At 41.2% G+C, this 144,179-nt stretch overlaps 1 protein-coding gene across 4 annotated transcripts; it reads left to right on the forward strand.

Moving 5' to 3' along the window:
• Positions 1-6,196: 6,196 nt before the first annotated feature.
• Positions 6,197-68,459, forward strand: AMOT (angiomotin). 4 transcript variants are annotated; one of them, XR_009050347.1, is made up of 15 exons: positions 6,197-6,605; positions 14,438-14,515; positions 20,862-21,010; positions 22,821-23,754; positions 30,270-30,762; positions 35,147-35,291; positions 36,397-36,489; positions 38,957-39,102; positions 52,635-52,784; positions 53,496-53,686; positions 61,382-61,504; positions 62,278-62,510; positions 63,621-64,316; positions 64,666-64,842; positions 67,730-68,459. XR_009050347.1 is itself a non-coding variant. In XM_057718750.1 (14 exons), the coding sequence occupies exons 4-14, from the start codon at positions 22,883-22,885 to the stop codon at positions 64,761-64,763; spliced, it is 3,240 nt and encodes a 1,079-aa protein (XP_057574733.1). In that variant the 5' UTR covers positions 6,197-6,605; positions 14,438-14,515; positions 20,862-21,010; positions 22,821-22,882; the 3' UTR covers positions 64,764-66,153. The 4 variants fall into 4 exon arrangements, 3 of the variants coding, with proteins under 3 accessions (XP_057574733.1, XP_057574735.1, XP_057574734.1); XM_057718750.1 differs by lacking the exon at positions 67,730-68,459 and having other exon boundaries at positions 64,666-66,153; XM_057718752.1 differs by lacking the exon at positions 67,730-68,459 and having other exon boundaries at positions 6,197-6,311; positions 64,666-66,153.
• Positions 68,460-144,179: the final 75,720 nt, after the last annotated feature.

A 144,179-nucleotide genomic window follows, 5' to 3' on the forward strand; every position in this document is an offset into this window, starting at 1 on the left:
GCTACTAAGTGAACCCATTGTCCTAACCCCTGGAATTCCCTAAGAAGACTGAACAGAGGGGCATAAAGAAAGAAACGGTGTTTAGTGACTACTAAAAGCCAGGAATCGTGATAAGGCCTCTAAATATGTTATTTCATTTAATCCTTACAGCAACCGCCTCATGGTGGAGAATTTATTATCCCCAGTTTACAGATGAGGGAGCCGCCGCCCAGCATGGTTAAGTAATTTACCTCACTGGTAAGTATTTGAGCTGTGACCGAAATCCAGGCTTGAGTGACTCCAATAGTCTACATCCTTTCCATCACAGCACACCAAACATGGCTTAATATTTAACCCTTCCCAGGTTACATATTTGCACTTTAACAGGGGTCTTTCCTGTGCGAATCTCACCGGACCGTGGCGAACGTGAAGAGAAGGCTAATTGGGGGCTGCAAGGTGGGCCTGCCTTAAATCACACCCAGATGGCATTGACCTACCCTCTCCCCGTAGTTACTGAAGTGGGGCAGCGCGCCAGAGAAGATAAATCTCTACTCCAGTCACAGCCTTCTCCTCCAACTGGGATAACAGCTCTCAGACACTCTGGCAACTACAGAAACAGAGAAAGCGCCGAATCAATCAAGAGGTTATTTGCAAAGTGTAATGTCAGAGGATGAACTTCCTTTAAATCCTGCTAACTGTGGGCAGTTAAACAGCTTACTGGCTCAGGAATGTGATTTCCCTCTGACTTGCTTTCAGCGATTTGTTCTTTATCAGCGACTAAATCTTCTTCCTCTCATCCCACCACCTTTTAGAGTGCAGACTTTGATGTGTGTTCCTCAGCCTCCCTACCTCCCGCTTGCACCAGCTAACCCAGGACTTTGCAAACAAACCCTACTGAGAAATGTGGACAGTCTGGGCCTTTCCAGAAACTCAAGCTGCTGAAGGAGATATGATATTTAGTTAAGCTGAAGAGAAGCCCTGCATAAATCATAAAAAGGCGAGCCCAGGTTACTCAAACAGGACCCTAGGAGGTGCTTGGGGAATAGACTTGCAGGCAGCTTTATTTTTCTACAGCCCATTTACTTCCAAAATGCTAGGGCCCACAAGTACCCCAGGAGTAACTTGGCTCCTAAATGCTGAAGCAGGTCTTGGCCTTGGAGCACAGTTCTGGTGTTGTTTCCTGAATTCCCACATTACTGTTTTCCACGCATGGATCAGGCTTCAAACTTCCTGTGTCTGGAGCGTGCATGCGCGCGCACGTTTGTGTGTGTGTTTATATGCTTGGGAAGGGTGGAAGGGGGGAGGAGGGGAACCCAAAAGGAACAGAATTTAACTCAATGCTTGTACTGCATATGTATCCCTTTGATCCTTTCCTGTTCAGATAAAGCTGCTATTTTCTAGTCAGCTGACTTCTGTGTGTGCAAGGGTTAGAATCCTTGTGAATAAATGAGACTGACTTTAAGAGCTATCTTAAAGGCTGCTTTTCAGTGTTTGTTGAATATATTTGAAGGGTGTTTTTTTTTTCTTCTGGAGTTGGGGGGAAGAGGGAGAGTTATGTGGAGCCATAAATCCTGAGGATTTATTTTCCCTGGTGTATGTGCTTGCCTCTACTTTTGTTTCTAAATACATTTAAATGATTGAGTTGTTCACCAGGCAATTAGAGGAAGATGTGCTCATTTCACACTCCCAGTTGACTTGGTGGGTGGGGGAGAATGTCATTCAATACAAAGCACTATGGTTTTGTGGTCTTTCCTTCTAGAAGAACCTAGCCAGGAATCAAGGAATAAACTATAAGCCGCACTCTCCTTCATACTTTTCCTGTACATTGGGGAAAACATGGCATGCAAAGGGCAGGCTTTTTTTAATTAAAATATTTATTAGTTGCCAGAATTAAAAACCAGGAGGTTTTACACTAAAACATTTGACTTCTGGTTTCTCTTGAAAAATCAGAAGTCCTGGCTACATTGGGCCTGCATTTCCTGTGGTGTTGACCAAGCTGCCCCCTTTAGAGGGGTCCTGCCTTCTTGGCAGCCTTCATCACTGGCCTTGTCTCCTGACACTGAACCTGAGGGGTGGTATCTTAAAAATTTTTTTTTAATTTTGGTAAAATATACATAAAATTTACCATGTTAACCATTTGTAAGTATACAAGTCAGTGGCATTAAATACATTCAAAATGTTGTATAACTATCACCACTATCTTGTTCCAGAATTTTTCATCATCACAAACAGAAACTGTGCTCATTAAACAATAACTCCCCATTCCTCCCTCCCCTCAGGACCTGATAACCACACTTCTACTTTCCCTGTCTGTGAACGTGCCTATTCTCGGTACCTCAGATAAGTGGAATTACACATTTGTCCTTTTGTGTCTGGCTTCTTTCACTTAGCATAATATTTTTACGGGAGACCTAGATTTATTACTTGCCTTTTTTTTAGGGCATAGACTTTGATTTTTATTGTATTTTTATAGCTGCACCCCTCGGCTTGAGGGATCTTGCTTCCCCAACCAAGGAATGAACCTGGCCAATGAAAGCGCAGAGTCCTAACCAATGGACTGCTAGGGAACTTCCGATTTTTATTGCATTTTAAAGGAGGAGTTGCATTTTATTGAAAAAAAAGTCAAATGGGACAGGTAGTTTGGGATGGAGATTCTTGACTTCTAAGCTTAAAATGATCATTACATCCATTATTGGTATGTGGCGGTTCTTAATGTACTTAGGCAACCCCGCATCTTTACACAGGTGTTTTACAGTTAGTGGTTAAGGCTCCTGGTATCCCCCAGAGGCTTCTCTGTATTTTTACAGTCAGGATATGAAGACACAGGGATGCTCTGGGGATTAGTTACATGTGTGTGGCATACTTTGCTGTATAAACTCACTCTATGGAACTAGTTTTCGCCCCCTGCTCTCAACTTCCACAGCTTTTACAGTCAATCCCATTCATTTAGCACTTAGCATATGCTTGTTAGTTGTCTTTTTCTGTATATACCCTTGAAGGCAGGAGCCAAGTCTCATCCCTCTTTGTTTTTTCAGTCTTGTCCATAATAGCAGCTCCATCAATGTTTGTTGATGTTGGCCACCCTCCCCCTTCCTTTTAAGTAGAGCTGGCAAAGCATAGCTTTACATTCAAACTCAGTTTAAACAAACTGAAGGGTTTGCAGGGTAAAAACAGAAGGAAGTCTAGCGTGGCAGGAGAGAAGGAACACCTAAGACGCTTAGAAGACCTGCACAAAGACGAGGTAGCAAAAAACCTGTTATTAGCCACAGGCTAAGAAAGTGATTCACATAGGGCCTGATCCACCATGAAATTCAGTGCTCTGCTCTACCCCATCAAAATTCAAGATTGGAGGAGATCAGTAATGCCCAAGGCAGGATTTGAGGAGGGGGGTATTAGAGGAATTAAGTGTTTTAGGGGTTTCCATTGTGTGAAGTGCCCAGTAGCTGTGGGGAAGGCAAGTTTAGAAAAGTCTTTGGAGGGCAACTTCAAGGCTGGGGACAGGCATTCTGCAAACACAGCCACCTGACCTTTGCTACCAGCGTTTGTTTCCCTGTAATGGCTTTTGTAATGGCTTCTGTAATGGCTTAAATCACCTCTCAATAGGGAAATGAGTAAAAGAATTTTGGCACATGTATGCAATGGAACACGGAACTATCATGAAAAAGAATGAGGTAAAGGAAGTTATCCTGAGATTGAAGGATATTCAAGAGACATTTTTCAGTAAAGAAATGCACAGTGTGTGTGTGTGTGTGTGTGTGTATTCAAATAATATATTTTGAAGATTATACACAGGCATGGAGAGAAAGGGAGAAAGGGACTGTGAGAACAGAGTGGTGGAGGAGAACACTTTATGGCCCTACTTTCAGTACTGTTTTCAGTTTACCATGTGCATATTTTACTTTTCCCACTTTAATAGCATTGTTAACTTTAGCAAGTATCCTACTGCCATTCTGATCAGTAGTCGTCTGCAGCATATACCCAACCTATCCAGCTCTGCTGTGCATCCCTCCAAACAAGGCTGGAATAATCTTCCTCTGTTTCACAAACCAGGTGTCTCCATGTTTTTAACACTCAAAATATCACCAGGAAAAATCACCCAAGTAACTTCATCTCACATATAAATTGAATCATACCAAGAATCCATTGTTGCCCGTGCTCTTGCTTCTGAATCTTACAGCAGCTAGCACAGCCCTCTGCACACTGAGGCTATCCCACTACTTTTCCTGCACCTGGTTATATTCTGGGACCCTGTTTATGGTGAGACAGTATTTCCTTTGAGCACATTTTCTCTTGCATACTTTGGTCCCTGGCCTCTCAGAAGCCCCTGTTAGGCAGGCTTGAATTGGGTGTCATTTTCTCATTGGCATGAGTTCATTATAATAGCTCTGCATTGTCAAGGCCTTACATTTATACTCGCTTCCTCCTTGTAGTATTTTCTAGGAAATATGGATCTGTAGAGAATGGTGGTTTCCATGGTAAATGTTCCCTTATATTTGTTTTCTTAAGTTCTCTTCAGAGATACACAGTATGATTTCCTCTTTCAGTACCAGCACCACAATAGACTTAGGTTGTGGCGCCACTGCACAACTTTAAAAAAAAAAAATTCACCTACCCTGGTTAGAAAAGGAGTAATTTATTATTCTAACTGCAGGGAGCCACCTTCATATCCACCCTGAAAACTGCAGGAAAAGAGTTGACTTTTTAAAAATAAAGCCACAAAACCTACACACCTTGGCTACGAATGCTTAAAGCAGCATATCTGATGCCCAAACACATGTGAGAATCTCTACCAGGAACACATACACGTGTGCAGCCCTTTGTGGTTTACAGAGTTCTCACACACAATTCATTTTATTTTCACATGCCAGTGCCAATAAGTTAATAGGATATGTCTTATAACCTTCATTTACAGATAGGAAAATGATAGCTCTGAGAAGTTAAGGGGCTTAACGAAAGTCGCACAATTAGCTGATAAATGCTTGAGTCTGAAACGAGTTCTTCCTTTAGTTCCAAATGCCATCTTATTCTGCTATTTCTTTGTGCTTTCATTTCCCGGTTGCAAAATGGTTGATTTTCAGTGTCCCAGGAGGCTGTTCTCAACCCTCTGTGTTCTTCAAGCAATATCAGTTTTTTCGCAGCCGGGAAATGGGAACACCACATTGACACTTCTCGTACTTTTTTCCCCCTCTTGGCCTAATGAATTCAGGGGGACGAAAAGTTACCTGTTCCCAGAGGGCCGGGCAGTGCCATAAAGGTGTACTGGAGCCGGCCGATACACTGTCGCACTCTCTTATGAGACTGAGAAACCAAGCGTCTCATCTTTCTTTTCTCAGCAGCAGCTGGGGGAGAACCAAGAGCTAGACAATAGCCTCTTGTTTAGCTTTATTAATTTTGAGGGCGGGTGGGACAAAAGAATCGGATCGACGACGCAAGTGACCAATCGCAAGAGAACCCTAGGCCAGGATTCGCCAACCGGTAGCTGCCAAAGAATAGTGGGCGGGATTTACTCCTCTGGGCCGGCTCCGCCCAGGCTGGCCCTGCGGCCCGCCCAAGAGGCGGAGGCTCGGCGGAGCCCCGCCCACGCCACCCCTGCCGCCAGCGCGGCCCGCCACGGGGAGGGGGGCGGGGACGCAGGGTGGCGCGGGGGAGGAAGGGGGTGGCTAGGGGGAGTGGAGGAAGAAAGGAGGGTGTCTCGCGGAGTTGCGACGTGGGTGGGGGCCTGCTGGTCATAGGAAGCAAGAGGGGAAGGAAAACGAAGGATCGCTGCTCCTTCCTGAATTATTTTAAGCAAGCTTTGCCAGAAGCTGCTTTTCAGCATTTCTATTATTTGTTTTTCTTCCTCCCGCTGCGGAGCGGAGAGCTGCACTAGCTCTCCCACGCGACTCCGCTCCGCTGTCGCCGTACACTATTATTGGAGTCTTTGCAAAACCCTTTCCTTCCTCCCAGCCAGTGCTTGCGTAGACTCTTTCGGGCTACTGTAACCGAGTCGTGCCACGTTAGTGGGAGGACCAGCGTTAAGGGGCCCCGACTTTCGCCGAGCGACCGGACCCCGCGGTTCAATTGTTTGAACTTCCCCGCCCCCTAGCCCCGCCTCTCTTCCGCCCCCCTCCGCCCCAGGGTCGAGGCCGACTCCCTCCCTTCTTTCCCCGCCCTCTACTCCGCCCCACTCCCTAGTCCACCGCCCCCTGGCTCCTGGGCGGTCCTAGCCGCTCACCGCAAGAAGAAAAGCCACCCATTCGTCCCCCTCCCCTACCTCCAGTCCTTTGCCCAGGAGCTGCCTTCATCGCAGTCACGCCCCTTCCTTCCGAGGAGCTTTCTGGCTGCCTAAGCTGGTAGACCCCCTGATTTATTCCTCAATCTCCGCTCCCTTTCGCCTCATCTTCTCTTAGTTCTCACCGCCCCCTCCACCCCCACCTCCAGTCTGTCTCGCCTCCGACCATCCGCTGCTCCACCCTCCGGCCCGGTATCCTGCCTGTCCACTGCCACCAAGGAGAGCCCGGACGGAGCAGCGAGGAGGGGAGCAGCCGGGAGTTGGGGCTTCCCTCCTGCCTATCCCTGGCCTCTGGCCCGGGACCGAAGCCACTTGAGCGAGCAGAGTCGTCACCTTGTCTTCGTTGTCTTCAGGGGTAGGAGACGCGTGGTTACTTTTCGCGGGGAACTGGGGCAGGAATCCATGGTGGCATGAACTTGATCATAACCTCGGCGTGAGTGAGTCGATGTAGATGCGTGTGGGGATGCCTGTGTTCTACTTTCTTTGCGGCTGGTCGCTAGTTTTCCGGGATGTGCACCAAGTTAAATAGGTTAAAGAGTGTGCGCTCCTTTCCCCGTCCTACAGAGATGCTAATGGGTACCACTGCTTGATGGTACTTTTACTTTCTTGCCTCCTGGGGTCCTTATAGGTCTCTAGGTGATTAAGCACAAAAGGAATTAAAGACCAGAGGAAACTTGAAGTCTACATTTAGGTCATCTGGAATGTCCACGCTTATCTCAGATTGTTAGATGCATTACTCCTAAATGCTTAGGGTTGGGGTGGGGGCTCACACTCCCCTCCCCCAGGGGCTGTGAATTAAGTTTTAGCCTGGAGTAATCTACAATGCTACACTCTTTTAGATGTGTGTGGTCGTGAGGAGAGGGTTGCCCCTTATTTGCTTTATTGATGTTAGTAACTAGTTTTGCTTGATCGTGCAGGTGTCTTGAGGGTCCCAAGCGTGGGTCACTGTGAGTAGGTGCTTCAACAGTAAGATGGACTTATCAGTATATGCAAATGAAGAGAAGGAAAAGTGAGAGGGAAAGTGACAGTCTTTGTAGCCTGAGCAATCCCTGATAAATTGCCACTAATAATATAATATCAATAGTAATTTGCAGCAAGGGACTAAATGCAGTTAAATGAGAGAGGAAAGGACAGTTCGTGAGAAATGGCATTTCCAATCTCTAGCATGTATTTTAGAAAGAATTTTCTGACACCTTGGAGTATCTAATTTAGTTTTCCTTCCTCCTCCCTGTCCTCCCCCACCCCCATGAAGAGTGGAAGTTGGGAGGCAGATTAAAGCTTTTAAAAATACAACCCTCTTCTCCCATTCAGAGAGGAAGATAATTAGTCACCATAATCTTCAATAATGGAGGGCTAAGTGTATTTAAGTCTCCTTGAACTAGGCTTTGTGAAAAGTCCTTTCTCAGGACAGCCTTTGTGAAGCTTTCCCAGTTAGACCTTTCAGCACCCTCATTTAGTAGCTAAGAATAGTTTGAAATACCATTTTGGATGCAGGATAAATCTTCACGCATCTCCCACCTACCTCCAATTGAGCAAGCATGGCAAACTTATAAGAATGGTGGTGTTCAAAGACCAATTGCAAAGATGTCCCCAACACATTGCTTACTTGAGAACAAATTATTTACTTATATTTTAACCTAATTTCCCTAGTTGATTTTAATGGGGGGAAAGAAAGCAGGAAGGAAAGAAGGAACGCTACAGGGTGACAATTTTAAAGGCTATCATATTTCAGATCAGCTGGGAAGGAAAAGTTGGCCTGACCAAACTACATTTTATAACTGGCCTGGGACATTTTAATAGCCAGGTGGTTGTAGAGTAGTTGCATCTATTTACAGATGATAACTCAGGTTCCAGCTATTCTGTATGGGTTTATCCGGTGTCATTTACAGACACTTTCTGGCACTACATCATACTTCATTTTAAGATACTTCTTTCTTTGGAAAAGTCTGTGGCTCCGTAAAATTGAAAGTGCTTTTTCTTACTTCATAGTCTAGATATGAAGTAAACCTCTGACCATGCTTATATGTAGAATAACTTTTATGTGAAAGTTGTGGATCTGTTTACGTATTTAAAAGATTTTAAAAGGGAATTTTAAAATTCACATTCAATACTGTTTTGGATTTGGAAATTTAAATCTCGTTTCTGGTTTATGAAGGAGGATTTATTAGACTAATGCATTAGCAAGGCGTTTTGTGGAGTTGCTTTTTCTGAAGTTTTATAAAGAACGAATCAGTCTCTTTCTAGAATGCCTTAAGAACAGTCTATTCAGAAAGCAGAGGGATGGATGCTATGACCTTCAGGTCCCATTGAGTGCCAGAATTCTAAGTGGGTACATCTGCTTCTATGTCTCTCCTAAGAGCCCTCTCCCAGGGCCTGCGCCTTCTTTAAAAGGGTGTCTTTGTAATTAAGCAGCCCTTCTCCCCCACCCCCCTTTCGTCCTTTGATCCAGCTTTTTAAGGCCTTTTTTCCATTTGGAGACAAGAGGAGTTTCTCACACTCTCCTACTCCCCTCTTAAGGTTTCTTTTCGTTTCTCCCCCCAAAAGTGCCCCAAAGTTCTCAGGATGGTTAGAAATTGTTTTGTTTTGTTGGGGTGGGGGGTGTTACCAATGAGGAGGTGTTGAGGATATATTCCCTCTTGAGAAATGTTTGTGGCCAGGTAGCCTCTTCCATGGAGACTGAGCATTTGGAATGCATGAGAACAGTCTATCCTTAGGGACTGTCTGGAAGAAATTGTCCTTTGCACCCATTAAGCCCAGCTTAAACCCACTGAAAGGAGTGGAGAGAGGTGTGTGTGGTCGTGGCTGAGCCTTTTAGGTTGGTAAATGGGTAAATGTTCCCAAATCTCCTATTACATCACCTCTTTCCCCCATGGATTCAGTGGGTTTGAAGATCTGCTTGACAAGTTAATTAGCTTGGGACTAAACCAATTTGTTTAGAATTGTGCTCCATTGATTTCCTATCCCCAGGAATTTTTGTTGGTGGTTTACTATGACGTGTTGTCTTTAGTCTTGCTTACTTCTTCGTTCCTTGCTGCCTTTTGTGGACTTAGGTCCAAAATCTAGGGTCCCACCCCCAAGTCAAAGGTTAGAATTTGGTCCCAGGAACTAAGGGGGCATTAAACAATCTGCCCATACTGCATTACTCTCCTCCACGGTGGGCTTCTGACCCCTTTTAAAACAGAGAAAGGAGGGACGTCTACCCTTCTACACACAACACACAAAATCTGAACTAGAATGAAAAGGAAAAAGCAGGAAAATAGGAGGTCATTTGCTTTATAAAAGAGTCCACTGCAGTCTTCTTTGAAAGAACTAGCTTTCCTAGTGAGTGCTTTGAACTATGACTTGATATATAAAATTTCATTATAACTGAGGCTGCTCAGAAACATATTTATTGCGTAAAGGAAGGCATTCGATTTTGTTGTAATGATTATTGCTTGAATTAAGTGAGGCCATTATCCGGCCTTTGAAATCTTTCTGTTACATGGCATGGAGTTAATTGTCCAAATCATTCTGGCTTATAATAATGCTGGCCATGTTTAGCCCCAGCGTACATCCACTTGTAGAAGAGAGCTAGTATGACTTTCTGGAAATGTATCAGACTTCATGGAATTTGATAAGTCTAAGGATTGGGCTCTATCCCATCATAAGTGAAAGATTTAAATTCTAGTTGTATTTGAATAACCCAAGGATCCAGAAATGTTTTTCTGGTAATCTGTTCATGTATCTAGCAAGGCTGTCAAAAATAATAGCAACTGATTCCATTTATAATCAAATAATCCACAAAAAGCTTTCCTAGTGAGCCTATTGGTGAGAGGGACTTGGCTCTGGGCCCAACTCTAAATCAGTTTACCACCCTTAGCAAGTTTCCTCCTCGGTAAATTGTTGGAGATTGGACAGGGTGATTTTGAGGACCAGTTATCAACAGTTTATGGTTCTCTTAGGCCTCGATTTCTGGTGTGAATGTGAATGATTCCTACTAGAATGAAGTGTAACAGTTGTTAGAAATACAATCATGTAGTCACCTGGATGTTAAAAAAAAAATTAGGAGATATCAGTAATCAAAATATCAATATAAGTGCATTATGTTTTGTATTTTAACAACATATCAAATTAAAAAGCTAGATGCAGCCCAAAATTTCATCAAGAAGCCTATCATCCTAACAGATCGCCTGCTTTCATTTTCCCTAGTTCCTTTCAAGTCCTTGTTTCTGTGCTTATATGAATTTTACAGAGTGAGGGTCATAGAAATGTACAATGCTGCTTTAAAATTAAAAAAAAAAAAAAGAGCCCACCTAAGACTTAGCTTTGTAACCCTATGTGGTGGAATGAAGTCAGAACTTGACTGAGTACATGTGAGGAATCACATATGTTTGTTCCTCCAATGCCAGGAGAAACTACCAGATTTAGTAAGTAGTCCCTAAACCATTTCTGTAATTTAGGATGTTCATGTATCTAGCAAGGCCTTTAATTCTACTCCCTTGACCTCCTGTTACCCTTCCTCCATTCTTTTTAAGCAAAAAGAAAGCTAGGATTCACTGTTTACTTTGTCCAAATCATTAGCAATGATTCTTAAATCACTGTATCTTGACATCCCATCAAGAGAGTACAAATTTGCGTAGACTATGAAATCTCCTGAACGAGAAAGGAAAAGCAGGAAAGCACAAAATTTTTAATAGCTTTGAAAATAATATGTTTACATTAGAATAAATAATAGTAAGGAAACGAAGGGCTTTAGATAATTAAATAAAAGGTATGTAAGTGTAGCAGGATGACCCACACATAAGAGGTTCTTCGTTTGAGGCTTTAGCATATAGTGAAAGTTCAGTTACACGGTCCTATAATCTTCCTGTGATAATGATGGTACAGTATACATATGATCTTCAATTTTGGATGGACTCATTCCCGGAAACCAATGGCTCTTCATAAATTAGATTAAATTTCATTAACCAGAATAGGAAAGTGAAGTATGGGTTTTTAGTACTTAGGAAGTACCAAGTACAGGAACATTTTTTTTATGATATGTGTTCATGGGGGAAATGCAGATGGATATATTTGTTAACATCTCCTAAGGTGATTTTTGAAAATCTACTTTTTTAAAAAACTCTATATGCAGCCCTTGACATTTGTCTAGTCACTTTCACTATTGCCCCAACTGCATGAAATATCATTAGACTGCGTGACTTGAAGCCAGGCTGTGGGTTTCTCTGCCCAGCCCTTTCTGACTTGCCATGTGACCAAGGGTAAATGAATTAGATGCTCTGAGCTTCAGTTACCCTTCTGGGAAGCAAGGATATTAATATTTCACAGAGGTGTTTAGGCATGCTTCATATTGGGCACATGCTTTGAGGTCATTGGATGAAAGGTGTCTGCACGATGGCAGAGCAGGCTTATTATAGGGTCCTGAGCAGGTGTTCACTTTTAATGAGCTTTGCTCTCTTATAACATACAGTGCCCTTTGGTGCCTCAGGTGCCTTACCGACTGTAATTGATTGTCCCAACATTTGTGTTATTGACTCTTGGCTTTTATTAAAAATTAAGGGAGAGTGGGGGAGAGTCGAGGGAGGGAGGGAATACAGGGATATGTATAAAAACAGATGATTGAACTTGGTGTACCCCCAAAAAAATAATAAATAAATAAATAAAATGAAATTTAAAAAAATTAAATATTCTCATTCTATGTGGTAAGTTGAAGTTCTAATAAGAGGACTCTAGCCTCTGTTGGGGGATGAAAAATAGCTTCAAAAAGAAACATTAGTTGCAATGTGCCACAGAGATCAGTGAGTTCTTCAAAGCTCTTCCAAAAGATTAAAAAGAGTAAAAAAAAATTTCTGCATGTATCTGTGTGTGTGTGTGTGTGTGTGTGTGTTCTAAGAGAGAAAGTTTTGAGTAATATTTGCTTGTGACACATACTGATGATAGCCAGTAACTGAAACCCAGCCATTGTAGTGTTTTATACACAGCTGGTTTTTATTAATGATGGAATATTTATGCTTGCTGTACAATTCGTGGCTCATTTCCATGTGTATGTCAGAACTTAAATACCCCCCAAAGCAACATTAAGATAACATTAAATATAAATGTGGCCAAGCTAGAAAGGGTGGATTGGGGGAGTCCTCTTTATTCTTATTGGTGTTGCTTCAGATCACAGTAACTGCCCCCCAACTTTAGGCACTGATGCTGATCTTTTTTTTTTCTTCATATATCCCATAGCAAACTTCACATTTTGATCTTTTTGATATGGACAAATGATCTCCCCCCCTTCATAATGCAGATGAAACTGATGTATGTGTTTTTTAAGAGCATATTTTCCCTGCACATGCTTCTCATTATCGGAGAGGCCTGGACTCAATCAGTAAAGGAGCAGAGAAACCACATAATTGAAAGGAGAATGACGGTGGTGCATACTTGGAATATTTGTGGGAAGGAGATTGCTGACATCAGAAAATGTAGTGGCCTGAGTGTTAACAGCATTGAAGAGAAATAAGCTTTTTGTGTTTCTGTGCATTGAGAATTATTTTTAAGGGGATAAAAATATGGGCCAGGTTTGACATCCTTTTATGAAGTTGCCCTGGAAACTTTGATGAAGATTGTTATAGAATGGTTCAATTAAAACCTTCCCCATTAGGAAGCTAATTAGTACATCACTTACTCATTTCGGTTGTTTTCAAGGGGCATGGATTTGCGTTGAATTAATGACATTCTTTTCCATGTGATAGCAAACTAAGATAAAAATCACAGATGGGGAAAATTATTTAGATTGCCTATTTTGAAGAAATCTAATTTCCTCTTTATTACGTTTAGGTTTTCAGTTCAGATTTTTCTTTCACTCTGTTTATATACAGTGATCACATTTTAGTTTAGTAGCCAGTTTTACTTTCTGGATCATGGACTATAAACCAAAGCTTATTAATTTGAGTTTCCCATATGAATTGGAGAAATATGGCAATAAACCATTTTATTAAAGTCATATTTGGGTTTTTTTCCTCCTACAATTAGTTTCTCTTTGCTGCGTGTGTGTGCACGTGCGCATGTTTGGTGGAGGCAATTGCTTTTTTTAAAAAACAAAAATTTTTGGAGTTAAGAAAAATTTGATGACCCCCCCGTGCCGCCTAGAACATTCTGTCTGCCTCAGGCTTTCAGTTAGGCTTCCATTAGGACAATGTGATGACTTTTCTGACCTGGTATTTTTTGTGACTACGCTAAGTGGTTCTCCTTTGGCAGCCTGAAGGAGAGTGGTTATGATGGGAAGCGGAGTGTAGGATTTCTGGCATGTTCTTTCTACTCTACTCCATCTTATTTAGGGGAATGAATACTTGCTTCTCTGGGTTCAAGGCCATTTGCAATAGAATAAGTGCTCTGTAGCTAAATATGTAATATGGATCTGCTGGGGTCCTCCTTTCCCCCGTAACTAGTAGAGGATAGTCATCCTGTGCATATATTCCCTGATGCTACGCCTACGGCGTATGCCTGCACTAGTTCCGGAGAGTAAGTGAGAAAGTTGGCTGAGTTACCTAATTTGTAGTTTAAGTGATTTCACCCTAGCCCTACCTGAGAAGTCAGGGTCTAGATTTAGTTTTGCAGTGACAACTCAGTCAAGACAGGTTCCTGGGGTTTGTAAGTCAGAGGGAGGAGGAGCAGCTGCCTTTGAGGAGTGACTCAGGCCCTTTGGTATGAAGATATGAAATGCTGGCTTCTGTCCATGCACCTGCTGGATGCCACACCTGCAGTCAGCACCTGAGCCCCATTCAGACTGAAGGCAGATGGAGCTCCCATCAGAAGGGGTACAACAAAACGGGGAGCTCCCAATTATATTAGTGGAGCACCACTGTGAATGATTACATCGAGCCATTCCAGTGTTGGTATGGGGAAACAGCTTCGATATTTTCTTATAGATGCAGTTCCCTGGCTTGCTCAAGAGACTGTTGGAGTCCCTAGGGAATCTGCTTTCCTAATGAATTTCTCCTGGGAACTGTCTTCTTTATAATTGGAGAGTCAGTTCTGTAGAAGTTTGTATCTAGTAACCCAGCACAGGGCAGGAAGTCACAAGACCTAGGTTCTGATCCTGGCCTCACCAGTAAGGCAGAGTGAAACCTTGGTCAAATTAATTATCATGAGCTATCTGTCCTGGACTTAAGCTTCTCCAGTTGTAAAATGGAATTAATCACATCGGCCTTTATTTCCTCGCAGAGCTGCAGAGAAGGACAAATAAGATAACAGAAGTGAAAGAGCTTTTGTCCCCGTAGAAGAAAGGCTGAGAAACTTAAGGTAAGAGTATTATTGTTATTGCTATTCTATGTCTTTCATTCCTTTTCTTCTCTTTCTGTGGCCTCTAGCAAAGTCTTTGGAAAGTTATTTACTCAGTAGGCAATTATTAAGCATGTTTTATGTACCAGTTAATGTTTTAGGTGTTGGGAAGGATACAGAGGAAAATCACACACCCAGTCCGTGCCCTCTAAGATTGAAACTTCCATTTCTGGCTCAGCCTATTATAATGATTTCTCCCTCGGTACTTAGAAGCATAAGAGACAAGAATTAACTTCTTTTCTTCTCTCTGCATTGCACCTGGGGACTTCTGTCCTGGAGCGGTATAGTACAATGTCTAGATTGAAGGTATATGGGGAAAAACCCATGCAGTAAATAAAGGAATTCCTCACTCCCACGTTTACAGAGTACCTGACCCTTGAATAATCACTTTTTTTTCAGGGGTCTATCCTTAGCTTCATCCTTGGGTCTGTTCGGCTCCTACTCTGTCTGATCCAGCCCACTCTTTGACCTTAGCTGTTATGCATACACTAATGACTACTGAAGACATATATCAACCTATCTTTGACTCCTCCCTTTTCAACTTCCCCAACATTGGTTATCAGATTCTGTGTCTCCTACTCAGCTCATGGGTTTTTTCCTCTAGGAAGTTTTATTCAGGTGGCCCAGAGTTTTTTGCAGGGTCTGCTGTATTGCCTGAGCTATCTGCTCGTATCTCTGGTTTCCGGTTAGATTGTGCCCCCTCTGCTTGACTGGGAGCTCCTTGAGGACTGGACTCTGTTTTATTTCTCTTTTTATCCACCCTAGGGCCTATACAGTACCTGGCTATAGTAAGTGCTCAGTAAAATGTTCGTGGACAATATGGTGTGATGTGTTGTGATAGAGATGTGTCCAAAGTCCAGTAGGAAGACTGAGAAGAGAGAATTGATTTTCCATGTTGAGCAGAGTTGGGGGCCAGGGGAAAATGGAGAAGGATTAGGGAAAAGTCTTCAAGTAGAAGGTGGAGAGTGGAACTGCCCTCTTCTGAGAGTTCTGACTTAGGCAACCCAGGAAAGAAATGCTTGTTGTGTCTGCTCTTGCTAAGCCAGGGGCATCTCTGGCCGGTGGCCTCCCCTGCTTAGGACTGGATGACTTTTATGGTCAGATCTGCAAATAAACCTCTGTCTATAACACATTGATCATGTAAGACAGGTGCCACTTAGTCATATAATGTTAAACAAGGCTGACCTTAAATGTGCCTCCTTAACCGTGGTTGAAAATAGAGGTACACACAGAGGCTCATTGGTCATGTATGCTTAGTTCTATACAGCAAAATACCCTTTAAAATATATTGAAGATTGGTTCTGAAAATTAACAGATTTAAGTCTCAGAATGTAGCATGTTGGGTCACTAGAACTGAATGTCTTTGAGCTGACTGTCAGATCTTTCCAAGGGCAAAAATGAAACATGATATAAGCCATTACAGGCCATGAACCTGTTCTCACCCACCTGATGCTTTTACTAATTAGCTTCTTGGCTGGGTGGCAATTTGGGGCAAGTGCATGCAAGCTGGATTCGCAGGGGAGCCCACATTCCACTGTGCCATTTTGCAAGCCACTGGGATACTACACTGCTTCTCTTGGCTTCTTTCCCTACCAGGAGTCGTGCTCTGCCCTGGTGGAAAAATGGGAGCAGGAGAACTTTTCATTAAAAGAAGGAGAGATTTCATGGGGCTTTGGTGTTTTGTTAGTTCTTTTTATTTTATTTTAGTGGGTTGTCTGAAAACATTCATGTTCCTTGACCCATTAATTTCATTCCTGAGAGTCTATCATTAGGAAACAATCCAAAATATTGAAAAAAGGTTAAATCACAAAGATGTTTTTGTAACATTATTTAGACTAGCAGAAAATGAAAAGCAATTTAAATCTCTTAATAGTTGGAGAATGGGTTAGTGAATCTTGATACATTCGTTTAATGGACTATTACACAGCCATTGCAGTGTTTGTTAAGAAGTCTGTGCCACACCATGGAGAGAGTGCTTATGACTAAGTGAAATGTAGAATCCAAAATGATATGTACATTAATATTTCATTGCTTTGTAAAAACACAAAAACACATAGAAAAAAACCTAAAGGAAATATTCTGTAATACTAACAATTCTTGGGTTGAGGTGCTGGGATAAGTGTTTTTTTTTTTTTCTCTTTGTTATCAATATTTGCATGTTGTATTTATAGTACTTGTAAAATAAAGTAAAAATACAAGTGGGTGGTATGCCACTGAAGACAGGAGATTGGTAAAGCAGGTAGCTTGTAGGTATATTCTTAAACTTTTCTCAGCTTATTCTCAATCCGATTTCATGGACTGCTTATTTATACTTTTTCTGAGGCAAGAAGAAATGGGATGTGATGGTGTGATTCCTCCCTTGGAATGGGTGTGTGTGGGGGGAGGTGGAGGGGTTGTGGCAACAGGATTCTCCTTGTTACTCAGTGTTTAACTTTAGGGTTAATTACCTTTGTTGCCTGTTACCATGTTCAAGTTAATTGTTTTAGAGTTCAGCAGAGTAAAAATGCTCCCAAATTGACCACGCCTTGAGTTACCATCTCTGAAACAGATAACTGACACTGATCCTAAGATTTGGAAATGCCAAGGACTTATTGTGGTTCTTAAGATAATTTTCCAACTAATCTTGATAGAAGTAGAGGTAGGAGCAAAGAGGTGGGGCCGACTCAAAGCCTGCTTTTAAGCTAGAGCTAGACCTAAATAACAGCAAGTGCCAAGTTGGTATGATGTTGACAAGACCTAGAACAGGGGCCTGGAAATATTGATCAGTGGAGGTTCCTGTTACTCTCCAACCTACCTGCATATTGTGGCCTAAAGAGGAGAGATTTTGTAGGGTCCTTTGGCCATACCTTTGGCTAAACACATTCCTCTTATGTCTTTGAATTTTCCCTCCCGCCATTAACATTTTACTTCCCATGGAATTGGAAAATTGATGGTAGCATTAACCCAGGTTTATAACCTCTTAAAACCAGAGTCAATTCAATTTAATAAATATTTATTAAGCATCTTCTATGTACGAGCTAATATGCTAGATAATATATTTTAGTGGAAGTGCTATTACCCTAGGAGTAATAAAACCTGCATTCTGGTCCTGGCTCTGACCACTTTTAAGCTCTGTCAGCTTCATCTATAGAAACACAGAGTTGAACCACTGGATGGTCTCTCAAGGATCTTTCTAGTTCTGGCCATCACTTATCTAAGGACATCTGCACAAAAGAGCGAGTTGCAAATAAAGGGTTTTTTAAAAAAGAAAAAAAAAAAGAAAAACACCCTTACCTCGTAAAATTGCTGTACCCTTCTAGAAAAGGACCACTTTGAAATAATAATATTAATAGATAACATTTATTGAGTCTTTACTATGTACCAGGCTCTGAGCTTAGCACTTTACATAGATTACTTCCCTTAATCTTTATAACAACCCTATGAGGTATGAGCACCGTTAGTCCTATTTTGCAGATGATGAAAATGAGACTTAGGGAGATCAAGAGACATGTATGAAGTCAGTTAGTATGTCATAGATCCAGGATTTGGATTGGGCAGTGTGACTCTAGAGCCAGGCTTTTAATCATGGTATTTATACTGCCTGCCTATTACTCAGTGAAAGTTTAGTGATAACCCGCCAAGGAACCATTGTTTCTTACCTCCCAAAGGAAGCAAATTAGTATCTTGCATTGCAAGATTCTTGGGAAAGGTGTTCTCTAGGACACTTCAAGCCACAATATGGACCAACATGAGAGGACATGAGAGAATTCAGTGGGCTGTTTTACATCTTTGTGTGGGAGGGTGTGTGTGTGTATGTGTGTCTGTGTGTGTGTTTTATGCACAAATACATGCACGTAGGTATAGGAAAAACTTTGAACTGGCTTCTTTCCATTTAGCTGGAAGTAAAATGGTATGAAACAAGCTGACCAAGATTTAGCAGAGAAACAGGTTTCCTAGACTTAGATTCTTCCTCCTGGTTGGTGGAGTGAGGGGTGGGGGCAGAATAGGAGGAGGAGATAGAGGGATAGAAGGAAGATCTTATAGGCAGATTTCAAAATTTATTTGAAGGGTGGGAATTTGGTCTGCCCTGGCCACTTTGTAATGGTGACGTGGCTTGGGAAACATCTGGGCTCTCACCAATGTGTTTCATTTTGGCTCAACCTCTCAGGTATACTGGGAGTGGCTGATGACTGCAAATGGAGTAAGAATTTAGCTTGGCCTTGCAGTCCTGTTGTTACAAATGAGTTGAATATATAGATTCAAATTGCATTTTTAAAGCAAGAACCATGGATATCCTTTCTTCCCCTATCAAATATCCTCAGGGACAGTCTGTTTGTTTGTCCAGGAGAAACAAGGTTATTTTATTGATTGAAGATGATGTCAGACCCCTGGCAGTGGCATGATTAAAGCTGTGGACAGATTAAAGGTTGCAGAGTTCATAACTATTTTAATTCTTGTGCATGAGACAAGGAATCTTTTCCTCTCCTTTCTCTAATAAATAAATGGAGTAGTGTTTTCCTTCTTATGTGACTCTTAACATGTAGATGAGCATAAGTTCCGTAAGGAAAAAAATCAGTAAACTGGAGAAGAAGCAGCAAAGCTTTTTTCTTAGACTGATTTCTTTTCCTCTTTTAAACAGAAACAAAAAAGGCTGGGGGCGGGGTGGTGGGGAGGGACAATCTGTGTCCGGTTGACTTAAAGTGATTTGGGTTTTGAAAAGGATATGGAGGAGAGGGGACAAAATTAAAGGAAGAGAGTAAGATTTTGGATAACTAAAGTTTTCTTGGTGAGGAGCTGGGTGTCAGGAGCAAGCCAGTCAAAATCAGCATGAAGAATCTAAATAGTACTGGAAAAGAATTGTAGTGGTTTCTCACCAGGGGCTCAAGCTTAAAAGCCTTGGGCTGTTTTCTGTGTTTCAGTTGGAAAAAAAAAAAGACAACTGTTTTGTTCAAAATTGGACAATAGAAGCACGGCAGTTATTTACCATAGCTCTGTTGACAGCCCAGCTTCGATTCCAATTAGAAGTTGTTCCTCTGCTTTGAAATTAGGGGAGACACACTAAAATAATTACCTTGCATATTGGAGATGAATTTGCTTTTGATTGTGATTATACATGGGACTGAAACAAGATGGAAAGACAGATTTCCGTGTTTGTTCGCTCTGTATCTGTTCACTTTATTTTTGGCAACATTGCAAGGAAATAATGTTAAATTAATCACTGTGCGGTTTTTGTGGATTTTTTTAAAACTTGGATGTTTTGGACACGCTCCCAAAATACAGGGACGCTTGTGTGCTTCCTTTGCATTGCTTTGCTCCTCCAGTGGCGTCCCTGGTGCGGATTAAAGGCTTCCCTTTAAGTGATATGAGTGAGTCATGGCTAGACCAGGACAGAAAATAGGAATGTAGATCATGTGCCTCTCACCTAAACACAAACCCTTCAGTTTCATAACCATTTTGGTTGGACCCGCAGGGCTTTTCAGAGGGTCAAGGGAGTAATTCGAAATGAGGACTACCTCAAATCCATATCTAGTGGGTGTTTGCATCTAGTCTCTATGCTGTGAGTCTAGTAGTTTCCTTTTGTGGAGATACTGGGGCAGTGGAAGTGCTGAGAAAGCAAGTGGAGGCATCTTCTTGGAGAAGAGTTAGTGCCATGAGTGGAGAAGGGCAGTCACTTTTGCTACTCCAGTAAGAATGGATGGGCTGATGATCAGATTGTAAGCTCGGTGAGGGCAGAAACTGTATCTCTCATTGGCTGTAGTATGAGGCTGGCAAATGTCTCGAATAGTCAGGATGCAAGAAACACTGAATGACTTGGTTGAGAAGAAGTTTGGGTTTTCTTCTGCCCCTCTGAGGCTGTAGCAGTTAAGTCAGGAACTTCACTGAGTGTCCTTTTTTTGTCTAAAATCTACCTTTTGATGACTGCCTTCCCTTCTGGGATGTGGGCCAGTAAGCCTCACTCACCTTTCCTGCTACTGATAGCAGTTTGAAAGGTTGCACCCAAAGGTGACAGTGCTTATGACTTTTGTCATCACCTTCCATTCCAACTCAGAATGGAAGCAGCGGCTCCTGGGGGCTATGAGGCTAGAACAGAGCCATCCTGCACATTTCCATCCCCTGGAGACTGGCTGACCTCCTGAACACAGCCGCTGGAGAAGGAGGTTTCTTTTTGTCCTTGTGGAAATGGACTCTGCCACTCACATAAGAGGCAAGCACACGAGAGGACAAGTCATCCCCTTGGAAGGACTGGTTTGGTTAACTGTTGGCCATTGGTGGCAAAATAGAAACGACGTTTTTATTTCTCCCTCCCTCCCCCTCCTGACCATTTCAGAGTGACCAGTGGTTGGACTCTTGGCGGCGCTTACCCTGAACCTGAGTGTTAGGGGAGAGGGAATCTGCCGTTGCGGTTTCTGGAGCTGCTCATAAGCAAGAATTCCCTATCCTGAGCAAGGCTTTAAGCCTAAAAGAAAGCAGAAATAGGTATGGACCATCAGTGTGTGTGGGTGCCAGTGAGTGCGTGTGAGCCCGTGTGTGTGCAGGGTGGGGCGGGTGTGGGGTGGGAGGGGGCGGGGTGCTCTTCAGAGTCTGGGGCAGCTCAATGTCTGGATTTCCCTGCCTTGCAGGAGGGGTTTCTAAGTGATTTTGTTTTAACCGTACATGCTCCCATTTCTAGTTTTTTGAGAGAGGAGAAATAGTTTGGTGTAGTCATCTTGCCAGTTTCAGGCACCAAAAAGAGATTTATCTGTTATACTTGTCAGCCTAATAGAAAAATCTCAATCTGACAGTTTAAATACAGGAGCCCCAGAGGGTCACTAGGAGAGAGGGAAAGGGGACTTAAGGGCAGGTTGCTCAGTCCCTTGGTGTACTTCCCCAAAGAATATGATGAATGGGATTTAAGAGGGGCATTTGGAAGGTTAACTGTGGGGTCAAACAGCTCAATAGAACAATTAGAAACCAGGTAGCAGTAATCATGCAAGAAGTGCGAAAGGAGAGGAGATGACCTTTCTCCATCTACCACGCGCATCTTCTGGGTCACTCCCCGCAAGACTAAAGGAAAGGGGGTCATGTTTCCAGAGAGACTGGAAACTATTTCGTATCATAGAAATCAGGGCCTGGGAGCCAGGAGTCCAGAGTTCTCATCTAGGAACCTGAGGCTGGTTAGGTTGACCTAATTGTGACTTTTTGTGTGACGTCATGTCCATTCTCCAACACTACTTAAGATCCTTGAAGTGAAAGTTTCACTATTGAGTATTAGTATTGAATTGCAGGACTTAGCGTGAAAGATTCTGTCCAAAGATTTTATGAGCCTCTAAAGAATTTGCATATACTATACTGTGCAGAGAGAGAGAGGAGAGAGAGAGAGGTCACCTACTACTGTTTTTCAGGTGGAAAAACAGAAGACAAGAAAAGAGGAATCAATTGCTTAGGTTAACCTGTAAACCCATAGCATTATTAGAATTTGAGTCTTAAGTTGTCTTTGCTACTGATACCTATTTCACTCAACCCATATTATTTCCCTAAGAAGAATTGGGGGGGAGGGGCAGGATTATGGCAATCATACCCTTCCCAGAAGGGTGACCTTTTTATTTTTCAATTTCTAAATGCTGTCAGAGGCACACTTCAAATGAAAGAGGGCTTCCCCTTTAAGTTCCTCCTACCCAACAACAACAACAACAACAAGGACAAATTCTCAGTGACTATTCCTGGATGGCTGAAAGAGAAACTTTGTCAATAACCATTATCCCAAGCCCTTCTCTTATTAAGCCAAGGAGTACCCAAAATGGACAATGCAAAAAGGATTAAAAAAAAAAAGATATGTTTCAGAGTTTTATGAGATCAGAGAAAAAGATCTGCATCAAGCAGAGATCATTTCTATCTGGTGCAAGCCAAGCTCTCTTCACTTTTTTATTTCTTTTAGTTATTATTTGGCATTTTGTAGCTCCCTCCACATGCTGAACTGCTTTACAGATCCTGCCTATGGGGTAATTTCCCCCACAGTCCTACTTGGCTGCTTCAGGTTTCCCCAGTCCTTTTAGGAGTTAAGTCAAGATTGAATACTTAACCCAGGCTAAAAGTAAAAGAGGGAACAGTAGGCTCTTATGCCTCCAAGTTCCTCATCATGTCAATGCTAGAGCCAGAAGCCACCAACAATTAACTGCTTAACTCTAGATTCAATTCTCTACTTTGTCTCTGCAGTGGAATCCTCACCCCCAAATATTCATTTTCTTCCCCTTTAGAGGACTGATTTATCCATCAACTGGGTGTTAAGCTTCCTGTTTCCCCTTCCCAGGTCAAGGGCAGCCCAGGTGCCCAATTTCTCTCTCTCTTCACAAGGCACCACCAGCAATAGAGATGAGAAATTCTGAAGAACAGTCAAGTGGAGGAACCACGGTATTGCAGCGTCTGCTACAAGAGCAGCTCCGCTATGGCAATCCTAATGAGAATCGCAACCTGCTTGCCATACACCAGCAAGCCACAGGGAACGGCCCTCCTTTCCCCAGTGGCAGTGGGAACCCAGGCCCTCAGAATGATGTGTTGAGTCCCCAAGACCACCACCAACAGCTTGTAGCTCATGCTGCTCGACAAGAACCCCAGGGGCAGGAAATCCAGTCAGAGAGCATCATCATGGAGAAGCAGCTCTCCCCCCGAATGCAGAATAACGAAGAACTCCCGACCTACGAGGAAGCCAAGGTCCAGTCCCAGTACTTTCGGGGTCAGCAGCATGCCAGTGTTGGAGCTGCCTTCTATGTCACTGGAGTGACCAACCAGAAGATGAGAACTGAGGGACGCCCGTCCGTTCAGCGGCTCAATCCTGGAAAGATGCATCAGGATGAAGGACTCAGAGACCTTAAGCAAGGACATGTTCGCTCCTTGAGTGAACGACTAATGCAGATGTCACTGGCCACCAGTGGAGTTAAGGCCCATCCGCCTGTTACCAGCGCTCCCCTCTCCCCACCACAGCCCAGTGACCTCTACAAGAATCCCACAAGTTCCAGTGAATTCTACAAGGCCCAAGGGCCACCTCCCAGCCAGCATAGCCTGAAGGGCATGGAACACCGAGGCCCCCCACCAGAGTATCCCTTCAAGGGCATGCCACCCCAATCTGTAGTGTGCAAGCCCCAAGAGCCAGGGCACTTCTATAGTGAGCATCGTCTGAACCAGCCAGGGAGAACAGAGGGGCAACTGATGAGGTATCAGCATCCCCCTGAGTATGGAGCAGCCAGGTAAGAGAGTTCCCTTTCTGTCATTCCCTGACCTCATCCCCAACCAGCATCTGCTGTGTGTTGGGAATCTTAAGGGATGGAATGGGCAGGTGTTTGGCATAACAAACTCTGTAGTGCATGGCTGGCCCCTGGCTTAGCAAATTTCCTGCCAACCTGAATTTCCAGCCTCTTCAGCCATCATTAGCCCTGTATTAACATACCCTTGACTTTATAGGTTGAGCGTGACCCCAGCTGCCTAGTGGCTGAACAGGAGCACAAGTCTTGATGTCAGCAGCTTTTCGCTGTCTGGTCTCTTAAGATATTGAAGGAAGAGTCAGTGTTCCTCTTCTTGTGAGTTATGAAGCCCTTCTTTGAGGGGAAGTAAATTATCTTGCACTTTAACCTGGAATAGCCTATCACTTTCATTTATTCTCCTCCACAAAACTCCCTTCACAAATTTTTGAAAACAGATCTTTCTGTAGAATTAGTATGATTCTCTCAGACACAAACCAAACATCCAGATATTATTGTTGGGAGAGCTATATATGTGCAGGTTCAGAATGTCACTTGCCTTGTACTCCCTTGCAGTTCATGAAGTCTGGACCGCTTCATCTTTCTTCTGTAGAGAGTTTGTTAGCTGCTGGTGATGTTTTTAAACATCTAAGTTAAATCTACCTCATATCATATAGAAGTTTAGGCCCGATGCTAAAATATGCAGAAGGAAAAATATTCCCATGGCTTCTGTACAACTTGCCATTAGTTCAGGAGGACTGTTTTATATATTCATTAATTCCTAAATATACTTCTGAATTATTCAGGGGCCCATTGACTCATTGCTGTATCAACCAGACCTTATGATTCCATGATTCTGTTCCTTGTTCCCATTAGGGTCATGGCTCCAAACAGGAGTATTTCAGCATATGGGAGAGAGGGAAGGTTTCAACCTTGGGCAAAAAAGGTGGTATTCCTGCCTTGTTACCATGGGTAATTATGGGTGGCTTTTTTCCATGGGCAGCCCCTAGATGAGGCCTCTGATCTCTTTGATGTCTAACTTTTTGCCTCCTGTCCCCTCTTACTCATTTGCGAAAGAGTCTCTTGGCTTGAAGTATAGTGGGTGACTCAGGAGAGAAAGAAGGCAGTCGGGGGTGGAGTAGGGTGAAGGTAAGAGAATGCACCTGGCATTTCCTGGTATCTCATTTATTTTTTTTTACCTCTAGGTCCTGTTTTTTAGCCAGAGGCAATTCACTTTGGGCTCCACCCTTAACTTTGGCAGTTCAGGGTTCTTTTTATTCCTTTAATTTTTTTAATCTCATTAAGCTTTCTTTTATTTTTTTAATTAATTAATTAATTAATTATTTTTTTTGAGGTACACCAAGTTCAATCATCTGTATTTATACACATATTCGCGTATTCCCTCCCTCCCTCGACTCCCCCCCACACTCCCCGTCCCAGTCCTCTAAGGCATCATCCATCCTCGAGTTGAACTCCCCTGGTTATACAGCAACTTCCCACTGGCTACCTATTTTACAGTTGGTAGTATATATATGTCTGTGCTACTCTCTCACTTCGTCTCACTTAACTCAGGTTGACTTCCTAACCTTTTTCAACCTCCTCTGTACGGCTTTCAAAGGGCAGGAGCCTAACTTCTGATAAGTGGCTTGGAACAGGAAATGGGGTAATGGACAAGGCCCTTCCGGTTTAAATGAGCAAGGACCTGATTCCCATCTGCCCAATGAAATGGAAGACCCAGGGAGGGGTTCATCCATTGGACTGCTTAGCTTAATGGAAATCCATCCAAGCCAGCAACATGGCAGTGAAGCTGGAGGTTTTTATTTTGCTCTTCTCATCAGCGTGGAAGAGTCTGTGGGACTCCCTCCTGTATGTGGATGGGCTGTATTGCCTTGCGGGAGGGGAGTGTGTTGGCCGGGGTGTGGAGCAGAATCCAAGCCCCGCTCAGCACATGGCCCGCCTTCCCAGGAAAGCTATTTTCAGAACTCATTCACCAGTATTGTTTGTGATCTGAAATGACTCCTACAGTGTTTGAAGCTAGATGGAAAAGCCCTTTGATCTGCCTAAATAAATATTAAGGAGCCCAAAGAGGGATTTTTTTTTCTCCCCATACTGATTAAACCACCAGAGAAACTTAGCTGCATGTATTTAATTGGAAGATATTTGTATTTTCTCCTCCCTTCTATGTTATCTGTGGATCTCTTGCTCTATTCCCCAAAGCAGTAGATCCCACGCTGATTACTCTCTCTTGAGCGGTATTTTAATACACAGGTTTGCTGGAACATTTTTTTTTCTTTCCCCTCTATGGGAGAGGAATAGGGTGCTTGATATGCTCAATGAATAATCAAGCCTAAAACAATCCTAATCAGAAGATGCTCTCTGTGAGTTTTGGGTCTGCAGCAGACAAACTTTGGCAATAAAATTTTTGCAGAGCCTGGGGTAAGGGCGTGGCACATATTGACAAATTACTGGCTAGGGGAGGTCCTTGAATTGCTTTCCATGTGTGCACCACTTTTAGGTGGTGGCACATTTTTCCTCTTTATTTCCTCTAACCAACTAGCTAGACAGTTTGTGAGTACCTTTCCAAGTAACTGCTGCTAGCACCAAACAATTAGAAGACAAAATCTTCAGTTCTTAATCCACAAATTACAGATCAAGATTCAGAGTAAGCTCTTTGAACAAATTGTTGTTCAAAAAACCTTTGTTGGCCTTTAGAGGTGCTGTGAAATGCTAGAGATTTGCTGTTAAAATGAACAAAATGTTAAAAACAGTCTTTTTTATTACTTCATCTTCCCTACGCCCTCCTCCCCACTTAAAAAATAAATATCCTGAATGCCCAGAACTCCAGATGGGAAACAAGGCCAAGCCATCTGAAGAATTAAAACTTTTCTGAATCTTTGTCTTTCTGAGTGCTGAGGCTTTTCTGCATCCGGGGTTTATACATTTATCAACTGCTTTTAAAAATTAAATCTTTCTGTTTGTAAAGCAGCCACCTCCTTTCAATTGTTGAAATCATGCCCAGATCTGAGGTTTCTTGAAATCCTTGTTTAGTGGAATCTAAGGGTGACCTAACTCTGTAGTTCAGAGCAGAGCTGGTTGTGCAAGAGAAACAATCAGGAATTTGCAGCCCTCTCCAGGATTCAGAGTGACCATCACAGAGCCTGGGAAAGGCACAGTTTCTGTGGGGAGAATAAATTGGGTTCCAGGCTGTTGGCAACTGCTCTGGTGAGAGTGTGCATGTGTGGGCTTGCACACGTGTAGGCCAGGAGTGTATAGTGTGCGTTGGGGAGGCTTGGGGGGTGGGGTGTGTGTCTGGGAAGGGCAGGGGCTCCAGTCAGCTCCAGAGGTGGCAGGGTGGAAGTTGCTGTGTCAGCTCAGTGGATCCGCTTTTGCTTTCCTTTTGTGTCCTCACAAGCTGTCTCTGGGACGGATTTCCCCTGGCTTTGGGGAGATGCTGATTTTGGTCACTGGCCTCTATCCTGCGTGTACGTCAGGTCTTTTCTGCAGAGCACCAGGGGCCCAGGTGGTCTTAGGAAGAAGGACGAAGGGAGGGAAGGGGCACGGAGGCAGGTCAGGGCGTCCATGGGATCATGTGATTCTATTGTCTACAGGCGGCTTGTTGTTTTTGGTTAATGTGTCAGGGGGGAGAGAGTCATGCTGCTGTGCAGGGGAAGGACCTGGGGAGCGTGCCGCTCACCCAGCTGCCACCTTTATTATTACTATTACTCTTATTATTCTTTAATCTTGAGTGTAGTTTTGTTTCCTCTGACATCCCCCCGCTCGTTCCCACTCCCGTCATTCCTTGGTCCCTTTCTCTCAGGGGGAAATTCACATGAGTGTTAATACTGTCCTGCTTTTTCATGGTGGGCGGATGCTGGAGTCCAGATGGAGTTCGTTGGCTGGAGGGCTTTCTCTCCTTTTGCAACTGCCCAAGCCTTGCTTCATGTTTGCAAACCTGCCAGGGGAGGACTGCCTTGGTTTTCCCAACATCACGGTGCTCTGAAATCTACTCCCTTTTCCAGCCTGGGGAACCTGAGGGACAGCTGCTTTTTCTCCACTTATCTGTAGGCAGAGCCTGGAGTTGTGGCCAGGGCCACTGCCATCCTGGGCTTATCCTACTCTGGAGATCTCCTTTAGGAGACCTTGTAGTCTCTCCTCTCCTTGTGGTCTCCCCTGGGAGGCCATGTTCTGTCCAGGGAAAGGAGGGACCTTTCAGTCTCCAGGCAGGAGGGAGGCCAGTGGCAGGTCTGTTTGAGAGAGAGGTCTGGGTTGCTGGTGGGACCCAGGGGAGCTGCGGGAAGGAGGCCCAGTTCACAACTGGGCATTGTCTTTAAAAGAGAATACCTCCCGGGCCTTGGGTTTCCAAATCCTGGCACTGAGGATGAAGGTTAATAATCATTTTCCCCCTTAAAATTTGAAAGCTGGGTTGAAGAACATGAAATTTAAGCCCCGCTTTTCTGTGCAAGATATACAAAAGCCCCAACAAATCCCAGGACATCAAACTTTAACTCTAGGGATATATATAAATTATAATAGCTCTTACTCAAAGTGGAAGGAGAGCACATAGTCCATTTTACTTCTGAGGAAACTGAAGATCCACAGTATGAAAAATGGAGAAATAAGTTTATGAACAGCTCCCAGGCTTTTGATTGAACGAGTGCTTTAAGCTCTTGGACATAAAGATTGTATATGGTAGTAACTTTCCAGTTGTAATCATAAAAACCATGTAAGTTTTTCTGTCCACAAAAAGTTTGCCCTCTTCAATATTCCGCAATTATTTATAGTGACAGATGTGTGAAATTGGAAGAATGTGGGTACACCAGACACATCGATGGGGCAGAGAGACAACCTTTGGCTTGAGCAGGTTTGAGGGCTCTGGCAAACATCTGGGTTATTAGATATCTGTGAGCAAGTGTTTGGAATGGTTTTGTAGCTGTAAACATCCCTTATAGTGAGGATCTCTTGTAGAGACAGATAAATGAACAGTAATGATAACTGGCGTGTGTGTGGGGGAGGGATGTGCTTTAGCATCTGGAATGCCAGTTAAAAGTTAATTGCTCCTGATGATTCGTCCCAGTTTCACCACAAATTTTATGCAATTTAATGCAGAGATTAAGTGGATATCCCATAAGTAAAATCTCTAACAGGGTCAACCATTCTCATTGGGAGGTAGATGTGAGACTCTGTAATTCCTGTGGAGCTCAAAACTGAGAAGAGCCCAGTATTTTTGTAATTCATTTGTGACCTCGGGAACAAAAAAGGCTCATGCAGATGAAGTAACTTGAGCAAGGTTACACAGCTAGTAAGCAGTAGGAAAGGTCTCCAAACTCTGTTGAGGTCCAAATCCTGTGCTCTTAGCCATCTGTCTTCCCTGGATTGGGAAATATCAACTGTAGGACAGGCATCCACAGGATGTGGGAGTATATGAGGTTAGCTGGGCATGGGCTAGGGGGGTGAATAAGGTGTTTTTTTTTTTTCAGTGTATACTGACATATTCTTCCTTTTCGTGGTGATGGTGGAAGTGATCCCTTGGCGTACTCTGATTGTTTCCCTTAATGGCTAATAGTCCAGTATTAGGTACAAACATGGGAGAGTCACATTAAACCATGTACTAAAGTTCCCTTTCTAGAACTTTCTATAAGCAATAGGCTGGGGCTCTGAACATCAGTGGAAATCAATGCGTTATAGTAGTGGCAGAACCAGAAAATGGGACTTAGGTTCTACCCTGGAACTGCCACTAACTCACTCTAATATTTGGCAGGTCACTTCCCCTCTCTGTACCTCAGTTTCCCCCTCTGTCCACTGACAGAGTTGCACTAAAGGATTTCTATAAGGCCTTTCCAGTTCTTACATTTTGTGATTCAGTTAAGTCAAAAATAGTATGGCAGTGTTGCCTGTAATCCACTCCAAGTCTCGGGATTATTGCCTCTAAAAGGCATCATTCAATTATTAGCTGTAAGCAACAATAATTATTTGCTGTCTCTAATGTAATAAGTATCTATTATATCCTCAAGCAATTTTTGGTGACTATGTGAATTATCAAAGAGAGTTGCAGATAACAAGATGAAGGGTGGTTTTGACGATGGTTTGCTGTTTCTTTCTTGGGAAGTGGAACGAACTTTCTAACTGTGACACTTTCTGTGTGCTGGGCCACATACAGAATGCCAGAAAAGGGGTAGTTTAAAATCCTGAGGTGACAATTACCTAGTCGAAGACGAATTTGAAATGCTTATCCTTGAATAACAGGTGTACAAGGATGCATCACTTAGATGTTCACAAAGCAGCCTTTGAGATCATCTGGTTCCGTCCTCCACGTGATCACACCTCTGTCAGTCAGGTATTCATAGGAGGCCAGGCCTGGAAGGGACTGGAGGGGTCCTGGCAGAGACCCCATAGTAACCTTGCCTGCTCCTCATTTCACAGCTGTGCTGGGGGCCCTGGGAGCCTCCTCGTCTCCCTTTCTTGTGCCCGTCTTCCCAGTGCCTTCACAGGGAGCTTAACCTGAGCACACCCTCCATGTTTTCCAGGCCAACGCAAGACATCTCATTGCCGTTGTCAGCCCGGAATTCTCAGCCTCACAGCCCTACTTCTTCCCTCACGTCTGGGGGTTCCTTGCCCTTGCTGCAGTCTCCACCATCCACTAGATTGTCTCCTGCCCAACACGCCTTGGTCCCGAACCAAGGAGACCACTCAGCTCACCTGCCTAGGCCGCAGCAGCATTTCCTTCCTAATCAGGCTCACCAGGGGGATCATTACCGTCTCCCCCAGCCTGGACTGAGTGCACAGCAGCCTCCGCCACACCATCACCACCATCACCAGCAGCAGCAGCAGCAGCCAGGAGAAGCCTATTCAGCTATGCCTCGGGCTCAGCAGTCATCTGCCTCATATCCGCCAATGCCAGCCGACCCTTTTGCCATTGTTTCCAGAGCCCAGCAGATGGTTGAGATTCTCTCAGATGAGAACCGGAACTTGCGGCAGGAGTTGGAAGGATGCTACGAGAAGGTGGCGAGACTGCAGAAGGTGAGGCCCACATATGGGGATATTTGAGTCTTTCTGAAATCTTATTTGTTTCATATCGATGTAAAAGTCTCCACTTGGGGGTCCCTGCATGACTGATGGGTGAATCTTCAGGATTCTTATATTTCAAGTTTATAGATGGAGGAAACTTTGGAAAAGCCTTCTCCCTCTCTTTCTAGGAGAAATAACGTTTCACAGACACCATACCCCTCAAGAAAGCTTAATTGAGTGTTTGAGAATTATGAAAGGCAGAGAAATTGCTTCAGAAGGTCAAGAACACCAGAGAGATCTGTGTAGGTGAAGGACCTGCCAGCATAAAGACTTTTCCTTTTGATTATATTTTCCCAAATACTGAATTTGAATCTTAAATATAAATCTATAGTTCCCAGAAAAATCTCAGCACCGAAGTTAAATCCTGCCCTGCCTTGTTCTGGAAAGGGCTCAGAGTACTTTTCCGAGTGGCAGTTCTCATAGTAACCCTTTTTCAACACCCTTTCCCCCTTCTTGCTTTGGTCCTTCCCTGCAACTCAGATTCAACATCTGCTCTCTTTCTCTGGTGTGTGTGTTGGGGGCAGGGGAGGAGGGCCTTACCACCACAGCTGGGTGACAGGTGACAGCCCTAGGCTGAGGAAGTAGCAAAAGGAGTGTATGTCCCAAGTTCACATTCTTCCCTGGGCCCCTCCTGAGCCTCCTGCAGCTGGGACTTTAGCTCTTGAGTGCCCTAAGCTAGGAACCTTAGCTCTTGGCTTCCAGTGGCTGTTGGTGAATAGGGTTATGCCTTTGGCAGCCTCTTTGAAGCTTTTGTCATTGTAGAGCTGCTGTGGTTTGATCTCCCAACAATGCAGACTGTTCAGGGAGGTGAGGGTGAAGGTGGAGGAGGGAAGGGAGGTTGCCTGGTATTGTTCAGCAACTCTGTCCTTAGGAGACACTCAGGAGTGGCAATTTCAGGGGCCTGAGTGAAGCTGACAATATATAAACACCAGATCTGGGTCCTAATGAAGAGGAGGGCTCACTATCAGCTAAGTATTTTTATGTAGCAAAAAATGCTTACCGCCTTCCCAATGTTCCCAAGTCTGGATGGGGGTTGTTGGGTAAGAAATGTTTCTTCCTGGCTTTGCCCACAATTTAAAATTTTCTCCCTCCTCTCATACCTCCCCCCACCATCACATTGGTACAATAAATTAATCATACTCACACACTAGAGGCAGACTGGCCCAGTTTGGCTGATTAGGTTTAACAGTTGACATCGCTCCCCAAACTCTCTATTCATGGTGGCCCCGGCCCCATCTTTGATGCAGTAAATGAAGGATGAACCCAGATCTTCTACAGGCTCTTTTTGCTAGAGGATGGTGAAAATTTTTTTTTTTTTTTGCGGTTGGGGGGTGGGTGGTAGGGAATTTGAGCAGAATAGGTTTTGGGTTGTTGTTTTGTTCCCCAGTATGGGGAAAGATGCCTCAACCAAGTGTAATTGGGACAGCTTGAGTGTTGGGAGAAGTAAAGGCTGACCCAGTGCTGCAGTGGATTAGAGGCACAGATGGGGCAGAAGAGGACAAGAAAAGTGGGGAGAATAAAGTAGATATCAGCTGGCACTAGAAAACATAAGAAGGCCTGAGGTTCATGAGGGGAAAAAGTAGAAAGAATAAGTCTGGAAACCCACCACCATCCTCTCTCTCCCCTGCCCCCAACACCACAGACCAAACCAATGGATATGCCCTTCTGTGACTTCTTTTCCTGAAAGGTCCTGTTGACAGATGTACTACTTACCTTTTTGGAGGGAAGAGTATCTACAAAGAGGGCAGGGAAAGGATTGGTAAAATGTCTTGAAATAGTACTCTGAACAACTTGAGTAAAGGGACAGCCTTCCACGAGGATGTGGGGAAAAGGGAACTCTTGCACAACAGTGATGGGGATGTAAATTGGTGCAGCTACTGTGGAAAACAGTATGGAGGTTTCTCAAAAAACAAAAAATAGAACTACCATATGACCCAGCAGTTCCACTGCTGGGTATATATCTGAAAGAAACAAAAACACTAATTTAAAAAGATACATGCATCCCAATGTTCATAGCAGCACTATTTACAATAGCCAAGATATGGAAGTAACCTAAGTGCCCATCAACAGGTGAATGGATAAAGAAGATGTGGTATATATATACACAGTGGAATACTAGTCACCCATTAAAAAAGAATGAAACTTTGCTATTTGCAACAACATGGATGCACTTGGAGGGTATTATGCTTAGTGAAATTAGAAAGAGAAAGATGAATACTGTACACTATCACTTACATGTGGAATCTAAAAAATAAAACAAACTAGTGAATATAACAAAAAAGAAGTAGACTCACAGACATAGAGAACAAACTAGTGGTTAAGAGTGAAGAGAGGGGAAGGGAGAGGGGAGAGAGAAAGGTAGGGGCTTAAGAGGTACAAACAATTTTGTATAAAATAAGCTACAATGATATATTGTTACAACACATGCAATATAGCCAATATTTTATAATAACTAAATGGAGTATTATAACCTTTAAAAATTGGGAATCACTATATTGTACACCTGTGATTTATGTAATATTGTACATCAAATATACTTCAATAAAAATAAACAAACAAAAATGGGGACTGCCTTCCAGGTGTGGGGCGCTGGAAAGCCTTGTACTCTAAAGGCAGCCCAGAGCAGACCAGTACCAAGCCTGCTCTTTCAAATGGAAATGTTTATTTTCTCTACTGAGCACTTGAATTTCATGCAAAAGCTTTATCAGGCTCAGGCCTTGCAGATCTTGTCTCCAAATGCCATTCACCAGTTTTCACCTTCTGTGCTGCTATCTTGGTGCCATCTGCAAGGAGAAAAACACTCTGGAGCCTGCTCTTTTCTGTGGCGTGAGCCTCGTTTGCTTGCAGGCAGTCCTGCCTCAGGCATCATTTTGGAGCTGGGACAGGTGGAATCTGAGTTGTTTGGTAACCCCACCTTTCTCCGAGTCTCCCACGGGGGACCTGATATTTCTCCCCATAAAGTACCCTGAGCTTTGTTAAGGAGGATAGTAGGAAGCTGAGAAGGAATGCAGAATGGTTGCAGGAGTCAAACTTAACTTGAAAATTGCTTAATAGGCCATGGGGTTTACTTGTCTTATACAAATCATATGCAAATATCTCTGTGGTTGTGATATGTGCAATGAAGCTCTAGTGGTTCCAGAAAGACTCTGGAGTCTGATTTCTTATTCTCTTCCTGATTTGGGCTGATTCAAGGCAGGACTCTTTCTCTTTGAGGTGTGTGTGTGTGTGTGTGTTTCCCTTTTACAAAATTTGCTGGGGTGTCATAAAACACAACTCTGATCAGGAATTTCTGTTAAAAAGTGTGTTCTGTTTTCCCACTGACTACGGGATAAAGTCCAAATGCCTGGCATTAAAGCCCTTTTATGATCTGACTCCAATCTGTCTTTGCAGCCAGATCTCACCAGCTTCCCCCTGTGTACCCCACAGTGTCCAGCCAAACAAGACTACTGGTCGTTCTGGGAATGCATTCGCTCACTGAGAATAGAATACCCTTCCCCTCACCTCTGCTCATTGAAATCTGACCCAGCTTTCCACTCTAAATGCCACCTCCTCCCTGAAATTCTTCTCCTCTCCCTTCACCCCTAGGCAGGAATAACCTCTTCCTCCCCTACACTTTATAACATCACTGCTGCTTTTCTTAATAATGTATCTTTCCCTATATTGTTTTACTTGATTAGATTGAAAGCTTCTTGAGGGCAGTTACAATGTCCTTGTTGGTATTTGCACACCCCACAGAGCTTTAAAGAGTTCGTTTAATTTGGCCCTTGGTAAATGTTTGTTAAATTGAACTGAACTAACTACATGAGGCTAAGGCTTAGGGTTTTTAGGGTTCACCTCTGCCACTGACTTGCTCTAGAAAAGGCCATTAAAATCTTCTCTCTGCTAAAATGGAGAGAGGTACCCTTGTGTAGGCCAATATCAGCCCAGATCGAAATAAACATATGAAAGCCCTTTGAACGCTCTGCAATAACTATATACATTATTATTAATATCTTCAAAATTAAGAAAATTCTTATTCGGAAAGGAAAATCATTTATAACTATACTTATGAAATTTATACTCTCCTACCCTAACCCTTCTCTGAAGGCAGAAACATGTATTTGTTTTTAACCTGAGGAAATCTCGTGACCTGGTGAGTTAATTACTGAGCTCAAAATTAAACTTAGAAATTCTTCCAGGAAACTTTTCTCATCTGACTGTGTTATGCTCGCCTCCTGGCCATGTGTAAAGCCCCGGGAGAAGTTGTCATTAAGGATTTACATATATGTTTTCAGATCACCTTGCCCATCAACTTCCTGTCATCATTACTGTCTTTCATTTTTTTGTTGTTGTTCAGGTGGAGACAGAAATCCAGCGTGTCTCAGAGGCATATGAGAACCTTGTGAAGTCATCCTCCAAAAGAGAGGCCCTGGAGAAAGCCATGAGAAACAAGCTTGAGGGCGAGATTCGGAGGATGCATGACTTCAACAGGGATCTGAGAGGTGAGGGAATCACTTCTGAAGCATCAGTTAAGATGGTGAAGGGAACAAGGTCCTGCTGTAAACAACAAGGTCCTACTGTACAGCACAGAGAACTATATTCAATATCCTATGATAAACCATAATGGAAAAGAAGATAAAAAAATAACATATATATAAAAATATGTATAACTGAATCACTTTGCTGTACAGCAGAAATTAACACAACATTGTAAATCAACTATACTGCACTTTAAAAAAAAGGATGGTGAAGGAAAGGGCTAAGCTAAGGAGTACATGGCGAGGCTTCTAGATCTTGTCCAGCCCACTAGGATGGTCAGCAAATTGCAGAGCAGAGACCAGGCTAGGTTTTTGTGACTACAGTAGTATCTGGTCCTAAGTTTTCTTTTTTTTTTTCATACATCTTTATTGGAGTATAATTGATTTACACTGTTGTGCTAGTTTCTGCTGTACAACAAAGTGAATCAGCTGTGTGTATATATATATCCCCATATCCCCTCCCTCTTGAGCCTCCCTCCCACCCTCCCTATCCCACCCCTCTAGTCATCACTAATCATCGAGTTGATCTCCCTGTGTTATGCAGTTGCTTCCTACTAGCCATGTATTTTATATTTGGTAGTGTATATATGTCAATGCTACTCTGTCACTATGGTCCCAAGCTTTCTTAATCAAAGTGGGATGAGCTGATGTGTGAATCAGACAGTATTCCTCCCAGGTCTCCTGGACCCACTTGACCTGCCCTCATAGTCTGTGCTACCTCTCTTCCTTTCCAGGTTTAAAGATTTTGTAATAACTTAGATGCTTTTTTTCCCCTGGTGAGTGAAAGATATCATATATTTAGCGATGGTTTCCTTGGTTGGAATTTAGAAATCTGCACTTAGGTTTTGTCAGTGAGGAGTGAAAGTGTTAAAGTACTCACCTCCTCCTTCCCTGTCATGCTCTAGTATTGCTTTGGGATGCACATTTGTAAACCTGTATCTGTGTCACCCCTTCTTGTGTAACAAGAAGAAACAGGCTTGTTTTGCCCAAGATCAGTATTTAGAAGGCAGATCGCATGTGCTTGAAAGTTTGTCCTGAGGGCCCTGTTGATTGTCTCCAAATTCCACAGAGCGTCTAGAGACGGCCAACAAGCAGCTTGCAGAGAAGGAATATGAGGGGTCAGAAGATACCAGAAAAACCATCTCTCAGCTCTTTGCAAAAAGTAAGTCTAAAAGCTTCAGCAGCAGGTATTAATGTGTGGGTGGGAGTGAGGTGTATGAAAAGGTTACACAGTTCTATTTAGCCTTCTAGAACAGCCGAGGCAGAATGAATGTCATCTAAGGATTCTTTTTCCTGTTCAAGCATGAAGTTGGGAAATAGTGTTCTTTTCCTTCTGGCCAAGAAGGCCGCTTGCCACAACATCTAGTCACATCAACATAACTCCTGTATTAAAACAGAGAAGCACCTTGGAATCCCTGCTTTTTGTCATGGCTAGCTGAAAAGGACCTTGGTAAACGTGGGGTCCCTTAATATTGAAGGGATTTATCATTGAAGGCTCCATGTGTTGGCTCTGGAAGAGATGGGGTTACATGCAGGATTGATGATTAGTGCTTAGAATATCCAACCTGTACCTGGAGCTCCCTTAAACACCCTGTATTATATCATATCATTCTACATTGGAGGATTGCAAGGGTAGCTAGGCCACTGCTAAGGCCTCAACTGGTGACTGGTGTGGAGTTGGAGGGTGTGGGGGAAGGCAGAGCTCTGTCTTCCTCCTAATAATGTTTCCTTTGTCTGGAGATACTCCTAGGACCGTGACAATGAATTAATCCTCTTCTTTATCAGGTGCTTAATAGATTCCACCCAGCTAGACAATGCCTCATTCTTTCCAATTGCCGCAGTAAAGCCAGCAATAAAAACTACACGGTGGATCGACTCCATAGGGAGAATGAAGTTCAGGGGAAACAGATAATCTACCCTGACTTGTGCAGATGCCTATAGATGGGGTCCCCTACCCCTAGCCTCCACCAGTGAAGCTCCCAGCTGAAGTAGCATTTGATGGGGACTTGTCAGATCCCATCTTTGCTGGGCCTCCACATGACCCTTTCAAGTCATTCCATGCGGCTTCCAGTCAGCTTTTACAAGTTGTTTGATCTTCACTTACAATATCTCCCTCCCTTCCTGGGTTGCTCTCTTATGCTTGGGCTCTTTTTTTCTTCCTCATTTCCCTGACCCTCCTGTTTTTTTGTCAGTATGTCTTAAAGGAAGGAATGTAGTTTTTCTGGTGTCATCAGTGCTTACTGTAAATTGTTGCGAAGTTGCTTTTGCAGTGCCACAGTTACCTTGGAAGCTGCTTCACTGGTGGAGAGGGTGGCAGTCTCCCAGTATAAAACAAAACAGAAAATGTACGGATTCTTGGCCCTGGATCTGCTACTTCACACTTCTCCCTGCGTGGAGATGGTATTTCAGGTGTCCTAGGAGTTCTGCTGCTGGTTTATAAAATGTGGTAATTTAGTAGGTCAAATTGTATTAACAGCAGGGTGAAAGACCCCACCTAGTAGGCAGGGAAGAGGGCATGACTTTAATTTTTTTTGCCTTTGGGGATCAACGGGGCGCCACATGGTTGGAAGTGTGTTAGAAGCCAAGAAAGCCCTCTTGAAAAGGCCCCTAGAGAGGCAAGACCAACACAGTCCTAGGAGAAGGAGATCTGGTACAGTACAAAGAGCTTAGAACAACCTGGTTTTAAGTGCAGGATCCACTGTTTACTCACCAGTTGTGGGATGTGGTGCAAGTTACTCAAGCCCTCAGAGGCTCTGTTTTCTCATATGCACAATGGAGAAGAGAATAATACAACACCTGCCTTGTATGGTTGTTCTGAGGATTAAGTTAGTACAATACTCAGTATGCAGTAAGTATTCAACAAATGTTTATTTCCTCCCAAGGTACATCTGAAAATATATGTAAAATCTGAGTGGGAAGGAAGGTGAGGCTGTCCGATTAAAGTCTCTCCTACAGACTTAAGTATCAATGTCTTGAGAGGAAGGGCACTCTACCTCCCAATGAGAATCAAAACCGCTCATTTGAGTTTCTGGTATGAGGTCTGTCCTAGTTAAAAGGGGAGGCGCCTAGAAAGCCATGGGGCATAACTACATGTGTCACGGTCATCTGTAGCTACAATGTGATCCTGGGTTGACCTCAGTTAGAAAATCATGTTAGTGAGTAAAAAGTGGGATTTGAGGTTTTATGCATTTTATGAAATACCATTTTTAGATCAATTTCCTATACTGTCGTGAGGAAACAGTGGGGAAGATTTGTGGAGGCTCAGTTGCTCATTGGCCAATACAAGACTGTTTGAAGAAATAAAATTGAGGAGACAAGCCTAGCTGTTCCTCTGACATATGTGTATGTATGTGTATGTGTGTGTATTCTTCTTTCTTTAATACTTTCCACAATACTTTTTGCATCTACTTTCTCATTTCTTCTGCACAACCGCCATTAAGTGACTTCTGTATTGACACAGCAAGTTAGTGGTAGAGCCAGTCATAGAGTCCAGATCTTGGTGGCCTGGTTCTTGTGGCTGTGTGTGAGAACACTGGAACGTCTAGTAATGGGTATGATTGTCAGTTTTGCTCAGATGAGGTTTTGAGCTAGCTCTGGGATGGCAGTATTGCTATTTCATGTCCTCATAGATAAGGAGAGCCAGCGGGAGAAGGAGAAACTGGAAGCGGAGCTAGCCACTGCTCGTTCTACCAACGAGGACCAAAGGCGGCACATCGAAATCCGAGACCAGGCCCTGAGCAACGCCCAGGCCAAGGTGGTAAAGCTGGAGGAAGAGGTATGTGTAGTTTCCTCGGGTAGCATATGAGCCTGAGGGTAGAAGAGCTGGGAAACCGAGGGCACAGGGACTCCCCATTTTGGAGAACTGGCAGCTGTATCATCCCCAACAGGAAGATGCTTTTTGCTACTTCTAGTTATAACTGTGCTGATGTGAGCGGACTTTGATTTCTTTTCTCTTCTCTTCAAGTTCTTTCTTTTTGCTCCAGAATAGAAAGTCACCAAGGTCAAGGAGCAATCCTCATTCGCTCATTCATGTAAATAAGCTTACCAGCCCCCCCCATCCAAGTTCCAACTATGTACCTACACCTGCCTTAAATTAAGCCTATGACAGATTATATATATAAAGTCCTGTTCTTACAGGGCTTTAAAGCTTTATTTTGGAAGGGATAGAAAATGATTCCAGATATTTTAAAGTACTCCAAGGATCTTGAAATCAGAATTGTCCTTGTCTCCCCGTGCTCAGTGGGAAGTTGGTCCTCTCAGGCAACCAAATGAATCTTGATGGCTATGCCTCTCGCTGTTGGATTTATTTTGCAAACTGATTTTGGAATAGAAGCAATCTTGGGGTGCCTGGGACAGGATGGGATCCAGGGACAATTTACACTTTATGGTAGGCCAAGAGCCCTGCCCTGGCTCTTACTGGCTAGATTCTGGAATGCAGGTGTGTGATAGGGTGAAGTTCTCAGTTTTTTGTGTGCAAGGATGGAGTCTTTCCTTGACAAATGCAAGGGCCCCCAAACTACTAAGCATCTGATTAATATGTATCTGATTACTCTCAATGTAGATGTTACTCAATTGCAACACTAAACTGTGTTTATGTGAAATAGAGGGAACTTTGCTGCTGGCCTGTCACTCATTAATCTTGGATGTCAGTTGTCATTTTATTGGAGGACTGCTAGGTCTTAGATGTTTTGCACTTCAGGAAATGGGTATATTCCAGCAAAAAAATGATGCTAAAGTGTAACTTGATAAAGAAAATTTCACATCTCACTGATTTGTCTATTCTAAAATTGGAATTGTTTTAAGAAAAAAAAATAGCCTCCATTATAAGAAGTTGAAAGCTTTATAATTTGAGATTTAAAAAAACATGTTTAGTGACCAAGTCTTAAGCATTCTGGCTATTGTAGGTGAGGTATCTTTCCTACTTTCATTCATTGCCTGCTTTCTCTCCCTCAGTAAGAATGTTCTAGTTCTTAAAGATCTCCTGACTTACAGATATCCTTTCATTTCTTTTGTGGGTGTTAACACGCTTGTTGGAGCTATATTGTGGGCTCATCCTTTTCTAGTAGGTGATGCCATCTAACCTATGATGTCCTTTAGCCTGAATTGCTTAATTGTTAAACTGCAGGTTGTATAAAGTCAGGCCAATGTTCTGCTTCATCATTTGTCTAGATCAGAAATACTGCCAAGTTGCTTTATTGAAAATGGGGGATACTTGTACATGCTTGGTGTCCAGGTCTTAAGAGCTTAGCACACCCCTTAGCTAGTACTTCACCATATCTCATATATTCCCTTCTTTCCCCCCTTTTTTTTTTCAAGGAAATCACAAAGTAAATTACAGGACGGGGATAAGACTGTATTCTTTTAGAGAAGGGAAAACTGAGAGACCCGCTGAGAAGTAGCTTGCTGGTGGTCACATGGCAAGTCTTGGGCAGAGCCAGGAATAAAACTGGAATCTCATGACTCTTCATTCCCTAGACTCTGCTGCCTGTCTCCCCATCTGAATCATCCTTTGGTTCCACTCCCAAGAAGAAAATGTGGGCGCTTGTTCAGATTTAGTAACCTCTGCATCTTTTAATTTGAAAAGAAATTGCTCTACCCATTGGACCCCTCTTTTTCAACAAACTATGAGAAGCTTGTCCAGACTGCTTTGAGATTGGGGTATATATACAGCTCCACTGCCCCTCCTGGAAGGGTGTCCATCCAGTTGGAGATAAATGGAAACAAAGACTCTGCAACCATTTTGGTTTGCTGTGTCTGAGGGCTCAGTGGTAACTGGTTGTTAATCATGCAAATAATATACTTATATAGAGAGGATCTTAATCTGTAGTTCCCACCAGGCAGCCCTCACTGAAACAGTTGCCTGAAATATATTTCTGGCTTCAGACTTCTGAGGCTTTTCTGGGCATTTGTTCCAGAGATTTTTAGTTGTTTTCCAAGGCCCTGCTCCAAAATACATAGATTTACAATTTAAAGAAGAAGCTCTAAATATTGGGCTGGGATTAAATGATGGCATCTAGTGGTCAGAGGTATCTCACATGAGCTCATCAATTATTGTTAATTTTTTAGCCCTCATCCAACCTGTTCTTTTCCATGGAGTCTAGTTGTTGGGAAATTCTGAGTTGCTGTTGCTAAAGGATGCGGAACCTTTGATGGGGAGAGCAAGCTGGGAGCCTTCTACCTGGCAGAATCACAGAGGCAGAGGCCATGTAATGCCTTGCAGATCCGTAAGCCAGATCACCTCTAGCACATATAGGAGCTTGAAACCACATCTCAGGGGAAATCCACAGATTCCTATTTTCCTTTTCATTTTAGTAGCCTCTCAGATCTGAGTCTGCTCCTGGGTGGTGTTTGTCCTATCTCCTCCATAATGTTCAAAGGAAAACATTCCTTTCCCTTATCTTCAAAGACAGGAATTGATAGCTGAAGTTTTGCTTTTTTGCTGTGACTCAACCCCCACTAGGTCTCATTTTTCCTGGGGTAAAATTTTTAAGTACAGAGCATTTGGGAGGTATTTAAGGGTGAGTAGGTAGCCCTGGAACTAATCTGGTAAGGAGTCTTCATTGTGATTCCTTCACAAAATTAGTGAACATTTCTAAATTAAGAAGAGTATTCACAAATAGAAAATATATCCCTCTATCTGTGGGAGGTGGCTCAAGTCAGGTCATGTTGGAAGGGAGAGGGATATGTCACATGCCTGCCTATGTCTTGTAGAAACAGATAATTTAGTTATGACTTATAAATGACACCATGCATTTTCCGTAGAAGTTTTTCCAGGGAAAACCTCTCTAGTCTACTTAGCAAATGAGAATTAGGGGAACTTTCCCAAATTAAGCCTTTTTTTCTAGGGAGTATTTTCTTAGCCTACTAGGTGCAAGGTCACTCAGGTTTAACTATTTTGCATTGCATCTAGATGGTCAGATTGACACATATTGAATCATTATGTTGTACACCCAAAACTCATGTGATGTTACAAGTCAGTTATATCGCAGTAATAATAATAATAATAAAAAGGTGGTCAGGGAACAATTATGACTACTTTAATGGTCTGAGGACCCTTGCATATATTTATGTCTTTTTCTTTACAACATCTTCATTTAGATACTTTTCCTGAAATCCATTCCATCTTTCTAATCCTATTAAGTCTCTTGCCCATAACACTTGACATTCACTGTGCTCTAAGCTTTATACAGAAATGGTGCCTCAGGCTTACTGAGAACTCTCTCCTGCAATCACCACTTCCTTCCTCTTCCAAGTTCAGCACAGATTCTCTCACGGACCCCGCTCTGCTGACATCGAGGGATACGGGGTCTTGCTGGGAAGGGGATAGCACTCTAAAAAGCAGACCTGGTTTTTGGTGATTCACTGTAATCCAGGTCTTGCCACCAATCTGCAGCTTATGCAGCAGGCAGCTGGCCGAGGTAAATGGTGCCTTTCCATCCCTGCCCTTATCTTTCGGGACACGTAGGTCCTATTGAAGTGGAGGCTCATTAAACTCCAAGTCAAAAGAACTCTGTGTCCTACAGCAACCATGGTATTCTCCCATTCAAAGAGACCTCCCTCTGCCCCCCACTAATTTGACCTCACTGGAGAGTTTCGACAGATGCCTGGCATATCCACTCACAAGGCTCAAGGCAGCCCAGGCTTCTGGCCGGCTGCTGTCTTATGATGATCCAGAGCTGAGCCACTGCTTGGGTAATTGTTTCAGGGATGGTGGGAAAAAGGCCCTGGGCAAGATCAAAGAGGGAAGATGCTGCGGGTGGGCTGCTTACTGAGCAGAGTGCACAGGAAGGGATAGAGCGGAATGTGGGAGGGCTGGCAGAAAGAACCAGTGAGCCTTGTTCTTTGGCTTTAGGCTAGATTGACAGTCACAGAGATTCAGGGGGAAAAGGGGCCCAAGTTTTAACCTTTTCTCAACTGCACTGTCTGGTGCAGACATTTAGACATTGCAATGAAAACTCTTAGTGGAGGTGCACTTTCCAGAGTCCTTTTGCCATGCCTCTCAATTCTTCAAAACTAAATTCATATTGTTTCACTTCATTTCCACCATTATTCCTCATGGTTCATATTTTCTCTTATTTCTAGATCTCTTGCCATTTATTTGATTTGTCTCTTTTGTTTTAGAGATACATAGTTTTGTGCCATCACACCTATCCACATGGCCCCATAACTAGTTTCCTTCTTTCCCACTGTTAGAGGAAGATGTCCTAGGCATGGACACATGTCTAATCCAAAATAATCCTCAAATAATAGGATTTTGTTGGTATAGGTAAAACTAATACAGTGGTTATGATGGATTATAAATGAGATGAAAGATCTGAGGGTTTGAGTTATTTGTGCACTGAGAGTATTGATAGGAATTCAGATAAAATGCATATCTACCCAGGCATCTTCCAGAGTGTTCTGTTGACTTATTTGAAGGGCATTTCATCTAAAAGATGACTTTTCCCATATTTATGGCTGCATATTTTCTTTGAAGTAGGTATTGCCCCACTCATTATAAGAAACTATGTCCCCACCCCCAGTGGAGGTGGAGCTACTTCTCAGAGCTTGATTTTCTCAGTTTTTCCTATAATTTTGGCTTTTGAAATTCTCACATTGAAAGCCTTGTGTATTTTTCTTTAGTCTCCTTAACAGAATGAACTCCATTCCCTTGGTAGCAAGTTTCTAAACATGGGGTTTTTTACTCTTCAATTCTTTTAATATCTACCAGTGGACCACAGCTTCTTGGCAGTGGACACAGGCAACTTGCTAATACCAGGGTAGTGTTACCAAATTGCTTCACAGGGGACTCTTACTTGGAGCCATGGGCTCCTGGGCAAGGCTAAATAAGATCAAATGGAGATCGCTGAAGGCTCGTGGAACAACATATAACTTAGTTGTATGAAGGACAGGAGCAAAGAAAGTAGACTTCAGTTGTGACATTTGTGACACCATGAGTGTTTGGAGTTCTGGGTGATAGAAGGGAAGATGAAAATCGAACATAATAAAGAATGGCCTCTGTGACACTGGACTTAGTTCTGTATTATTAGTCTCGATGTCCTTTTTTTTTTAAATAAATTTATTTATTTATTTATTTTATTGGCTGTGTTGGGTCTTTTTTGCTGTGTGCGGGCTTTCTTTTTAGTTGCAGGAAGTGGGGGCTACTCTTCGTTGTGGTGCTCAGGCTCATTGCCATGGCTTCTCTTGTTGCGGAGCACGGGCTCTAGGTGCGTGGGCTTCAGTAGTTGCAGCACATGGGCTCAATAGTTGTGGCTCACAGGCTCTAAAGCGCAGGCTCAATAGTTGTGGCGCACGGGCTTAGTTGCTCCGCGGCATGTGGGATCTTCCTGGAGCAGGGCTCAAACCCGTGTCCCCTGCATTGGCAAGCAGATTCTCAACCACTGCACCACCTAGGAAGCCCTCGATGTCCTTTAGTCATTGGAGTGTGCGTATACGTTGGTGTTCATCTAGCTAATAATAGTAGTCCACTCCCTCTACCTATCCATATTATATTTTTTTATTATGTATTAAGACTTTATTTTCTTAGGGCAGTTTTAGGTTCACAACAAAATTGAGGGAAAGGTACAGAGACTTCCCCATATACTCCCTGCAGCCACATATGCACAGCCTCCCCTATTATCGACATCCCCCACCAGAGTGGTACATTTGTTACAGTGGACGAACCGACATTGACACATCATAATCACCCAAAGTCCATAGTTTACATTAGGGTTCACTCTTGGTAGTGTACATTCTGTGGGTTTGGTAAATGTATGTAATTATATGTATCCATCATTATGGTATCATACGGAATATTTTCACTGTTCTAAAAATTCTCTGTGTTCGGCCTATTTATTCCTACTCCCGCCATGTATTTTTTAACCTTTCAAAAATATTTCCAAATACTTACCATATCCCCACTATGTTGGGAGTTTCAATAGATTAGGAAATTAAAGTGCAGACAGATTAAACAGTTAGTCATACATCTAGAAGAAAATCCAGATCTCTTAATTCCAAAATATCCCATATTATGCTTTATCCACCAGTGAATAAATGGAGAAGGATAATGATTAAATCAGTTCCTTACAAATGGCTGAGACAAATGTGTAGCTTTAGGAGCCCTAGAAGTAATTTTGTATATAGCCATCCTTGAAAAAAATAAAGTTGAAAGACATCTGCAGTTGTTGGAAGGAGGGAAGAGATGCCATCACGTGGTATTCATTTGCAGGGATCAGATTTTCCTGAGTCAGAAGAGGGTTAAGAGATCTGCCAAATGCTTGGGAATGGGTTCAAATTATTGCAGAAGTGCAATGGAAAAACATGATTGATTGAGCTCAAGAGTATTTGCCCTATTCTTCAATAGGTTGCCTTCCTGCAGTTCTTCCTCCCAATTTTATGATTCGCCTTTAAAAACTTATCTCTTAATAGGGATGATCTGAAACCCTTATCTTGACTTTCCAAGCAAAGTAAATACATTTATGAATGTGTGTTTATTGTTTTTATATTTTCAGTGTTATAGTTAAGCTATGCTAACTTTTGTTTTTGTATTTGGTAGTTATTTAATATTAAATGGTCACCAAGAGTATAGTGAAAAATGAAGTAGATCTAAAACTTAAGAGAGATATGAAGGAAAATAGAAGGGCCCCTCCCTTAAGTGGCTTATGGGATACTGCCCTCCAATGGGACAGAGACTTTGTCTTGCCTCGCATTGCATCATTACTGCTCTCAGATGTAGAATAGGGCCTAGAGTGTGATAAACATTCAGTAAATATCTGTTGAATGAATGAATGAATCCACATGTGGACAAAATCTTATAAAATGACTGCACATTATAAGAGGCTCTAGGGAAAAGCAGTGATCAGGGTCAGGTAAGATTATTCAGGAAGAACTCCTGGAGAGTTTAGTGATATGGTGAGGAAGGGTGAAGAAATGATCAGACTAATACAAAGGTTGATCATTTGCATAGTAGGCCTGATAGAATTGTAAGGCAGTAGGAGCCTATGACATTGATAAAGTCATTTCTAAGAGGCATATCTAGGCTGGACAGGGGACAATGAAACAGTAGATTGGGGGGTGAATTGGAAAACACCAAGTGGTTTAAAATATGGATGAGAAAGAATAGCTGTGATCTAAAGAAGTGAGAGGAGGTGTAAAGGTGCCTTCGATATATAGTAGGTACCTAATCAATAGTAGTTCAGTGGATGTGCTAGCAGTAGACTTTTTTTTCTTAAATAAGGCAGTGCCATAATGTATTACTTGAGCAAGTCTGTTATAGCAATTATATGTCGGATGGACTGATTGTGTGTGTGTGTGTGTGTGTGTATTCATCTGTGCATATGTGCTTGTGTGTAGATGGGAGAGGGCAACAAAGTAAGGAGATCTATTAGGTTATTATTCTAATAATTTAGTTGTGAAATAAGGGTTTAAACTATGTAGGCTATGAAAAATAGGGAAATGAAAGACTATGAGAGATGTTAGAATTAAGACGTAGTGACAGATTGGATATGGTGATCAAAGGAAAGAGGGAAGAAAGAACAATAATTCCAAGATTTAGAGACTGGAAAAACAGGATAAATGATTATAATGGCTGAACTATTGAAAGGATATCATTTTGAAGAAAGATGAAAGCAGTCTGGGGCACATTGTGTCAGAGTGAGAAATCTTGTCCTCAGCTAGGGGTCTGTGACTAAAGAGAGCATAATAACATTAAAATATGAATATAAGCAGTTGTCAGAATTGTGGCATGAAGGAAATCTCCAGGAGTGCTGAAGTGGAGAGCAAGGTTTCTCAACCTCAGCATTACTGACATTTGGGGCCAGATCATTCTTTGGTGGTAGTGATGGAGGAGACTGTCCTGTGCACTGTGGGATGTTGAGCAGTATCCCTGGCTTCCACTCACAAGATGCCAATAGCAACCTACCCCCAGATATAACAACCAAAAATGTCTCCACACATTGCTAAATGTTCCCCTGGGGGTAAAATCACCCCCAGTTAAGAACCATCAGTATAGAGGTAAAAGAGTAAATAAACTACCATAGATTGGACCTTTGGGGTATAGCAGGAGGTGAGGATGAAATTGGAAGGGAAGGGGTCTAAAAGATCCAGAAAGTGAGAATGATTTAAGGGGGCTTCCCTGGTGGTGCAGTGGTTAAGAATCCACCTGCCAGTGCAGGGGACATGGGTTTGATCCCTGGACTGGGAAGATCCCACATGACGAGGAGCAACTAAGCCTGCGCGCCACAACTACCTAGCCTGTGCTCTAGAGCCCGAGAGCTGCAATTACTGAAGCCCGTGCACCTAGAGCCCGTGCTCCACAACAAGAGAAGCCATCGCAATAAGAAGCCTGAGCACTGCAATGAAGAGTAGGCCCTCCTCTCTCAATGAAAAGTAGCCCCCGCTCTCCACAACTACAGAAAGCCCACATGCAGCAACGAAGGCCCAATGCAGCAAATAAATTAATAAATAAATCAATTAATTAAATAAATCGATTAATTTAAACAAGAATTTAAAAAGAAGAAAGACTATTAGAGATCATCTGTCTATCCTAGTGTTGCTTTTTTTTTTTTTTCCAACTTCTTAAAACCTAGCAGGCAAGGAGTTCCTAAGAGATAGAATGCCATCTCCAAAGGCAATGAGGGCTGAAATATGAGGGGGTCCTCAGGAACCTAGAGTTATTTAACCATGCTGAAGTGTCAAATGTGAAAAGATGATGGAGTGAATATAAGATGGGAAGCCCATTCTTTAGGGCAAATGGACAAAGCACAAGAACATATATACAGTGGACCCTTGAACAACACTGGTTTGAACTTTGTGGGTCTATTTATATGCAGACTTTTTCAGCAGTAAACACTGTAGTACTACACGCTCTGCCGTTGGTTGAATCCCTGGATATGGAGCTGTGGATACAGAAGAACCGCATATATGGAGGGCTGACTATGAAGTTATACATGGATTTTCGACTGCAGGGAGGGTCAGCACCTCTAACCCCCGTGCTGTTCAAGGGTCAACTGGATCTTCGTATATATCTTCAAAGATGTAACGATCTTTTTTTTTGAAATGAAGTTTTATGTAGAACCCTCATTATAAGACACACATAAAAGAGCAGCCACTTGATGCAACTCACCCATCATAGTGGCTTCTGAAGCACTCCTTAGAACACGAGGACTCTGGAAGACAATTTGAAAATCACTTTAGGGGCTGGCACCTTATCTGTTAAGGACCAGATAGGACATATTTTCAGTTTTGCAGACCATATAGTTTCTTTTGCAACCGCAGTTGCTCAACTCTGCCATTATGGCAGGAAGGCAGCCCTAGTCAATATGTAAATGAATGAGCATGGCTGGATTTGCTCCACTGCTGACCATTTTGGTTTGCTGACCCCCAAAACCCCCCTTATTTTTTTCTTTTTTACAAATGGGGACTCTGAGGCTGAGAACAGGGAAGCAAATTACCATTAAAAGCAGAGCTAGGGCTAGAATCCAAGTCTCCTGATTGCCACCTTGTTCCTTTACCTTTCAATTTGCTGTCAAACAGAAATTCCTGATGTGTGTGTGTCTGGGGCGGGGGGTTGGGGAAGAGGGCAGGGAATGAGCCTAAGTGTCTTTAGTTAAACAGTACCTTTGACTATAGGTAAAGAACCTCTCACAAAGTAGAGGTACCCTCGAAATCGTGTCATTTTGAGAGAATATGGAGTCCTTGCAGCTACTCAGTACTCTCTTCTAATTGTATCTCCAGTGAAAGGCCTTGCCCTCTAAAGATATCTGAAGCTCTGTTGCATGAATGATTTGAGGCCTAGTGTTATATGTCTTCCTCGGGCAAAATGGCTGTGTTTTTAATGTCTTAATTGATGTGATAATTAGAGTTATTGACCTAATGAGAATCATGTCAGGGCTATCTGGAGTGAATGTTCAAAGTTGAGAGGACTAGAGCATGTGTGACTTGGCATTAACTTTTTCTTTAAAAAAGAAAAACAATTCTGCGTACTTTTTGTACTGGACACTCTTTTAAGCACTTCATTTGTTATCTCATTTGCTCTTTCTAGAGTTATATCAAATTATTATCATCTCCATGTTATTGATGAACGAGTAAATGGAAGTTCAGAGAGATTAAGTAGCTTTCCTCAGGTTGCATACCTAGTAAGTGGGAGAGCCAAGATTTGGACTTGGGTAGTCTGGGGCCAGAGCTCATGACCTTAACCATTTTACTGTATGGCCCCTCTCTTTAGCTAGAAGGAACCACTGACATTTCTGAAGGCATTGAAAGGTGAAGTTGGGGACCCGAGATGTCTTAATTACTGAGCTAACATTTGAGGAGCTTAACACAGGAGATAAGTTTATAGAAGAGAGGCAGAAAAGAGGATTTACTGTGATGAAGGAAAAAGTGAAGCATATAAAGTCCAGGATAGTAGAGGAGTTAATAAACCATATAGACCTTTGTTCCTTTCTATGTATAGGGGACATCTAGAAAACATAGAATATGTAACTTAGAAGATAGCTGACTTTGTTGATTGCATCTTTATAGGGTCTTGCCCTGGTAGCATCCAACAGTTGTCCTTTTATATCCTAAATGATCTAGGGATTAAGCATTTACTAGGTGATCTTGGTGTTTATGGCTGAGCTACACTCTTTCGTCTTTTAAAGGAAGTAGAAGAATTATGCCAACAATAGAGGTCCTGGTACCTTGTGGAAAATCATCTCAGTGGCAAAGCATAATGGAATTTTTCTTGGCCTGCTTCGTGGAAGTTGTCTGACTTGTGTGACTATCTGGGCCTTTATTGCTTTTCCCTTCCAGACAGTTGGCTCAGTGACTTGTAGTGCAGGGGATTCCTTAGCTAAGACACTGAGGATTCCTTTCTTAAGACAGGCAGGGCTTGGAGAAATACACCTAGTCCTGGACTGCTTATTTTTCAGTCCTCTGAGCTTACATTGCAATACTGTACCATGAAGGCATGAGCTGCATGCTGCCTAACTGTAACTGCCTTTAAGTGGAACTGCTGTAAGTCTCAGTAATTATGGTTAACAGTCTCTGCATTAACGATGCACTGCTCCCCTAGGGTTTTCACAGCGCTTCACAAATAAATGCGTTCCACTTTAAATAGCTCATCAGGATTATAGAAGCCAAAGGGTGAAGGATAGAGGATATTTCCTGCTCTTCAATTATTCAAAGCTTAGCAAATCAGACGACAGAGCCTAAAGGTCTTGATAGCCCTAGTCAGTGTTATTACAAATAATGGCATATCCCAGGAAAGAAAGGTTTAAGCTTATTGAGAAGAGAATGACAATTTTTGTTTCTTGTATTTCCTAGGGAAAGGTCTAATGAATAAAAGCACCTATAACTCACCTCAACTGGTTTACAAGGCTAGATTGAACTAGGCCTTGGAATGAAAGGAAATGTCAAGAAGTGTAGCACAAATTTTTAAAATTTTCCTGGTCACCTAGGCAAAGCTTATATAACCCAAGTCTGGTAGGAGAATATGTTTGCTTCCACCTAGAGAAAGTTAAGCAATTCTAGTTTGGAGAGAGAGCAGTTATAAAGCAAGGAGTGTTTCCCTATCAGCACATACCATTGCTGTGTGACTGGACATTCTAGAGAGCAGTGGTTTGGACACATCACCATGAAGGTGTTACCTGGCCTCTACAATGAGGGAGTCAGGTTGGTCCTGCTTGGCCCCAGCTAAAGGGATGTGGGCGATGGTGGTAAAGTGGTAACCTCTTGCATTGCAACTGTCTACCTAGGTATCTCAGGGGCCTGGGAATTTGTCAGAAAGTTAGAGTTGAGCTGAATTCTTGAATTTCCTTTGGACCGTGTTCTCGATAATATTTTCACACTTAAATCTTAATAATGAGAGTATCCCTAACCTCAGCTTTCATGAAAATAATAATAACAGATGTGACCAGCTTGGAAGAGTTTCTACTTTAAAAAGAGTCCATGAGTTGATTTTATTAGCAAGAGAGCCACCCCCACAAGTATTATGAGTGTTAAGAAGCATCATCTGCTCATTCCTACCAATTTGGAAAGGCTGCACTTGCCCCTATCTTCTTAGGTGTTGAGGGTATGTATACCTTCTTTAAAAAGCTCTGAAATCCTCTTCTTTCCAGTGGAGTCAGGGATTTACCATGATGGGATTTGCCTTGGAAGTTACAAGGGTACAAAGAACTCAAACTCTTAGTCCCAAACTGCTTCTACCTTTATTTTGGTTATGGTTCATAGGCTTGCAAAGAGGAAGAATTATATTTGATCTCAGTTAATCTTAGATTTTATTCATTAGTTTGCATCTCTAGATATGTTTAAAGGTCCCAGAATGAAAGTTGAGAGATTACGGTCCAATGTTATCAATTCAGGCTCATGAGTAAGGCAGAGATCGCAAATCTCTGTGTGTTCTTTTAATAAAAAACTGTGTTCTTTTAATAAAGAACTGGTGGGGCAGTGCTGGTCAATGAAGAGACTAAAGACTTTTGAACCACTGCATGACAGCTTCACTTTTTTTTTTCTTTTGGCTACACTGTGTCTTAGTTGTGGCATGCGGAATCTTTTAGTTGTGGTGTGCGGGATCTTTAGTTGTGGTGTGTGGGCTCTTTTACTTGCGGCATGTGGACTCTTAGTTGCAGTATGCAGGATCTAATTCCCTAACCAGGGATCGAACTCATGCCTCCTGCATTGGGAGTGCAGAGTCTTAACCACTGGACCACCAGGGAAGTCCCGGCAGCTTCACTTTTGAGGAGCAGAAACATTCCAGGAAAGCAGTGATGATTACATTGAGTAATTACCAGAACTGTAGAGTTCAGAAAGACAACTCTGGCCTCCCTGTACCTTCAGCAGTTGACCACCCTTTTTCTCTCACTTGGAAAGGAGACAGTTATATAAAGGGGGTAGGCTTCCTTTCCATTCCAAATTAAACTCTTCTCCCTGGAGAGCCCCCCTTTTATTTTTTTAGCATTCCCCTATTATAATGACCAAAATAAGATATACCCTCCCCCAGAATATTACAGTTTAGAGTGAAGAAGAGCAGAGGTGAGGACATCCATAAATGGGAATCTTAAGAGCTTTCCATCTAAGACAGACTCTACTGATAGAAATAGGCTTGGGGAAAACATAGAGATGGGAAGGAGGGAGAGATGAAAAAGGAGCTCCTAATTTCTATCCCTTGAGACGTTCTCTGTATGATAACTACAAGGCAGCCCAATACTCATGAAGGATCTTCTTGCCATTCATTCTTTTCTGGATCTGGACAGGAAAAGATCAAAACACAAGACTGGATTTGGGGCTGTATAACTGACCCTGTTGTTCTCTTTCCTTCCATCTTGTAATTCTCCTAACCTGGATTTTCAGCTGAAAAAGAAGCAAGTGTACGTAGATAAGGTGGAAAAGATGCAGCAGGCTCTTGTACAGCTCCAGGCAGCATGTGAAAAACGAGAGCAGCTGGAGCACCGTCTCCGGACACGACTGGAGAGAGAGCTGGAATCCCTCCGAATCCAGCAGGTATGGAGAACTTCAAGAAAATGAGATTGCTCCTGATTGCTTATTTGTCAGATAGTGTCTAACATGAACACCAAAAAACACACTCTTGCTCATCTTTAGTTTTCTTTGCCCCACCGATCTTACTCTAGAGTGCCTCCCGATTGTAAAGATGAAGTCGGCTTCCTTAGCTTCCTGTCGCAGCAAAATCCTTAATGCCTATTATCTTGCACTTTTTGTTTTTATATGAACCCCAGAAATGGTAGGCCCTCTAAGAAGTGAAGATGCTATACAAATAGACTCCTGGACATTTTAGGATTGGAAATGGTCTTTAGAATCATTTGGCCATACATCTCCTCACTTTTAGATGAGAGAAAATCAAGACCCAGGAAAGGTTGCATGACTCACAGTCGCACAACAAGTTTAGGGGCAAGGTAGAGACCACATCCTAGATTTTTAATTTCCTTTTCTACGGTGAACCATGGTGGCAGGCAGGACTAGTGATTTTTAAACCATTGATCCACTTTCTGAGCAGCATGACCATTTGATATAGCACGCTATATCATGATTGAGTCTCCTACGCAAAGCCCGAGGCAGAAAGTGCTTCTGAATCGGAATCCAGACTGAGGTGGCTTGGGCAGTAATCCTTTCCAAAAATAAGGGCTCTTCAAATGGGACTCAGCCACCATGGTCTTAACTCATTAACATCAGGGATCTCGGCATCTCCCCCAACAGCGCCAGGGCAACTCTCAGCCCACCAACGTTTCAGAATACAATGCCGCTGCACTGATGGAACTCCTTCGTGAGAAGGAGGAGAGGATCCTGGCCTTGGAAGCTGACATGACGAAGTGGGAGCAGAAGTATTTGGAGGAGAATGTGATGAGACATTTTGCTCTGGATGCTGCGGCCACCGTAGCTGCTCAGAGGTAAGTAGCTGGCTGGTAGAGTCCCTGCATGAAGGGCAGGGGTAGTGGGGAGAACAGAAAAGTGACTAATAGTTTTTCCAGTGGTTTTTTTCCCCCCATAATGTTCTGTTTCTTTTTTTTCTCAGTTTCTGCTTAAGTGTGTGTTTTTGGCTTTTTGTTTTTTGGTTTTTTTTTTTTTCGATCTGGTTCTGCTGAGACTGAACGACTGTGGGGCAGAGGGTCAGGGATTTGGAAATTAAAGTTACTGATGAACTTACTGGAATCATAGTTCAGCTTTCCTCACGAGCCAGAACAATTGCAGATGGGATCAACTGAACGTGTGCACACCTCCTTCCCCAGAGCCTCAGGTTCTTTCAGCCACACGTGTAGATTTCTTTGTTTAGCCCCAGGACTGGAATGAAAGCTTCTCCAGAGAAATGCTACTCAAAACTAAATGTCACTCAGGAGTGGCTACTGCCATTTGATAGCTCTGGCTGAACATGAATCCATCCCTGCCCTTTGAGAAGGTCTATATTTGAAGCCTGCATTCTCTGTGTCCCCGAGTTCATCACATGTAAGCAGTCACATTCCATTTGGTAAGGGAGAAAAAGTGGCAGGAGGCTCGTTTCATTTTTTGCCTTTTATGTGTTCCGCTTTTCTTGTTATAAACATTTATTATTGGTCTTTGGAGGACGCAGTGCTCTTATCCAGTTTGTCTGTCTCACTGCTGTTTGTAATCATCAGTTGGGAAAGAAGCAAAAACTAAATTCAAATCAGGAGATGATGTGGATTGTTGGAGATACAGACAGAGCCATGGTCTGGAGTTGGGTATCTAAGGCAGGCTATAGCATATTGCACCCAGATAGGTCTCTATCCAGAAAGTTATTAAAAATCAGGGTGTTGTTTTTAGCATTCTCCTAAATGTGGTGAGACGGCAGAGTCTGGCAGTGCTTGACAGACTGGGCTGGAATATGCATGTGGAGGAGACGGTGGATACGTTTATTTTTGAGTCCTTCTCATGCCAAATCAGAGGGAGGTCAATGCTTAAAAGCTGGACTGGTGGTTTGTAAACCTATTCCCAATTCTCCAGGAAGACATCTTATGTTTCTCTAATACGCTGTCTGTCTCCAGATACCCCCTCTAAACCTTAAACAGATTGAAATTGCCTGTGCCTTGATTTTGAGGTCCTCATGGGCTTAAGTTTACCTGTCCTTTTTTTTTTTTTTTTTTCTGAGAACAGTGTGCTCAGTACATGCCAGTGTAGTAATAGGGTGCACAGGAGCCCCAGCTGTGCTGGAAGGTGGTCGAGAAGTTTGTAGGCAGCTTAGAAGCAGAATGAAGTGTAATTTTAGCTGCTGGTTCCCAAGAAAACATCTGTGCCCAGTGCTTGTTCAGAGGTTATTCAGGAAACCCTAACGCTGAAAGGGAGGTACAGGGCATTTTTGTCATCTTTGGGCAGAAACTTAGAAAGATATAGCTCAAGAAGGTGCTTGGTGTGAGAAAATGCTGGAAAGCCAGGATTCTTGGTGCTGGGAATTTCGCTGTTGAAAGTGACTCCAGAATAGATTCCAGGTCAAAATGCAGGAAAACTAGGAGGTTGTCACTTGGGGGCCTTGTATAAATAAACTACCCCTTTCCTTCCTCCCTGGAACGTTTTAAATATTAGGAGGTTCCTCTTTCAGATGGATTTCTTTCCAGAATCTGTTGGCTCCCATAAAATAGATTTAATTTAAATTGAATTCCTTTAACTCACCAGGTAGAAAGTTTCCATGTAATCACTGTTTTCAGTAAAATGTGCATGTTTATCATTTAATATGATAAAAAGCAGTCAGTTCCCACCTAGTAGGAACACTTTGTAATAATTCCCCAGACAAACATTCCATATCTGGACTGTGTACATTTTGCATGCCTATTAATACAAGCCACAGGAGCGATTGAGAGATTGTATTCAAATTCCTGTTAAAATGAGAGACTTGGACTAGGCGATTCCTCCAGACCCTTCTATTACTAAGATTATACTATTTTTCCAAAGATTTGCCTCGTGCTGTGCCACGGAGATCGGTTTCCTTCTCCTCCTTTCTTTCTTTCTTTATGAGATTTCAGATTTGGAAAGTAACATTCAGAAAACTTTATTTCAGAACCTGTGGGCTCTTCTGCCTTCCCTTCCAACATCTCTTGCTATTTCTTTTCTGTCCAGTGATTTCACTTTCCCTCCTCCCAAACCTTAATGTATTGACCAAGGTTCTGCTCTTCACCCCTTTCTGAAGTAAAGTCTTTATATTCTATTTTCTTCCAAAATAATTTTTAAGTGCCTGGGATATTGGCTGCAGATGGAGAGTGCTCAACATGTGTTAGAGTAATGAAGGAAGGAAAACAAGAAGAAAAAAAGGAAAGAAAGAAAGGAAGAAGTAAAAGAAGGAAGGAAATGATTTCTAACTCTACAGTTTAAATACCTAAATCTAGTGCCACATTGTAACAACTGCTTCGTTTCTGTGTATGCTGCTAGTATCTCAAATTTAATATATTCCTAACATAACAGCTCATACGTGAATAACAGGTTGCACAATTAGGAAATATTGCTGGGGTGGTGTCAATGGTAGTTGTAGCATTTTTTCAATTAAAATGGTATTCACATATTTAAAAACCACCTATTTTAAGTGGTTTTGTGAATATTGGCAATTGTATATAATAATGTAGCGACCACCACCATCAAGATAGAGGACACATTCTAAAGTGTCCTTATGCCCCTTTAACTTGATCCCTTCCTCCTATGCCTGACCCCAGACAACATCTGTTTTCTGTCATTGTAATTTTACCTTTTCTAGGACGTCATAAAAAGAGCCATATAGTATGTACTCTTTTTGTTTGATTTCTTTCACTCAGCATGATTACTTTGAGCTTGTTCTAAGTTAATGCGTATGTCAATAGTTTATGCCTTTTTATTGCTGAGTAGTGTTCCATAGCATGGATGTACCACAGTTTAATGCATTCCCTTGATGATGGATATTTGGATTGTTTCCAGTGTTTGGCCACTGTGAATAATAAAATATAGATTTTTAATATAAGAATAGACATCTGTCTTTTCTCAGGTGAGAAGACATATTAGGTTATCTGTTTTATACCCATTCCGGCACTTTGATTCTATGAAGCATCTCTTGTCAGAGGGCAAGCTGTCAATGCAAGAAATCACATGTGTTTACTATATAAGGTACTCTTCTAAGCACTTTACAATTATTGCTTATCTTTTCAATAATTCTTTGAGAGAAGTACTAGTACCCATTCTACAGATGAGGAAACCGAGGCACAGACAGATTAAAGAATTCCCCCAAGATCACACAGCTACTGGGAGGCAGTGTAACCAGGACTTAAATCTACATTTTTGACACCTTAACTGCTATACTCTGCTGCCTCCCAGATAGGATGATTTCAAAGATGGTAAAATAGGGATTATCAAGAGTTACTGTTTGAGGCTTATTATTTAGTTTCTTAGACTATTATAAATAATCACAAAAAGATGGCCTATATTATAACTTCATATTATTGTGTTCCTAGAGATTCCTCTCTAGATGCCTAATTGTAGATGAGGGAAATTACTACCAAGTAGGAGTTCATCTCAGAAGAACTGATTTGGCAATGCAGGCTTTTAGTTTCAGCTCACAAATGGTAATTTATTTCTGAATAGCAGCAAAAAGATAAAAAAATAACACACCTGATCAACCACGTAATTTATTTCTTTGCTCTTACTGAATCAGGTTGTTACCTTTCTCTGAATGTGCAATGTTTCACTTTTATTTGGGACAAAGTAAATCTGCGAAAGAAGGAAGTAAAGAAAAGGAAAGCAGAAGGTAGAAGGTGGTCACAGATGTTACACATGTCTACCTAGTCTTGCACTGTAGAAGCCTTTCTCAGGTTCTGTTCTTGGCTTTCTTTTTATTCTACCTTCTGTCTTAGTTATCTTGTTCTCTACTATAGCTTCAAATAGTAACTCTGACAACTCTAAGATTAAAGTTAGAATTTTCAACAACTTGGATATTGTCATATGGCTATTCAGAAGACACTTTAACTCCACTGTAACTGAAATCAAAACCCATTACAGCATTTTCCAAAAAAAAAGAAAGAAAAGAAAAGAAAAAAGAAAAAAAAAAAGAAAAAAGTTCTCCTTGGTTTCCTATCACGGAAAACGAGCAGTATGGCATCTTTTCTAGTCATTTGAATTAGAAACAACAAAGTCCTCATTCATTCTTCCCTCTCCCTAACACCCACATTTAAATAGTCTCCAAGTTCTAGCAATTCTGCGTCCTGTAGACTGTTTCCATTTCCCTTGCCACTTCACTGGGTCCTGTTTTCAATATCTCTTGCTGGGATTATAACCTTTCTGACTGGTCTGCCCGATTCCAATGTTATGGCTCCTTTAATCCCTCCATCACATTTCAGCAGAGATAATGCTATCTTCCTAAAACACAGCTTAGATCATTTCATTCCCTTTGAAAAGCTCTCATAATCTTCAGTGCCTATTGGAATAAAGTCCAAACTCATTTCTGTAGTAGTTAATTATTTACTTTTTTTTCCCTCCCCTTGCAAGTTCCCTGCAGTTGGGGACTAGTCTTATCCGGGTCCATCCAGTCTCCAGCCTCCCAGTAACTTCAAACACAGTGCTCTACTCATGATCGAGTTCGCATGTTAAATAAACAAAAGGGTGCTACCGATAGAAAAAAGATGGCCTTGAAGTTTAAAAGGCCGCTAGATGTTTTAATTAGGAGGTCATCGGTGACATTCTAGAACGCAGTGTAAGTAATGTGACAGGGATAACTTCGTCAGACAGAGGAAGGAGAGAGAAGATGACTGGAGGGATAGTTTCCAGAAACCATTTACTTAAGAATTTGAGATGCAGGATAGTAAATTCAGGGATATGCAGTTCGGGTACTGTAGGTTGTCATTTCAAGCCCAGCATCTCTCTACTGATGTGCTTAAGGGTAGGCTCAGAGTGTTGGAAGTTAGCAGGTCAAGTTGCTCCCTCAAATGCTGTGCCTGCTTGCTTTTGCTTAAGCCATTGGCTTAGTAGCCCCAGTCTTCTAGAAGGAAGATTGATGTCAAAGGCCATCCTGGCAGCTCTGTAGGAATTCACTAAGTGCCCCACATTTTCAGGCTCCATTCCTGAGGAGTTCACAGTGTCCATATCAATTAGCTGGCAGGGCTCTGTGTCCCCAAAATGGTCTTTTATGCAATGAAAGTGGCAGTAAGCCAGCACTGGCTCCCCCAGTGACAAACCGTATGCTGGAGTCCCCAGTGTCCATAGACACTATGCACTTTTGAAAGAGGCCTGGCTCTGAAGCGTCTGCCATCACATTGGAACTCTGCACTGCGGGGATCGCTTCCAGGATGATACCCGGAGCTGGAATTCATTCAACTCATACTCTCTTGTATGTTATTCTCTTTCTACCTATACTTTTCTCTCTTAATAATAGATAACTTTGTTGAGTGTTTTTACTGTGCCTGGCACTGCATGTTTTACATGCACGCTGTCATTTTATCCTCCCCCCCCCAAATCCCATGAGATATAAGTATAATTATTATCTCAATTTTGCAAATGAGGAGACTGAGGCTTAGAGCAGTTAACCCAATTCCTGAGCTCATAGAGTTTGTTAGTGGCAGAGGACTTGGGAAAGATGGAACTTGACCCTGGCATGGTCTATTGTCAGGGCCTGTGCTCTCAACACTAGACAACGCTGCTTCCTCTTGGGTACTTTGGAACACTGAGGCCATTCCCAGTAGGACTACAAGCAAGTGAACCACACTAGAGCAAGTGTAGAATTCCGAGATGCTAAACTATTTTGAATTTAGCAAATGATGAAAGCCGCTGTGGTCCTTCCCCTTCTTGTTCTCCAATTACTTCATCATTCAAATAAATTGTCTCCACCTCGCATATAAGGTGCAAGCATTTGGGGGAGTTTTGCAGAAGCTCACCAAAATTCCCCAACTTTAATACCAGCTTTCTGCCTCTTTATTCCCTTGCCCCTTCACTGCCATCTGTGCTGGTCACAATCTCTAAGCTAACAGAACATAACTAGCTGCCAGCAGAAGACATGCCTGGAGTTCTCCCACAGATCCTCGTTTCCAGAGGAAGTATACGACAGCAGTGCCAGCTCATTGTTTTCTTAGCCTATTGTCTGGTTTTCTTTAAGACCAATATAATCACATCGACATTCTTCCTAATCCCTTTTTCTTTCCCTCCAAATTATTCAAATAAGATCCAGTTTTCCTCCTTCCCTTCCCTCTTTTCTCTACCACTGGTTCTAAATGAACTAAAGAAAAAAGCATGACATCACTTATCAGGAGGGTATAGGATTCCCATATGTCTTTGACTTGTGCTGTTTAAACATCAGCCTTGTAGGACTTCCCTGGTGGTCCAGTGGTAAAGAAGCTGCCTTCCAACGCAGGGGATGCGGGTTCCATCCCTGGTAAGGGAACTAAGATCCCGGATGCCACGGGGCTACTGAGCCCGAGCGCCACAACTACTGAGCTCATGCACCACAACTACTAAGCTTGCACGCCTCAGCTAGAGAGCCTGCGTGCCGCAAACTACAGAGCCCACGCACCCTGGAGCCTGTGCACCACAACTAGAGAGACAAAACCTGCATGCCACAACTAGAGAGAAGCCCGTGCACTGCAACTAGAGACCCCACAATGAAGAGCCCGCGTGTGCCGCAACAAAATATCCTACATGCCTCAACAAAGATCCCGCATGCCACATCTAACACCCGATGCAGCCAAAAATAAATAAATAAATATTTTTAAAACTACATATCAGCCTTGCCCATGGGTTACATCCTTTCCCTTCCTCTCCTCTCTTCTCCTCTGTGCTCTTTTCTCTTCTCTTTTCTTCTCTCTCCCCCTCCTCCTCCTTCTCTCTCTCTCTCCCTGCCGCACACACATACACACACACATACACACACATACTTTTCTCCTTATTCATTACCCTTTGAGTTAATGGCCTGAGACACTTTCAAATGGAACATGATGGTCCCTCATGCAGTTGGGACTCTGGCATGAGAATAGTCACTTAGTTGGGGGAGACTCATTGATTTGGCACTAGAATGTTTCACATGTAGCTTAGATAGGAATCAAGTGGCACTGACTCAAAGGCCCTGCTTCTCACTCAGCTCCCATGCCCTGCCTGAACTTGGCTGTTGACAAGTGTAGAGTTCGTTTCTAGCAAACACTCAGGTGGAGTTACTGCTGTTGAATGTAGCAATAGCTCTTTGGTACATTCTCTGACTTCCTTCAAAGTCTAGCCTTTTCCCTTTCATGACTGTCGTGAGAATAAAGTGGGCATATCTCATATGTAATATAAGTGATAATATAAAGTAGAAATATAAATATTTTTCTATTGCCTGGCCATGATCTAAAAACTTGAAGGGACTTTCTGCCAGAGGTTTTGGGAGAGTATCTGTCTAGTTCTGAAGGGAAGCCTGTGTACTTCTCATACAATCCATCACTGACTTTTGCAGTTATGTCCATCAGTAACCTCTTCGAGCTCTGAAAATTGACCCTTCCCATCTTGGAGATTCTTATCAGTAAGTCACCCATAAACCAACCATTCCTAATGAGTTTGATTTCATTGTAGGGCTTTCCAGCAATACCTTTGACTTAGGAGAGAGGTAGGATTCATAGATTTTGTTGCCCTCCCATCATCATCGCTGCCATTTTCCTTCCCAGGGACACAACAGTCATCAGCCACTCTCCTAACACCAGCTATGACACAGCTCTAGAAGCTCGCATCCAGAAGGAGGAAGAAGAAATCTTGATGGCCAACAAGCGTTGCCTTGACATGGAGGGCAGGTAAAATGTTGATCTGGACTCTGGTGGATCTAGGAAGTTGGTGTGGAGACCAGATAGGTCAGTAGGGAAGGGCAAGCATCTTCATTCACAACAGGGAAACCTGATAATGCAGCCTCTCCCAACCCCTGCACCCCTGCCAGCCTGTTATTTAGGACTTGAAATGCAATGACCTTTACCTTGATCATTCCCACTAATGCCAAGTAACATTGCTTCCCCCATTGTCCTTGGTAATTATGTTCCATATGCCCTCTGCCAGAACTGAATTGTTGGTGTTTGCACTCTGAAATATTCTTTCTCGTATTGCACCTCAACTCTGTGGTACAGCAGAGTTCTCGATAAAAGAACATCGACTCAAACTGGGAGATAGGGCATCTGATGTCTCTTATAAGCTCGTGATCGTTTACTTACTAGACGAAGTTGTAGCCCATTCTTAGAAGTTCTCATCTTCTCACTGACTGACTCATCATTTCCATTGACTCAGATTCTTCACTAAGGTACCCACTAAATCAGTTTAGTCTCTCATATACAGCCTTTCTTTTCACAGATACTTTTCTTTGGCTTCCTAAGGTTTAAACGATAACTCCTGCATGTTCCACTGTGCCCATTTGGGTGTACATTAAAAATTGTTGCACTGTCTCTTGTCTTACAACTCAGAAATAAGTAGACCACCCCTTAGTTGAAAAGATAATGGAAGCTCAAGTCCTTGCAGGTAGTGAGACCAGAACCTGGAGGTGGCAGCAATGTTTTATATGTTCTTTGTCTTTGGCTCCTAGGATTAAGACCCTCCATGCCCAGATTATTGAGAAGGATGCCATGATCAAAGTACTCCAGCAGCGTTCCCGGAAGGAGCCAAGTAAGACAGAGCAGCTGTCATCTATGCGGCCAGCAAAGTCTCTGATGTCCATTTCCAATGCTGGATCAGGCTTGCTCTCCCATTCTTCCACCCTGACTGGCACCCCCATCATGGAAGAGAAGCGGGATGACAAGAGCTGGAAGGGGAGCCTAGGTAATGACAGTAAATAAAGATTAAAGTGACACATTTAAAGAGAGCCCTGACTTGGATATATGCCCACATGGCAATGAAAAGGAGAGGAAGTTATACCAGGTTGGGTTTTGTCCTCCTGAGAGGCTGACTGCATATTTAGGAGACACTGTGAAGTCTCACTGAGAGAACAATGGTTGAAGCCACAGCCTTAGATGATAAGAATCCTGAGTTCTATTTGGGTGAGAAGGAAGATAACTTCAGTTTCCTCTTAAAAATTGTCAGCTTTGGCCTTTGCCATGTGGGACCTTTTGTTGTTGTCCAAAGCCCGTGTGGCTTTCGTGTCATTCAAAATTTCAAAATTCCAGCTTTTTCTGTGTTCTTTCCTCCCATATAATAGGAGGACGCAGAGTTCTAGTTAAGCTAAATGGAGCTGGGTGGCAGGTTTTTGTTACTAGAATATTCTGAGATGAGAACAGAATGTACTTTTTCATTCCATCCTGTCCATTCCTTCCCTTCTAATCAAAACCCCAGAAGTATCGTGGATACCATGAGGCACATTTTTGGAGCCTGAGGACACAAGCTATATATATTTTTATTTTAGCTCTTTTTGTTGCTTCTATTACCTTTCTTGGTCCTCTGACACTTGCAGCGTCCCTTGGTTAGAGCAGGTATTTGGGGGACCATGGTCATGATTATCACCTTAGATCACGCAATTACTATCCCACTCCTCTGCGACCACAGGCTTCTTTCCCTGATCCTTTCCAGCTGTCTGGTAATGGCTGGTGTTGGTTATAAGTGGAACCGAGTAGAAGCATTCTGACAGCTCGTTGGAAATCAATCACCATTGGAAAAATAAATCAAAACAGATACCCAGGACACTTAAAGGTTTAATACGTTTTGCTGGGAGGTTACAGAATGAGAACCAGAAGGCATCTGCTAAGTCTGAAAGAAGCTTTTAGCCACGGTGGGAGGTGCCTGACAAACTGATTCCTGGGTTCACTGGAGGCAAAAGTAAAGAATTTGGAACCATTCCTATTCCTCCTGAACCTCGTGCAAGGAAGAAGAGGTAATCAGATATCTATACTGGAATAGCCTGTAGTTTTCTAAGCTCTTTCCCTCTTTCCTTTGTAGGTATCCTCCTGGGTGGAGACTACCGTGCCGAGTCTGTCCCTTCCACCCCCTCGCCTGTGCCGCCCTCGACCCCCCTCCTGTCAGCTCACTCCAAGACAGGCAGCCGGGACTGCAGCACCCAAACGGAACGGGGATCGGAACCCAACAAAACCGCAGCTGTCGCTCCCATCTCTGTTCCTGCTCCAGTTGCTGCTGCCGCCATCACTGCCACCGCTGCCACCAGCACTGCCACCGCTGCCACCAACACCACCACTATGGTAGCTGCTGCCCCAGTGGCTGTCGCTGCCGCCGCCCCGTCTCCAGCCACTGCTGCTGCTGCTGCTGCTCTCGCTGCTGCTGCTGTTTCTCCAGCTGCAGCTGCTGCTCAGATTCCAGCTGTGGCCTCTGCTGCTGCTGCTGCTGCTGCTGCTCCTGCTCCTGCTGCTGCTGCTGCTGCTGCTGCTGTTCAGGTCGCTCCAGCTGCCCCGGCTCCGGTTCCAGCTCCAGCTGCAACTCCGGTTCCGGCTCCAGCAGCGGCTCAGGCTTCTGCTCCAGCTCAGACTCAGGCACCAGCTCCAGCTCCGGCAGCAGCTGCTCCTCCAGCTCCAGCTCCAACTGCAGCTTTGGCTCAGGCTGAGGCTCCTGCAAGTCCAGCTGCTGGTTCTGGACCACGTCGTTTGTCTATACCAAGTTTGAGCTGCAATCCAGATAAAACAGGTAATAATTCTCTGGATCAGGTAGCCCTGGGTTCTGCCCTCAGTTACAGATTGGTGGTTTGGCTTGCTGTTTAGGCACAGTTGGTCATGTGGGCGGGGCTTTTGGAGTTCTAAAGCGGATTAATCAGAAGAGATTAGGACAAATAATAGTCTATAAATGACTTCTCCAGGATAGGAACAGGATGAGTCAAGGTCATTCTCCCAGTGAGAGTAGATGCTCAGGTGAACAAGAAGGGGAGGGTAGTGGGCCAATCGCTTTGCCATAGGCTTAATGGGGGCTCTAAAGCCATTTCTAACATTTGAGTTTTCACCTTGTCCATAGTGTTTTCTAACCCCTTATTTCCATTTAGATGGCCCTGTTTTCCACTCCAATACTCTGGAAAGAAAAGCTCCCATTCAGATCCTGGGACAAGAGCCTGATGCAGAGATGGTGGAATATCTCATCTAAACGGCCTAATCAAGAGCTGCAGTTTATCAGCAAGAATGCTTTTAATCATTTTTCCCTTTTGTTTGTTCTTATTTTGAGGGTGAGGACAAGGGTTTGGGGGGGGGATGTTTTTTAAAGGGACTTTTTATGGAAACAACATAGTACTTAGGTAATACCATACGAACTCCAGTCTGTTCTGGTACACTTAGAGAGTACCTCTAAAGCCAGATCAATCAGAATGTGCTCTAAAGTTTATTGTTTAGATGTATACGAATACTGGGACTGTTAATAGCTGGATATACATCAGTGTCTTCAATGTGCTGAAATTTGTTTAGCATTTCCATATTCCAGATCATTCTTTTATCGAAGAGCACAGTATGTTTGGAAGACAGTTTGTAACACGTAGTTCAGAAGTCAAAGTCAGAGAGGATTTGGGTGTGTGCTGTTTTGTATAGTTACCATCTAGGCAGCATCCGGAGAGAGCTGTCACCTCGGGCTCATGAAAGGGAATAGTTTTAGGAGCTATGTAAACTAGAGAAAAGGTAGAGAGTATCGGGGTATGGAAGGGTGCTGGAGCTAATTTTCCCTTCCAATTTCCCAGCTACCCTGGGCCAGGAGATTTGTGTTTATCTTTATTTCAGTGGTGCTTTGGAAGTGGATTCTTTTGGTTCCCTCGTGGAGGTTCATACATTCATATATATACTCTGGAGTAATTTATGCATTTGGATAATTAATATATTGCTTTCAGATGCTAGGAGAGTAAATTAGCTGAGTGATGTACAACTTCTTCTCTCTTAGGGAGTTAGACCATCCGAGGCCTTGATGGAGAGTTGCATGAGGTGCTGCATGCAGACTTGTGTGGTCTGTGTGTAGCCAGGAACACAGCTCACTTGCCTTTCCTGAGACCAATCTGCTTAGTGTTTATTTCTTCTCCAGCACAAATTCACTGGCTGTGTCACCAGTCTCAAATTGCCAGTCATTTGCAAAATGAGGAAGAAGCATTTTTGCTGACGGGTTGAATGCCTTGAATTTCTGGTGACTACTTTGAAATAACTCATGTTGTCTTCCTAAATTTCTTAGCATACGTCTTAAAAGGCATATTTGACTATCACCTCCAAGGGAATAGCATCAGAAGCCCAAAGTACTCTGCTGCAGTCGGGAGAGAGGGAGGCTGCAGCAGTATCCTCAGCTACCTCTTCTCACTGCCAGTGACTCCATCTTGGAACACCTTTGGAGAGCAGCAGGAAACGCACATGTGGGCAGGGACCAAAGAGGCCATGGCTCCAAGCTTTGCTTTAAGGTTGCCTCCAGGAACACCGAAGGGCTGCCTATTGCCACAGGTCTCTGCTCTGTGTCACCTCTCTGCCCTTCATAGGTGACAAATCCATAGACAATGTCATTAAGATCAGTTTTCAGGGGTATTGGGGGGGGCGAGGGGAGTGGGGGGTGTTAGGTAAGGGTGGGGGGTGGGTAGAGGTTTGGGGATGTGTTAGTTAGAAACCAGATTAATAGAAGAGTAGGCCTGATATATTATGTTGTGAGGCATAGTGGCTGGAAGGAACTTTAGCAATATAGCCCTACCCCCTCATTTTAGTAATGAGGAATCTGAGACCTGGAGAGGTTAAGTGACTTTTTCAAGATCCCACAACAGAGCTTTCCACTCTGCCAATTCCCATGCTTATTTTGGGAAGCGCTTATATACAAAAAGCCCCATTTTAAGAAAAGACATCGACACGGTCCAGGGCACATGCATTTTGGAAAATGTCCCTGGCTTGAGTTATTAATGTCCAAGGTTCTGAATTCCTATCTTGCCTCTCCTGCAGTGCCTTTTGCAAGGTTTTCCCTTTCCTGATCCTTATTTCAACACAAGTCACATGAAACATCCCCCTAAGAAATCAACCTCGCTTCTTCTCTTGCTATGGGATTGGCTATCTCAGATCATCTTACAGGGTTCCTTTGCGAGTAGAGGAATGGTATACTTAACAATATTTTTGTGTCGTTCCTAAAAGGAATTATTTTGTATGTGGTGAGGGAGAGACAGGAGGGGGAAGGTCATGTGATTTTTCAGCCAGTCTTGACATTTTCAAAAATGAAGTGATCCTCCTACACGAGTCCTCAGTCATCAAGTGAATCCCAAATAGACATGAAAAGTGCAGTTGTGTTAATACTCATACTACCCTATAGTCATAGGGGAAAAAACCCCTCAAATAATAGAAGCAACAAGTAGCAAACTTCAGGACTGCTACTTTCGATTCAAATAAATAAAAAAATATAAAAAGAAACCTTTCCTCTGCTCCTTTCATGGTTATGACACATTGCCAGAATGTTTGCTAGCTCTGGGAGCCATCGTTTTAATCATATTCTGTAAGGTGACAAATGTCATACATTCCACACTGTGTGGCAGCCATCTCTTTAGATTCATATATTTTGGGGAAAGGAGGAAGTTCTTGGCCAACTACTATTTTGAACTTTGCTCAACTTCTCTGCCCCCTCACACCAGGGGCAATCCCTTTTGGCTCAATTTTTTTATCACAGGTAATTTGCTAAAATAATATGGAACATCTAAGAGATGGAAGGAGTCCATGTCAGTGTATTATGTTTACGAGGAAGATAGATCCAGCCTTTTCAGAAAATCTCTAATCGGTGTCATTTTAAAAATTCAGGTTTATGGGAGGAATCTCAAGTCAGCCACTTTTTCATGATTGTGTGGCTGTCATAACATTTGGGGGACCTTTCTGGATTCCCATCTATCTATGCATTTTACTGGCACCTCAGGACAGGAGGGTGACCTTGTTGTCTTAACGTGTACTGCCTGGTGGTCTCTGGGGACCTTCTAAGTCAGTTGTACGCCAATGTCCCATGTACAGAAAAACTTCATTAGAACAAACTTTACTTGATATAAAATTCCTATTAACATTTTTTTATTAAATAAAACTAGCTTAAGCTGTCTTTTAAGGTCATGTATCTTGATTGTTGTTTTAATGAAGGATTTATTCTCAATGCTGCTTTTGAGCTTCAGGATGACAGGATAGCAGGAACCTGAAATATCTGCCATCATCTGCCATAGGAAACACACCAAGAGCCCCATCGTGCATTCTTTTTCTTGTTACACAGTTGGATTGGGGACATCACTTGGAAAATGAACAAACTGACTGTGCAGACTACTTTTTATGAAGAGCCTAAACACTCATAATGCGGCAGCTTCAACTGTATACATATGCACTAACTTTTATAAATGATATGCTCATGTCTGTTAGCCATACCATCTCCTGTTATCTCAATTGCTCATTCACATATGGAATGTGTTACTTAAGAATGTGTGCATTCTTACTGAGCATGTTTTCAAAGGCATCAGCTATGGGCTAATTGCCATCCATTTCAGCCCGCCATGATCCTTGGAAATAGATCTTCCAAGTACCATCCATCATCAGTTGGACAAGTGTTGGGAGTTTATTTTTTTCCGGTAGCCACGATGGGTTACGTGAAGCCCTCAGACCTCCTTCTGGCCTCCCTTGTGATTGATGGCATGTGTTTGTAAAATGGATAGCTGGGGTTGGCAGATGGCTAGACAGGAATCACCGTTGGTTTCAAATGTGTGTGGCCCCATGATGATTGAGACCCCATTCTGTAATTGACTGAGCTAGTTCCAATAAAGTTAAGCAGGTTTGAATCCACTTTGTGCCTATCTTTTCACTGACAATAAAGTTAGTTATTTTAAAATGCAATACCGTGTGGAAAATGCTTTGGTGTTTACCCAACAGAGGCTTTATTTACGCTGTATCGGTGATTACTTTCCATTCAGTATGCGGTGAAATTGCCTTTCAAGGAGAGCATGTGGCAGAATTTGCATTTGCTTAAAGTGTGGAATGTGGTTATAAAGTATTAAGACACCACCACCATGGGCCACATGGTCTAATCGGTTCCTTTATATACTCAGGCAGCATATATTAAAAGCTTTGCATCTTTTTATCTCCTGGCTCCAAGGGGTAAAATGATGGCCACCCAAAGCAGAGAAGTCATCCTTTGGTTAGCATTTTGGAAGGTCCCTTGATGTTCCTTTTGTACCCGTGTTCTTATGCCGATTCATCAGTTTTGGTTGAGGGAGCTTGTTATTAAAAGCAAATCAAAACCACAAACAAGTTGCCTCTTTTCACTGAACATGTTAAAGCTGCCTTTACACTGCCCTCTCTGGGCCTCCTGTTTACCACTGAGTCCCAGCCTGACCCAGGAGGATAAGATCCCCATAGGCTTTGAAATGACACTTTTCACAGTGAAATTGGGCTTGATGGGTGTTGCAAAATGGGTAGGGAGAGGGTATAGAATTCATTCCATTCTAGATTTGATTTTTTTAAATTAAATTGGGCTAAATTCCCTCCATATTTATGATGAGTGCTTTGAAAACTGTATGTGTGAAAGCCCACTCCTCTTTTTCAGGACAAAGAAAATAGTGTTAACCACACCTTCTTACAAAGCTTTGTAAAGCATTCCTTTCAGAAATATATTGTGCCAGTTCTTAATGAGCAGTCATTGGTGGAGAGAAAAAGCATGTATTCCTTCAAAAGTGACAAAGATCACACTGCAGGAGCATTTCTATATATTACCCATTATTATTATTATTATTATTATTATTGTCATTTATAAATTTATTTATTTATTGGATTTATTTTTTATTGGCTATGTTGGGTCTTCATTGCTGCACATGGGCTTTCTCTAGTTGCTGCGAGCGGGGGCTACTCTTCATTGTGGCGCACAGGCTCCTCATTGTGGTGGCTTCTCTTGTGGAGCACGGGCTCTAGGCCTGTGGGCTTCAGTAGTTGCGGCACACAGGCTCAATAGTTGTGGCTCACGGGCTCTAGAGTGCAGGCTCAATAGTTGTGGCACACGGGCTTTAGTTGCTCCACAGCATGTGGGATCTTCCTGGGGCAGGGATCAAACCTGTATCCCCTGCATTGGCAGGTGGATTCTTAACCACTGCGCCACCTAGGAAGTCCCAATATTACCCAGTATTATAACCTATCTTATCTGTGTGACACTACACCTCCCATCCTGTGGGCCTCATCTACCATGAAATAAGCAATCTGCTCAGTCTGTATGAGTTACACATTGCAGGAAAAAAACACTTCCTGCTTCTCACCTTCTCCACCTCCATCTGATACTGCAGGAAGGTTTTTATTGGAGGAAAAAAGTGTAAGTGATTTGGTCTTAGAATAGTTTCATTGATTGGCAGTTACTCTGGTATTTAAAAGAGTGAAGACCGCTGAATGACAGGACTTCAATAGGCAAATGAACAAACATGGGAGCCAAGATAAACACCCAGGGCTTGGCCAGTGTGTACCTCTGAGGAGTGAGTACTTGGATGTGGTGTGAAATTCTGGGACTGTGGAGAACAGTTTTCTCTTTGGAAACAAAGTCCTGTCATTCAGCGGTCTTCACTCAAATACCAGAGTGGTTGCCAATCAATGTGCCTATTGCCTCTACCAATGGTTTTAGGCATGTGGGAGTTGTTGAATAACTGGAAAAACTGAATAAGATACAGAATTAGTGCAAAGGAGGGAATGATTGTTGGAATGGAACAGAGTATATGTGTGGGGGAAGAACTAAGTTGAGCTTTGAAGGATGCACAGGTGTTAACTTGGTGAACTGGGGGGTGGGAATGAACATTCCATGCAAAAGAAATAGCATGTGCAAAGGCAATCTCACTCTGTCAGACCTGCAACCAAATGAAGACGTGTTCCCAAGATCAAAGTCCCTAGAGAACTACTCTGAATTTTAACAAGATTTTAATGGAAACTTAAAAAACTCATTCAATTAGGTGGTAGAACATACTGGTCCAGAAGTCAAAAGAACATGGAGTTCTAGTCCTAAATCTGCCGCTCAACAGATGTTTACCTTTGGACAAATCCCTTAACAGGATCAGAGAAGTTTATCAGTAAAATGGGGATAAATACTTATCCCTGTGAACCTCATGGAGAGGGGATAAGAGAGCTCCACAAAGTGAGAGTATAAAAAATGCAAGGCAAAACGATAGGCTGAATCTATAAAGATGAAGTGGTTTATTCAACTTTTATCAAAGAAAAATTCAAACTTGCACAAAACAGAATAGTGCAAGGCACGTCCACGTCACCATTACTGAGCTTCAGCAATTATCAATGCATGGCAAATCTTGCTTCATTTTTAGCCCCCACCCATCTGCCCTATATTATTTTGAAGCACCTCCCAGACATCATAGCATGTCATCCAAAAATATTTTCATACGCATAAAGATGAAATTTTTAATAATGAAAAATTTAAAGTGCCACTCCTGGAACCAAAATGTATAACTCACCAGCCAAACAAAATGATATCACATTTGTGCTTCGTTGCTTACAAAACTTGTCTGTTTGATACCACAACACCTGCCTTAAACTGAAACAAAGTCTCAAAAATGGAGGAGTTCATTCTCCCACAATTCACCTATCAAAGGGGAAGATGTTTTCTTTAAAGGCTCCCCAATGTAGGTTCTAAGCTATTTCTCCTCTACTCGTGTAAAAAGCTCCAGATCCTTTAAAGTCCCTGTCATCCAGCTAGTCCTTGTTTACTCTCATCTACCAATTTGGTCACTATCCTAAGTGCGGTGATGATTTTGGCCCCTGGATAATGTTGTCCTCTCCAGGCTCAAGATCCAGTTAGCATCCTGGCCTGTCAGCTCGTTGCCCTCTCCAGCTCCACAGACCTCCACATCCAATCCACTTAAGTCTCCTGTGCGCATGACTAACCCACACCTTGGCATCGTGCAAAATTACTCCACCATGGAAATCACACACACCAGTCTCCCACTCTCTGGCCACAGTCTCCCATCCTCCCAGTTCTCCTACTCCCACTCTAGCTGCCCTTTGACTCCCGAGAGACCTCAAAGTCCTTTGATTACCCATTTCCTCCCAGGCTTTTAGCCTTGACCCACCTGATCTGAACCTCATGCTCAATTACCTGAACCCTCAAATCATTCATACCCCTTAAAATGTCAGTCATTCATCACAAGCCAGGAATTCATGAGTCATCCTTGACACCTCCCTCTCCCTCATAGCTGACATCCAATCCATCACTGATCCTAACAAAATAAATAACAAAACCCATTCACTACTCTCCAACTCTACTGTCAGCAACCTATTTTAAGCTATCATCTTTCACCTAGACTATTTCAATAGTATATTAACTGCTCTGCCATGCCTGCTCTTGTTCTACTCTTTTATCTATTTAGCACAAATATTTATATTTATATTTATTCAGCATCAAATATAATTCACATCATGCCATTCCCCTTCTTAAAACCTTTCAAAAGCTTCCCATTGCAAAGTGAATAAAATGAGACCATGAGAGTTAAAAAACTAACCCAAAATTTTATAGCTGGTGGATGTGAAACTACAACCCAGTATCTTGGACTCTTATTCCAACAGAATCATTATCGTGCCTTATTCTGAGTTTCTTCTTTTTCTTATGCTTATAGGACACTACTGCTATGGCGTCATTATTTTCTCTGATATTAATCTAGAAGAGTACTTCTTGAAGTCCTCTCCAAATTGTCTGTATCAGAATCACCTCAGGCAGGCATTTATTCAATGCCCACTCCCTGGCTTTGCCCACAGAGAACTTACCCTGTAGTCCTAGGATAAGACCCAGGAATTTGCATTTTAACAGACTTCCCAGGAGACTTCGATGTAGTTTGTCCCGAAACTACATACTTCGAGAAACATTGGCTGAGGATTTCCTGGCATTTATCTTACTTCCCTTCCCCTCTTCGGTTCCTCTGCGACCTAATAGACTCTCAACTGTACACAGTTAAATGAGAAAGTCCAGTCTGAACATTAGCTATCACACACACCCTTACTTCAGTAGGCAGCCATTTTATTTTCTTCATTCAGCCTTAGTACCTATGGTGAAATAGCTGCCTATCCTCTCCAGGTATAACTCTTAAGTGGTTGGATTCACTGCTCTGATCAAACAAGACATGTTGGTTGCTTTCGTTATTGGTTGACATGGTTTATAGTCCTTGAGACAACCACCACCATATTTATGATCATTTAGCTCCAATGACTATTCTATAATATGAGCTCACTGGATTATGATCGCTAATGTCCCTTTTGATTCTTCTATTCCTTGGTTCCATGAGACTAAATACTACCTCCCAGGTCATAAATTCTTTCACATGGATCCAAACTTGGCTATGTGGCACAGATAAAATACTTTAAATTCTAAATATATTGAAAATATTCTACAGGCCTAAAATCTATTAATCAAACGTCAATGTTTTTTCCACTGGTTCTGCTCACACTTAACATTTTATTCCCCCATCTTGGCTATACCTACTTCATTCTCCTGCTATACATGTCATTTTCCAAAGAAGACACATCCACAAAAATAAATTTCCCAGAAAAATCTGAGGAGATCAAAACGGAGGGAAGGTAGGATAGTTTACACTTCTTTCAAGACATGAGTCTATGGTAATTCACATCTACCCAGTTGTAGAGGGCTGAGTCGCACAAACAAGGGAGGGTAAAAGGGGAAGTGATCAAGAAATGTGTCATGTTGCAGTAGATGGCCAAGAGAAAGGTGGCATTTGCTGAGCCACCATGATACCCATGGGACTAACTAGACTTAGGAAATGAGAAATAAATTTTTTGTACCCTGCTAGGTGTTAAAAACTAGTTGTGTGACAAAAATGTAACATGTGTATACTTCCCAACAACCAAAGGTAAAAGATCCAAAAAACAAAAAAGAATGTACCTTTTAAAACTCTTTTCTTTCTCTTACACCCAGGGGCAAATCCACATCTTGTGCATTTTGAAACTTAGACAATTTGGAAGGCCCTCTTTATGAAGAATTTTTTAAAAATATAAACACACAACCAGATATTAAAGCACTTATGTAGAATGAGAAATCACCACTAACTACAGAATTTTAAAAGCTGACAAATACCACATACATAATAATAGAAAAGAAAAACAACACAGTATTTTTTTATGAATTAACTGCCCAACACACCTCTATAATACTTTTTTCTCTATACTTTTGGCTTTATATTTTTGTTGGCTTCTTCATATAACAGTGGTTTTGTAATATTTCCTATCTAGAGAACAGGAAGATAATTTACTCTTTCCACTAGCATGGTTGATCAAAATGTACTGTTATTATTGACAGCTGGAAAGCTTAAAGCATGCAACTTCACACACTTGAAGTAGAACTGATGCTTGTAGAACTGATTCGGGTTTGGGCTCTATATACATAAGAATTCTAATAAATTATATTTTATGCAACTCCCATTGCAGAATAAATAAAAGTGCTGGGCATAGTTGTCTACACTGTATTACTGAGTACATTTCCAACAGAAGAAAACTTCCTCTGTTTTCAGGCATTAGAGAGAACTGAACATTCTGCATACCATTTTGCACATCAGGGGACTGAAGAAATTTTCCTCAGATTAGCTTCTGAATCCATACATTACAAACATTATTTCAGTACCCACATGCTGTCAGTGCCAAGGTTCATAAGATGCATTCATACAGTGATAAGACCTCTGGCTTTGCACCTTTGTATTACCATGCTGGATAAGTCAGCAGAGTGAGCAGTGGAGGTATTTCTGGAAGTCATTCCTTTACCAGGATGGTTTAGCAATGATTTATCTATACAGAGGACTGACTGCAAACCACATAAATAAGTCACTGAACACAAACTAAATATATCTCCCACTGAACTTCCCCTTTGCTGGAACTCAAACATGAGAGAAAGTGTAAGGGAGGGAAATGAGAGTAGAATGAGATAGCAGTTATACCAGTCAGGGTTCTCCACAAAAGAAAAATATAAGGGGAGAGAGGGAGGGAGGGAGACAGAGAGAGAGATTGAGAAGATATCAAGTTTGAAATATTGAGGCAGAACTGCTTCTACTTGTTACCGAGTCCAAGCTCGTTCTGCTCGCCGCACGACAGGCCAATGCATCGGAGACAAGGTGTTGAGGCAAGGAATACGACTTCATTCAGAAAGATGGCAGACTGATGTCTCCTAAAAAACCATCTCATCAGGCTCTGGATGCCAGTTTGTTTTATAGAATCAGAGAAGGAGGGGCTGTGAGGAAGTAAAGTTAAAGGGCCATCAGTTTTACAAAAGATCTCCAGGAATAACCAGCCTCAGTGGGGGGATATGTTAATTTCAGCCATTCACACAGGTGGGCAGGGCAGAGTGTCCGCTGGTGGGCTGAACAGAGGCACTTTAGTTTAACATTCAGGCAGAGGGGCAGTGTTCCCAGAGGCAGGCCATCACGTATGATTACAATAAGAAAAGCAACAAAAAGCAAAGGTTAAAGTCAAAGAAACAGATCTAGGACTTCCTAGGTGGCACAGTGGTGAAGAATCCACCTGACGATGCAGGGGACACGGGTTCGAGCCCTGCCCTGGGAAGATTCCACATACCACAGAGCAACTAAGCCCGCGTGCCACAACTATTGAGCCTGTGCTCTAGAGCCTGTGAGCCACAACTACTGAGCCCATGTGCCGCAACTATTGAAGCCCACGTGTCTAGGGCCGGTGCTCCACAACAAGAGAAGCCACGGCAATGAGGAGCCTGCGCACCACAATGAAGGGTAGCCCCCACTCTCAGCAACTAGAGAAAGCCCGTGTGCAGCAATGAAGACCCAATGCAGCCAATAAATAAATAAAATAAATTTATATATAAAAAAAAGAAACAGATCTAACGTGGAGTCTGATTTAGCTCCACGTGGTAACATACTCTGGGAAACCTCAGTCTTTGCTCTTAAGGCCTTCAACTGATGGGAACTTTGTGTGCCAACTTGGCTATGGTGGCCAGTTGTTTGGTCAAACACCATCCTAGATATTGCTATGAAGATATTTTTTAGATGTGATTAACATTGAAATCAGTAGGCTTTGGCACACAAAGCTAACAATCATAGCAGTCTTACCCAATTTTAACCAGTAGGTCAAGCTCTCCTATGTTTGCAAATATTATAGAAACACTACCATGTGAACCCATTGCTAGGAACTCTCCTAGGGCATTGGAATTTATATCCCACATCCAACCCATCGGTAAATCCCATCAGTTCCATCTTCAAAATATACCCAGAATCTGATCACATCCCCTGAGTTCTGCTAGTTTCACCTTCTTCTGTGATATCACTGTCTCTTCCAGAATTTGTTCATCTCTGCTTTGTGTTCTTCATTCACAGAGTTGGTTACCACATTATGTTTTAATTATATGGAGGAATTTTTGGAGACAATTTTCATCTACTCAGTGGCAAAATTGTTTATGGTGTTTTGTTTTTGTTGCACATTTCCATCTTTTAAAAGATAGTATACTTTTATCAACACTGTGTCCGTTCCTTTTTTATTATCCACCCTTGAATGATTTGGATTATCCTGTCTCAGCTATTTGCAGGAAATTCCAGTGATGGGAAATGGGCCACAGCAGCCTTCCATGTTTCACTATCCCAAAGCTCTATCCCAAGCAGGCAAAAAGATGGATATCTTACAGCAAATATGGCTCCTCAGTGAGGTTCTTTGTCTAGTCCCATTTTGTCAGCTTCTCCGAGTCAGATGAACGCTAGGAGGATATCTGTCCCTGCTCTACTCATCCTAGTCCTTGGACCTGTTGTTGCAAACTTGGGAATTAGCTTTCACACCTCAGGATGTACTGGTTACCTTCAGGAAGTATATTTTTGTTGAAGCTTCCTAAGGTCTGCTGTGTTCTTTCTACACTCTCAGTGCTTCCTCACTTCCCATGCCTTCTTCCCATTCCTACCCTATCTCAAATACTTTCGGCAGCTGCAATTTGGAGTCTGGAGATTATATCTATCTTGGTAGATAAGTGGAGCTTGGAGAGTTTTTTTCCATTCTCCTTGTTCTTGCATAATTTCCAGGAAGTGAAAGAGAAAAATGCCAACTTATACAGACATATTGATACTGTAAATGACCCTGTGCTTATTCCTTATTATATCCTCAGAGCTAGAATAGTGCCTGGTATAAAGTAGGTGATGACTAAATATTTTTTTGATAGATGAATGAATGAATTAAACTGCATTCTCCCCCCGTATCTGAGCTGTTGTGATTGCTGAAGAAAGATAAGGGAATTGGTGCTACTACACACCCCGAGGTTCGAATTCCAGCTAAGAAGTTCTGTTTTTGCCCTTGGCCAGTTTCCTGTTCCCCTCAGGAAGTATTCCACACATAGCACTCTTCTCCCACAGTCTGCAATTACATGCCTCCCTCCCTCACAGATAACCTCAACTCCCACTTCAATGTGAAAGCAGAATTTTCAGTTGGGAACCCAAGGTTATTATTAAAAATATACAATAGGTATAGGGATATATTGTGCAACATGATAAAGATAACACTGCTGTATGTTACATATGAAAGTTGTTAAGAGAGTAAATCCAAAGAGTTCTCATCACAAGGAAATTTTTTTTTCTATTTCTTTAGTGTTGTATCTATATGAAATGGATGTTCACTAAACCTATGGTGGTAATCATTTCATGATATAGGTAAGTCAAATCGTTATGTTGTACACCTTAAACTTATACAGTGCTGTATGTCAATTATATGTCACTAAAACTGGAAGAAAATATATAACAATAGGTTGAGCACTACCCCTGCCCACTCAAAAAGCACTTCAGCTTTAACAGGTGATATCACCATGTTGGTGTCAACCAGCTCAAAATCAGCCTCAAGAACAATTTCAACTTCCAGCCCTCTCCAACAGCAAACTCACCATTTTCCTTCAGTGTCTGAGGATAAGGCGTCCTTCTTCCACATCAAGATCAATCCCATCATCTCCACCTTTGCTCTGGACTTCACCCTTATCTCCTCAAGCACTTTGGTCCACCCATGAAACCCCCTCTTTCCCTTATCAGTTCCTCCTCCCCTCTAATTAACGTGCTCAAGCTGCAGGTTTATCTCTTGCTTTACAAACTAGGGCACAGGTGGGGAAGAAGCTGGGATTCAGAAACTAACAAAACAAGGAGAGTGCCCTGAAGCAGAGCCTCAATGATTGGAATTTGAAATGCAGGAGGCTGAGGCTGGCCACTTGAGTGCTTCTGACCTCAAGCCTCCGTTGCTCTGGAAACTGGGGAAGGGCTGAGTCCTTGGGGGTAAATTAGTGGGACTAACTGTGGGGGAGCAAGGGCAGGCAGAGCCAGAGAGAGGGAAACTTAGGAGGGGGTGGCTGATGATAACAGTTGCCTTCAAATATTTGAAAGTTTGTCAAGTGAAAAGGAAAATTTACATTATGTGGCCCCAGGGCTAGATCTAAGAGGCAGGGGTGGAAGCAAAGGAGATACAAGATGAGGAAGAGCTTTCTCTCAGAACTATCTGGAAAATAAAAGGAGAGAAGCTGCTTAGAGGATAATTAGATCCTCGTCATTAAAGCAGTACAGTCCAGAAGCCAAATGATCACTAAAAGGCATTCATCAAACTGCATTATTTATTTATTCACAAAATTCCTTCGGGGTGGAGACATATGATTTATTTTTGTATTCTCAGCATTAGGCCTAGTGCCTGGTTCAATGCCTGTTACATAGTAGGTGCTCAATCAGTGTTAGTTATTCATGATAAAAATAATGGTAAGTTCTCAATGAATATTTCGTAAAATGAATGCAGTAAAAATAAGCATCATGAGAATAAGACAAAATGATCTTTCCTAAAATGATATTCTAGTGGTTGTCATAAAGATGAAATAAAATATGTGAGAGCACTTTGTAAACTGTAAAGTGCTATACGAACATTTAAGTTTTTTCAGTGAGTTCATCCTCTTGGCCCAGCCCTATGCTAAGCCTTAATGGGCAATTCAATAATATACAAACCGAGGTCTCTGATTTTGAGAAACTCACAATTCAAGGAGACCAAATAAATGTATATGAAAGTATAGGAAAGAAATTCAGTGCTAAATTGTGGGGGTGCTGTCCATATAACAGCACTTCTGGTGCCCAGGGGGCCAGTGTAGCCCTGTTAATTTGTCAATGACTGCTCACATTCTTCAAGACTGCAGTATTATTTCGACAGTAACTTGCTTTGTGACCTTTGGCACTGTCATAGCTCATTTGTACTTGTTTCCTCATCTGTCAAATGGGAATAACCACTCCTGACCTATTTTGATTAAATGAGGTAATGTGCAGGAATGTACTTAGTCAAAATAAACCACACTTACACAAATGTAATTATGATGATCATTATGCAAGCATTTCGTGTCTCTGCTCTTGTGATACCTAGTTAATATTCATTTTTGTTACTTATCATGCTGCTAATTGGTACCCAATATATCCAACTTCCCTTCTCCTTAGAGGGAGAATAATTGAGCCTTAGAGAGTATGGGTACTGGCCGGGGTGCCTGTTGAAATGGGGGTTAAAGCAGATACTCCTTGGCAGAGTGTACTCATCTGGCCATCGGGGATGGCAACAGGGTGGTGTGGGAGTGGAGGGTGGGATTCGGGGAGTACAGACTGATTGGCTCAGTGGCGGTTGAGTTGGGGCTCTTTGCCTCATCTGATACATGGTTTTGTTTCTGGGTTGAGCCTTTCCAGAAGGTGCTTGCAGGCGATCTAGGTGTCTGTTTTCAGTTTTCCTGCACTGCCTTCTTGCTATGGACTGATTTGTGTCCCAGCCCCCAGCCCCAAATTCATATGTTAAAACCCTAACCCCTAATATTTGATGATAGAGCTTTTAGGAAGTAACTGAAGTTGAATGAGGTCATAAGAATGGGATCATAATCTGGTAAAATTTGTGGCTTTACAAAAAAGAGGAAGAGAGAGAGAAATGTCTCTTCCCATGGGTGAGCACTGAGGAAAGGCCATGTGGGCACACAGTGAGAAGGGGGCTGTCTGCAAGCCAGGGAAAGAGAACTCACTAGAAACTAAACCCTGCTGCACCTTGCTCTTGGACTTCCCAGCCTCCAGAACTGTGAGAAAATAAATGTCTGTTGATGAAGCCACCCAGTCCATGGTATCTGCTATGGCAGCCTGTGCTGACTAAGACATTTGCCAACACGCTTCAGGCACATGCAGATGTGCACACAGCAGCCATGGAGGAAAGGGCTACAAATCAAGAGGATGCTCCACCCTGATCCGAGGCCCCTAAACATGGGGAGCAGTGGTGTGTGGTGTGTGAATGAGTGCTGCCTGCCTTCCCAGACAAGGAGCACTGCAACTGTTTTCCAGCAGGGGGTCATTTGTGTTTTAAACTAAAGCCACATTTCTGAGCAAATCCCTGAATCCTCCTGTGGTATGACTGGCTCGACTGAACCATGAGAGGCTGAGCTGGTGAAGCAAGGAACAGACTGTTTCTTTTTTTAGTGGTCAAGTTCTGTAGAGGCCTTCTGTAGCAGATGGGATTATTTCTGCACCTTCTTTTGCTGTGCTTCCCACCCGCCTGCCCCCCCACCTCGTTTCTTTAGAACTAGAAAAATTAAAAATTGAAGTCCATTTAGAAATGAAACTCTTTTTCTTTCATTTTTAAAGAAAACAATATTGCTGCTTCTGATGCTGTGCTCCATGTAACAGATCTATTTATTTCCAGGTATCCAAAGGAACAGTGGCTCCTTCAGACTATAGCACTTTCGCAGTCAATGCATCAAGATGGAATGAAAAACCACAGGCTTGGGGACTGCTTCCTGCACAGGCTTCACCAAGCTTGCTTCACCAAGCTGCCCAGGAAAACATTTGGCTTCCAGGTGCTATGTATGACAAGGCCCTTGTTCTCTCTCATGGTCCATGTGACCTGAGCTATGGATGCTTCTGAGATGTGGTCAGAGCAGCTTGCTATAGATAATTTTCCAAGTAAGTATGTAAAGGTTAAGACAACAGGACAGGTGGGTGATGGAGCCTAGGAAGGTTTCAGTGACATCTACTGGCCAATCTTGACTATCCTTAAGGCACTGCTTTAGAGTAATTTGGGCCGATCTCTAAAAGTGCAAGGTCCTGGACCTCTGTGCCCAGGTGATACGATTGAGTAGATCTGTTAGGGAGACTGGGTATATATATATATATATATATATATATATTTAATAAACTCCCAAGTTACTCTGGTGCACAATCAGGATTGGAAACCCTTGCCTTAGAGGACCTCCACAATTAAAAGGTGGACATAACCACAAAAGGCAAATCAGCTTTCCTCAGCTAAATCAGTTGCAGACCCTCAGACTGCCATGATTTGCATAAAGGCAGCTGTTTCATGCTGATGCTTATTGTGTAAGGCAAAATGAATGATATGTCGTGTTTGCTTTCAGACGAAGGACTACGAGGTAGCACATTGAGCTAAATGAAATGGAGTAGGCTGTTTGCATGCTGCTATTTAAGTGCCATTTATTAAGTATTTAATAAGTCCCCGGAGTGGGCAGGAGGAATTTTCCATTCTACTGTTTGGTCAGAAAAATTGGTCCTGCCTGTTGATATTATATCAGCCCCAGAACTTCAACCCAATTTTTCATTCTCGTGCTTCTTTATTTATTCATGGTTTTTTAGTTCCGTTTTTAAAATTTATTCATGGTTTGATTCAGACCCATTCATTCATTTATCCATTCATTCATCAGACCATGCTCCAGAGACCATGCTGGCTTTGGGGATATAGTGAAGAAGTCAAGTCTCTGCCTTTAAGAACACTAATGATTAAAAAAAAAGCAGTAGCCATCTGGCACAGATGTTACCAAAACAAAGTTGCATATAGGGTGGTCCATACACATGTGCAGAAGAGGCAAGGGCCTCAAGGAAACACATTCGTTATCATAACCCAACAGTTATGTAGGCACTGTTCTAAAAGTTTTACATCTATTAACTCATTTCATGTTTACAATAATCTTAAGAAATAGACAGTATTATTATCTCATTTAATAGATGAAGAAACCAAGACACAAAATGATTACATAATTTGCCTAAGATCACTCAGTTACCAAGAGGCAAAGCTAGAAGAGAAAGTCCTTTTCTTAACCACTTCCCTTTGATATCTGAAATCACCATTAGAGTCATTGTTTTTATTCACTATAACAATCAACAATGGTAGTATTTATTAAAGATTTAATATGTATCAAGTTCTGTTCTACGCGTTATCACATATTGCTTATCTCATTTAACCTTTACAATAACCATCCTCATTTTACAAAGAGGAAGCCTGAGAATCAGAGAGGTTAATTCACTTGTTCAAGTTCAAATGGCTAGTAAGATGGCAGAGCTTTGATTTGAAACAAGTTCTGTCTGAAGAGCCCATACTGCCCTCCCCAGAGTGGTGACAGAATTATGGAAATGTGACACCAAGAGAGCTGTGGTCAAGAGCACACACTCTGGAGCCAGAAAGCCTGAGTTTGAATCTCTACCACCTACGAGCTGTTGTTACTGTGATTTAGACCCGTAGTATTTTCATCTAGAACATGAGGATGATAGTAGTACCTATCTCATAGAGCCATCATGAAGATTACCTGTGTTCATATAAGAAAACACTTAGAAGAATGCCTGTCACATGGTAAGCACTATATAAGTATTGTCTATTACTAGTATTATTTTTTGACAAGAAGTAGCTACCAGCCATCTCAGTATGAATGTCTATCAGATGTTAGTTAGCTTGTTACCTGGCAAAGCTCTGACAACGACTTCCCTGGTGGTGCAGTGGTTAAGAACCCACCTGCCAATGCAGGGGACACGGGTTCTATCCCTGGTCTGGGAAGATCCCACATGCCTCGGAGTAACTAAGCCTGTGTACCACAACTACTGAGCCTGCGCTCTAGAGCCCTCGAGCCACAATTACTGTGCCCCTGTGGTGCAACTACTGAAGCCCGCACACCTAGAGCCCATGCTCCGCAACAATAGAAGCCATCACAGCCCTCACACCGCAATGAAGAGTAGCCCCCGCTCTCCACAACTTGAGAAAGCCTGCATGCAGCAACGAAGGCCCAACACAGCCAAAAAAAATTAGATAAATAAAATAAAATTTAAAAAAATGCTCTGACAAGCTGTGCTGTAGGATTTGTTGGGGGGAGGGTAGTATGGAGAAGGACATTCTAGACAAAGGCACAAAGGTCAGAAATAGCATGATGTGTTTGGAGTTGAGGAATGCAAGGTGCTCAAGGCAACTAGGGCAGGATATATTTGAAGAAGAGTGTCCAAAGCAGAAGTGACATCATATGGAGTCTTACATGCCACACACAGGGATTTAGACTTGACTTTCTGCAGAGTTATAGGTTTTAAAGCAGGAAAGGGACAGAACCTGCTCAGCAATTTAGAAAAATCACTCTGGCAACAGCCTGGTGGATGGATTGAAAGGAGTAGACTTGAAGCAGATTGTTCCATAGTTCCTTTTTTTTCTTTTTTGATGAGTAATAATGAGTTCCTGAACCAGAGCAAACAGTAGAAATAAGAATGGAGAGGGGGGGTGGATTTCTGAGATAATTAGGAGGTGACATTCATAGGACATAGTGAGTGATTGAATGTGGTGGGGGAGGTATAGAGGGAGGAATCTAAAATGACTCCCAGGTTTCTGCTCTGGGTTTCTTAGGGAATAGGGGTGCCACTCAGTAAGAGTATATAGGGAGAGAAGAAGGTTTGAAGGGAGGGAGTAGAGATAATTGATTTAGTTTGGGACATGTTGATTTGAGGTGTCTTTGGGGTATCCGAGCTAAGGTGACTAGTAGGCAGATGAATATATGGGTCTGAAGCTCAGGAGAGAAATCTAGACTAGAGATAAAGATTCTTGGATTCATCAGGAAGAGTGTATAGAGTATGAAGAGAAAAGGAGCAAAGAAAGAATTTGAGGTCACAGCAGCATGCAAAGGGTGGGTGCAAGAAGAAGGGTTAGTAATGGATCCTGGGATAGAACAGACTGAGAGGAAAAAAAGAGAGCCAAGAGAGAAGGTTTCTTTGGGGAATTGGGGTGAAGTTTTGCTTGCATTTAGGTGGTATTTGTCCATGGTACCTGGAAATGTTGACATTCTTCACTGTCAATCAGCCCTTTCCCCTCATGAGATTCCCAAGGGAAAGATTTGCAAAAAACAGTAGCCGAATGGAGGACAAAACATCACTTTAACAGAAAAGCTGAAAATTCAATGCATGGTTCTCTAGGAAAGCTGGATTGGAGTATACAGCTTAGGTCAGAGGCTTAAGTAGGGCTTCTAACTCCTTCTAGAACCTATCCCTGTCTGGGTAGAATCTGAAGGATGTTGCAAGAACAATGGAGCCAAGGGTAAATTCAGTGACCCCTTTATCCATCCAGGTGACTGAACGAGTGTCAACAGGAAAGAGAGAATCTCAGGTTAATGGGAGAAAGAAAATGGACAAGAGCACAAGAGGGGCCAGAGAAAGAAATAGTAAAAACACGCCAGAGATGGAGGAGAAAGTGTGGAGAGCTCCAAGAATAGAGTGGTTACCAGTGTGTAAGGCCACAAGAGAAGTCACATAGATAAGGCAGCAGAAGGACATTCTGGACTTCTCTCCATTTTCATTTCCAGTCCTCACCCCAAGCCCTGCAGGGATCCAACTGGTGCCCCCTGCAGTGGAAGCTCGGAGTCTCAACCACTGGATTGCCAGGGAAGTCCCAGGAATCAATGTATTTAACATGGTAGGTGGCAAGTAGATCAGAGGCTGCCTTCCTCCAGTTAGAACATGTAATCATGCATGTCAGTTGGGAAAATATGGTTGTGGCTATAAGAAAGGCAAGACTGGCTTGGGGACATAATCTTGGATGGATAGAGGTGGGATACTACTTGGACCTGGCTTTATAAACAGCATCCACTCTCTATGAAGATGCAAAGGCAAGGCAAAAATAAAGAACTCAGAAAAAGTTATCCATCTGTAACCAATCAGGCAGAAAAAAGATATTGCCAGACAATGACCCAAATCAGGCAGAGTCTCTTTTAACCTCTTTGGCTTTCCTCCTTCTGAAAAATGGCATGACTCTTCCCCAGATTGTAGGGGACTTCAAGTGGGCAAACATCAGAGAGAGAGAGAGACAGAGAGAGACCAGCTAACCCTTATGGAAAATATAGCAAGAATGAAAAGGCTGTTAAAATGATTAAGTAGTCAGCCCGATTTTGAACCAGAATGAGCCCAAAGGGTAGGTATGTGTGGAGCCAGAGATGGGGAGAAGGAGACTTTCTGAGGAAGGCATAATTCAACTTGGGCTGGAGTTTATAAAATGCATACATGACAGAACATACCTTATGGCTAGCGATGCATCCTAAGGACGCTGTGAGAATTCACTAGGGTACAAGGCGGAGGAAATTATGAGCAAGTACAAAAGATGTTCCATCACTTCCATGTGGAGATGAAAATGAGAATCCTTCCTGATTTAAAGTAAATGTGTGTGTCTCCCCAAAATTCATATATTGAAATCCTAACCTCCCCCCTCCCAATGTGATGGTATTAGCAGGTGAAGCCCTTGGGAAGTGATAAGGTTTTGAGGGTGGAACACTCATGAATAGGATTAGTGCCATATAAAAGAGGCCTCAGAGAGGGTTCTCATCTCTTCCACCATGTGGTGGAAGACACAGAGAGAGGGCACTGTCTATTGAACTAGAAAGTAAGCCCTCACCAGACATTCAATCTACCAGCACCTTAATCTTGTACTACCCAGCCCCCAGAACTGTGAGAAATACATTTCTGTCGTTTAAAAGCTACCTAGTCTATGATATTTTGTTATAGCAGCCCAAGTAGACTAAGATACTTTCCTTCTAGCTAACTTAAAAAAAAATCTTAAAAAAAAATCTTGGTTGTAATTATCAAAACAACACAGGCTCACTATAGAAATATGACAAGCATAGTACAGAAAAGTGTTGTAAAGCCAATAAAAAACATTCCTGATTTTTCCTCCACCGAGATGCAGCCACTGTTCATGCTTTAGTCCAGTTTTATTACAGTGTCTTTAAAACACCTCTAGATAACTGGGAGTGGTATATATAATTTCTACCTTGCTTTTTTTCCCCCATTTGATCTTAAAATTTTCTCTACATCATTTTCCAAGCAATCATTTTGCCAACTTCAGCAGGGTTGAGCATTTAGACATTCTTAAAGGTTTTGCTACTATGAATACTGTTCCAAATGAGATTTTTATTCATAAATATCTACATTTAAAATTCTTTCCTTAGGAAAAATATAGCTAGGAGGTGTACGGCAGGGTCAAATGCTATGCTATTTTTAAGCTCTTGCTACATATTTTTGTCTGATTTTTAAGATCTATATGAGGACCTTCATAAGGGTTTCATTATCTTATTTTTTTTCATTATCTTTATTATTTTTACTCATTTAACGAACACTTACTAGCACTATATGTCAAAGCTCTGAGGTGGATGACAAAGAACTTAAAGAGACAAACTCTGTTCTTTGCGGCTTGCAATTTACCCAAAAAGACAAGATCCAAACACATAAAGGTTTACCAAATTCTATTGGTGAGGATTTCCCCTAGAGACAGAATGCAAAAGTTCAGGGAAGAAGGATATTCCCTGCAACTTTGTGATAGCAACCTCCATCAAAAAAAAAAACACCCACACAAAACCAATCAAAACCAAAACCTCAAACCTAGATATTACCAAAATGTCCACCAGTAGGGGACTTGATAAGTAAATACTGGTGCAACCTTACATTGGAATATTGGGGGATAACGAAAAAAAAAGGTAGATCTGTATCAGCTGATGTTAAAAATTCCCTAATATAAGTTATTCAGGAGAAAGGGAAGCAAGGGCAGAACAGTATGTATATAGTACCCTCTGTGTGTGTGTGTGTATGGGGGCGGGGGAGAGAAAATATGAATATAAAGACAATCCCTTATCTGCTTTTCCTTAAGCCTAAAACCTCTGAAAACAGAACATCCCCTCTCTCCCCCCAAACTTGGCACAAATTCGTTTGGGGAAAAATCTGATATTAACTGATGTGGCTATTTGTAATCTTCATTTGCCTCAAAATAGTGTGACAAATTTTAATGTGTTTGATTAATGCTGAACATGTCTAATTTCTGTCTTTGCTCTCCCAAATCCCACTGTGGGAGTGACATGCTAAATGTCACAAGCACTATCTCACCATGTTAAAATCTTAAAATTTTTGAATTCCAACATACTTCTGGCCTGAAGGCTTTAGGATAAAGGATTATGCTCTGTAATATAGATATACATATGTAGGTTTGTGTATGTTGCTTTCATTTTTTTATGGACAATACCATATGTAATGTTTTATAGTTATCTTGGGGAAAGAGATTAGGGATGGTTGGGAGAGAATCTTGCTTTTCATTTGGTACCTTTCCATAGTTGGAATTTTCTAACCTTTATATGGGTATTACTTTTACAAAAAAAAAATCCAACAGAGTTAGAAGGGGGAAGATTATGGCTCATTCTTGTTTTCTTCCTTGCATCTCTCCATATTTAAAATCAATATGAAAGTAATGGAAATTTAAAAAGAAAGTGTAAAACTATAAAAATAAGCATAGCTAAAATGAAAGAGCAGTCTATGATGAGAATTAGGAGGTGACATCCCAAGAGCCATACACATTCAGAAGTGTGAGTGATCTCAATAGCCTAAGAGAGCTATGGAGTGCCTTCATGGAGGTGATGGAGCTTGAGTTAGACTTTGCATATATGTAGGATTTGGTTACTAGAGATGATAGGGAGTTCAGATGGGGAAAGTGGACCACATAAAGGCAAGAAAGTGAGACTGAGTTCCTGTAATCTAGAAATTTGGGAGACTGAGTAAAGTGAGGGAAACCACCTACACAAAAGGTACAAAGGACAGAGGAGTGAAAGGGTGGCTCCATTTTCCAGTCGTATTTGACTCTGAGTGTTCTTCCACCAAACTGGGGGGTAGAAAGTTACAATCTGTCTCCTTCTCTCAGCCATCTCCAACCCACCATTTACTTCCTTTCTCCCACTCCTTTCACAGGCCTTACATTAAATAGCCTCTTTTTAAAATTCTCAGGATGCCAGCTGATGCTCTAGAAACAGTTACCACTGACATTTCTGTGCATATTAAAGATACGCACGGAATCATTTTGGGAAAAGCCTTTGGAAATTAGCTAGCACCCCCCCCCTTATATACTAGGAAGGGACTATGAGGTCATGAGAGGTGAAGCATCTTGCTAAGTTATGTAGCCCACTAATGCAGAGTTTCACATAAAACCCAGTCTTCCGCCTTACAGAGCAGTTTTAGCCTACTCCTTTTCCCTTTGTGTTTACTGGTGGTACATTTGTTTCCCAGACTAGCCTGTGATCTGCTAAGTCTCCAGCATGTTGTTTACGTCCAGAAAAGGTGAAGCAAACATAAAAGCTAGGGAACCGATGGTCACTAGAGAAGCATCATGCTTGTGTAGATCAGAGCCTGAGTACTAGCCAGTTACCATAGCAACATCTGGGCATGCATTTCAAGCTCAAGGGAGAAGATAGAATTTTCACATACTGCCTGGCCTCTCATTCTTGTCAAGATGGGATTTGAAACTCCAAGAGAATGGGCCTCCAACTGCCAAGTGTTGGGGGTGGGGGAGGGCAGAGTGGGGGTGATAAGAACGTGGACACTCTTTTCTTCCCGTTTTCAATGTCCTCATTTTTGAAGGTGAAGGAAGGGAAGGAAGGAAGGGAAAATGAAGGAAGAAAAGGAGGGAGGGAGAGGAGCAGCTTTTCTTTTCATTGGTATTTTGCTAGCAATATAAAACACTATGCTGCCATTAACCCTTCCTGGCCTGGAAAAAATTGTTCTGGCTGTATCTCCTTCCTTAGAAATCCAACTCTTCTTACTCCTCTCTCCTGATTCCACCAACAGTCTGCCATGGCTGAGAGATTCACAAGCTTTTGTAGCAAAAATAAATATTATTTTTCTTAAGGGCTCTCCTCACCTGGGGCAAACCTGAGTCATGGAAGCAAAAAATTTAAATGAGGGCAGGAATGGGGGTGAGGTACGGTTCTGGCGTGCGTTTGAATTGCTTTTGGATCCTAAGGTAGGGAATAGTCCTACTTTAAGGTAGGGGATAGATGCACTTTAGCTCAGATTTCACAAGGCTTACTCTCCTGACCTAGCCCATGCACCTTGCTAAATTTCAGTGGGGGTGTTGAAAACGAGAGATTTTGGCCTCGGAAACTGAGGGTGTATCATGTGGCCATGGAGCCGACGGTCAGGGGAGCTCAGAGGGATGATTTAAAAAGCATGATCATCTAAAGCGGATAGACTAGGGCAGAAAAGCAAAAGATTGCTGCTTCTGGATTTTGATGCCTGTTCCAGGACCGAGGCCCAATTGTTCAATCTGTGAGGTGGGAAGGCTGTGCTATCAGCCTGAGTTCCTATCTTTCTCCATCATTGGCCTCGGGACCAGTCAGGAGAGTCTTTTCCCTTTACTCTACACACGTCAGGCTCATTTCCACCCTCCATTTCCCTGATTTCCTCTAGTTAGATTTCTCCCTCTTCTTCCTCTTTGCTTATCTGAATCATCTATGGATCTACGTGATCCAAAATCAGAGTTCTGTCTCCTCCATAGAGCATTCTTTTATTGCCCTAACACATGACAATTACCCTTTGCACAAAGCTCACTTATATTTTACATTACACGGTGATTTAATCTCTCTGTACCTTGATGGGGTAGGTGAAGAAAACAACAGTATCCACCGCTTAGGTTTCTAGTGAGCATTAAAGGAAGTAATGTATGTAAAGTGTTTAGGGCAGGGCCTGAAACATAGTAAGTGCTCAATAAGTCATGTCTGTTATTATTAATGTGGGGGCACTGCATAGCTCCAAGTTAAGGTCATCACACATTGCTCTATATCATACATAGCAATGGCCTTGAAAGCAGCAGGTAAGGTATCTGTGCTGTGGATATACAAGAGGATTCTTTGCCTCCCAGAATAGGTAAAGAATAATAGTTAACTATGAGCCAGGCAATGTTCTAGGTGCTTTACTTGTATTAACTCGTTGAATCTTTATAACACCAAGAGTTCAGGCTGTAGTTACTATCTCCATAGTAACTATACTGTAGTTTCTACTGAGGAGGAAAGAGGCCCTGAGACTTTTGGTAACTGGCGTCAGGCCACACCATTCAGCTAGCAAACAGTAGCAGAGCTGGACATGAACCTAGACAGCGTGGCTCCAGAGCCCGATTTCTTAACCACTATGCTCTCCCCTTGCAAATTGGAAGCTGAAACCCCAGGGAAGGCTGTGGGCAGCAAGCAGGCCATTTTGAAAAGTAAAGGGGATTTAACTGGAAAGTGTCCAGACTTTTAAGAGAACACAGGCTTTGGGGTGGCCCCTCTCTGTGGAGAATGAGCCAGGTTTTCATGTGAATTGGGTGTACCGATCGTCATCTTGCTACCTGCCCCAGGGTAGTTTCAGTTGCTCTTGGGAAGTCCGGCCTGAGAGTCTGGGGCCATTACGACTCACTGTGAGGAAGGGGATGGGAGGTAGGGCAAGGGAGAGTGGCATTCCAAGGTTGTGGGCACCAGAAGAGCCCTGGCAAACCCTAGGACGGTGGCAGTGAAGCTAGAAGAGAGAAGTCTGCCAATTGCTGCCTGGCCAGTGAGGGATACGAGCAGCTTTCAGAAACTCAGCTTCATCAATCAAACCTCACAGTCTTATCTCTCACTTCTTTCTGGGCTCCTTCTTGGCCACAATCCTGTTGTTTATCTGGAAGGAATTTCAAGTGTTACACAAAGCCGAGAGGGAACATAAATACTTGGTTTCGATGAAATAGTGCTCAGAGGGGGGATTGGAAAACTCTTCAGAGCCAGGGCTGGGCGGTGGCTTTTGGAGAAAGGGAAGCTGTCATAGCTCCCAGACCTTGAACCACAGGAGCTGAGTGGTTAGGAATCTCAGCCTTCCTCAAAATTCACAACTCTGTGGTGAGCTTTCGTTACTTGCTTTGCTTCAAGTTGTTCCCAAATCTCTGGTAATTTCACAAATACTTGGAATATTAGGTCCCACCAGAGAAACTGCTACAGACCTACAGGTCTTACCAGTAGGACACATGGTTTTTAAGCCATAGGGGATATTAGACAGAGCCTCATCCCTGAAATCCTGGCCGCCACCGTACCTGTCATCTCACTGCTGGCATTTAATGTCTTTGAGTCTTAAAGGTTTCGCCCTATCTTCAGGAATGCCTGTTTAAAAACTAGAAGGCCATCTGAAGCTCATCTGATGAAAGCCAGCTAACCTCTATTAAAATGTCACTACCCTTTGAGGCAGGTAGCATATAAATTAACCAGAGGTTTATGACTTCTCTGAATTCCCTGAAATTGTATGCAAGGTTGCGTATGCATGTGTGCATTTTTTTCTTTTTCCCCTTGCAAAGGTCTTAGCAGGCTTGAGTGTAGTCAGTTGTGTTAATACTTGGGAGTCAGTGTGGCATAATCTTGAGAGTCAGCAAGACCTGGCTTTGAATTCTGGCTCTAGCACTTACTAGCTATATGATCTTGAAAAATGGACATATCCACCCTGAGCATCATCTATCTATAAAACGAGGAAAACAGGAGTGCCTAACTTGAGTTGCTGTTGTGAGGATCCAATGAAATAAGGCACATCAAGAGCAGAACATAATTCCTAGCACAAAGCAGGTGCTCAATAAATATTTACTCAGTCATTCAACAAATGTTTTGAATGCCTACTCTGTGCCATTTGCTCTTATATGTTCTAGAACTACAGCAGTAAACAAACCTCCCTGTTCTCATGCTGCTTATGTTAAAACGTCAAAGAAGTAAAATAGGTAAAACTATGATAAGGCCCACGAAGGAAGCAGACAATAGGGGCTGAGAAGGAGAAGAATGAGCCTGTGTGGAGGAATCTCATTTTGAGTAGGATGGTCATGCTTTGGACATGCTGACATTTAAGTTGAGATCCAAAAGACGGGAAGGAGAAGAGCATGAAAAGGGAAGGATGATATATCAGTCTTCTATCGCTGTTGTAAAACATCACCACAAACTTAGTGAATGAAAACAACACTGATTTATTGTCTCACAATTTCCACGGGTCAGTGGTTCAGGCACAGTGTGGCTCAGCTAGGTTCTCTGCCCAGGGTCTTCCAAGGCCAAAATCAACGTGTAGGCTGAACTGCATTCCTTAATGGAGACTCTGGAGAAGAATCCACTTGCAAGCTTATTTCCCTTTCATGTTTTCCACACAGCCCCCTCCTTCTTCAAGTCAGTAAGCGTGGCTCCAGTCTTTCTCATGCTTCTCATCTCTCTGACTTCCTTTTCTGCATCTCTCTGCTTTTAAGGGCTCACGTGATCACATTAGGCCTACTTGGATAATTAATCCAAGATAATCTTTCCATCTTAAGGTTAGCTTATTAGTAACCATAATTACATTTGAATAATTCCTCTTGCTATGTAATGTTGCATAGCAACAGGTATGATAACAGGAGCTGAAGGCTCTAGAGACCCAAATTCTGCCTACCACAGATAGAAAGGATATTCCAGGCAGAGGGAACAGCATGCACAAGTGCAATGAGATGGACTCCAGCTTGGCATATTTGAGGAACTAAAAAACACGTGTAGCTAGAATATTGTGAGCAAGGAGGACAGTGGGGTGAGATGAGGGTGGAGAGGTGGGCAGGGACCAGCTCGCAGGCCCTGTGGGCCCTGGTTAGGAGGCTGTGTTTTAGTCTGAGGACAATGAGAAGCCATTAAAAAAGTTAAAGCTGGGAGATGACATGATCTCGTTGACATGTTAGAAAGATCATTCTCGCTCCTTCGTGGAGAATGAGTTGGAAGGGAACAAACACGAAAGGGAGAAAATCACCATGCAGAATAAAGATAACACTCTCAATCCTTAACTCTAGCGCCTCTAAACCTGTTTTAGTGACAGCACTGAAAATCACAGAGCTCTTTGTGGAATATCATAAAATATTCATATTTAAATCATAAAATATCTACCAATATAATTCCATGCTAACTCAGATGCTATCTTTTGTATTCTAGTACAGGCACCAAGGATGTCAGCAAAATTTATGGGAACACATTCTATCCATGAACTTATTGCTCCTTCTTGAAAAAATTGGGGAAAAGACTATCATGTCATTTCATCTTCAGTGGCAGAATACTCCAGTTTTGTCCATAGATAGTTTGAAAGAGAGCAACTTATTGGGGCCTAGATAGACACTGATGCTGGCTAGATTCAAAACCAGGGATGTTCCTCTGTCCTTTCAGTCTCCTCAGGTCCTCTTTGCCAGGATTTTTATTTTTATTTTTTTTATTTTTGGCTGTGTTGGGTCTTTGTTGCTGTGCACGGGCTTTCTCTAATTGTGGCAAGTGGGGGTTAATCTTCGCTGTGGTGCATGTGGGCTTTTCATTGTGGTAGCTTCTGTTATTGTGGAGCACGGACTCCAGGCATACTGGCTTAAGTAGTCGTGGCACGCAGGCCCTAGAGTGCACGGGCTTCAGTAGTTGCAGCACGTGGGCTCAGTAGTTGTGGCATGTGGGCTCAGTAGTTGTGGCGCACGGGCTTAGTTTCTCCACGGCATGCGGGATCTTCCCAGATCAGGGATCGAACGCACGCCCCCTGCATTGGCAGACGGATTCTTAACTACTGCGCCACCAGGGAAGTCCCTGCCAGGATTTTTAGCTAGCTCTTTGAAATATATTATTACAGTGGGAAGAAACACAAGGTTCAAAGTTTACCCATAGCAAGAGCCTAGGTTCACAGTCTCGCTTAACCCATCAGTGGGAAGCCAGATCCTTTCAGCCCGATTCCTAAGTGAGTGCTTTGGTCCCAGGTCGAAACCGCTCAGAATCTACCTGGCAGCCTGAGCAGACAGGCTCCCATGGCCTCCTGTCCTGGAGCTCTTTGAGCACAAAACCCCCAGCTTGCAGCAGTTTCCCACCCAGGCTCCTCTCCTGCTCTCTGGCTTTCAAGAATTCTCTGAACTGTGCTCCCTGCAGGCACTCAGACTTCTTTCCCCGACTTTCTCATGCCGTCTGTCCATTGACACACCTCTCGTTGAGTCCTTCAAATGTCCCATTTTTCTAAATAGCTCTTAGACTTCCTTTCATCACTTCTCGGTCCCCTCCTCTCAACATCACACATCTGGGGCTCTGATGGCACTTGTCCATTCCTGCCCCTCACACCGACTTTGTTCAGCCCATCCTTGCTCTGCACATACATTTGCATGTCTAAAGTCCCATTAACATTATGATTATGCCTTCCCCATTCATCTTGTGGTTTTTGCAACATCACATACATTGAGAAGAGGGAGAGAATTTCTATAGGAGCCAGGATGCAGGTGTCAGAATTGTGAGTGAGGCCTTAAAGGTGGCACTGTTGGATCCCTGAGAGCCCCGGCTGAAGTAGCTAGGAGTGGGCTGAAGAGGCGCTGGAATGTCCACTTAAGGATCTGTGGGAGATTTTAGGATCTGAGAAACAAAAGCAATATTGTCATCCCTTTTGGACAAGTCTACCCAGCTTCAAATGAAGCCAGGCCTGTGTACTGTCACATCTTTATATCTCTTTGGAGCACTGGGGGCTTCTTTGGTGGTGGCGGGGGAGGGCAGGGCGGGGGGAGAGCACAAGAGAGCGTGAGAGAGCCCGAGAGGATACTAGGGTGAGAGAAAGAGACTGATGAAAGAAAAACCTTTTCAGTATTTTGAGAAAGCGTTTGAAAAAGTATGGAGGGTACGGGCTAGTCTGGTTCTGGCAATCACTCTGCATGACACAAGACTTTTCTATAAAACATATGAGCTGACGTGGCAGCTCTTTCTTGTTCTGAATTATGAGAGTCATACTGAACGTTTGTTAAGTACTATGACTATGTGCTAGGCCCCGCGCCAGGCCTTTGACGTGTCCTTACCCATTGAATCCTCACAATAACATTAGGAGACGGAAGTGATTATTATGTTTACATGACATGGGAGAAAACTGAGGCACAGAGAGAGGAAGCAACGAGTGTAAGGACACATATCTAGTAAGTGGCAGAAGCAAAATTCAAGCCCGGGTCTGGCCACCTTCGGTGCCCATGCTCGTTGCAACCACACTACACTGGCATCATCGTCCACTCAGGGAATCACTGTAGAGGCCATGAAGTCCCTTCTCATCCAGCTCACCTCAGTTTTGAATCTCTCTCCCCGCCTCTGCTCCCATCCCCAGTATTTCCAATACGTTCTGCGAGCCCCAAAGCACAGGGAATGGGAGAGACTTGGAGCAGGTGTCGAGTCAGGTCACAGCAGAGAAACATCCTTTGGTGTCTGCACTCAGGGAAACACTGATGACAAAAGAAATCACCGTCTATCGTCATGTGAACCGAATACTTATTTTGTATTTTCACAGAGGAAATTAAAAATCTGTACACCCTTCCACGTCTGCTCCAGGTCAAGCATCTGCTGGATGTGTTAAAGCCCAAGACTCCATCTGGATCTCTTCAGCTCCTTGTCCTTCACCCTACCTTCCTCCCTTTGCCTCCACTCTGCCTTCTGCCCCTCTGTTCCTTTATCTGTTTCTGTCTCCCACTTCACTGACTCCCTTTTCATATTTACTTGCTAAGCCGTAGCCAGAAAAGAGAGTTGTATTTTTACTCTCCAGGGTGATTTCCTGGCGGGTCACATTCTCCTCTACTGAGACTCTGATCATCATATTTTCTCAGCAGCCACCCAGACATATGTTTAAAATTTAGGAAGTGAAGGGGGCCCATTTCTGTTCAGTAGGGACAAAGCTGAAAATCAGCCTCTTCACTGAAAAATGGTGTGACATGCCCATTAAAAATAAGGGTGTCACTTTCTTAAAATACTACTTTCAATTTCTCAGAATGTTTTTTCTGTCTTTAATATTACAAGGCAGAGTCAAGAGTGCGGCCTGCGGAACCAACTTTAGAACTTTCTGTCTGTACTACTTGTCTCTCTTTTGGGCTACGACTCTGTGAGCTGACTAAGCAGTATAATTAGCCCCATATAGCTACAGGCAATTGACTTGCCCATGGTCATACTGCTAAAGAAAGGGAAAGATAGAACTCAGGGATCTCATCCTTAACTCCAGAGATCTTTCCACTGTTCCATACCCAGTGGGCATGTTCCTTCCCCCATGCACTCTGGATTTTAGGAGGGTGCAGTTGGAAGCAGCTCATGGATGGTACTCTTGAGTGACAGGAGACAAATAATAAAAGTACTAACATTGTCTGCAAGTTTCCTGTGCTTTACATGCATTTTTTCGTTTAATTGCTGCAAAATTGGATGTAATAAGTACTATTACTGTTCCATTTCACAGACGAGAAAACTGGATTACAGAGAGGTTGAGGACAAAGGTACTTTGCAAAAGTGCCCCTTGACCAGCTCAGGTTGACATTCCTGAGTCTCAGAACGGCTGGGAGTCATTTGCTCCAGTTATAACTTTGGAATTTGTGTCATGGCATCAAATGTCCCTCTCTCTCAACTCCCCCTTTACAGGTAGAAGTACCCCAGTCCTCATCTCTCAAAATCAGATAAGAAAATTGTACTCAGATTGAACATTTCTTCCACATGAACTGTGGAAACCGTGAAGTGTACAATTTAGTAAGAATACCAGCAATCTCACCTTTTATAATCTAGGAGTTAAAACTCCGGAGTCAGTACAACTGAGTTCAAATCCCTCCAATTATTGGTTGTTTAACCTTGACAGGTCAATTTCTTTATTATCTGTTTTTCTCATCTATAAAATGCAATGATAATCATCATCATAATAATCACTTTGAGTTGTGCAGGGATTAAATGAGAAAATGCAGGTAAAGCACAGGAAAGCTTCTAGAAAATGTTATGGCTAGTGTTATGATACCTTTCAGCAAATTTTCTTCTGTTACTTCTCTTGACAGTCTCACTACCCATTCCGTGAGGCAGAAGGCAGGACCGAGAATGAAACAACTTACTCAGGACCATTCAGGGTCCTGTATACCCTCCTGATAGGCTGGTGTCGGCTCTGGAGGCAACAGGAGCTCCACCTCAGGGCTCTGGCTCCCGACTGCCTGTGTATGTTTTAAAGGACTCCATTGAAAACATATGCGCTGTGTTCACCAACCCCACCCCCTTTTCTTTTCTCTTCTTTTCCTTTCTTTCCTTTCCTTTTTTTTTACTTCAGGGAGGAGAAATGAAACCAGATGCTATAAGACCAGGGGAAAAATCCCAGGAAAGTGTTGTTTTCAGTTAATTTTGTATATTTTATTGGCACAGTTTACGTCTTTCTCTTCATCCTCTTTGCACCTCTATTGCCTTCCTCTGCACTTACAATGACCCAGGCAAACGGTGCCTTCTAAAGGAAGTGGAGGCTGGGAGGTCTCCTCTGGGTTTCCAGGTATGGACTGGGATACATTCTGTGTCCTTGGAGAGCAGCTTCCTTTTCTTCGAGACTTGGAAATATCTCAGTCTCCTGGGCTTCACACAGTCTCAGGTTCCTTCCTTCAGATTCTCTGAGCCTCCTCTGGGGGCAAGGAACCGGCTGGGCCCCCTGCCCTCGTCCTCCCTTCTACTCCCCCAAACACCCACTTCCTTCATAGCAGCTGCAGCTGCTGGGTCAGCCTGTGAGCCCCAATCCCTCCCCACACCCCTTTCCCCCAGGTGAAAATAAATAAAATGTCAGTGAGCTGATTGCTTTTTGGATTGCACCTCACCTCTTTCTTCCTGTTTTGAGCTTTCTGGTTTCTTAGTGGGAACTACAAACCTTGCCTGGACTCTGGTGTGGGTGTGATTTCCTTCTTCCTGGCTCCTGTCCCACTCTTTCCCAATTCCTCCTTTCCTGGCTTGACTCTCTTATCTTTCTAATTGGGAATTCTCACCAGCAAAGGGTTTCCATCTTCTCCAAAATTAGTAATTGTCTGGAAAGGACGGTGGAACTAAGCTTTCTGTAACCCAGCAATTGGAGCTAAGAAGTGGAAACTTCTAATTTATCTTTTACCCAAGACTCACTATGTGACCATGAGCCGTTCTCAGTGACAGTGCCATTTGGCTTGTGGAAGAGGATATTAGTCACCCTCAAGTTACCCCAAATCAGCTTACACAAAGTGTGCTTGCTTGCTCTACAAATATGCCTTCAAGACAAATCCCTTAATCTTTACCAGCCCCACCAAGCCCTGTCACATAAATGGAGAATGTGAACAAAAACAGTAATATATATATACACACGGAGGAGGAGCTAGCTTCCGCGTATAGAAATTCTGGAGCTACCACTGGCCATCCACTTTATACACTACTCTCTTTTTCAAGACTGCAAAACCACACCAACATTTAACATCTTTAGAATGGACTGTGATGTTTGTCGAATTTAGCTGGTGTATAGGTCCCAGACTGTGGCCTGAACATATCGATCAGGATAATAGCCTCTCTGGTGCACTTGCAGTTCTGTTTGTAATCATTATAAAATTGTACTCCATAAAACAGTTAACAAGCATTGATTGAAATCCTTCTGCAGTGTAGAACCCCATTCTATTCCCCTGAAGTGTTCTGGGCCTCCTCAGGTGGATCTGGAATGCATTAAAGGCACTGAGGCCGTGTGAAGTGGCAAAGTGGCAGCCAGGAGACAGACTTAGAAATGTAAAGCACGTTGTTTTAGGTCCACATGGCTGAATAGCAGGGGGCCACTGAAGGAGGAGAGGTAAACTGCTGGTTGTCTAAGCAGAGCTGAGGGCCCCAAACCTGTGTCCCTCTCTCCTCTTTGGAGCAGAACTGAGGAAGTTAGAAATTGTGAGTCTAATTTTTAGTTCCTCTCTTAAAGGAATTTGTGTTTAGGGGTGAGAAAAGTGTACACAGATATATGATGGTTAAGAACATGGCCCTGGTGCCAAGCCACGTGAATTCAATCAGATCTTCCACTAACCAGCTGGGTGACCTTGGGCCAGTCGTTTCCTCCCCTGACTCATTGTATCCTCACTTAGAATATGGAGGCAATAGTTGTATCTACTTCATGAGGACAGTGAAACAAGCTCATACCTGTAAAGTACAGATAGTAAGGGCTCAACTGATGTCAGCTACTGTTTATTCAGTGCTTACTAAGTGCCAAGCTCTGTGCTACGTGGTTTCCATGCATTGTCTCCTTTACTTCTTACAACTATCCTGTAATGCAGAAACTATTATTATCCCCAATTTCCCAGATGAGGAAACTGAAGCTAAGAGAAGTTAAGAGGATGATTATAATTGAGTGTAGAAGATGCTATAATAGACAGGTGCAATAGGGTTACAAAGATGGACCTGTCCAACCCTTCCTGGGGAAATCTCAGGAAGGCATCACGGAAGAGAGTTCATACAAGGTGGGCTCTGAAGGATAAACAAAGATTCATCCAGAGGGGCAGAGAGTATGCAAAGGCAAATGCATGGTAGTTGAGCATAGCTGGAGTGCAGATGTGGGCAAGATGGGTATCAGCAGGAAATAGGCCTGAAGGTTGACTGAGCCCCGTTTGTGTCTGACACACTGAGGAGTTTGGACTTTACCCTCAAGAGAATCATCAAAGACATGGAAAGGCTGCATACAGGGAAGGAGCTCAAGCTGGTGATACTGAGGGTCTGTACTAACATAGTAGCAGTGTGAACACAGAGATAAGTCCAATTGCACTGTAGCCTCTACTCTCACCTCAAGGGCCTCACAATATAGTGCAGAAGGCAGTTCCCAAATCAAAGGCAAACCAACTGTTCCAATACAATGTGGTATGCTCAGTGGGAAAGCCACACGCACAGGGCTCTGGAGAAGCACAGAGAAAGAACATTGTTCAGCGGTTGGGGGAGGTCAGAAAAGGCTACTCATAAAAGGAACTTCTGGAACCAAGTCTTGAAAGGTGGAAAGAATTATCCAAGCAAAGAAAAGATAGGAATAGTGTTGTTATTTCAGTTTAGGAGTAACACCACAAAGGCGCAGACATAGGCAACAGCATGGAATGCGGGAGGGCCTATTGGTATTTCAGTATAGATGGAGCAGGAAGTGCCTCCAGGGTAAGGGGCAGGAGCAGTAGGGCATGGGTTAGGGAGAAAGGCAGAGGCCAAGTTTAGGAGACTGTATGTGCCATGCCAAGGAGTGTGAACTCAATCTAATAGGTGAAGGGGAGTCACTGAAGTAATGTATTTTGTTTCATTTGTTCTTTTAAAATTTATTTTATTGAAGTATAATTGATTTACAATGTGTTAATTTCTATTGTAAACAAAGTGATTGTTACACATACACACATTCTTTTTCGTATTCTTTTCCATTATGGTTTATTACAGGATATTGAATATGGTTCCCTGTAGAATTTTGTTGTTTATCCATTCTATACATAATAGTCTGCATCTGCTAACCCCAAATTCCCAGTCCATTCCTCTCCCTCCCCACTCCCCCTTGGCAACCAATGTCTGTGAGTCTCTTTCTGTTTTATAGATAAGTTCATTTGTGTCATATTTTAGATTCCATGTATAAGTGATAACATATGGTATTTGTCTTTTTCTGACTTATTTCACTTAGTATGATAATTTCTAGGTCCATCCATGTTGCTTCAAATGGCATTATTTCATTCTTTTTTATGGCTGAGTAATATTCCATTGCACTTACATACCACATATTTATCCATTCATCTCTTGATGGACATTTTGGTTGCTTCCATGTCTTGGCTATTGTAAATAGTGCTGCTGTAAACATAGAGGTGCATGTATCTTTTCAAGTTAGTGCTTTGTCCAGATATAAGCCCAGGAGTGGGATTGCTGGATCAGATGGTAGTTCTATTTTTTGTTTTTTGAGGAATTTCCATACTGTTCTCCATAGCGATTGTACCAACTTACATTCCCACCAACAGTGTCGGAGAGTTCCCTATTATTGAAGTAATATAACTAAGGGTCTACCAGATATACTGATGCACCTATTAGACTAGTGGTAGTGTGGAGGGTGGGATTGGAAGGGGTGAGATTAGAAGAGGCAAGTCCAGAAGCAGGGAAACCTGGTAGGAAATTTTTGTAACAGTTTGCACTAGAGATGATGACTGACTCAACCAAAGTGAGGCAGGCATGATAGAGAGGAGGGGAGTGATCAGGGGAATTAAAAGTGGCAGGAATTGATGGCTGACTTGATATGGTGTTTGATGGAAAAGGAGTTAAGGAGGACTCTCAGCTTTTTGGCCTTAATGATAAGTTCATTTTGGTTTCACCAACCAAGAAAAAGAATGGAGAACAGAATCTGGAAGAAAAATGATAAGTTTAGTTTTGGACATCTTGAGTTCCAGATGGTTGTTGGGTATCCAAGTGGAGATGTCCACTGGAAATTTTTTAACATATGAGTCTAGAGCTCCAGGGAGATATCAAGGCAGGATATTTAGATTTGGAAAACATCAGAATATAGATGATGGTAAAAATCATCAGAGGGGATGAGATCACCTAGAGAGAGGATGTATAGTGAGAACAGAGGAGGGCCAAAGAAAAAAACTTTTTGGACTATCAGTAGTTAATGGACAGATAGAGCAGAGGGCTCAGGAAATGTTGGTGCTTACCCTGGATTATACGTTTTAGGAACTGTGGGATTGAATGAGAAACCCCGACACGGTAGCCCCAATCTTTCCTTCTTGGAACTTTCTAAAACCTTTTTGTGGCCTATATGATTGAGGATTTGAACTAATTTTAGGGCTATATATTTTTCAACTTCTAATACAGAAACTTTTTCTGAATATGTTGTAAATTGCTTTACAAAAATGTTCATTACAATGTTTTCCGAGTTCCTGAACAAAACCTCTGTAAGCAGAAAAATTGCATTTATTTTCTTTGTCTCATTTACCTAAATGCTTTGAAGTATCACATCCCTTTGACCCAGGAAGAGTTGCTTTCTCTTAGTTTTAACCTAGGTAAAGTGCCAAGTTCCAAGCACAGTGCTTAGGAACATAGCAGATGGTCAAAACAATTCAAGTGGCATTACCTGAATTCATTGTTTTTACCTAAATATGCACACACAACTCTGTAACTACACACACACACACACACACACACACACACATGCAAGTAAGTTAGGTCTTTCTAAAATAATGATGGTTCAATTTCAATCTTGCCTTTCAGGTTTTTGTTTTAATTTTTTCATACCTAAAGGCAAATTAGAAAAAGAAAAAAAAAAGTCGGTATGTAGATTCCAGGGGCTGCTTCCCTTTAGATTACTACAGCATGTTAAAAACTGATCACAGTTGATATACAGCAGCTTGCCTGAGTCTCTGCAACATGCCTCAAATGCAAAAATCCTTGGTGATGGACGATTGTGGGTAAAAACATACATGCATCAGATTTCTTCTCTGATAGCTTCCAGACCCCTTTTTAGTGGGTTTGGCTCTCAAGGCAAACTCCATTCGACAGCAGCAGAGGAGTAGCTCTCAGTCATTTCCCCCACACTTGGCCTCCATTCAGCAGGCGGGCCTGACTAGCTGCTTACATCCTCTCCCTCCTCAGGGAGAAGGGAAGTTAGAGATCTCCCTGGTGAGTACTGAGTTGCCATCTGTGCATAGGGTTTTACATGGGAGAACCAAACGACTCTGCTTTCTCTCAACTTAATTGTAATAAATCTCTGCAGAGACTCTGTGTTTGGATTACCTCAGAGAAAGAGAGAGAGAGAGGAAGAAGAGGAGAGTGAAGAGAGAGTGGAGAGATACAGAGAGAAAGAAGAAAAAGAAAAAAGAGGAAAAGGAGGAGGGAAGAGGAGAGAGGAGAAGAAAGTAAGAGAAAGGGAAGACAGAGGATGCATTGCTATTGCCTTGCACTGCTTTCCTGTGTGTGCTTTGTACTTGCAATGGTTAATAACCACATGTGTCCTAAATCCCACCAAGCTATTTCCTTCCCAATGACTAGTAGTAACAATCCAATCCAAATGTGACCCCTGATTTGTTCATGAGGGGAGGATAGTCTTTTGTTTCCTACATAACTGTTTTTTTCAGTGCAGTGCTGAGTTAAAAAAAACAAACAAACTCTGGTCAACGTTCCAATAACCTACTGCTCCCTGCCTCCCCCTATGAAACTGCTGCTGTTTGGGCTCCACAGGTAAGCTGTGCTCTCATTCAAGGCAGAGCCTTCATCAATCAGCTGAGGCTTGTTGTCCCCTGGCCGGGCTATAGGTACCACACAAACACATCAGCCTTCATCACCACCAAGTCTCTCTTGCTGTTGCCACTTTTTTGGCCTCTGTCTCCAGGAGATGAAGGTAAGGGAAACTTTTTTTTTTCCAGACGTTGGCACAAGAAGAAAAGAAAAAAAGGAAAGGTAAGATAAAGAAAGAGCAGGAAAGGAGAAAAGGAGAGGAAAGAAAAAGAAAGAAAAAAAAAGAAAACTTCTGTAACAACTGTCTCCAGTCTCCATGCCTAGCTAATGTGGCTTTCCCTGCTTCTCTGCTCAGAAATTCATTAAACAGGGCTTCCTAGGTGGCGCAGTGGTTAAGAATCCGCCTGCCAATGCAGAGGTCACGGGTTTGATCCCAGCTCCAGGAAGATCCCACATGCCGTGGAGCAACTAAGCCCGTGTGCCACAAAAAAAAAAAAAAAAAAAAAAAAAAGAAATTCATTAAACAAATGATGTTTTTTTTTTTGAACCACAGCCTTCCCATTGCCTACTGTGGAGTTAGGAGAGTATATGATGTGATGGAGAGAGGACAGGCAGTAGAATCAGATCACCTTGGGTTCTCATTCCAGGACCCATCACAGTGTCTGGACCACAGTGTCTGGCCCACAGTGCCAAATCAACTCCCTTTCTTGTATTTGAGTACCCTGTAGCAATGCCAACACTCCTGGGCTGTATATAGTTTTCTATCATTATGTGGTGCCAGTAACATCTCATTGGGAATCCACTTTTCTCAAAGGTGTTTGGCTATGAGGGAAACACATTCTAATTGACAGGCAAAGTACGTTGCTTACATTTGCGTTCAAATGTAACTGTGGAACACTGTTAAGTATTCCTTGTCTCACAGGTATGCTTTACTGTGGAGAGGAGGTTGGTCCAGGTGGCTCCTGGTTTGCACAGGGTGCTGAGATAGAGGGTGCTCAGTGGTTTAGGGTTCGAGGCATCAGGCCTTGGGCTCTCATGAGGATAATAGCCCTGAAAACAGGTAAGATGTGAGGGGGGGAACATCACCTGCTTTATAGACTTGCCTCCTTTGGGGGTGTGACTCGGATCACGGAGTGGAATTGTCCAATCAAAGGAAAATCTGAGGTCCAGAAAAGGAAGGGCTTTGTCCAAGGTCTCACACACACACACACACACACACACACACACACACCCATTTAGAGGTGGAGCTGGAATGCTAGCCCCTAGACCTCCAGCTTCCCAGGACAGTGTTCTTAAATCCCCAGCACCTCCACAAGTCGAACAAACCAGGTTAGGACCTCTGTTTCTGGCACCTTCCACTGCTACTCTATTCCCTGTGTGTGGACTGTGAGTCTTGCAGATCTCTTGGGTCCCTCAAAGAGAGGTTTTTTGTTTCTACTGTCTGCTTTTAGTGGAGAAACAATAGATAGAGTTTGGGGGCCTAGAGAGATAGTTTTCAAACTCTAAACTGATCTGAAACATCTGAGATGACTGTTAAACACGTCAATCTTTCCTAGCTATTACTGAATCTCAATGAACTCTTTTTACCCTTTCAAGAAAGGTATACCACTCAACGGAATTTTTTTGTGTTTACATGATGACTTTCCTTCCAGGGCAGCCCTAAATCTGGAGGGAAAGCACGGTCTTGTTTTTTTCCTTATTATAATGTTTCTGCTTGATTATAACATTCATACACATTTCTTGGCAAAAGTGAATATTATGGAAGAATATTAAGAAAAATATAAATCAACAGATCTTCTTAAAGTAGATATATATGTACGTATAACTGAATCACTTTGCTGCACACCTGAAACTAACACAATATTGTAAATCAACTGTACTTCAATTAGAAAGAAAATAGAAGAAACAAAAACAAAACAAAAAACCCTTTTGAAAATTGTCAAAGAAATCCCCTCTCTAGACACAAGAGGGAGCTTTTAGCTAAAATGAAAATAAAAGCAGTTGAATGCAGGCTCTACCATCTTTATTTTCTTTTCATTAAAACATTTATATTTGTGATCTTTGAAAACACATTAGTTAACTGACCATGGCTCCTGAACCACTATGACCTCTCCTCAGCAGTTGATATGGTTGTCTATTCCTTGGCTCCTGAGACACAACTCTGTCCCTGGCTCTGCTCATAAGTTTTTGACCATTTCTCTCTTTTTACTCTCCCCTTCAGTGTGAGTGCTATCCTGATCCCCCAGCCCTCCTGTCGTCTCATTCTGCAACACATACACACACACTTTGCTTGACTGGCCTCATCCATTCCCGTGGTTTCAATCCCCATTATGTGCTTATGAGTAAGTCACCACGCACATCTCCCACTATAAAGTCTATGCTGAGGTCCAGATATGTATATTCATTTACCTACTGTACAAGCCCAAGAGCACCAAATTTACCAGAGGAAGATCAGTTGGCCTGACCCAAGACTACAGAACAGCTTGGTTAGGGGAGTCTCTGAGTTTTCAGGGTCCACAGGAATCACCTTGAATGACAATATGAACTGTGATATTTTTGAAACAGAAGAAAAAGCAACAGCAACAACAACAACAAAACCCCTCTAAATACTATAGAATAACAAAAAGGATGGTAACCAACAAAAAGGATACTTCCCATCCTCTTTTCGCAGTGATACAAAAAGTATCACTTAGAGTTTGAGTTGTCCAATGTAGTAGTCAGTAGTCACAGGTGGCCATTGAGCACTCAATATGTGGCTGGTTTGAATTGAGAAGTAGAGTATATGTAAAATATATATCAGATTTAAAAGAAAGTATGTCATTAATCTTTTCTTATATTGATTCTATAACTGCTCCCAGCTCATATGAACCGCTTAATAAATGTTAGCTGCTACTATTACTAGACACTCAATTTTATTCCAAATTCCTCGATGTCATCAAAGCCAACCAGGCACTTTGCTGCTTTGCTACCTTTGTGAATACTGTTCCTCCTGCTTTGAATGCGCCATCTTAAGTTCTTCACCTATTAAACTCTTACTCATCTTTCCTAACTTAAGAGTCACCCACTGTTTGAAGACATCCTTATTACCAGGGGCCATTTTCTCCTCTGTGATATTGTGTGCAGATTGCTATTATTGCACAAGTTGTAGTCCAGTTACATTTGTAGTGTAATTGATGTGTCTGTTTCCTCCATTAGACTCTTAAACTCAATAGCGATAGGAGTTTGTCTGCTTTCTCTTGGGATTACCAGAGTTTAGAACATTTGCCACATAATAGGTGCTCAATAAATGTTCTCCAAACTGAAAATTAAATTAGCTGGGAAGAATCAAGATGGTGGAGTAAGAGGATGTGCGCTCACTCCCTCTTGCAAGAGCACTGGAATTACAACTAACTGCTGAACAACCATCAACAGAAAGACACTGGAACTCACCAAAAAAACCACCCCACATCCAGAGACAAAGGCGAAGCCGCAATGAGACAGTAGGAGGGGTGCAACCCCATTAAAATCAAATCCCATAAATGCTGGGAGGGTGACTCACAAGCTGGAGAACAGTTATACCGCAGAAGTCCTGAGAGTTCTGAGCCCCATGTCAGGCTTCCCAACCTGGGGGTCTAGCAATGAGGGGAGGAATCCCCAGAGAATCAGACTTTGAAAGCCAGAGGGATTTGATTGCAGGACCTCCACAGGACTGGGGGAAACGGAGACTCCACTCTTGGAGGGCACACAAAAAAGTGTGCTCACCAGGACCCAGGGGGAAGGAGCAGTGACCCCATAGGAGACTGAACCAGACCTACCTGCTGGTGTTGGAGGGTTGCCTGCAGAGGTGGGGGGCAGCTGTGGTTCACCGAGGAGACAGGGGCACTGGTGGCAGGGGTTCTGGGAAGTGCTCATTGGCATGAGCCCTTCTGGAGTCCACCATTAGCTCCACCAAAGAGCCTGTAAGCTCCAGTGCTGGGCCACCTCAGGCCAAACAACCACCAGGGTGGGAACACAGCCCCACCCAAGGGCAGACAAGCAGATGAAAGTGTCACTGAGCTCCACCCACCACATCAGATTAAAGTTTTACTGAGCTCCACCCACCCAGCCCAACCCACCATCAGTCCCTCCCATCAGGAAGCACCCACAAACCTCCTAGACAGCTTCCTCCACAAGAGGACACACAGCAGAATCAAGCAGTATCAGCGGTATTTCATCTTGTGGAACTGAAAGCCACAGCCACAGAAAGACAGAGAAAATGAAAAGGCAAAAGACTTTGTACCAGATGAAGGGACAAGATAAAACCCCAGAAAAACAACTCAATGAAGAGGAGATAGGCACTCTTCTGGAAAAAGAATTCAGAATAATGATGGTGAAGATGATCCAGGACTTTGAAAAAAGGATTGGATGCAAAGATGGAAAATTTGCAAGAAAAGTTTACCAAAGACCTAGAAGAATTAAAGAACAAACAAACAGAGATATGCAACACAATAACTGAAATGAAAAATACGCTAGAAGGAACCAATAGCAGATTCACTGAGGCAGAAGGGCGAATAAGTGAGCTGGAAGACAGAATGGTGATAAGCACTGATGCAGAAAAGAATAAAGAAAAAAGAATGAAGAGAACTGAAGACAGCCTAAGAGACCTCTGGGACAACGTTAAACACACCAACATTCGCATTATAGGGGTCCCAGAAGGAGAAGAGAGAGAGAAAGGACCCGAGAAAATATTGGAAGAGATTATAGTTGAAAACTTCCCTAACATGGGAAAGGAAATAGCTCCCCAAGTGCAGGAAGTGCAAGAGAGTCCCAGGCAGGATAAACCCAAGGAGAAACACGCCGAGACATATAGCAGTCAAATTGACAAGAATGAAAGACAGAGAAAAGTTATTAAAAGCAACAAGGGAAAAAAGACAACATACAAGGGAACTCCCATAAGGGTAACAGCTGATTTCTCAGCAGAAACTCTGCAAGCCAGAATGGAGTGGCATGATATATTTCAAGTGATGAAAGGGAAGAACCTACAACCAAGAATACTCTACCCAGCAAGGATCTCATTCAGATTCGAGGGAGAAATCAAAATCTTTACAGACAAGCAACAGCTAAGAGAATTCAGCACCACCAAACCAGCCCTACAACAAATGCTAAAGGAACTTCTCTAAGCGGGAAACATAAGAGAAGAAAAGGACCTACAGAAACAAAAACAAAACAATTAAGAAAATGGTAATAGGAACATACATATTGATAATTACCTTGAATGTAAATGGACTAAATGCACCAACCAAAAGATACAGACTGGCTGAATGGATACGAAAACAAGACCCATATATATGCTGTCTCCAAGAGACCCACTTCATACCTAGGGACACATACAGATGGAAAGTGAGGGGATGGAAAAAGATAGTCCATGCAAATGGAAATCAAAAGAATGCTGGAGTAGTGATACACATATCAGATAAAAGACTTCAAAATAAAAAATATTGCAAGAGACAAGAAAGGACACTACATAGAGATCGAGGGATCAATCCAAGAAGAGGAGATAACAATTATAAATATATATGCACCCAAAATAGGAGCACCTCAATACATAAGGCAAATGCTGACAACTATGGAAGAGGAAATCGACAGGAACACAATCATAGTGGGGGACTTTAACACCTCACTTACACCAATGGACAGATCATCCACACAGAAAACTAATAAGGAAAATTAAATTAACTGATCAAACCATCTGTCTTTACAGATGAAGAAATTGAAGCTCAAGGAGGTGATGGGACTTTTTAGATGAGATTACACTTTGGATCCCAGTGAGCCAGGGGGCATTTGTTCTTGCCCCTGAAAAGAATAGGCAAAAAAATGACCTCAGAATACAAGTGCAGCACGTAGAACTTAGATCAACCCAAATCCTTCAGTTTCTCTACCTTGTAACAAAATATCATGAGAGAGAATCCAAAACCCTGATACTGAATTAAGCACACCCTGTCCCCAAACTCCCACTAGCTTCTGACCTTAGGATGTTGGTTAAGAATTTCATTTTCCTTTATTATCCCACTTTAGCAGACTAGTCAGCAGGATCTGCAAGTATTTGAAGAGAGTAGGTCCCAATGTTGATGTGCCCTCGATGGCAAGAATACTGTAAGTCAAATGGCCCAGATGATAATCCTTGCTGTGCTGCTAACTTCTTAGTTGTTATTTAAACTTTCAGCAATTATTTTCACATCCATATAAGAGGATCTTGGATCAGATAATCTCTAAAGCCTAACAAACTCCCTGTGACTGTGGCTGTGACTGTGACTATGACACGATCCTTCATAGACAACGAGACTCATTTTTAGGGCTTCCCAGAGAAAGCATATATTTCCCTTTGGAACACCTTTAGTTTTCTTACATCTCTGAGGTTAACAAATGATTATAGAAATACCTGATTGGAATAGTTTGTAGATTACAAATTGCTTTCACATGCAACATTCCGATTTTTAAAATCCCTGTGAGGAAAATAGGCTGGTTGCTATACCAATTCTACAGATAATGGTGATGGTGATGATTAAGAGCTCATATTTTATTGAGTGTGCTATATGGTGTTCTTAGAACTCTGCATGTACTACCACCCTAAGTTATGCTAGGTGAGGATTCTAAAGCTCCATAAGATTAAGTGGCCAAAATTGTTAATGACAGAACCAGGACTTGAATCCAAATTGGCTGTAATTTCTATATTCTATACCAATTGCTCATCTTCCTGCAATTTCAAGTATTTTTTGCACCATTGAAATAAATGAATAACCATCTTTTTTTATGATAGCTCTTCACCACTGGAAGCTACTGCTCTTTATCCTTTTAACTTTCTCTTCTCTTCCGAATGAATTACATTTCTGGTCACAGAGCTGGAACTGGCTCACATCATCTCACGAGAGCTAATTCTGTGCACCTCTTCCTGGCTCTCCATTCAGTGATATCACTTTGATGGCTTGAAATAGCCCACAGCAGGAGATTTTTACACCATGGGAATATGTACATGCTACAAACAGAGACCACTTTCCCCCCTGGAGAGCCAGTTGTTAAAATTTAGGAGAACATGTCTGGTTCTGGAGGAAAGAGAGAAATGACCTTGTTCTGGGTTCCATTGAGTAGAGTGGTTTTTGTATTTGAATAAACATAGCAGTGTAGACCACAGCATCTTTATTAGTCTGGAGAAAGAGAGGAGTTATTCTTCCTTTGAGATGCCTTTGCCATATTTCCAGATATACCTAGACCTGAAGAGAGCCGATAGAGCCAAGAAGCAATTTACTGCTCCAAACTGTTGCTATTCTCCTTTCTGTTGAATCCTGAAAACTGCCAAGGTAGAGGCTCTGATTCATTGTGGAATTGGTAAAGATTTTTAGATAACCTGCTTTAAGCAACTTTTATTGGTTAGGGTGACATAGCCAGTGAATAGTAATGCCTGGGTTTCTTGATGGCCAGTTCACAACTCGTCACCCATCACTGTACTTGTACAAGGCATGATTTGGAAATATTTGCAATATGTATTGATAGTCAGTGGCACATGGATAAAACTTACATTGTATATAAATAATCACTCTGAAGATGTTTACTTAGTGTTCAGACTATTCAGTCATCAGAGTCCCTGCATATCCAACTGTTATACATACTCACATTTAAAGAGAAATTTGTGCCCTTTATAACATTTTGGAGATGGAACAATCTCTGTCATTCTCTTGAGGACAGGGATGATAGAAGGTCTGCTTTGCTAGTGCACAGCGCTGACCACAGAAGTACCTCATAAAGTCCAGCTGAATGAATTATGCTTATTTTAGTGAAATGGACTTCAGATTCCTCCCCCAAACTAGTCCAGACCTGCTCCCTGGAAACCAAAAGCCCTGGATCCCCCAAGGTAGCCTCAATTCCAAAATCTTTCTTTAGCTCTAACTCCTTACACCAGAAAATGTGCCCTACTTTTTGATTCACGAAAATACCATCAATACATACACAGAGGATAGGACTGTTTACCTGGAAGAGGAGCAAACAATTCATCATTATTTATACATTTCATTAGGTTATTATTTGGTGGAGCTGTTGTATGGTCTGGATGAGTGGGGCAGAGATCTTGAGCTGGACTGATGGAGACGTGAGGAAAACCAGAAGAAAGTCACTCGAGCTCAGGCCTCAGGCAGGCCTCTTCTCAGCAGCTACCCCTGAGGAGCTGTGTCCGTGGCCCACTTCCCAGGACCTGCATGTCTAGCCACATGTGTGTCTAGGGAGGGGAGGGCCACCTGTTGCACCCAGCGCAGGCAATATCCATGAGGCCCCTCGCTCCAAACCCAGCTTTCTACTGCCATTGCTACTGTCCCTGAGCGGTTTCCCTCAGGGCCTTGTCTGCGCCCAAGGCTCTGAAGGAGAGGCCAGACCACTTAGCCTCTGGAGCCAGGATAAGCCTAATCAGGAGTGCTTGTGAAACTAGTTGAGGAAAACATCTGGGGCAGGCTCAGAACATCACTGATGGAAGGAGAATTGAGTAGAATTCCCCTCTCTGGGAAGTTCTGCAAGGTCAGAGGCAGGAAGACAGAACATGCAGGAAGAAGCCAACAGTGGGGTGGAAGATCAGATGTGTTTGGTTGAAGAATAGCTGAACTAAACCCCCTCCCCCGAGTGTTTCTCTGAAGATAGAGGAATGAGGATAGAACTTTCTGGAAAAGAGCTATGTGATAAAAGGCAGAGCCTATCAGAGGCTATTTCTGGATAGGGAGACTGATTATCAATTATGGTCAAGACTCTCAAGGTTCTAAAAAAAACAGTGGACCAGCTCCTTTTGTATGTGGATTTTCTTTCCTACATCAAAGCTGGCATTCTTCAGCTCTTTCTGATCGTAAGCCACATTATGGGACCAGCTTCTTTGTACTATCGTGTGCTCCTTCAGCTTGTCCTTTCTCTCTCTTTATATTTTTATATATGGACTCTTTACGTCCAGTCCCAAGGCTAGAGTGTGTCAGCCTCAGACACGCTTTAAACCAGATAGTCAGGTAGTTTATAGACGCCAAGTTGAAGAATATTGTATTCTTATGAGGTGGAGAGGCGAAATAGAGTGCTAACTAGAGTGGAAAGAAGAAGAATGGTACAAGAAAAGGGCAAGGCTTGAGGTTGGGACTCGGGAAAGAAATAGGCAAAACCCCAAAGCCCATGGGAAAACTTAGGCTCTAGTTGAATACTGAGATTAATTCCAGCGATATTTGAGGATGGATGAGATAGCTGTCGGGTCTGAGAATATACTTAAATGCTTATCTGAAGGAAGAGTGGATTAAGAAATTATTGTCAAAATTACATCCAGCAATGTTAGTTTCCCTACTGGTTGTCTGGGTTGTCCAATTCATAGAAGTAAATGCTTATTTGAAGGAGGGGGAAACCATCATCATCAAAATTAATCTAAATGATATCGGATTCTGTATGAGTTATAGACAGGCTTCATTTTATTGCACTCTGAAGATATTTCACTTTTCACAAATTGAAGGTTTGTGGAAACCCTGCATCAAACCAATCTATAGGCACCATTTCTCCAACAGCATTTACTCACTTTGTGTCTCTGTGTCACATTTGGGTAATTCCCAAACTTTATCTCAAACTTTTTCATTATTATCATACTTGTTATGCTGATCTCTGATCAGTGATCTTTCATTTTACTATTGTCATCGTCTTGGGGCACCACGAACCATGCTCATATAAAACAGCAAACTTAATAAGTGTTGGGTGTGTTCTGACTGCCCCATTAACTGGTCATTCCCCCATCTCTCTCCCTCTCCTTGGGCCTCCCTATTAACTTAGACTCTAGGCATGTCAAAAGCCAAGATAGGCCAAAAATTAGGCCTCTTGTACCAAATGGTTAGCCGAGTTGTGAATGCAAAGAAAAAGTTCTTGAAGGAAATAAAAAGTGCTACTCCAGTGAACACACTAATGATAAAAAAGTGAAACAGCCTTATTGTTGATGTGGAAAAAGCTTTAGTGGTTTAGATAGAAGATCAAACCAACCACAACATTCCCATAAGCCAAAGCCTAATCCAGAGCAAGGCCCTAACTCTCTTCAATTCCGTGAAGGCTGAGAGATGTGGGGAAGCCGTAGAAGAAAATTTTGAAGGTAGCAGAGGTTGGTTCATGAAGTTTAGGAAAAGAAGCTGTTTCCGTAATATAAAAGTGCAGGGTAAAGCAGCAAGCACTGGTGTAGAAGCTGCAGCAAGTTATCCAGAAGACCTAGCTAAGATAATTCATGAACGTGGCTATGCTAAACAACAGATTTTCAATATAGATGAAATAGCCTTCTATTGGAAGAAGCTGCCATCTAGGACTTCCATAGATAGAGAGGAGAAGTCAATGCCTGGCTTCAAAGCTTCAAAGGACAGGCTGACTCTTTGGGTTTTGTTTTTTGTTTTCTGTTGTTTAGAGTGTACAATTTGGTTTTTTTTTTTCTTATTAGTGATGTATATATGGCAATCCCCATCTCCAAATTCATTCTCCTGCAAACCTCCCCCCTTTCCCCACTTGGTGTCCATATGTTTGTTCTCTATATCTGTGTCTCTATTTCCGCCTTGCAAACCACTTGATTTGTACCATTCTTCTATATTCCGCATATATGTGTTAATATACGATATTTGTTTTTCTCTTTCTGACTCACTTCACTCTGTATGACAGTCTCTACGTCCATCCATGTCTCTACAAATGTCCCAGTTTCCTTGCTTTTTACAGCTGAGTAATATTCCATTGTATATATGTACCACATCTTTTTTATCCATTCATCTGCTGATGGACATTTAAGTTGCTTCCATGTCCTGGCTATTGTAAATAGTGCTGCAATGAACATTGGAGTGCATGTGTCTTTATGAATTATGGTGTTCTTTGGGTATATGACCAGTAGTGGGATTGCTGGGTCATATGATAACTCTATTTTTAGTTTTGCAAGGAACCGCCATACTGTTCTCCATAGTGGCTGTATCAATCTACATTCCCACCAAAAGTGCAAGATTGTTCCCTTTTTTCCACACTCTCTCCAGCATTTACTGTTTGTCGATTTTCTGATGATGCCCATTCTAAACAGTGTGAGGTGACACCTCATTGTAGTTTTGATGTGCATTTCTCTAATAATTAGTGATGTTGAGAAGCTTTTCATGTACATTTTGGCCATTCGTATGTCTTCTTTGGAGAAATGCCTGTTTAGGTCTTCTGCCCATTTTTTGATTGGGTTGTTTTTTTTGATATTGAGCTGGATGAACTGTTTATATATTTTGGAGATTAATCCTTTGTCTGTTGATTCATTTGAAAATATTTTCTCCCATTCTGAGCAGGCTGACTCTTATTAGGGACTAATGCAGGTAGGGACTTTAAGTTGAAGCTGATGCTCATTTATCATTCTGAAAATCCTAGCGCCCTTTAGAATTATGCTAAATTGACTCTGCCTGTGCTCTATAAATGGAACAACAAAGCCCTGATGACAGCATATCTGTTTAGAGCATGGTTTGCTAAATATTTAAAGCCCACTATTGAGACCTATTGCTCAGAAAAAAATATAGCTTTTAAAATATTACTGCTTATTGATAACACACCTGTGCACCCAAGAGCTCTGGTGGAGATGTACAATGAGATCAACGTTGTTTTCATGCCTGCTAACACATGATTCTGCAGCCCATAGATCAAAGCGTCATTTCAACTTTCAAGTCTTATTGTTTAAAAAATATATTTTGTAAGGCTATAGCTGCCATAGATAGTGATTCCTCTGATGCATCTGGGCAAAGTAAATTGAAAACCTTCTGGAAAATGTTCACTATTCTAAATTCCGTGAATAACATTCATGATTCAAGGTAAGAGGTCAAAATATCAAAATAAACAGGAGTTTGGAAGAAGCTGATTCCAACACTCATGGATGACCTAGAGGGGTTCAAGACTTCAGTGGAGGAAGTAACTGCAGATGTGGTGAAAATAGCAAAATAACTAGAATTAAGGTTGCAGCCTGAAGATGTGACTGAATTGCTGCAATCTTATAGTAAAACTTCAATGGATGAGGAGTTGCTCCTTGTGGATGAGCAACACAAGTGGTTCCTTGAGATGAAATCTACTCCTGGTGAAGATGCTGTGATGATTTTGAAATGATAACAAAGGATTTACAATATTACAAAAACTTAGATGATAAAACAGCAGCAGGGTTAGAGAGGGTTGACTCTAATTTTGGAAGAAGTTCTACTGTAGGTAAAACACCATCAAAGAGCATTGCATGCTACGGAGAAATCATTCATGAAAGGAAGAATCAGTCAGTGCAGCAAACTTCATTGTTGTCTTTCTTTCCTTCCTTCCCTCCTTCCCTCCCTCCCTCCCTTCCTTCCTTCTTCCTTCCTTCCTTCTTAAAGATTAAAATGATTTATTTACTTTTATCAGACTTTTATTTATGTTTTAGTTTCAGGTGTATAAACACAGTGATCCATTATTTTTACAGATTATACTCCATTAAAAGTAATTATAAGATAATGGCTATAATTCCCTGTGCTTTACAATATATATTTGCTGCTTATCTATTATATATATAGTAGTTTGTATCTCTTAATCCCATACCGCTGGTTTGGGATTAACCACTGTTAAAGACTACTTTGTTCTCTATATCTGTGAGTCTGTTTCTGTTTTGTTATATACATCCATTTGTTTCATTTTTTAGATTCCACACATAAGTGATATCTTACAGTATTTGTGTTTCTCTGTCTGACATTTTGCTAAGCAGAATACTTTCAAGGTCCATTCATGTTGTTGGAAATGGCAGAATTCCGTGCTTTTTATGGCTGAGTAATATTCCATTGTATATGTATACCACATCTTTTAACCATTCATCTGCTGATGGATGCTTAGGTTGCTTCCACTTGTCTATTGTAAATAATACTGCTGTGAAGATTGGGTGTATGTATCTTTTTGAATTAGTGTTTTTGTTTTTTTCTGGACATATGCATAGGAGTGGAATTGCTGGATTATATGGTAGCTTTATTTTTAATTTTTTGAGGTACCTCCATACTGTTTTCTATAGTGGCTGCATCAATTTACATTCCCACCAATAGCGTACTAGGGTTCCCTTTTTGCCATATCCTCGCCAACATTTGTTATTTTCAGACTTTTTGATGATTGCCATTCTTACAGGTATGAGGTAATATCTCATTGTGGTTTCGGTTTGCATTTCTCTAATGATTAGTGATGTTGAACATCTTTTCATGTGCCTGTTAACCATCTGTATGTCTTCTTTGAAAAAATATCTACTTAGGTCTTCTGCCCATTTTTTAATTGGGTTATTTAGTTTTCTGATATTGAGCTGTATGAGTTGTTTATATATTTTGGATATCAACCCTTTATTGGTCATACTGTTTGCAAATATTTTCTCCCATTCCGTAGGTTGTCTTTTCATTTTGTTGATGGTTTCCTTTGCTGTGCAAAAGGTTTTAAGTTTGATTAGGTCTCATTTGTTTATTTTTTTTACTTCTTTTGCCTTAGGAGACAGATCAAAAACAATTGCTACAATTTATGTCAAAAAGTGTTCTGTCTTTGTTTCAGGTTTTATATTTAGGTCTTTAATCCATTTTGAATTTAGTTTTGTTTATGGTATGAGGAAATGTTCTAATTGCCATTCTTTTACATGTAGCTGTTCAGTTTTCCAGCACCATTTATTGAAGACTATCTTTTTTCCATTGTATATTCTTACCTCTTTTGTCATAGATTAATTGACCATAGGTGTGTGGGTTTATTTCTGGGCTCTCTATTCCATTCCATTGATCTATGTATCTGTTTTTGTGTTAGTACCACACTGTTTTGATTACTATAACTTTGTAGTATAGTCTTAAGTCAGAAGCATGATACGTCCAGTTGTGTTCTTTTTTCTCAAGATTGCTTTGGCTACTTGGGGTCTTTGAGATTCCATAGAAGTTTTAGGATTATTTGTTCTAGTTCTGTGAAAAATATAATGGGTATTTTGATAGGCACTGCTTTATATATTTTTTTACTTTATTTTTTTATTGAAGCATAGTTGATTTAAAATGTTGTGTTACATTCTGGTGTACAGAAAAGTGATTCAGTTATACATATATTCTTTTCCATTATGGTTTCTTACAGGATATTGAATACAGTTCCCTGTGCTATACAGTAGGACCTTGTTGTTTATCCATTCTGTATATTACAGTTCCCTGTGCTATACAGTAGGACCTTGTTGTTTATCCATTCTGTATATAATAGTTTGCATCTGCCAATCCCAGAGTCCCAGTACATCCCTTCCCCATTCCCCTCCCCCTTGGCAACCACAAGTCTTTTCTCTATGTCTGTGAATCTGTTTCTGTTCTGTAAATAAGTTCATTTGTGTCATATTTTAAATTACACATATAAGTGATATCATATGGTATTTGTCTCTTTCTGATTTACTTCACTTAGTATGATAATCTCTAGGGTCATCCATGTTGCTGCAAATGGCATTATTTCATTATTTTTTATGGCTGAGTAGTATTCCATTGTTTGCATATATGTGTGTGTGTGTGTGTGTGTGTGTGTGTGTACCACATCTTTATCCATTCATCTGTCAATAGGGAGTGCTTTAAATTTGTAGATTGTTTTGGGTAGTATGGCCTTTTTTTTTAGTATGGCCATTTTAACTACATTAATTCTTCTAACCCAAGAACATGGGATATCTTTCCATTTCTTTGTAGCATTTTCAAATTCCTTCATTAATCTTTTATAGTTTTCAGAGTATAGGTCATTCACCTCTTTGGTTAAGTTTATTCCTAGGTATTTTATTCTTTTTGATGTGATTTAATGTTGTTTTATTTTAAGAAATGGCCACAGCCACCCCAAACTTCAGCAACCACCACCCTTATCAGTCAGCAGCCATCAACATCCTGGAAAGACCCTCCTTCAGCAAAAAGATTTTGACTCACTAAAGGCTCAGATGATGGTTAGTATTTCTTAGTAGTAAAGTATTTTTAATTAAGGTATGCACATTTTTAGACATAATGCTATTGCACACTTAATAAACTGCAGTATAGTGTAAACATAACTTTTATATGCACTGGGAAAGCAAAAAATTTGTGCGGCTCACTTTATCACAATATTTGCATTATTGTGGTGGTCTGGAATCAAACCTATAATATCTCCAAGGTATACCTGTATTCAAGGGGTCTAATTTATATAAGTAATCCCTTCTCTGAAGAGGGAGAAGAAAAAAGTCAGTCCCCAAATCATATGAGGTTGTGTTTGTTTCTAGGTTAGTATTTGTGTTGTTTAATCCTTATAAGTAAATGCTAATCTGAAAGAAGAGGGGAACAAATTGTAATAACAAAATTAATTCCAGTGATATAGGATCCTGGGCAAGTTAATCATGGGGCTTGATCAATGTAAGTAAATGCTGATTTGAAGAAAGAGAGGAAAAAGTATCACCCCAAATGAATTGCAGTGGCATTTGTTTCTAGACTGTTTCTAACATTTCTATTAATGTTATCTGATCCATATAAGTAAATGCTTATCCGAAGCAAGGCGGGGTGGGGAGGCAAATACATGGCCAGATAAACTCTATGATATACAATTTGCTTATTGAAAAGACTATGTGGAAGTGACTGGCATTAGTTTTTGTCCCAAGTGCAATTTTGGTGAAGAAAAATAATTAGAAGCATGAGAGAGTCTCCTAGTATGAGGAAAATACTGGACTGTGGTAGAAGCAAAAATAATAGAAGTAGTGGAAGTCTTGTTTCAGAGTCAGCAGGAAACTCTAGAATCCTGACAATAAGTTATCCTGGGTCATGGTAGAAAAGAAAATGGACAGCTATGGTGGTCCAGAAACTCCAGCTACAGTGGTAGTAGACAAGAAATCTGTCAGTGGGTAGGAAATTCCAACTATGATAGCAATCAAATCTGCTTTTTTAGTGGAAAGGAAAGTGGGCAACTGTATATCCAGGAATCCTGATTATGGATGAGCAGCCAGAAATCTTACAGTCAAAAGGAATGTGGGCAAGTAGTAGAGGGCAGAGAATTCCAGGTAGTCCAAAATCTTCAAGTGAGTAGGTCTTCAAGTGTGTAGAAATGTGTGCAGAGAATGGCCAGCCAACCACAATCTGCAAGGTCAGCAACATAAAGGCAGAGATCTTGATGACTGGACTGCTGGACTTTTGAGAGAAGTACCAGTGAGTAACAGAACCCTCCACCCCCATTCCCAGTTAAGAGCAGCAACAGAAGGATCAGAATCCAAACTGAAATTTGAAGGCTTTCTCCAGATGAGTTAGACATCAGAAAGGAAGTTGAATTTATTATACTAACTTTAGTGAGCATTTGGAGGGAATTAGGAACTGTGTTTTGTTGTTTCGATTATATGCTCCCATGCATGATATAGCAGTTGCCATGCACTAAAGGAGGGCATTCAGAGTGTGGTCAGTCACGCCATGCTCTGGACTTTTCTCATGGTGGTAGGAGGACAGGTTTGGAATGCTATTAATGCCAGTTAGTGGTTAATAAGCATTTTCAATCCAGAGATTTTTTTTCTTATTAGGAAGTATTTTTACATTCAGTACTTTTCTAGAAGTGACAGTGCTAAGCATAATTTGAATGTAAACATTATTATTACCAGAGGTTAAGATGAGGGTAAAAATCTGGCCCTGAAATTTATCTGAAACAGAATTCTGGTTTAACATGTTTCTTCCCTCCCCACCCCTACTTCTTAGGTATTTCAGTGTCTAGCAAGTCAACACTTTTCCAGCTCTTTAGAGAACAATGTATCTCCAAAACTGTGCTAGAAAAAAACAATTTTAGAAATAGCAGCTCCTTGGAATACCAGTAATTGTATATTTAGCTAAAACTTATACTTAAAGTATTTCTTAAACTGCTAATATATCTTAACCTTATTTCTCAAAGCATTTTTCAGCTATAGTTAACTCGTTGTGAAGAGATTTTTAAGCTTTATCTTCTAACTCCATAGAAAGATACTACTACTCAAAATCAATTTATTAAAAACTTAGAGATATAGAGTTTCAAGAAAATTTTGGTATCACTCATCTTCTGAAGAGACAGGCTCAAAATTTTAAGTGATTTAATTTAAGGTGTAGTTGGGGTTACCCCAAGTCTTGCTCCAGGTGAATTCTCCTTCCATTATCCATATGGTTGAACTTTAAAGTACAGCTATAACATTGCAAACTTAAAGTTTTACAAGATATTATAAAAATTCCAGACAACGTTGCTGATTCTGTTAGCTTTGTTCTTCTGCAGGCAATTGTGTTAACTGGAAGTATTTGGCTGAGTCTTTGTGCTCATTGTTTTCTTAAACAGTTCTCTGTTGCTTATTTGCTATAAACATGAGGAAACTCCACTTACAACAGAAACAATGGAAGTGATGAGACTTCTCATAGACAAGACCAGAAGAATGTGTTTTATGGTGTTCTTCTCCCTTTCCCTATCTCACCCCTTTCCTTTTCCCTCCTTCCCTCCCTCACTCCCTCCCTCTCCCTCCTCCTCCTCCCCACTTCTCCCCTGCTCCTCTTTCTCTTCCTCTTGGCTGTAGGAGTCTGCATAAACCCTAAGTTTTTTTTTTATCTCCTAAGCAACTAGACCATTCTAGACCTACCCTGCTGTATAAAATTCTGTGTATTTGGACTGGCTATTAATGCTTCAATGTTGTAACATAAAAATATAATCTATATGAGGCAATATATAGTGTATTTTTAAAAATAGTCTTTTAGTATAAAATCTAACAGATACAAGAATCTCCATAAAGTAAATGTATAGGTCAACCAGTTTTTATGGGGCAAACAACCTTATGACCACAACCACAAGTAGATTAAAAAATAGAATTTTGCCATCTACCTACCCTAGCCACAACCCCTTTCCTCTTCTCAAAAGTAATCACAGCCCTGACCTTTACAGTAATCATTTCATTTATTTATTTATTGGCTACATTGGGTCTTCGTTGCTGCGTGCTGGCTTTCTCTAGTTGCTGAGAGTGGGGACTACTCCTCATTGTGATGTGTGGGCTTCTCATTGTGGTGGCTCTTCTTGTTGCGGAGCATGGGCTCTAGGCGCGAGGGCTTCAGTAGTTGTGGCCTGTGGGCTCAATAGTTGTGGCTCTCAGGCTCTAGAGTGCAGGCTCAATAGTTGTGGTGCACGGGCTTAGTAGCTCTGCGGCATGTGGGATCTTCCCAGCCCAGGGCTCGAACCTGTGTTCCCTGCATTGGCAGGCAGATTCTTAACCACTGCATCACCACTGAAGCCCCTACAGTAATCATTTCTTTATTTTCTTTATGACTTTATCACATGAATGTTCATTCCTAAGCACTAGTTTAGTTATGCTTCTCCCTCCCCCATAAGTCTCTTTTAATCTGGACACTATCCTCTTTTTTTCTTTGTAATTTGTTTGTTGAAGAAATAGTGTCCTTTGTCTCCAGAATTTCCCACAGTCTTGATTTCACTTGGTGACATTCTCCGTTGCAGTTTAATATGTTTCTCAGTCCTGAATTTCCTATAGATTAGTAGTTGGTCCTACAGGATGGGTCAGATTTGGGTATATTTTTTTCTTTTGGCTTCTTGGGTAGTGATGTGTTCTATTTGGAGGTACACAATGTTGGTTGCCTCTCTTTTCTGTCATTTTAGCTGCCACTAATGATCAACCATCGGTCTTTAGGTTGTTGATATTTCTGGATGTTTTGGTTGTTAGCAGTTCATTCTCTAAAATAAGGAGAGAATTGTGGGAACAATATTCCCTGAATTCTAACATGTGGATAAGTTTGTTTGTAGCTTTTCTATTTGAAAATCAGGCTGGGTATAAAATCTTTGGCTCACCTTTTCTTTCCTTGAGTATATTAACTATGCTGTTCCATTTCCTGCTAGCATAATGATTTGTTATCAAAGTTTGACAACAATCTGGCTTTCTCTCCTTTATGAGTGATTTTGTCCTTTTATTGACTTTTTTCTCCTTAGAGTCTAGTAATTTTACTTTGAATAGGTCTCGTTGCTTTGATAGGGTCAATTTCCTTTTTTAATATGCAGTTTCAAATCCTATTTCAAATGCATTATCATGAATTATACTTTTTTGAAATTGTTCTGTTTCCTTCTTTTGATTTTCTTCTTTGAGGACTGAGAGCCTGTGAAAATTGAAATAATTTTGAACAGCTTCTTGAGGGGCATCAACATAGGGATGAACAAATAAGAACTCCCAATCAGTATTTAAGGCTGAACTGGGATTAAATGGCATTCATTTGTAGCGAGCTAGCTTTGTATTGCAGAACTCAGCAGATACAGACAAAACAGATGTTTGGGTATGGTGACAAGGCAGATATCATGGAAGGGTAAGGGACTGAGGGATTCTAGGATGCTACTTAAAGTAGAGATGAAATAGTGACCAACATATTCATTGCACAAATAAGTAAAAAAAAAAACACATGCAGGTATTTCTGGAAGAATTTCAATTTATTACTATTTTATTTTAAATAAAGAGAATATAACTGTGTAACTGAGGGTTAATTCTTCATTTGTAAGAATGTTTATAATACATTAGCAAATCAGAAAAGAAAATCTTGATAAACCATCTGTCTTGATTTTTGGTTTGGAAAAAAAATATTCCATATCTGTATGTTATCAGCCAGACCACAAAAATAGTCATAGGTGGATTTTTGTTACACAGTAACAATGTCAATGAAAACAGCGCCTGGAAGTGAGGACTTTTTAGTTGGAAATTCCTTCTTATCACTCACATTTGCAGATGTCTCAACAACATTATTTCTACTAAATTTTAGGTCTGTGGCACTGAAAGTATCACTTACTTAGAAAATGAGCAAAGTTGATCTTTGTTCACAGATTACACTTATGAAGTGGGGATCCTTCAGTTTCTGGATATTTTCTACCTTTACACTTAGCTTGAGGTAATACTAGACAAAGTTGTAATGTTAGAAAAGTGTATTGTTTTTTGGCCTCTCTTTTCCTCATAGAAGTGGTAAAAGGGCCCCTTCGTTAAATCTTTACTCTTGTTTAAGATTCCCAGTGTTGCTTTTGTCACATCTGACACCATTGATGCTTGTTGATTAATTGGCTTTCTTCACCACTTTCCACTAGGCGCCTGTTAAATAAGAGCAATTTATTTTAAGGAGTTAAGACACTGATGTCATCTCAGATAAAAATGTTTAAGTCCACATAGGTCTTGCCCTGAATGGCAGAGGAGGGAGGAGGAAGCTAGATATACATCAAATCCCATCCATATATCCAAAGGAATTCTGCAGTCCACTTTAGAATCTCACATGAAGTTTTATTACTTCCAGCCACCCACTCTTGTTCTTTCTGTTATTACAAAGCCCATTCTTTCTTGATCCTCTCCCTTGCGATTGTCCAGGCAGTAGCCATTTCTTACTTGCCTTGACAAGGATGGTGAAATGGAGCTGGGATGCTCTGCTGTGAGCCGAATAGGATCTTAAAGTGAGCTTCTTGACTAATTTGCCCAGCTTGCAACAATCTCCTTCTAAAGGATCTCAACCCATTTCTCTCCCCATCTATTTTTAAGATGCATTTTGCTGCTACTATCCACAGATGGCTTCAGGATACTGATGCTTTCACCAGGAACACCAATGCCTAAACTCTTTGTTGGACCAAGCTAACATTGCAGATGCTGAATCCCTCGTTGTGACAATGCTGTAGATGCCTGCACTTAGACTACTGACATTGTATCAGAGGTCGTGCCTCATATTGCTGCCAAAGGTGTTGGCACCCATGCTGCTGATTCTTTGGTTTTCAATGTCCTATGGAGATATACTCTGTTTACTGCAGCCTCCTTGCTAAAGGATTCGGACCTAAGTCTCTGAGGGCTGACCTAAAATACAATCTGACATACACCAGGCTATAATTGAAGTCTACCTCCCCTCATCCTCAAATACTATTTATTTCCATTGAATCAAATTTCCTCATCTGCCCATATGATTCTTTCCCAGAATAATCCTTATGTCCTAGAATAATATCCTTTCCAGCCTCATCAATTATCCTGATAATGCTCACATTGTACCTGAAGTCCCTGCTACATTCTTCACTTTCCCATTAACCCCAGTAAAAAGTTTCCTGTCTTTATTTTTTTAACTTAAAAAATTTATTTATTTATTTATTTTATTATTGGCTGTGTTGGGTCTTTGTTGCTGCACGCAGACTTTCTGTAGTTGCGGAGCGCGGGGGCTATTCTTCATTTCAGTGTACAGACTTTTTATTGCAGTGGCTTCTCTTGTTGCAGAGCACAGGCCCTAGGCACGTGGGCTTCAGTAGTTGCAGCACGTGGGCTCAGTAATTGTGGTGCACGGGCTTAGTTGCTCTGCGGCATGTGGGATCTTCCTGGACCAGGGCTCGAACCCATGTCTCCTGCATTGGCAGGGGGATTCTTAACCACTATGCCACCAGGGAAGCCCCTTCCTGTCTTTATTAAGAGTCTAACCCCACTCAGTAATTAGCCTGAGTAATTGCCACTTCTTCCAGTGGGAGCTTACACGATACTAAGGCACTGAGCAAAGAGAAAAATGGAGCCATCTGGTCTTGTCTGTTAGTTCACACAAGTTGCCACAGCGCTATTGCTACTGTCCCTGTCGGATGACTCATAGGGCCCAGCAGGAAGCTGATGTTCAGTGCCTGCTTGAGACATGGCAATCTTTCTATTGGAACATTGATATATTTTGTGAGATTTCTTATGGTCCTATCTTAGACACACATCCCATAGCTATTTCCTTTCTGGAATCATGAGACCTCACTATGCACACTGCCAAGAATCAGGACACAGGCCTTTGTTTTTGTTTTCCACATACTTCTTGCTTTCCATTTCCCCCGTCTCTTAGCTCAGGGAACTATCCAAATTGTGGGGGGAGAAAAAACCATTGCCCCATCATTCACAACCCTTACGAATTAATTTATTTCAACATACTTCTCCCATCTAACTCATCTGGGGGTGGGGGTAGGGTAAGGTTCACAGGAGTATTTAAAATATCTGTTAGAAAGCCTTGGAGTGGGTGTCTAGCACCTGCTTGATGCCTTTTTTTGGAATTTGTGTATGTGGAGAGGTAGTTCACTCTTACTATCTTCAGCTTTGGGATTTTAACTGAAATCGTGACAAAAATGTCCCATTTGTAAGTCTGTAAATCTTCATCAGTAAATGTCAGTCTTCCCCCTAAGTAAGCAAAAGTGCACGTACTTCCCTAACTCTTACCTGTTCTCTTAGGAACAGTCCTCTTCCAAGGCTGCAGAGGGCCCTCTCTAGCATCCTGAAATACAGGCACGCATAATGTGATCTGGGATGGATAGCACTGTGGGACTACCCCAAGGAGAGTGCTGGTCAGAGATAATGAGAAAAATAAAATAAGGAAGCATTTTAGTCATTGTACAGTAGGACAAACCAAGGCTATGTGCTCAAATTGCTTTCACTGATGTAGTCACTAATTAGTGTAAATAAGTCAGTTGTTAACATAGAATTCCAGGGGAGATAGCAAGCTTGTATGGCCAAGGCATAAAAACACCTTGATGTCTTGCCAGGGATACATAAAGAAAGGCAGGAGATTGACACTGTGGAGAATACAGGCAATAGAGTGCTTTTTAAATAGCAGGCTACTGCAGTAGGGGACTATGTTACTAGATAGAGACCACACTCAGTTCAACTTTGGGATGCTATGAAGCACAAAGCTCATAGAAAACATGGGAATTAAAATTTTGAAATGTGTGCTACAGACCTTATGGTTAAGATCTGTTGACACAGGTGTATGTGTGTATATGGCAATAATGCAAATTTTTGAAATTTTGCAAGAAGATAGGGGTGTCTAAAAAACCACTCAGAGAGAAGGTAGTGTGAAGAGGTGTATTTTCTCAAATGTAAGGTGACCATCTTATCGGTTGATTGATAGATTGATCAATTGGTAGACTTTCCTTTTCTCTAGCATCACCTGACATTGTGTGGTAACCCGGGGTGGTGACTCACTGACCAATGTCTACCTGTGCTGCAATCTTTTACTGACAGTGCCCTGTAGCCCTTGGGACCAGCTGACTGACTCTCCTTTGGATAGCCTCCACAGTTTTTCGAGCAAAGCCAGAGGAAGCAAACCCCAGGGTTTCAAGGGAATCCTTTGGGTATTATTCAACCGGGAAGCCCCACACCAGGACAGTCTCCAGGTGTCACATGTGATAATGGTCACAGCACTCAGGGCAAGGCTAAGCACACATTTAACCCAAAAGACAAGTGGGACAAGGGTTCAATGGAAGGAGTAAGCAAGACACTGGAACAAGTCTGCAAAGTGCACATCCATCAATGAGGAAATATTTACACATTCTTTTTTTTTTTTTTGCTCTTTATTTTATATTGGAGTATAGCTGATTAACAATGTTGTGATAGTTTCAGGTGCACAGCAAAGAGACACAGTCATACATATACATATATCTAAACCTTCTAGTTATGCATGATGGGTGCTTGGTCTAATTAACTAAAAGACATTATTTTCTGTTAAATAATAGGAATTCTTTCCACTCATCACAAAAAAGAGGAAAATAAAAAGTTTTCACATGGATCACTCTCAGCTGCATATGGTGCCTTGTCAGTGACTAGTTAAGTAGTCCCCTGAGGATCCATGGATTTTTTTTTTTTCCCACTTAAGGTGAGATCTTCTTAATTAGGCAGTCTAAGAGTGTGAAGGCTGCCAGGAGGAGAGTCAGTTGTCTTGACCAAGGGGGTAATAAGACAAATAATGGAAAAGAAGTTTCTGACTTTTCAGGATCCACAGGGGATGGATCACCTTGGCTGATCCCATGACATGTGCTGCTGTCCAAATTGAAGAAACAAACAAGCAAAAACTAACTGTGAAAATTAAAAAACAGGCTAATGCTGGCAAAAATGGCAGAGGACATTTGAAAATTCTCCCCTCCCTAAAAGCAATGATAAAACAGATAAAATGTATCAGAATCAACTTTTTCAGAGCCCCGGAAGTTAACATAAAGCTTATGACAATTTTGGAAATGTTTATTCAAGAAAAATAGCTGAATCTTGATTAGAACAGTGAACTGCAGTGTTTTAACATCTCTTATTTACATTGCATTATTTCCAGTTCTGTGGTAGGCTTGAAAACCAATAGTTCACAATCACAATAAAAACCAACATAATGGGAGCACTGGAAGGAGTAGGACAGTTTTGGAGCTCTTTCAAAGCCTCACTCCCAGAGGACTGCTATTATTTGATCCTGGAATGTCCCTCCTTGCAAGGAAATACTCAGAGCTTACATAGTCCTAAAAGCCTTTTTCTTGGGAGTTTTTGTTAAAAATATTTACAGGCATTGTTTAACTTCATGATTGCCTAAAATGGTGGATAATTGTTGGGGCAAAAAAAAAAAAAAAAAATAGGCTACCCAAAAACTTAAAGTGAAAAGCTGGAGAATGAGTTGTCCAAACGGGCTTTTAAAAGCTCTTATGTATTCTGGGGAGTCTAGATGGCCACACACACGAGGCTGTGTGCAACTCATCAAAGATCTGAGACAGTCCTAAGTACTGAATAAGGTAATTGTATAGGTAAATATAACATATAATTAAGTATATGTTTGTTTATAATTTTTCTACATAATTTAAAAGACAAATTTATAAATCAATAATTATAAATCTGTGTTGATGGGCATACCATGTATAGTTGTAATTTGTATGGCAATAATAGCATAAAAAAGAGGGAGTGACGATGTATCTAGGAGCAAAGTTTTGTATGATTTAAATTAAGTTTATATTAATTTGAACTAGACTTTTATAAGTTATTAATTGTAATCTTTAGGGCAGTGAGTGAGAAAATAAGTTAAAAATATGGTAAAATAAAAGAAAATGGAATTAAAGTGATACCTTAGAAAATATCTACTTAGCACAAAGAAGAAAGAAATGGAGAAGAAAAAAGAAATGAGCTACTGAAAATAAATAGTAAAATGCAAAAATAAATCTTACCATATCAGTAATTACATTAAACATAAATGGATTAAACTCTTTAATTGGCAGAAATTGGCAAAATGAATTAAAAATATGATACAAGAAGATGTCTGCAAGAGACACACTTTACATTCAAAGATTCAAATAGGTTGAAAGTAAAATGTTTTAAAAAACAGTATGTACAAATAGTAAACAAAGAGAGCTAAAGTGACTATACTAATATCAGACAAAATAGACTTGAAGGCTAAAAATTTTACTAGAGACAAAGAAGGACATTTCATAATGATAAAAGGGTCAGTCCATCAAAAAGGTGTAACAATTATAAACATATATGCCTTACAGAAGAGAAAGAAATACATAAAGCAATAGTCTCAAAATTGAAGGGTGAAACAGACAAATTAACAATTGTTGTAGACGATATAATATGCTATTTTCAAAAATAGATGAAACAACTGGACAGGTGATGAACAGAAAATAGAAGACTTGAACAACATTATAAAACAACTAAACCTAACAGACATCTATAGAACACTCCACCTGATAGCACTTGTTCTTTTGAGGAATTCATGGAACATTCTCCAGGATAAAGTATATGTTAGGCTGTAATACAAATCTAATAAATTTAGAAAGACTGAAATCATACAGTCTATGTACTCTTACTACAGTGGAATGCAATTAGAAATCAATAACAGAAGAAAATGGAAAATTCATAAATATGTAGAAATTAAACAAACTCCTAAATAACCAAAGGGTTAAAGAGGAAATCATGTTAGAAATTAAAAAATACTTTGAGATAAATGAAAATTAAAATAAAACATTCCAAAACTTATAGGATGCCATAAAAGCAGTTCTTAGAGGGAAATTTATAGGTAAAAATGTATATATTGAAAAACAAGAAAAATTTCAAATCATAACCAAACCTTCCACCTTGAGAAACTAGAAAGAGAAGAGCAAATAAATCCAAAGTCAGGAAAGCAAAGAGATAATAAAGACTACAGTGGAAGTAAATGAAATAAAGAATAGAAAATTAAGAGAGGAAATAAAATCAAAAGTTGTTTCTTCAAAAAGATTAACAAAATTGACAAAACTTTAGCTTAATTGGCCAAAAAAAAAAGAGGAAAGGACTCAAAGTAGTAAACCAGGAATCAAAGAGAGGACATTAATAACATCCTTATAGGAAGAAAAAGTATTATAAGGTTATACTATGAACAATTTCATGCCAACGAATTAGATTACCTGAATGAAAATAACAAATTCTTAGTAAGAAAAAAACTAACAAGACTGACTCAAGAAGAAATAGAAAATAAGAATGGAATTATAAGAAGTAAAAAACAAAAAAAGAAAAAAGAAAAAAAGGAAATTAGTAGTAAAAAGGAAAGCCCAGCCCAGGACAGGTTAGTTTCCCTGGTGAATTCTCCTAAGCCTTTAAAGAAGAATTAGATATATTTCTTTAAAAAAGTCTCTAGAAAATAGAAGAGGGAAAAACACCTCCCCACTCATTCTATGAGACCAATATTACGCTGATACTAAAACTGGACAAAAATATAACAAGAAAGCTAAAGATGAATAACCTCTATGAATATAGACATAAAATTTCTAAGCAAAATACAACCAAACTGATTTCAGGAACATATAAAAAAGACTACACACCATGACCCGGTGTGTTTTTACCCCAAAAATGCAAGATTGGTTCAGCATATAAAAATTAATGTAACATTCAATATTTATATAAAAAGAGGAAAAACACACAATCATCTCAAAGATGAAAAAGCATTCGACAAAATCCAACATCTATTCTCAATAAAAAACACTCGAGGAAATAGGAGTAGAAGGAAACTTATTCAACTTGATAAAGGACGTAAACAAAAACTCACAGCTAATATCACATTCAATGGTAAAGGACTGAAGTTTTCCCCTAATATCAGAAAGAAGACAAGAATGTCTGCTCTCACCACCCTCTTTTCTTCATTTTACTACAGGTTCTTGCCAGGGCCATTATCCAACAAAGAGAAATAAAAGACATCCAGATTGGAAAAGTAGAAGTAAAACAACTCCCAATTGCAGGTGACATAGTCTTGTATATAGAAAATCCTAAGGAATTCACATAAAAAGCCATTAGAGTTCAGCAATGTTGCAGGATACAGGATCAATACACAAAAATCAATTTTATTTCTATGCACTCATCACAAACCACCTGAAATGACATTAAGAAATAATTTTATTTAAAATATCATTAAAAGAATAAAATACTTAGAAATACATTTAAGAAAAGAAGTGTAAGACTTGTATACGGAAAATCACAAAACATCATTAAAATTTAAAGATTTAAATAAATGGACATATAGTCCATGCTCATAGGTTGAAAAGCAATATTTTTAATAGGGCAACACACTCTAAATTGATCTACAGTTTTAATGCAATCCCTATCAAAAGCCTCACTTCCTTTTTTATAAAGATTAAGAAACCAGTCTTAAAATTCACACAGACATGCCAGAGACCCAGACTAGCCAAAGCAATCTTCAAAAAGAACAAAGTTGGAGGATTCACACTTAGTGATTTCAAAGCTTACTACAAAGATATAATAACCAAGTTAGTGTGGTACTTACATAATGATAGCTATGTAGCTGAATAGAATGAAAATGAGAGTCCAGAAATAAAGCCATACATCTATGGTTAACTGATTTTTGACAAGGGTACCAGTGCTATCCAATGGGGAAAGACTAGTCTTTTTAACATGTGGTGCTGGGACAACTGGATATCCACATGTAAAATAAAGGATTTGGACCCCTGACTCACCTCACACCATATACAAAAATTAACTAGAAAAATTAACTCAAAATGGATCAAAGACCTAAGTGTAATAGGAAAAACTACAGAAACAGACTCACAGACATAGAAAACAAACCTATGGTTACCCTAGGGAAGGGAGAAGGAACAAATTAGGGGTATTGGATTAACAGATACAAACTACTATACACAAAATAGGTAAGCGACACGGATTTACTATATAGCATAGAGAATTATACCCAATATCTTGTAATAACCCATAATGTAACATAATCTACGAAAATACTGAATCACTATGCTGTACACCTGAAACTAACAAAATATTGTAAATCAACTATACTTCAATTTTTTAAAATGGAGAAAAAAACCTTACAAGAAAATTAAATGTCAATCATCATAACCTTGAATTAGACAATGGTTTCTTGGATATGACACCAAAAGTACAAGTGGCAAAAGAAAAAAAAAAAGAGATGAGTGGCACTTCACCAAAATTAAAACAGTTTGTTTCAAAAGACATCATCAAGAAAATGAAAAGACAATGTACAGTATAGGGGAAAATATTTGCAAATCATGTATTTAAGGGTATAGTATCCAGAATATAAAGAATACATAGCTCAATAACAAAAAGGCAAGTAACCCAATAAAAAACAGGCAAATACATGAATATACATTTATCTACAAAAAGTCTAGAAATGGCCAATAAGTATATAGAAAATATTCACCATCATTAGCTATTAGGGAAATGCAAAGCAAAACCACCATGTCATACCACTTCACACCCACTAGGATGGCTATGATAAAAAAAAAGTATGGAAAGTTACAAGTATTAGTGATGATGTGGAGGAACTAGAATCTTTATACATTGCTATTGGAATGTAAAACGGATTAGCTGCTGTGGAGAACATTTTGGTGGTTCCTCAGAATATTAAACATAAAGTTACTGTTATGACCCAGCAATTTCACTCCTAGGTATATACCCCAAACAAATGAAACATACGTCCATACAAAAACTTGTGCATGAATGTTCATGGCAGCATTATTCATAAGAGCCAAAGAGTGGAGGCAACCCAACTGTCTATCCACCAATATATGGGCCCAACAAATGTGGCATATCCATACAATGGAATATTATTCAGCCATAAAAAGGAATGAGTTTCTAAGACAAACTACAATATGGATAAAACTTGAAAACATTATGCTAAACAATGGAAGCCAGACATAAAAGTTCACATATTATATTTCATTTACATGAAATGTCCAGAATGCAAATCCATAGAGAGAGAAAGTAGATTAGTGGTAGCCAGAGGCTTGGACAGGACAGGGAGGAGTGCATGCTAATGGGTAAAAGGTTTCTTTTTGCATAGATTAAAATGCTCTGAGATGATTTTTGTACAACCTAGTGACTATACTAAAATGTGTTGAATTATATATTTTAAAAGGATGAATTTATCAGTATGTAAATTATGTCTCAAAAAAATTTAGACAGCAACAAAAGGTATCACATAGAGCTGAGTTAGACAATACAGAAGCCACTAGCAACACACAGCTAATAACAACTTGAAATATGCCTGGTCTGAATTGTGATATGCTGTAAGTGCAGAATACATACCAAATTTCAAATTAGGTAAACTATTTCATTAATAAATTCTAATATTTGATTAGATATTGAAATAGTATTTGTATGTATTCCTATAAATAAAATACATTGCTAAAAATAAGTTTTTTTAAATGTAAGGTGCTGGAAATTTTAAACTTATATCTGTGGCTTACATTTTTTATTCACATTGTATTTTTATAGGAGAGTGCTCCATTAGAAGGATAGTACACAAAACCCACCACAGTTTTCTTTGGTACCTGGATAGTTAACACTGGACCTTATGTTTCAAATCATTCATGGAAGGAGGCCTGTGGGGTGAGTAGGGAATATTGATCCCTGTGGGTGGGGTGGAAGAAAAGGAGAAATGGAAATAATGCTGATTTCCAATGATAAAAAAATGAAAAGAGCCTGGGAATGCAAGATTGCTATTCATTGCTTTATTGGTTAGAATCAAATTTGGGGAGTCAAGATTACTAGGGCTAAAACATTTATGGTTGAATAATATGTAGCAACCAGTGAGGAAATCTTGAAGACTTGTATATACATGCCATGCTTGCACTACCTAACTATGACATACTATGCTTTGTGAAAAGAAACCAATTCCCTCGTCTCACTGAAATAAACAGGAAAATAAATGAAAACACGGGCTGCCACATTGAATCCTTTAAGCCATTTATATCTCCATGCAATTGACTTCTTAGAAAGTTTGCTGAGGAAATGTTGCTATTTCCTGTATGGTCAGTGCCTCATAAATAGGAAGCCTAGTAAAGGCTGCCCAGAGGAGGTCCATGTGGCCTGACCCAGCAGTAGGTTGCACTGTTATTTAAAGAGGATAAAAGAGGCAGACGTTGGTCAGTGCACCAACGAGGTTTCAGAACCCGTAGCACATCAATTGACAGACTACGTGATTTTATGAGCTATTGATGAAATAGAAGGAGCAGACAAAAATACGTTGAAAAATCTAAGTTTAAAGAAAGCTGTTATTTAAATACTACATAACAGGTAGAGGTCAGTGACGACATCTCTAACTTTCAAGACTCACATGGGTTAACCTTGGTTGATTACATAACTTAGGGGCTATTGTTTACATAAAAGAAGAAAACGAAAGTAAATTCCAAAGGCTTAAGAAAATGGAAAATATGTTTAAAAAGGTGAAGAAATGAAGATCAAGGAAAAGTATCTCTTAGATGGATGATAACTCAGGAATGCTAGCAGTCATATGTGTGGTTCTAGGTTATATAACAAAAGATTTGCAGTTCAAATGGCTTCAGGAAGCTAGTGGTGGGTTGGGGTACCAAAAAGGGGGTAAGGCAGAAAGCTCACTTTTTGTGAATAGAAAGCTGAAATGCCAACAGCTTTTTGCAAAGCAAGCTTTCAGTTTAGAGGGTCCATTAGTTTGACTCATGGTTCGGGAAACAGTGTTCTCAGATGAAAACATTTAAGGGTACAAAATTTGAAGCCACTAGAAAAATGGGTGGTTCATTTTCTCTAGTTAACAGCAAAGCTATTTTCTTTTTTACAAGATAGGAATTTCTTCCTTTTACCATTAAAGGAAGAAAATAAGAAAAAAAGGCAAGGGGCTGCCATAGGGCACCATCCCAGTCATTTATACCTCCTAAGGGAAAATCACCTCTGCTTGACCCAGAGGGCCAACGTATCTTTCTGTTGGAGGGTATCTCTAAAGAGAAAAGCTAGGAAAAAAGCAACAGCAATCTTTTATTTAAAAAGAAAACAACAAAAAAACACCCCCAAAATGGGGGGATGGTGGAGAATTATGACATTCAAATTTTCCAGTCATTTATACCTGCATCTGAATGAATTTGTGTTTCGTGGAGACAAGTTTTTATTTTTTAAATGTTTTAGGGAAGGACTTGAAATAAAAGCCTCGTATTAAGAAGAGAAAGAATAAGATGGTCTCAGTGCAGAAGAAGGTCAGCTTTGCCAGACCAAAGAGGACAGCATGTGCTGCTGTTTTAAAATGACAGAAAATGGAGACACCGATGTAGACATTTCTAGAGAGGCAATAAGGGAAAAAATGAACTTACAATGAAAAAAGCAATGAACTCTCCCCCACACAACACACACATATCCTACACACAGGAAAAAAACACTCCAAAGATCTCTCATATACACCCATTTCAGTCTTGTATTCCTACATGCCTATGAGAGATTTACAAATTTCTTAAGTGTGTGTGTGTTTGTGTTTGTTTTGGGACAAGGCTGGTAGTAGAATCCAAGCTGACAACAAGAGGAAGAGGAAGGAAGAATGATAGAAGGCTGTTGGCTAGAGGGTCACTCTGGGGACACTCTGGGAACAGCAAATCGTTGTTGGTTTTTTTTGATAAATTTATTTTATTTAATTATTGATTTTTATTGGCTGCGTTGGGTCTTTGTTGCTGCACACGGGCTTTCTCTAGTTGCGACGAGCAGCGGCTACTCTTTGTTGCGGTGAGCCATCTTCTCATTACAGTGGCTTCTCTTGCGGAGCACGGGCTCTAGGTATGTGGGCTTCAGTAGTTGTGGCACTTGGACTCAGTAGTTGTGGCTCCGGGATCTAGAACACAGGCTCAGTAGTTGTGGCGCACAGACTTAGTTGCTCCACGGCATGTGGGATCTTCCTGGACCAGGGCTCAAACCCGTGTCCCCTGCATTGGCAGGTGGATCCTTAACCACTGCACCACCAGGGAAGTCTTCAAACCATTGTTAATCAATTATAGAACTTTGAGACATCGGACAGGGAGTCTCCAAGCTTACATGATGACCTACCAAGCTTTTACCTTGGCTGACTAGAGACTTAGGGGCTCTTTGCTACATAGGAGAAAACAAACACAAGTTTCCAAAAGTGAGGACAACTAAGAAGTATCCCTTTCATGGGTAATTCTTGAGAACCACCACCCTTTTGAAGATTCATCAGGGACCACTGATTCCTGAGGCGGTGGGTGGAGTGCAAGAATGAAAAACTAGTGGTTACCAGTGGGGAGAAGCAAGATAGGGGTAGGGGATTAAGAGGTACAGACTACTATGCATAAAATAAATGAGCTACATGGATATATTGTACAGCACAGGGAATATAGCCACTATTTTATAACTATAAATGGAGTATAACCAGTAAAAATTGTGAATCATTGTGTTGTACATCTGTAACATATAATATTGTGCATCAACTATATCTCAATTAAAAAAAACAAAACAAAAATAAAGATAAGAGAATAGTTAGACATTGATGAGCGAGAACCTTTTAGGACAAATTATTTCACCTTGACCAACCACATGACTGAGGATCTGATGTTGAAACAGAAATTTTAGAAAGTATAACATTCTAAAAATGTAGTAACTATTAGTATCCCTTCATGGGATAACACCTGAAGGTCACCATTCCTTTGTGTGGTGCCAGGGCACTTAGAATAAAACTTTATGGCTTAAGTGGATAATGGAGTGAGCATACTGATTTTTGTGGGGGTACGAGGAAGAGGTTTACCAAAATTCTGGCTTCCGGTCAATAAAAAAGTCCAAAATACAGAGAGCCTCCTGGAAAGGCAAACTCCTTGTTTAGAGGCACCACTGGCTAGACCTGAAGTTAGGGTCCAAGAGGGAGCATAATGCTCAGATTAAAACATTTGAGACTTCAGAGTGTATAATCATATGAGGAAATCTCTAGGTCTTCATGAGAAAATCTCTCCAATGCATACTGCACACTTGCGGTAGCTAACCACTATTCTCTGTTTTAAAGATAAGAAAATCCATCACTTTGTCAAAAAGAGAAACAATGAAGGTGGGGAAATCTACCACATTGAGCTCTCCCAGTTGTTCATAATTTAAATGGCAAAGTCCAAGTGCCAAGTCTGCTCCAAGGGGAGTCTCTTGGCCTGACCCAGGGGGTACAGTGTGCTATTACTTAAAGATTAAAGAATAGGCAGATACTGGTGAGAAAGTCTTTTAAGTAAGTTTTTAGGAGCCACAGTGGTTCACCTTGGCTGATAAAACAAAGGAGATATTTCTTTTAAATAAAAGCAAACAAACATTTTCAAAACTGAAAAAATAGCAACAAAAAGTATTGATTGCAGGGAACGCACAAGAAGGTCACCCCTCCTTTGCATAATGCCAGGATCTCTAAGAGAAAACTTTATGGATTGCCCGTGCTCCACAACAAGAGAAGCCACTGCAGTGAGAAGCCTGTACACTGCAACGAAGAGTAGTCCCCACCTGCCATAACTAGAGAAATCCCGTGCAGAGAAACAGATCCAATGCAGCCAATAAGAAAATAAATTTAATTTTAAAAGAAACTTCAAAAAAAATGTATAGCTTGAATGTCTTACATGGTAAGGCCTGAAGAGTATTGATTCCTATGGATATGTGAGAATGGAGTTCATGAAATAAAAATTAGCCAATAAGCTGGCAAACTTTGAGACACAAAAGGCCTCCTGGGAAGTCCAACTACTTATTAGAGGGTCCATTGGCTAGACCCAAGGACAAGGTGAGCAGAGGGCCCAGAATAGGCAGTCATTGGTGAAGAAGTTTCTTAAGCTTTCTGATCTGTTCTGAATGTTTGGTTTAGCAAAGCTGAAATGGTCATCTTTTATTAAAAGATAATAACTGCTTCCTCTCACTAAAAAAGGAAAATAAAAAAAGTAATTGAGCAACAAAACAAGACACACACACACACACTGCATACTACTAAAAACTCACTAAAGTGGGGGCTTCCACATTGAAACCTATCCAAAGATGTTTTTATTTCCTGATGCTGTGGTTTGTTTGTTTGTTTGTTTGTCTCTTGTGGCAAGCCTACCAAAAATTTGTTTTCAGTGATACAGTGTTTTTATTGAGGGCTTCCTTTATTCCCAAGGGGAAACATTGGAAAGTATTCCCTACCCCTGCCTAAAGGAAGAAAACAAAATAAACGATAGCAAGAAAAGCTAGGGAGAAAACCAGTGGTTCAATAAACTCTATAATTCGTATATACTCTACACTTTTTATACTTTGATGTATATATCAAAAGGTCAATTTTTTTAAATTTTATTTATTTATTTATTATTTTTTGGAGGTACACCAAGTTCAATCAACTGTTTTTATACACATATCCCCATATTCCCTCCCTTCCTTGACTCCCCCCCACCTTGAGTCCCCCCCACCCTCCCTGCCCCAGTCCTCTAAGGCATCTTCCATCCTCGAGTTGGACTCCCTTTGTTATACAACAACTTCCCACTGACATCTATTTTACAGTTAAAAGGTCAATTTTTATGGAAATTACATAGAGTAAGAAAAAGAGCACCTGGAGACTGGATATGCGGGAATTTCGCAAAAGGAAAATCAGGTTACATGCATCATGCATCAGTTGCCTTCTTAAGAATCATGAAGAAAAGCTGATGCAAGTTTCAGTTAAAGGTACAGTCCATCTGTGAGTCAAAAATTTGATTGTCATCTCTTATTCTGGGCTAAAATGGAAGCTCTGAAGAGGCAGCTGTTGCTTTGTGTAACAACCCACATTTTAATGATTTCTAGCCAAGCTTGGACCAGATGACCTTCAGGACAATTGGCCCATTAATCAGCAGGATGCCTCATGATTATTTGATGTCATTCAGCTCTCTATTTTCACACAAAACTCTATTATTAGCCTTATTTCTATCAAAGAGCCACAGGCACAAAGCCAGCTATGGTCAACCTGAATATTTGCATTTACAGGAAGATGTTGTTCTGCAAAGGATGGAAGTCAGTGAGAACTGAAGCTGGCTGTGGTATGGGGGATAAAAGTAGAAGTGCATGTCATTGGTAGACTGATAGCTGTAGCAGCTAGTTTTTCTGCCACTGCCCTGGCTTGTAAGTGGTCTTCCCTGTAAGCAGTGCTCTCAGAGATTACTTTGAAGGGTCCCACTCAATAGAAGGGCCCAGGAGCAGCCTTGGAATCTAAGTACTCAGATGCAGGCAATGAGGTTCACTCTGAAAGCAGAGTGTTATGTTAGTTCAGAGGATTTGAGTTTCAGAAAAGTTGATTACAGATCTAGCAAGAATTCTCATTTTATACTTTTCATTTTCCCTCACAGAAAAGACTTCAAAGACCTCCCTAAGTCTTGACCACAGCCAACTCTGGATTTTAAGGTCACAGAACTCTTGGCAAAAGATGAGATGAAGGAGGCTCAAAGGGTTGAGAGTCCTTTATGCTCCATTCTATTTCAGTGGTAAGCAATATCAGAGACCCTTATAAAAGGGCTTAAGTTGTTGAAGCACCATCTCATTGGTCAGAGCATAGGAGCAGTGTGAGGTTTTAGAGAAATGGCCTTATGAATGTACAGGCAAGGACTCTCTGATAATCTACCAACCTCCTTCTCTGAGAGGGGCTAGCCAGACCCCTGGATAACTATAGAACTTGCTCTTTAGTCCACTAATTTATGGGGAAAATAACAAAATATCTTAGTAGCACACACCTAACTTCTAGAAGGAACTGAAGACACCCTTTCTCACTCAACAAGAGGATGTCTGAAGGGAGATAGTGCAATGTGGATGGGGGGGTAAAAGTAAGAGATATGCTGCAAATGGTAAGCAAAAGATAGCAGGGGTGGCTATACTAATATCAGACAAAATAGACTAAGTCAAAAGCTGTTACAAGAGACAAAGAAGGACATTGTATAATTATAAATGGGTCAATTCACCAGGAAGATATAGTAATTATAAACATTTATGCACCAACCTCAGAGCTTCTAAATATATGAAGTAAATTTTGACAGAATTGAAGACAGAAAAAATAACAGTACAAAAATAGTAGATTTGAATACCCCACTTTCAATAATGTATAGAACAACCAGAAGATGAATAAGGAAATAGAAGACTTGAACAATACCATAGACCAATTAAATCTAATAGGCATAGACAGAACATTTCATCCAACAATATTAGAATATACATTCTTCTCAAGTACACATGGAACATACACTAGGATAGACCATAAGTTAAGCCACAAAACAAGTCTTAACAAACAAAAAGGTTGAAATCATACAAAATACCTTTTCTGATCTCAATGGAATGAGACTAGAAATCAAGAGCAGAAGGAAAACTGGAAAATCCACAAACACATGGAAATTAAACAATACATTCTTAAACAACCAGTCAGTCAAAGAAGAAGTCACAAGGGAAATTAGAAGATACCTTGAGACAAATGAAATGAAAACACAACATACCAAAATTTATATGATGCATCAAAAGCAATGAGAGGGGAGCTTATAGCTGTAAATGTGTACGTAAAAGAGAAAGATCTCAAATCAACATTCTAACTTTACATATCAAAAAGTTGGGATACATTGAGAGTTTGGGATTGATATGTACACACTGCTATATTTAAAATAGGTAACCAACAAGGACCTCCTGTAAAAAAAAATGAATAAATGAAAACATGTTGACCCTAAAGGGATATTAAAAAATAAATAGAGAAAAAAAAAAACAAAAAAAAAGAAATTAGAAAAAGAACAAACTAAACTCAAAGCTAGCAGAAGGAAGAAAATAATAAAGATTAGCAGAGAGACAAATAAGATAGAGAACAGAAAAATAATAGAAAATGTCAATTAAATGAAGAGTTTGCTTTTTGAAAAATCAACAAAATTGACTAACCCTTAGCTAGCTTAACTTAGAAACAAAGAGGGAAGATTCAACTAAATAAAACCAGAAATAAGAGAGGAGACATTACAAGTGATGGCAGAGAAATTAAAAAAGCTTATAAAAGAATACTCTGAACTATTATGTACCAAAAAAAGGATAACCTAGAAAAAATGTATAAATTCCGAGAAACACACAACCTACCAAGACTGAATCATGAAGAAATAACAAATCTGAACTCACTGATAACAAGTTAGAATATAGAATCAGTAATTAAAAACCTCCTAACAAACAAAAGCCCAAGACCAGATGGCTTCACAGTGAATTTCTACCAAATATTTAAAGAATTGATCATTAGAGAAATGCAAATCAAAGCCACAATGAGGTATTATCTCACACTGGTCAGAATGGTCATCATCAAAAAATCTAGAAACAATAAATGCTGGAGAGGGTGTGGAGAAAAGGGAACCCTCCTGCACTGTTGGTGGGAATGTAAATTGGTACAGCCACTATGAAAAACAGTATGGAGGTTCCTTAAAAAGCTAAAAATGGAACTACCATATGAACCAGCAATCCCACTCCTGGGCATATACCCAGAGAAAACCATAATCACAAAAGAAACATGTACCATAATGTTCATTGCAGCACTATTTACAATAGCCAGAACACAGAAGCAACCTAAATGCCCATGAACAGATGAATGGTTAAAGAAGATGTGGCATACATATACAATGGAATATTATTCAGCCATAAAAAGGAATGAAATTGAGTTGTTTGTAGTGAGGTGGGTAGACCTAGAGTCTGTCATACAGAGTGAAGTAAGCCAGAAAGAGAAAAAAAATTCCATATGCCAACTCATATATACAGAATCTAAAAGAATGGTACTGATGAACCCAGTGACAGGGCAAGAATAAAGATGCAGATGTAGAGAATGGAATTCAGGACATGGGATGGAAGGGGCAAAGGGGAAGCTGGGACAAAGTGAGAGAGTAGCATTGACATATATACACTACCAAATGTAAAATAGATAGTGGGAAGTTGCTGCATAACATAGGGAGATCAACTCAATGATGGGTGATGACTTAGAGGGCTGGGATAGGGAGGGGGGAGGGAGTCGCAGGAGGGAGGGGATATGGGGATATATGTATAAATACAGCTGATTCACTTTGTTCTACAGCAAAAACTGGCACAACAGTATAAAGCAATTATATTCCAATAAAGAGCTTTAAAAAATAGAGTTAATACCAATCTTCCCGAAACTCTTCTGAAAAACAGAAGCAGAAGGAACACTTCTAAGGTCATTCTACAAGGTCAGCATTACCTTGATACCAAAGCCAGACAAAGAGATTACACGAAGAAAAAAAAAAAGACCAACATCTCTGATGAATATTGATGCAAGAATTATCAACAAAATAGTAGAAAACCAAATTCCACAGCATATTATATGTCATGATCAAGCAGAACTTTTTCCTTGACTGCAAGGATGGTTCAACATACACAAATCAACAATTATAATACAACACATTAGCATTGTGAGTGACAACACCTACATGATCACCTCAATGCACAAAAAGCATTTGACAAGAACCAACATCCTTTTATGATAAAAACACTCAATAAACCAGGGATAGAAGTAAACTACCTCAACATAATAAAGACTGTATATGAAAAACTCGCAGCCAACATCATACTTAATGGTGAAAACTGAAACATTTTCCTCTAAGAAAAGGAAAATCTTTTCCTTCTATCCTACATAGTACTGGAAGTTCTAGTCAGAGCAATTAAGCAATAAGAATAAGTAAAAAGCATCCAAATCAGAAGGGAGAAGTAAAATAATCCCTGTTTGTAGATGACATGGTCTTAAATGTAGAAAGCGCTAAAAATTCCACACAAAAAAATGTTAGAAATAATTAACTATTTCAGCAAAGTTGTTGGATACAAAATCAATATGCAAAAATATGTTGCATTTTATACACTAACAAACAATAAAGGCAATTAAGAAAATAATTCTATTTACAATAGCATCAAAAATAATAAAATTCTTAAGAACAAACCTAACGATGGAGTTGAAAGACTTACACACTGATAACTACAAAACAGTGGTGAAATAAATTTAAAAAGGCACAAATAAATGGAAAGACAGCCATGTTTATGGAATGTAAGACTTAAAATTAAGATGTCCATACTATCTACAGCAATCTACAGATTCAATGAAATTTTTATCAAAATCCCCATAGCAATTTTGCAGAAAATGAGTCAAAAAAGTTCATTATATATTGTAGTTATTAACCCTTTATGAGATATGTGATTTGCAGATATTTCTCCCATTCCATAGGTGGCCTTTTCACCCTATTGTTTGTGTCCTTAGATGTACAAAAGTTGCTAAGTTTGATGTAGTCCCATTTGTCTATTTTTTTTTCATAAATTTATTTATTTATTTATTGGCTGTGTTGGGTCTTCGTTGCTGTGTGCGGGCTTTCTCTAGTTGCAGTGAGCAGGGGGCTACTCTTTGTTGTGGTGCGCAGGCTTCTCATTGCAGTGTCTTCTCTTGTTGCAGAGCACAGGATCTAGGCACGCAGGCAAGTGGGCTCAATAGTTGTGGCTTGCGGGCTCTAGAGCACAGGCTCAGTCGTTGTGGCACACAGGCTTAGTTGCTCCGCAGCATGTGGGATCTTCCTGGACCAGGGATCGAACCTGTGTCCCCTACATTGGCAGGCAGATTCTTAACCACTGTGCCACCAGGGAAGTCCCTCATTTGTCTGTTTTTGCAGAAAAAAATTATCCTAAAATTCATATGGAATTTCAAGGGATCCCAAATAGCAAAACGATTTTGAAAAAGAACAAAATTGGAGGCCTCATACTTCCTGTTTTTAGAACATAATGCAAAGCCACAGCTATCAAAACAGTGTGTTATTGACATAAAGACAGACATATAGACAGATGGAATAGAATATAGAGCCTAGAAACAAACCCTCATGTGTATGGTGAAATGATCTTTGACAAGGGTACCAGGGCCACTCAATGGAGAAAGGATAGTCTCTTCAACAGACTGTATTTGGAAAACTGAATATCCACATGAAAAAGAATGAAGTTGTATACTTATACTAAGCATAAGACCCCAAGCTATAAAACTTCTATAATAAAACATAGGGAAAAATCTTCATGACATTGGATTTGGCAATGATTTATTATATATGACTCTAAGAGCAAAATAGACAAATGGGACTACACCAAATTTAACAACTTTTGTACATTAAAGTACACAATCAAAAGAGAGTGAAAATCAACCTATAGAATGGGAGAAAATATTTGCAAATCATATGTCTGCTAAGGGGTTAATATCCCTTAGTGGGGATATTAATATGTAATACATATAATAATAATATATAATTAACTCCTAAAACTCAAAAATACAAATTAACCCAATTTAAAAAATGAGCAAAGTACCTGAGTAGACACTCTTCCAATGATCATATACAAATGGCCAACAAGCATATAAAAAGATGCTCAACACTTCTAATTATCAGAGAAGTGCAAATCAAGACCACAATGAGATAAACCATTAGGATGGTTACTATTAAAAAGAAAAACAGAAAGTAACAAGTGTTGGTAAGGATATAGAGAAATCTGGACCCTTGCGCACTGTTGGTGGGACTGTAAAATGTTACAACCAGTATAAAAAACATTATGGAGCTTCCTCAAAAAATTAATAATAGAATTACTAGTTGATTTAACAATCTTCTAGGTATATATCCAAAAGAATTGAAAGCAGGGTCTTGAAGAGATATTTTCACACCATGTTCATAGCACTATTCATAATAGCCAGGCAGTGTAAGCAGCCCAAATGTCCATCAACAGATAAATGGATAAACAAAATGTGGTATATACATTGCTATAGATTGAATGTTTGTGTCCTCCCTCCAAATTCTTATGCTAAATCCTAACTCCCAATGTGATGGTATTTGGAGGTGGAGGCTTTGGGAGGTGATTAGTCCCTGGGTGGAACTCTTATGAATGGGATTAGTGCCCTTATATAAGAGACCCTAAAGAGCTTCATTGCCCTTTCTGCCAAGTGAAGACACAGCAAGAAGATGGCCATCTATGAACGCGGAAGCAGGCCCTCACCAGAGACTAAATCTGCTAGCAGCTTGATCTTGGATTTCCTAGCCTCCAGAACTGTGAGAAATAAATTTCTGTTGTTTAAACCACCCAGTTTATGGTACTGTATTTTGTTACAGCAGCCTTAACAGACTAAGACATACATATAGTGGAATATTATTCAGCCTTAAAAAGGAAGGAAATCTTGTCACATGACACACCATGAATGAACCTTGAAAACAGCATGCTCAGTGGAATAAGCCAGTCACAAAAAAAGACATATTTAGAAACACACTTATATAAGGTACCTAAAGTAATAAAAATTATAGAAATGGAAAGTAGAATGATGATTAATAGGGACTCTGGGGAGGAGAAGGAGAAGTTTTTGTTTAACTGGTATAGAGTTTCAGTTTTGCTAAATGAAAAAGTTCTGGAGATCTTTTGCACAACAATGTGAAAATACTTAACACAAACTGTATACTTAAAAATGGTTAAGGTGGAAATTTTTACTTATGTGTTTTTTACCATAATTTTAAAAAAAACTTTAAAAAGTCAAGTGTTCTAAGGTCTGACTGACAAAGTAGGTACTGGCTTCAGCATTTTCA

This window comes from Hippopotamus amphibius, chromosome X, assembly GCF_030028045.1.
Source record: "Hippopotamus amphibius kiboko isolate mHipAmp2 chromosome X, mHipAmp2.hap2, whole genome shotgun sequence".
Taxonomy (NCBI): domain Eukaryota; kingdom Metazoa; phylum Chordata; class Mammalia; order Artiodactyla; family Hippopotamidae; genus Hippopotamus; species Hippopotamus amphibius.

Coding starts and splice junctions, on each gene's coding strand:
- AMOT (XM_057718750.1), top strand. CDS start 22,883: ATGAGAAATTCTGAAGAACAGTCAAGTGGAGGAACCACGGTATTGCAG. Junction 23,755..30,269: donor CCTGAGTATGGAGCAGCCAG/GTAAGAGAGTTC, acceptor CATGTTTTCCAG/GCCAACGCAAGACATCTCAT. Junction 30,763..35,146: donor AGGTGGCGAGACTGCAGAAG/GTGAGGCCCACA, acceptor GTTGTTGTTCAG/GTGGAGACAGAAATCCAGCG.